This window comes from Clarias gariepinus, chromosome 10, assembly GCF_024256425.1.
Source record: "Clarias gariepinus isolate MV-2021 ecotype Netherlands chromosome 10, CGAR_prim_01v2, whole genome shotgun sequence".
NCBI lineage: Eukaryota > Metazoa > Chordata > Actinopteri > Siluriformes > Clariidae > Clarias > Clarias gariepinus.
The window spans coordinates 13,329,279-13,467,406 of NC_071109.1; the positions used below are offsets into that span (position 1 = coordinate 13,329,279).

The 138,128-nt window shown below is 37.3% G+C and overlaps 3 protein-coding genes across 5 annotated transcripts; all 3 read right to left on the minus strand.

Annotated features, from left to right (window-relative positions):
- Positions 1–34,113: 34,113 nt before the first annotated feature.
- rraga (Ras-related GTP binding A) lies at positions 34,114–43,492 on the minus strand. 2 transcript variants are annotated; one of them, XM_053506499.1, is made up of 12 exons: positions 43,321–43,492; positions 41,266–41,379; positions 40,952–41,051; positions 40,290–40,356; positions 38,488–38,710; positions 38,086–38,181; positions 37,430–37,552; positions 36,232–36,323; positions 35,998–36,113; positions 35,675–35,799; positions 35,503–35,528; positions 34,114–34,721 (listed from the first exon to the last, which is right to left on the minus strand). In XM_053506499.1, exons 2-10 carry the CDS (start codon positions 41,290–41,292, stop codon positions 35,696–35,698), a joined length of 948 nt encoding a protein of 315 aa, XP_053362474.1. In that variant the 5' UTR covers positions 41,293–41,379; positions 43,321–43,492; the 3' UTR covers positions 34,114–34,721; positions 35,503–35,528; positions 35,675–35,695. The 2 variants fall into 2 exon arrangements, with proteins under 2 accessions (XP_053362474.1, XP_053362473.1); XM_053506498.1 differs by lacking the exon at positions 35,503–35,528 and having other exon boundaries at positions 43,321–43,491.
- A 3,859-nt stretch (positions 43,493–47,351) lies between these two features.
- On the minus strand, positions 47,352–86,078 carry LOC128531661 (fibronectin type-III domain-containing protein 3A-like). 2 transcript variants are annotated; one of them, XM_053505718.1, is made up of 26 exons: positions 85,828–86,078; positions 76,672–76,801; positions 68,083–68,158; positions 67,917–67,993; positions 67,580–67,784; positions 66,490–66,723; positions 65,973–66,031; positions 65,712–65,866; positions 65,152–65,211; positions 64,448–64,586; positions 64,282–64,335; positions 64,050–64,171; positions 63,691–63,874; positions 62,198–62,284; positions 60,095–60,233; positions 59,764–59,826; positions 59,022–59,137; positions 58,842–58,947; positions 57,765–57,940; positions 55,699–55,812; positions 55,457–55,606; positions 53,895–54,181; positions 53,608–53,811; positions 52,922–53,088; positions 52,432–52,553; positions 47,352–50,869 (listed from the first exon to the last, which is right to left on the minus strand). In XM_053505718.1, exons 2-26 carry the CDS (start codon positions 76,768–76,770, stop codon positions 50,567–50,569), a joined length of 3,498 nt encoding a protein of 1,165 aa, XP_053361693.1. In that variant the 5' UTR covers positions 76,771–76,801; positions 85,828–86,078; the 3' UTR covers positions 47,352–50,566. The 2 variants fall into 2 exon arrangements, with proteins under 2 accessions (XP_053361693.1, XP_053361692.1); XM_053505717.1 differs by having other exon boundaries at positions 64,050–64,174.
- Positions 86,079–87,670: 1,592 nt separating this feature from the next.
- cysltr1 (cysteinyl leukotriene receptor 1) lies at positions 87,671–92,718 on the minus strand. Its single transcript, XM_053506122.1, has 2 exons — positions 92,611–92,718; positions 87,671–91,386 (listed from the first exon to the last, which is right to left on the minus strand). Exon 2 carries the CDS (start codon positions 91,374–91,376, stop codon positions 90,342–90,344), a length of 1,035 nt encoding a protein of 344 aa, XP_053362097.1. The 5' UTR covers positions 91,377–91,386; positions 92,611–92,718; the 3' UTR covers positions 87,671–90,341.
- Positions 92,719–138,128: the final 45,410 nt, after the last annotated feature.

Below are 138,128 nucleotides of genomic sequence, written 5' to 3' on the forward strand. Positions count from 1 at the left end.
GTCCATCCGTCTACCTGCCTATCTATACTAGAGGATCTCATTGCAGACAGAAATCAATTCCAGAGTAAAAGAGTTTCCTAGCACCCCATATATGATGTACTGTACAATTCATAACTACACAATAGCATCATTTCCCTATTTTCTTCTGTAAAACTGCTTTGAGACAATGGCCATTGTTAAAAGCACTATATAAATAAAACTGAATTGAATTGAATTAATAATCAACAACTTTCATATTATGTAATATTAATCGCCATCACTGGCATGTCTTCGAAACAACAACACAATCAGGAACTCCTTGTACAGTATATAACAGAACTTCAGGGTCCCAAATACACAGAATGCCCCAAAAGTCTGGTTCCACAGGTCAATGAGCAAATGTTCTAATAATTGGCAGACTTTTTCATGCATACACACATGAGGTCAAGTTCTATTCCATATTCTGTCATTTATTTCAAAGGTTCATTCCACGTTGGGTCTGAAATAATAATATTAATAAAATATATATATATGTATATAATAATTTCACAAAAGGAAATGGATCCAGACTTTTGGACCACCTAGTATAATTAAATGAAAACTAAATTTCTGTAATAATCCCATATTTGTTTAGTTTTTGACTTATATAAAATTCCATGCAAGTTTAAGTTGAGATTACAAGTAATTCCGGGACACTTATTTATGCATCTGTTGTAAATAAATTAATAAATAAATAAATGAATAAATAAGCTTGAGCATGCAAACTTACATATTAAACATTACAGATTTGTAAACATCTGAAATTTCTTTTTTAGAGCTTCAGATCTTAAAAAAGTGGTTAAAGTTTTTAACCATGGAGTAAGTATCAACTCATCTTGTTTACATCCTTATTAGTAGTAGTAAATCTTTTAAACCTATTAAAGTTAAAACTACTTTTTTATACTGAATATACAAACACCACCACAGACACACACAAACACGCCTCCTTGCAAACATTACAAATAATGTTTTTTTTTTAAAAATCCTATAGCCTTCTTATTTGCATATATGCTTTTAATTTGGGAGTTAAATGCAAAATGTGATACATTTGAAATAATTTTCAGAGTCATGACAATGCACTCTCACTCTCTCTCTCTCTCTTTTTATTGCATTTGACAAATAAATTCAAATGTCTACTTGGGCTGAGCCTAATCCTGACAGTGACACTGCAGACAACTTTGGATGTAACAACTCAATGACAATTTGGGAAAAGAAAACAACACCCGATGACAGCACATGACTTGTAAATAGCTTTAAAATGAGCATGGGCTGTTTCCAACAAAGGCAGCTTGTCTTTTGGGCTGGAGTGAGGGTATAAAATTCATTCAAGTGCCTCAAAATAGCTTGACGACTTGCTAAATATAGTGAGATGAAGCCTTAGGCAAGACAGGCTTTAGGGTTTATCTTTAATTCTGCACGTGGACAGCTGGGTGAAAGGAGCCCAGGTTACCTCTATGTCCGGAGCAGCTTTGACCTCAAAGGCATCAACATGACACAACAATGTGCATTGTTGGAAACATTATTAGTCTTATTCTATTAATAGAAAGCACACACCATAGCTGTGCACACCATTTTCTAAGACATACAGCAGTTTACACCTGCAAAAATAAATCTCACAAGGTATTAGATGTAATTTTGCATCATGCAAAGTGATCCAATGTAAAGCTCTGTAATCAGAGGTCTATTATTATTTGACTTGTTTTACTTAAACATGGTTAAGTGATTAAATGTCTGAGAATATTTAAGCCTTTAAACTTTGAGTCCTGACTGCAGAAGTGCGTTAGTGCCAGAGAATAATCTGATTTTTTTTATCAGTCTTCAATTAAAGGATTTGTATAAATAAGTATATGCACTTTTTATCTTGTCGTAGAATATATAGTTCTTTTGCTCAATTTCTTCCCGTTTAAAGACATTAATTAGTTTCATACTTATTAGGTGCTAATGAAGAGAAACAATGCAGAGAAAATACAATGTACTCATGAAAATCATAGTCTGAGGAGGTTACACAGGACAATGTTCAGCAATAGAGTAATTCTCAATAGAGTAATACAGCTTACAAAAATATACTGTACATATAATGAAGTTGGGGGAGGGGATGTGATGTCCTGATGTGAGAACAGAGGGGTCATGTTAGGCTAATCCAAAGCTGTTGCTTCAGCATTCAGCATGATTTTCATTAATTATTATAAAAACTAATCGAAAGTTAACCTTCATGCCCATAAATGCAACACTCTATTCGAATAGCAATAGCAAATAGCATGATTCACTTTTGTAAATACAAATTCATTAATAGACTTCAGGTGAGTTAAAAAAAAATCGAAAATCTATCTTAATATGAAATAGCTGAATATTAAATAGAATATTAAGTAAAGCCTTAAATAGCTCTATACACTTCCTGGCCAAAAATAAGTCTCCACCTGGATTGAACCAAGCAAGAGCCTTTCAGTGGATAGTTACTGCAGTGATTAATTTGTTTCAGCTTGCAACAAGGTATTTAACCCTGACTGATGCAATAAGTAGCTTCTCATTTCTTATTACACCCATTGTATAGTACATGTCAGAAGACATATCCTGTAGTCATGGCAAAGATGTTACTCTGTTTTATAAGGGTCAAATTATTGGTCTGCCTTGAGTAAAGGAAACAACTATGAAAATTGCTGATACAGTTTGGCAAAAAAATGTCAAATACATCTGGACAGTGGTGAGCCGTCATTTTCAAAGAAGGAGTATAGTCAAAACTTTTCAGAAATCAGAAATCACTTAAACATTTGGTGAAATCAAGTTGTTAAAAGAAAGAGCACTTTCACACACACAGCGCAAAGAGAACGGAATCAATGACTTGGGACTAAAACGCTGTGTAGAATTAAGAGAATCACTTAGCAGTTAGGCTAATCTGAAAAAAGGCTTCCATTTGCTAGGGACCATAAAAAATAAATTGTGGAGCATTGGAAAAAGGTCATGTGGTCTGATAAGTCCAGATTAACCTGGAATGCACCAGGTAAATCTGGACTTTAATAATTTCAGCTGATGAGCTGAATTGCTATGTTTTTCCATCAATTAATTTTTTTCTTCCTGGATGGGATGGGTTTATTCCAAGATGACAATGTCAAGATTCATTGGCCTCAAATTGTGAAAGAAATCATTTTCACACATGGATTGGCCACCATAATATTGTCCAGACCTTAACCCCACTCAGAATCTTTGGGATGTGCTGGAGAAGACATTATGCAGTGGTTCAACTCTCCCATCATCAATGAAATATCTTGGAGAGAAATTAATGCAACTTTGAACAGAAAACAATGCTGACACTGCATAAGCTTATCAACATAATGTCATGGCAAATGTATGCTAATCAATCAAAATAAGAGCACACAACCTTTTTATTGGCTGGGTAATGCATAATATTGTAATTAAATATTAATAATTAAAGATATACCAAAGGATATTTGAAACATATTTTGTATGTTTTTGTATGCTTTCAGCTTCAAATACCTCGGTGTTCACATCACGCAGGATCTGACATGGTCCTGTCACATCAACACTATGGTGAAAAAGGCCAGACAGCGTCTATACCACCTTAGACGCTTGAGAGACTTTAGACTGCCCTCCAAGGTGCTCAGGAATTTCTACTCCTGTACCATAGAGAGCATCCTGACGGGAAACATTACGACCTGGTTTGGAAACAGCACCATGCAGGACATGAGAGCTCTACAGAGGGTGGTGCGATCAGCTGTGCGCATCAACCGCACCGAGCTCCCTGACCTGCACTTGATCTACAGTACAGCAATCGGTGCTGGACCAAGGCCAGGAAGATCGTGAAGGACCTCAGCCTTCCCAACAATGGACTGTTCTCTCTGTTGAGGTCAGGAAAGCGATTCCGCTCCCTGAAGGCCAACACAGAGAGACTGAGGAGGAGCTTCTTCCCGCAGGCAATACGGTCTCTCAATCACAATCACACCACCACACAGTACTGACCCACACATATGGTTTTTACACACACACTGGACATTCTGGACATTTGTTTACACTATTGGCCACTGCACAACTACACTTCGTGGTCATCAAATCAAATCAAATCACAATCAAATCAAATCTTTTTCCACAATGTCTGTGGAAAAAGATTCAGTTAATGTCAGCGATGCTGAGGAATGCAAAGCTGCTGTTATTAAAGATGATTTTTACACCTGTGTGGTGTTGTGAAGTGCAGAGTCTGCAGTTACGAATTTTCTTACAGCTCCGAAGAAAATTTGGACACTTTGTAAGACACAGGGCAATATTTGTTGATTATTTGCTGATCTTGGTAAACCTGCTTAGAGCTATTGAAGACAGCAGTTCAGCTCATCAACATGAGTCACAAGGGTATAAAAGGAGTTCTGTTGTACTACGATGCTCTTTGGCATTGTTCTTATTTTGGGTTCACCAGTTTTTGTGTTAATTTTACCTACCTTTACCTCTTATAGTTATCCTTATTAACCATATATTGTTATAATTTGCTTAAGTTGTACTCAAATGCAATATAAAAACAATAAAAGGACTTCCTCCCATTGCCAGGCTAGTACTGTACCCCAAATACTGTGCAGCATCAGTGAGTTCTTTGAGACAACGGGATCCATGGGCTACATTTCCAAGGACTGATTCTAAGGTAAGTGCTGGTTAATTCTTGCACTGATCTTGACAGATTTTGACACCAGTAATGGTTTGCCCTTTGCCAGTAGATGTTCCCTGTTTGTTCTTGTGATTAGGGGATGTTTATCACAGGCGCACAACAATAGTCACTCTTTTTCTTTACACAGCCTTATTACCTATTCTATGTTTGTACTCTAATCGCTGTCAATATTTCCCCAAACCCTTGTCGTTAATTATAAAAGAGATTTGCAGATCTGCAGTCTCATGACAGAATGTTTCCTGAAGACATCCTGACACACCCACCTCAATTCATTCCTTAAGTCATTAATTACCCAGGTGTGACCTTCCAGGACTAGTGTTGTGCTCCATGGTTTTAGTCATTTCCTTCCTCTAGATCAGCAGTCTACAAACTTGCTTCCACCTCAGATTTATAACTGACAATAGATATTCTGCTGGGCAGCAGAGAACAATATTACAACTGAGAGCCAAGAGGCTGAGATCAGTAAAATCAGTTCCACACAAAATATAAACATTATGCACAAACCCAGAGTCCAAATGTTGGCCAAATTGCAGCTTGGGTCGTGTCCAGTAAAATAAAACAAGGTCTGTAAAGACATGGTTTGCCAAAGTTGGATTAGATTGAATAGTAATGGTGATTGCATGCTAGGCCTCCTCACCCAACATCAGTGGCTGACCACATGGTTAATTTCAAAATCTAGTAAATAACCTTTCAAAAACTGTGAGGGGATGTGTTAATTCCTATAATGTATAAGATAACAATGTATATGTAACAATATAAAATCAATAATAAAATTATAAGATCAATAATAGATACTGGCACTGCAACACTAGCAAATGACTGAATTTATTAAAATAAGTAGCCACTAGTAATCATCCCAGGAGTTGCTGCTCAGAAGAACCTTGTAATTTGAACAGGCAGAGCTGCAGATACATGAATATACACTTCATGCTACTACACATAAAATGTTTAAGGTTTAAACCTGTAACTTGTTAATTTATGGTATGAATAGACAAATGGAGGTACATTCAAATTCATGAAACAAATGAATAGTTGAACAAAACGAGAACTCCAGATTTCAAGTATTATAAACTGATAGAGAATAATGATATGCATGTTTCCTTAGATCCACAAGGGTGCTAAAGAGCACACATGCCAATGCAGCTACTTCAGAAAATATTAAACATATTCTGTTATTAATCACTTTTTGTTGACTAATTCCACATTTGTTCTGTCATAATTTCAGTATTAGTATACAACCTTTGAAAACAATATAAAGTAAGTGAACTCTTTGGATAAGAAGAATTCTTTCGCATTTCTTCCAGAAGGTTGATGTTTCACCACTATCCATGCACGTTTAAGGCTCTGAACAAATATTAAAGCAATTTTAGTAATTTTTAATGCTTAAAATAACAATAATGCAATTTCAGCAATTTCTGCAATCTTCTCTGTTCTTTGCTTCCCACAGACCAACAGTTGCTCATATAAGAAGCTACTAAATGCATCAGTTAAGGTTAAAGGAATTGTGGTTAGATGAAACACATTAATTATCTAATCAAAGGCTCTGAATTATTTGTTTATTTAATCCAAACTTATTTAGGCCAAGCAGTAGTTAAATAGCTTTATCAGTTAATGTAGCTGGAAGAAAAATCCATGTGCTCATATAGTATGCAAACATTAATCATGTTCAATATTTGAAAAGAAATATTATAAAGTTAAGTTATTAGAAAAATATTTTATGTGACTAAAAAGGTTAATTGACTTAATTTGCACCGCACCCAGCTGTCTGTAGATCTTCCAAGAAAGATTTCACATTGTTACAAAATACAACTTGTATGCCAGATGTTGTAGGGTCAGCAATTTAAGTGAATCATTCCAAGAAAACTACAATAGCTCATCGTGTAGAAAAGTACCTGCATGACCCATTCAGAGCCATTTTGCTCACCGATATTAGAATTAATTTAGAAAAAGCTAGAGGAATCTAGAAGCTAAAAAGTTCTGTCTGGGTGGGTGGTTCTTAACTCTGGTCCTAGAGGGCCCCTTGCTCTGCACATTGTATTGGTCAGCGCACAACATGAGCTTTCTCTCCGATGTCCGTGAATGCAGAAGTTCTCGAATGAGGAAGTTCTTAAACACAGAATAGGACAGCAAAGAATAAACAGAATCGTTTTACCGGTCGGTAACCGGGAGTCCAGCAGCGAGAGCAAATGAATCCAGAAACGTGAGTACAAATTTGAAATCAAGAGAGCATGCAAGGTCGTACCCATTAGTCAGTCCGATAGTAGCAGAGGTACCAAGGGGCAAAGATAAGAGAGAAATCCGAGAGCCAGACAGGGTCGAGAACGAGATTAGAATACACAGGAAAACACTGGGCAAAGGAAAACGGGGGGCACACGACTGAAATACTGTGGCACTGAATGGTTCTCTGTGCATGCTTAAAAAGCAGGTTAGCTTGCAGGGAGAAAAACTTGGAGTGGAGTGGAGTTTAGGGTCTGGAAGTGCTGGGTTGATCTGGCTAGCTCGTGACAGTACCTCCCCTCCTACAGACGCCGCCTGATATTTTGGCCGGGGCATTAGGATGTTGTTGGTGGAAGTCATCGATTGGGATGGAGCCTCTGGGCCGTAGTCCCCCCAATCTACTAGGTACTGGAGGCCTCTGCCTTGTTGTTGAGCCTTCAAAAGTCAACAGTAAAAGCCTCACCTTCATCGATAACTTAATAGGAGCTGGGCGGGCAGGTGGATTCAGTGGGCAAGAGACCAGAGGTTTGATCTGGTAGATGTGAAAGGAGGAGTTTATCCAACGCATAGTGAAGGGAAGACGAAGTCAGACAGTGCAGGGGTTGATGACTTTAACCACTGTAAATGAGCCAAGGAACCTGGGGGACAGTTTTCAAGAGATAGTCTTGAGGGGGATATTACAAGCGGACAACATGACCTTTTGGCCCACTTGATATGGCAGTGCCCTGGAAGGGCGCAGATGGTCTGGCGGAGTTTTGACCTTGTGTTTAGGCAAGTTCTCTGGCATCGACGAAAGAAGGCTTGAGCAGAAGGGACCAAAACCACCTCCTCCTGAAAAGGGAACAGGGCAGTCTGGTACCCGAGACAGGTGAGAGGCCGGTAGCTGACGTGGGCAAGGAGTTGTAAGTGTATTGGTCCACAAGAGCATCCAGCTCCAGGAACCGGGCTCCTTTAAAGTCATAGACTAGATGGCTGTTTCCTGATCATGGTTTGCCCGCTTTGTCTGGCCATTAGTCTGTGGATGATACCCTGAAGATAGACTGGGCGTAGCACCGATTAATTTACAGAAGGCAGACCAGAAAGTGTGACCCTTGGAGTCGGGGAGCACGGTGACAATATCAAGAGCTATGTGGAACCAGAGTCTGTGCTGGATAAGAAGAGCCTTGCTGGTTTGTTGCTGGTTTTATTTCTTGCACAGACATCGGAGGCACTCACAAACTGGCGGGTGTCATCCCTCATGGTGAGCCACCAGAAGCATTTCTGGGCAAGGGTGCCGCCCTCGGGTGGCAGGCCAGCCTCGAGCCATGCCTCCATTCCAGGATACAAGGTCGTTCTGCCTCCGGGACAAAGAGCTTGCCTTCGGGACAAAGAGCTTGCCTCCGGGACAAAGAGGTTTGGTGTTCTTTAAGCCCGGGCAATAGGACAGGGACAAATTAAAACAAGAAAGGAATTTCAGTCCCCTCTAGCCAGTGCCTCCACTCCACTCCTCCTGTAACACCAGTTTTACTGCCAGTATCTTCCGATCACCTATGCCGTAGTTCCTTTCAGTAGATGAGAGTCGGTGAGAGAAAAAACAGCATGGGTGCAGCTTGTTGTCCTTGGGTGATCTTTGTGATAGTACCGCTCCTACTCCAGAATCTGAGGTGTCCACCTCGACACTGAACTGAAGGCAAGGATCAGGCTGTTGGAGCTGAAGTAAATTGTCTCTTTAGTTCCCAAAATGCCTTGGCTGCTTCTTCCATCCAGGCAAATTGGCTTTTTTCTGAGGTCATGAAGGTGAGTGGCATGGCTACCAAGCTATAGTCACGGATAAATCTCCTGTAAAAATTGGTGAAACCCAAGAAACGCTCAGGAAATGCTCGAAGCTTGGCGGGGTCCATCTGAATCTTCAAAGGAGCAACAATGAAACCCTAACTGTGTTGCGATGAAATTCGCATTTCTCAGCTTTGACAAAGAGCTGTTCCACGTTCTGTTAGGAACAGGAGAAGATGAGAATGTCATCCAGATAAATAAAGGCAAATACATTGATGAAGTCCCTAAGGACGTCGTTGACCAAAGCTTGAAAGACTGCCGGGGTGTTAGCCAACCGGCAAGGCATGAGCAGATACTCATAATGACTGGATGGGGTGTTGAAGGCTGTTTTCCACTTGTCCCCTACCCTCATCCTAACTAGGTGGTAAGCACCGCGGAGGTCCAACTTGGCAATTTGGGCCCCCTGCAGGAGGTCAAAGGCTGTGGACATCAGGGGTAGGGGAAAGGGCTTCTTGATGGATGTCGTTAAGCCCTCTGTAATTAATACAAGGATGCAGGGACCTGTCCTTCTTGGCCACAAAGAAGAAGCCAGCCCCAGCCGGAGATGTCTGATAATTCCAGACACTTGTCCATTGCTCCCCTTTCATGTTGGGAGAGTGCGTACAGACGTCCCCTGGGTGGAGCAGTGCCAGGAAGGGGGGCAATCGCACAGTCAGAGGGATGGTGGTGGGATGGGGGGTGTGGGTGGATAGCCCGAGACTTGCTGAACACTGCCCTGAGGGGACCGCAGAACCGCGGAAAGGTCAGGGAATTCCTCAGAGGAGGTTGCTACTGGATGGGGGCAGAGTGCAGACTTGAAGCACAAGGCCAGGCAGAGGGGGCTTCATCCAAGGATGGCGTTGTTCCAACAATCTATCTGTGGATTATGGTGGATGAGCCAGCGGCGTCCAAGAACCAGCTGGGATTAAGCTTTTTGCATGACGAGGAACGACATCTCTTCTGAATGATTTCCCGATGTCCTCAGCGTGACTGGAACGGACTGCTGGGTAATTGGAGGAAGGAGCATTCCATCCAGGGCTCAGACAGATAGCGGTGGCTCCAGGGGAAGAGTTATTAAACAGTTATTAAACAGTTTGAACCCTACAGTTACTTCCAAATTCCTGGAAATCTTCATAAAAACAGACAAGAATATAAAAAAAAGTTTTTATTAACCTAGTTAGTTTTGTAAAATTTGATTTTTGAACACTTAGAGCATTGTTTCTTGGAAATGTAAATTTTTACATTTACTTTGAAAAATGTATTTATTATATTTATTTTATATACCAATATTTTTCATTGTTTTAAAGAGTGATTATAAAAGATTTGATTATAATTTTTTATAAATTTATAAATTTTATCTTATTTCTCTTTTTTCCAAAAGCATTTTGTTCATATACAGGTATCACTCCAAGAAAACAAACAACCAAACAACTAAACAAACAAACAGTCTCTGATTCAGGTGAGATTCATATATTTTACATGTACACAAAAAAATCTGATGAATTTCTAATTAATATTTATGGTTCAGGTTTACATTGAGCAAGTAGCTTATTAGTAGCTTGTTTTAAAGTAGATAATTAAATCCAGAACATAACAGCGCTTTTACTCAGAATTTTGTTTTCACGAGCAGGTAAAATGTCAGACAGATATTAGTACTGCAAAAGTTTCATTCAATTCTGTCCTATGCTGTGACATATTCTGGCTGGACAGATGTACAGACAGAAAATCTTTTATTTATATAGGCTAGATATTAAAATTTAGTTGTGATATATTATTTTTCTTTATATATATATATATATATATATATATATATATATATATATATATATATATATATATATATATTATTTTTCTTTATTATTATTATTATTATTATTATTATTATTATAGGTATTATGACAGGAGCCATTTTAGTGCTTAATTTAGTGCTTAAACATGCCCTAACCTGAGACTCCTGTGAATATGTTTGCTCTAATGACCCGTGTTTATTTCACAGCGGTGCTTTACATTCCTGCCTTTTATGAGCACTATGGTTTCAGATCATATGAGACAAACTGGTTTTAAACTTCCTGCAGGAAGAATAAACATACAGAGGTCTGCCTATTCATTTTTGAAAGAGGTACGTCCTGCTGTGTCACACTTTTGTTTCTGTTTCTTGAGGATTTTTGTAGGTGCAATAGAGTGGCAGCTGCTAGCTTTTGAAACAGGGGAAGCTCATATTAGGACTTCATCATAAAATTCATTATGTTATTTGTACGTAAATTCTGGCTAGTTTCCCCTTCCATGAGCTACTTTAATTATATGAACGAACTAACTTTACAATGCTGAAACACTGAGCAAAGTCAAGAAGGCTGTAATATGTTTTTTAAAATTATTTAAAGAATGATTTGTACAAACAAAAATGGTTTATATCACCAGCAAACAATACAGAGTGCAGCAGTTTATCGTAGCACTTCACCTGCAAATCAGTGGCAGTGGCGGACTGGCCATCTGGAGTACCGGGAGTTTTCCCGGTGGGCCGCTGGCCAGTGTGGGCCGGCCCAGTCAGTACGCAAATATATAAAAAATGGCGGAAACCATAATATTGCATCTTTTTCCAACTCATATGAATATGTTTTCTTTTCAGTCCACCCGAAAGTTTGTACTATAACCTGACAATGGGAATGAACTTGAATTTCTGTAGCGCTGATGTATACTTAAGACATGCTGTCAATCAAAAAAGGGGTTCTGCCCTTTAAACAGCTCCTCCAATCATCATGCAGCAGCCCAGCGTCCTGGCCCGCAGGCTTTTATCCAATGACCATCGAGTTTCAAAGCACTGAAAAAAAAAACCTTCAAAGCAGCCGCATTGAAGTCAATGGACGCTGGGCTTTAACGGGGAAATGCACTGTGACGCTACGGGAATGTATGAAAAGAAAATCAAGTCAGCCGACCTGCTATATCTAACTGATTCTGAACGAACTCGTCTTTGAGATGAACGTTTTCTAACACATTTTTAGTCAATAAAATGTTAATACAATAGTACATAATTTGACCATTAATTTTGTGACATTATAGGGGAAGCTGAGCTTCCCTTGCAGTCTTAAAGAAATCGCCACTGGTGCAATACCATTGTATGCAACTATCATCGTATACACAGTGAACTATCATGTTGATTGGCTCTGTTGAGTCATACTTATAGCCATGCCCACTTCAAGGAAAAAAGAAAAAAAAAAACTCTTACATAACCTGTAGATGCTGTGATATAATCTGGTACATAACTGCTTATAACTTTAATTCTACTCAACATTTTGATTTTATTCACAAATATCTTAAGTTTATTAAATTCTGTGCAGCTAGTTTTGTGTGATGCTGTGATTAAATCTGTCTGGACAGACATGCAGACATAAAAAATTTTATGAGACTGGTTTTGGGTGCTCCAATGTATGAAACTTAAAGATATCATTGAAAGAACGTGTTCTGACCAATGTTCTGACCAATGTACAGACCAAACCTTCAATTTATATAGCTTGTCATATTTATAGCCTTATTTAAAAAAATATATTAAAAAAATAGCTATTTGATGTTATTTGATTTGAAGTCACATGGTGTACAAATAAAAGCAAAATATTAATATTCACATTATCATCTGACTTAATTTTAGTGAAGATATATTGCTGAGCCAAGACCTGGCCAAATAAAGCAACCCTAGATCATTACACCAGGCATGTACATTGAGCACTATGCATCTTCAAGCATCACTTCATGCACCCTTTTTTCATTTACATTACATTTAGGCATTTGGCAGACGCTCTTATCCAGAGCGACTTATAAAAAGTGCTTTAAAGTTTACATCATTGGATACATACTTACACTGGGTTAACTAGGTTAATAACTAAGTTCCATTAGTCCAACACAACTGGGAAAAGTTTTTTTTGTTTTTTTTTTTACCCTGATGCACGCTTTGCTCTGGAAATCTGGACTTCAAACCACATTTTTTCCAATGTCCAGTCTTTTTTATCTCTAGCAAATTTAAGCCTCTTATCTGATTAGCCTCACAGGCAAGTGGATTCTCATGGCAACACAGCTGTTTAGTCCCGATCCTGAGAGTTTTCAACATACTGTGTGTGTACAGAAATGCTCTTACTTTCACTTTTAAAAACAGCCGTTTTTTTCATGCAACTTCATCAAGTTGTTTAACGGATCTTCATTCAGGATTTTTTTTTTTTCGGCCATTTTTTCAAAAAAGTTGATGGTTCAGCACTATTCTTCTGTATTAAATGGTTCTTAACCCAGTCTCAGTAATGTAAAATCTCCTTATCTGTTTTCTTTCCTTGATGCAGCCGAATAACTTGGGCATCATTTGGACTTTCCTTGATGCAGCCTCTTCAAAAATGGCAATCTTTTTTGTCCCCACAGTCTACATAATCCTAAATTAAATAAAATTAAATAAAATTAAATTGAATTAAATGATACCTGGAAAGTGTTTACTGCTTATTTGTATTTTTTTATTTGTATTGTTATTGGCAGGCAGTTGCTCTCTCCTGTTTTGAGTACTGACTTTCACCCATGCTGGTGACTGATGTTGGTGTCATTAAAACAGAATCATTAGAACACCTTTGAGGTGAAGTATTACAACGGCCCACCCATAATGTCAAGCACAGAGCATTTCAGCAGCACACATCCCTGCCATTTGTTTTAAACTACATGGACAAGGCTCATGAGGAAACGGGTAAAAAGGTCAATTTTCCTGTCCAGTAACAATATAAAAGCAAAAGAGAGCGAGTCAGGATAGGCAGGCACTTCCTTTCTGCTGCACTCTCTGAAGCACTCGACAGCTCTGTGAGAAAACTAGTGCTAGCGGAGATGGCTGACCTTAGGACAGAGAAGGACAGGAAATGAAAAGCAAAAACTACGTCAGAAAGCATTCTTTATTATGGACATTAGGTTCTGTTCATGTAAAGAAAATTTTGGCAAAATATCTTTTAAACATGAACAGCATCAGCATTTGATATTAGCATCATTTAGCATTTTAAGTTGCAAAATGGCCTGTTTTATATTGTCTTAAAACTGTACTGTCTCGAATGATTAAACTCCACATGTGAATGTTGATATTTTCTTTAAAGCTCCATTTTTGTTATGTTTGAGAAATATATTTATTTACATATATAATATATGTTTATTTATCTTTGAATCTTTTGCTTTGTCACTGCAGGACAAATACAAAATTATAAACTGTAAAAATCCTGTAATAAATATTACATTTATTTACCTGCACCTTTCTAAGGAAGAGGTTTTTTTTTTATCAACATCCATTGGCTAAATAAATTTAAACTGTTTAAACAGTGGTGCAGTAAGACAGCTGCCTCACAGTTCCAGGGTGAATCTCCTCTAATGCACTGGTGTCCCAACTGGCCTGAATTCTCCAACCTTACACTCATTGTGACAGGATGAAATTGTTAATGTGGATGTAAAAGCATTTTATATATTTTATTTATTTTTATGCCTTTTTTTTTTAAATAAAAATATGTACATTAGTGTTCAACCTAACTGAGTGAAATGTGTGGGCCCTCCCAAGAGCTATCATCATTGTAATCAATATCATAATACAGATATTTATGGTTATAGTGTAGACACAGCTATAACACTGATAACAGCTCCATATCCAATTCAATTCAATTTTATTTAAATAGCTTTTTCAACAACAGTCATTTTCAGCCTTTACAGGGTCCAAACCAGCAACTTCACAATGAAATGTTGTAAAAGGACAGAGGATTTTTATGGGCTTACAAGCTGGAGGTCAAGAGGCAGCTAATCATGAAGCATTTATTAGAAACAGATGCTAGTCCCATGATTGTAAGTTGTAGAAAAGATCAAAAGATATTCAGTGTCTTTGAGCTCGAGGGAGCATTTTTTGGTTTTACTCATGTGTGGCGTCCACATCCTGTTTTAATGGAAAGATCACATATTACTTGCAGTTTTTGCCAGTAATAATAATGGCTGGTCAGTGCTTGACCTGGAAACACATTCGTGAATGGCACTGCTTCAGGTCAAAATAATAATAATAAAAAAAACTATTTTTGTTACAATATTATTTCTTTGTTTGATTTGCCAAAACTGTTTCAATCTTTGGCCTCAAAGTCATAGTCATATAGTAAAGTGATAATACTATATACAGTGTCTATTATGCGTATTATAAAAAAAATCAATCATGCACACTGTATTTACCTCCAGTTTTGTGGGAAGGCTTTTCTGGCTATGAACATCGTCAGACACAGACGTGTCTTTCAAACAAGAGCATTAGTTAAGTGCTGCTCTGATGTCAATTAAGAAAGCCTGGTAAACAGTCAGCATTCCAATTTCTTCCAAAGGTGTTTAGTCAGGTTAAGGTGGGCTGATGCATGATGGTGAATATTAAGAATGTGAGGGTCAGATAAAAGTCAGACTGAGGCAAAGGAAGGAGTCACAGGGCATTAATGCTTTATTTGTAATGCCCATATGTATTCCAGTTCTTGAATAACACACCATGTGTTTCTCACACTTATTGGAAAACTGAAAGATAAAACACATTATGTTTAGATCATCGCTAAGAGATTGAGCAGCTGGCTTCACATATACAGTATTGATTGCGGTCAGAGAGCAGTATAGCATACGGCACAAAAAAAAAAATATAAAATTATATATTAATGTTAAATTCTTGTCTGATGGTGTTCACAGAAACTCAGGACACAAATGCAGCAAATAAGTAATTTTTTTCATATATTTTAATGAGTTTCTTTAGCAATGTGTGAACACTTTGTCCAAACAAGAACTTTTCAGATCTAGTGGGGACATTTAATAATTAAAAAAAAAAAGTAACATAAAAAAAATAAAACAAAGTTATATAAAGTTGATTCAAAAATGTATTATAATTAAAATATGATTATATAATTTTACACAACATTATGTGCTACACAGTATATACAGTGTTTTAATGACTTGGCAACTACTAGGTATCATGTGATGGGAGGGCGGAATACAATAAACAGACTGTGAGGAAGAAAGCAAAAAACAACTGTAACTAGGCCTTTTCTTTTAAATTAACAGCCTACAAGTCAGTCATTTTTCTAACTGTGATTGCATTTTACTTATTTAGTAATTGTAGCCATCTCATTCTAAGAAGCAGAAAGTTCAATAAAATAAAATTTTATTTGTGTTTTTAACAATTGACATAACCAAGCAGCTTTACAGCACAGTCGGGACATAAAGTCTGAAACTAGATTCATCAGTGTAACCCTAAAGAGCAAGCCAGAGGTAAAGTAACAAGAAAAAACACCCTAAGATAAGAAAGAAACATTGAGAGGAACCAGACTCAAAAGGGAACCCATCCTCATCTGGGTGATACCAGATAACACAACCAAAAACAATTCTCTTCTATAACTGTGCTGTAGGTTCCCCAACCAGACGTAAAGTAAATGTACATGCAATGGTTTTAATATACACTGTAATAGACAGGGTTAGTTTGTTCTTCAGTATCACAGAGTAAAATACAATTGAGTAAATTGTACCTTGATTCAGTTCTTTAAATCTAGAATCTGTCTGAATACAATTGAGTAAATTGTACCTTGATTCAGTTCTTTGAATCTAGAATCTGTCTGAACATGTTTTTGTTTGTCCAACATATTACATTACCTTCTATAATCTACCCAGCACCAGATGACAGGATTAAGCAATGGCTTTACCAATTTCACAGGGCAATTTTATAAACGTGTTTATGATCACGGTAGTGCAATAAATGTAAAGAAAACTAGCTGTGTGTTGATGATAATAAAAGTTCCAAGAGGATGTGATGGCAATACATTAGTCGGAATATCTCATCTCTCTCAGCAACAACTTAAACTGTGTGACCGACCCTCCATGAAGAATGCAATTTTTTCTTAGGATAACTGATTACAACTGTTTGGTCTGACTTTTCTGTCAGATGTTACATAGTGCTAGTGAAAGATAAACTGTGACAAAACATAGAAAGACAACTCTGTGTCAGAGGTTATATGAGGGTGTGTGGAATGTGCCCTACGTATCAGAGCAGTTCAAATGGAATTCATCATCACACTGTTGAGTGGATAAAATTATACATTTTGATAAAATAGCTAAATTTTCAATGAAAAATTAACTTTTTCCATAAATTATAAATGATTGTTTAAAAACATTCTGATTTCCTATACATTGTATTGTATACAAGTGCAATATACTGTAATTAAAGGATGTCACATTCCTGTAGAATGACAACAAAAACCTAGAAAGACAAGAAAACAACACTTGCAAACAATACTGATTCGTTGAAAATCCACAAAATGTGTGTGTTCACTTGTGGGTTTTCTTAACCAAGTACATTAGCTCTGGGCTTAGAAAACACTTTGCCAAGAGTCACAGGATGTTGATAAATCCTCCCATCCTTGCAGAAAGGCACATGAGCCTCTGCTATTAAATTGGAAAATAGTTGGCTTTTGTTCTTTTACTGAAAGCCTTAGTCACACAGCCCGTATTATGGACAGTAAATGGCCTTTCCAATTATTTGAGGGGCTTCCCGGTAGGCAAAGTCCCAAGTTTTTTTTTTTTTTTCCCTGTACCCCAAGGGCGAGTGTGGACTCTTGACCTGGCTATAAACATAATAATCACCAACTGTATTGGCATGAGCTTGAGATGTCTCTTTCATATAGTCTTTTTAAAATATTTGCATTGTCTTTATATGCCTATATTCAATCATGCTTACAGCAAGAGAAGCTACACAAAGATTAACTGAAAAATCACATGAGCCTCACATGAGCTGCTAGACTGCAAAGAGATATTCCAGTTTAAAGGGTGGAACATTTAGAGAAAAATGGTCTTGCACATTTCAATTTTTCCAATGCCAGAAAAACAACGGTCTACAATCATGTTCTCTAATTCATGGTTAATTAAAGATTAATTAAAATCAAGTTTACAATTAGCAGTAAATTTTGTTATTGTTTATGCCCTATGGACATTTGCTTGGTGCTTCTTATCTTCCTCTTCATAGTTGATTCTTTATACGAGCATCATTATTTAGCTTTAGAGATTGTTATAAAGACAATTATATGACAGTTAGTTCTGACCAAGTTAACTGATTGGACGAGAGGCATTCCATGAATGCTAATAACGAGCATAACAGCATGGGGATATTTAAATATACATATCACTCCACCTCACAGGTGTTCAAATACTTATTAATTAACTAATGGTCGCCAGTCTGGGTGAAAGTAGGTCAGTACAGTCTGCAGTACTGGAAAGAGGGGAGAGTAGGTGCCTTTCAAAACCCTCAACAAAAAAACAGACACAGTATCACTTCCAACAAGAGAACAGATCTGATAACATTGTCATCATAGACAACACTCTGTCTCCTTAGTTTTGCTCCAAAGTCTTTCCAAATTGGTTCTGAACCATCTGTGTTCTTTTATTTATGGCTACAATGCTAACTTGCTTCTAACACAAGGCTGAATCCCAAAGTGCTATAACCCTGATCTATAATCCCTGATTAAGGGCACTACTTGATGTGTAAAAAAAGTGGATTTTTTTCTATCTTGCACCCTACATAGAACACTACTGTAGATTTTCATTTTACAGTATTTGGGATTGCAAGCTATCTGATATTCTAAGGAAGAATAAGTGGAAACTAGTACAGGTTAGAATTTAAAACTACTTCCACCCCTTTTAATTAAGCTAAATGCAGATCGCTAACTGTTGCCGGGTCCCCCAGTTGAGGTTAGATTGTTAAATCAGGAAGGATATGTGTTAGCAGAGCAAAATAACTGGTTAAAATAAAATAAAAAACCCATCATAATCTGATGATAATAAGTGGTGTAAAAATCAATATCACACTCAAGGTTGTGTTTTTGTGCTAAATATCCACCTGGCTGTTATGCCTTCAGTACTCAGGCTCCACTCTCATGCCTCTGACAGCATCACAGTCATACTAATACTGTATTCCATTCCATGTGATATTGCTTAAATATAGCATTTTAAAAAGGGACATTGTAATTGAAAATATTTAATGCTAAAAGATATGCTAAGAAAAATACACATTAAGGGAAGCCTCTTCAATTCAATTGCAACATACAGTATGAAAGTATAAATTCTCTTATATTAAAATCTGTGTGACCAAGGAAAAAAGTTAAATCTATACATACAATTAAACTGTTAAGTTGGCATGTCTGTACATTGAAAATGTGGGTACGTAAGATGAGTAATATGATACATCAAGATGTTTTAGGGAATTTTTGTCTGTTTGTTTGGACACATATCACATAAACCTACTGAACAAATTCTAATGGGGTTTTCACAGGTGTATTCGGCCAAGCTTGAGGTAATATTCAAGCTTTGTTTCATTGTAATCAGCCCATGGGAAGAGAAGATATGCTAATTTGAAATTTAAATGAGAACGCCTTTATATAATAAAAAAAATGTACCTTGAAAAAAATTATTACTTAATTTCAAAATTCAACAGATAGTGCATGTGTTAATATGCGCTGATAAGTGTGCAATTAAAATCTACTTAATAAATGCGATCTCACACTATCATTCCACTCATTTCACGGTAACATGTAACATTTTTTTCTCTATTACAAAATTCAACAGATGACTTTTTTAAAAACACTCATGAGTGTGCAATTAAATTCGACTTAAAAGAAATTGAGGCTCATCTAGTCTAATAGTCTAGCACATCTAGTCTAGCAATAAATGACCAGAAAGTTAACTGATTAGTGAATAAAGTTGAATGCCGGACTGATTAAAAATCTTTTATTGCTTTTTCCTACAAGGATTTTTTAGAGCTTTTATCCAGTGGGAAATACATGCCCTTATACATACACTCACCTACAGGATTATTAGGAACACCTGTTGAATTTCTCATTAATGCAATTATCTAATCAACCAATCACATGGCAGTTGTTTCAATGCATTTAGGGGTGTGGTCCTGGTCAAGACAATCTCCTGAACTCCAAACTGAATGTCAGGATGGGAAAGAAAGGTGATTTAAGCAATTTTAAGCGTGGCATGGTTGTTTGTGCCAGACGGGCCGGTCTGAGTATTTCACAATCTGCTCAGTTACTGGGATTTTCAAATGTTTCCTGGTCTGATGAGTCTCGATTTCTGTTGAGACATTCAAATATTAGAGTAAACAGAATGAGAACATGGATCCATCATGCCTTGTTACCACTGTGCAAGCTGGTGGTGGTAGTGTAATGGTGTGAGGGATGTTTTCTTGGCACACTTGCACCATGTCACAAAGCTCGAATCATTTCAAATTGGTTTCTTGAACATGACAATGAGTTCACTGTACTAAAATGGCCCCCACAGTCACCAGATCTCAACCCAATGGAGCATCTTTGGGATGTGGTGGAACGGGAGCTTCGTGCCCTGGATGTTCATCCCACAAATCTCCATCAACTGCAAGATACTATTCTATCAATATGGGCCAACATTTCTAAAGAATGCTTTCTGCACCTTGTTAAATCAATGCCACATAGAATTAAGGCAGTTCTGAAGGCGAAAGGGGATCAAACACTGTATTAGTATGGTGTTCCTAATAATCCTTTAGGTGAGTGTACAGTACATTGTTAAGTCAGTACATAAGAATATGGAGAAGGTAAATGTTAATGGTCAGGTAGTTCTACCTTTTTGTAGTACACATGAAGATGAAACCTATAAAATGAAATGCCATGGAATCTTCAGGCTTTGTAGGCTACATTCAACAGTTCATCCATTAGTCTAATATATGCCATATTATGAGCTTAAGACCTCACTATTGTTTTTAAATGTTGTATCACAGTCATCAAACTGTTCACTGCTTTGAGAAACCAAACCCACAACTGCAGATAATCTGGTCAGGATGTATGCAACCATACATCCGTTTATTGTGGAAGTTGCCAGGGTGTTCCCCTCACTAGTGAGATTATGAGTGGGAAACGAGGTTTCTCTGGCCACATTAAGGCCACAAGCAAACCTTTATCAACTGACAGCTGATTCCAAGCAATTTGGGCAGGATCCGGAAATGAGGAAGAAATGCGTACAGGCCAAAGGATGACCATGACCAGGAAGGACATTAATTTCTCAACAGGGAGTTGACATAGGATCAGCAAACAGGTTTGGTTGTGTTCTTGGCTAAACCTTCTATAAAAATTCTGCATCTAATGGAACTTTCCTAAAAGTATGTGCAGTCTTGATCATGTGTTTGTTGCTTTGTTGTGCCAAATAGGCAGGTAAAGGCATTTAAGCTATTTCTATTAATGTTAAGAAGTTAAGTTAAGATTTAGGAGCCACTGACAACTCAAGGAAGGTGTCTTGCCTGCCATGTAGAAGGCCTGGGGGTTGATTCCCAGCCAGTATTTAAACCATAGACACTGTATGCAGGGCATCCAGGCCTGGATAGACCTAGAATCAAAAAATGGCGTCTGGTGTAAACATGTCCCAAGATGTATGTGCAGATCGGATGGTCCACTGTGGTGACCCATTAACAGGAACAGCTGAAAGAACAACAACATCAAGTATTAAGTAAAGTTTAGGGCTTTCCTCAACCTTGTGAATTTGTTGCAATCCCAGCATTGTGATTTCCTTGCATCACTACACATCTTTTTGCAAAAGGTCAGTGCTCATTTCCATTTCACCAAGATGAGTATATCTTTTTGGTTGCTCTTGGGCTCCAGCTGTATGTCGACTGATTGGTTACTTATTTTTAATGAAGGATTGCAAAAGCAATTCTTTTCTAAATGCTTTAATATCTTTTATACTCATCACCTGCCCTTTGTAAGGTCACTATTTCTGATGTAGGTCTTGTGACATTTGACTCTTTATTTGTGCTATAAAGAATACTTAAAAAATAAATAACCTGAGTCAAATTAGACATAGTAATGTGACAAATTCAAATAAATTAATGTTAAATGGTTTAAAAATTGTATTTTAAGAGGATATTTTCTTATTATGCACCATTTATCATTTGTCACAGGTGTCAGTCCTAACAGTCACATTTCCACTTCTTCCACTTACAGATGATGGAGGCCACTGTGCTCATTTGGGCCTTCTAATGTTTTCTGTAACCTTCCCCAGATTTGTGCTTCGAGACAATCCTGTCTCGGAGGTCTAGAGACAATTCCTTTGACTTCATGCTTAGTTTGTGCTCTGACATAAACTGTCAACTGTGGGACCTTATATAAAAAGGTGTGTGCCTTTCCAAATCATGTCAAACAACTGAATTTACCACAGGTGGACTCCAATTAAGCTGCAGAAACATCTCAAGAATGATCAGGGGAAACAGGATGCGCCTGAGCTCAATTTTGAGCTTTATGGCAAAGGCAGTGAATACTTAAGTACATGTGCTTTCTCAATTTATTTATTTTTAATAAATTTGCAAAAATCTCAAGTAAACTTTTTCCATGTTGTCATTATGGGGTGTTGTGTGTAGAATTTTGAGGAATTCTGATGTGTAAAAAGTTATACGCTGTGAATACTTTCCAGATGCACTGTAACCGAGTTAAAAAACAAAATGAAGTGCCTTGTCATGTCAACTGTTATTCACATAGTGTATTTCCAAACAACTATACCATACTATGACTATCATATAATATTATGGTAATCAACCCTGTAATCCAAACTCTATTAAATAAAGAGAACATTACCGAGTCAGGTAAGGATGGAGCCTGTGACCCTACATTACTACTAATCCTAAACATAGTCCTTGAAACTATGCGTAAATGATGATGTTTGTGATGCTATGAAAACCTATATCAATGCTTACCTTGAAACACACTCCTAAATGCAATTGTTGCTTTTTCTGTACTGCGGATTGATATAATTTCCTTAAAGGTTGAGACAAGATCATATTTTCACTAGAGGGATTTGTTAGACTGTAGGTTCTTTCTTTTTTTTCTCAGTTGGATATGCGTTTTTGCTTTAGAAACAGAAATTTATTTAATGACAAAAAAGGGAAGGGGAACAGAAAAACTCTTTCTTATCACCAACCCTTATTTCATACTTATACTCATGCTTCCAAAATTTTTAATGTCCAGTATGTTTAGTTAATTTCTTTGAAGTAATTTACTGTAAAACAGTAAACTTTGAAACAGGAACAATGGGTTGTTGGATGTAATAATCTGAGTTATTACAAGATATTGGATCCAGTCTAAAACTGTAATTGGAGAAGTGGTTTTGTTGTGTCCTCAGTACGGCTTCATGCCAGAGTGAAATTTTTCTCTTGATTTTTTTGTTTTAGTGCTTTAACAATGTGTAAATAGGATACTTTTTTGTCTGTTTCATTTGGGGTGCTGCCCTTATACAATTACAATTGTAGTGTCATACAATATCTTGTCTTTTCAGCATCTAGGATTTTATCCATACAAGTAAGGTACCACATTAATAGGATACTCTTGCTTGATTGGTGCACCCCTAACCTGTTATCTGTTAGTAGGTCCTTGGTATCATCAGTGGTTATGCCGATTAACATGTGAGTGGCAGTCCTTACTGCACCTGATGAAAGCAAGAAGCCTTGTTTGCCTGAGGATCTAATTACAATTTGAATTAATTAAGCATGTGTTAATTTTATCTACAATTTATATCTCTTAACAAATTTGATCAAATCATAAGAAAAAGCGCAATAAGCTACAGTAGTTTTAAAAATCATGTATTTTTAATTCTCGGATTTTGTGTACAAACAATCCATGAGTACCTGTAGCCTGCTGAGTAGGATGCAACCTCCCCCAGGAGAGGTGAAGATGCTAGTGACCGAAGCAAGATGGGTATCCTGCACTTGATGGCTTTGAGTGGGCTGTAGATAGGTGATGGGTAAATAATTTGTACTAGTGGGTGGCATTAGAGACTGACATATCTTGAGAGTACAGTTCTGAGTAGTGCACTACCTAACTGGCCAATATTTTCTCCCCTGTCAGAGACCTCAGAGGACCAAGCCTTTCACAACCTTGCCTTCTTAGTGCCATGGCACATAATATGTACATAGTCAGTCTTTGCATTCTGTTCATTTGGACATATTGAATGAACGAATTTCACTCATCTCTCCAGCAAAATCATCAACCTGTGTATTAAATCCTATACGGACACATTTTCTCAAGCAGATAATACCAGCAATAATGGAACCCCTGTTAAAAATAAATCGGCAGTGAGGTATTTTCCAAAATCTTTTAAATTAGCAGTTAATAAACCTCTAATTAAGAAACCTGACCTTGACCCCTGTCAGCTGTCCAATTACAGGCCAATATCGAACCCCCCCTTTTATCTCCATGATTCTGGAAAAGATAGTAGCACAGCAGCTATGTTCAAATCTACATAGAAATAGCATACACAAACTGTATCAGTCAGGATTTAGGCCTAACCGCAGCACAGAGACAGCACTTGTTGACCTTTTTTTGGCCCATGATCCTCTGGGGTTGCGTCATTATGTTTGTGTTAACCGACCTTAGTGCAGCTTTTGACAGCATTGATCATAGTATTCTCCTGCACAGATTTGAGAATTTAGTAGGAATTAAGGAAACAGCCCCGCCCTGGCTCAGATCCTATTTAAATGAAAGTTATCAGTTTGTAGATTTAAATGGTGACTATTCTGCATGTTCTCAAGTAAAGTTTGGTGTTCCACAGGGTTCAGTTTTAGGCCCACTGCTTTTTTCTCAAAAACAAAAGTGTTGCGTTTATATTTTTGTTCAGTATGCTGAAGTGTTTGTTTGTTTTGGCAGATACAGAAGACGTCATAGTAAGAAGCTGTTCTTTTGCAAGCGAAACATGATTTGTATATGAGGCTAGAGATGCATCATATTTTTCGGGATGCATAAAAATGTACAACACGTGTGTCAGCGATTAATTCTGTACTGAAATATACTTATATATTCATAGACTGTTAAAGTAACATTATAGTATACAGTGAGGTCAATAAATATTTGATTACCCTGGTATTTTAAGTTCTCTTACTTAGAAATCATGGAGGGGTCTATAATTTTGAGCATAGGTGCATTTCCACTGTGAGAGACAGAATCTAAAAAGGAAATCATATTGTATGATTTTTAACAATTTATTTACTTGAGTCAAAAACAACAATTTGTTAACAATTACAGTGTTCAAACGGTTCCTGTATTTCTTCACCAGGTTTGCACACACTGCAGGAGACATTTCCACTCCTCCATACAGATCTTCTCTAGATCTGTCAGGTTTCGGAAGAGTCGCTGAGCAACACAAAGTTTAAGCACCCTCCAAAGATTTTTTTGTAAAAGATTGTGAAAGAATGGTTTAGGTAGCATGAGATACCGTTTTTAGAGTCCAGATGTTAACTTTTCATTGCGAATCTTTGGGATATGCTGGAGAAGACTTTATGTAACAGTCCGACTCTGCCATCATCAATACAAGAACTTGAACAGAAGTTAATGTGACACAGGATGGAAATAAATGTTGTGACTTTGCATTAGCTTATAAAAAGAGCTTATAGAAAGATCACTTTCTGGTATGGACAAGAAAGGGGCAGCCCAAATTAGTTTTGTAGCGCTGCGGAGCAGATGAGGTGGTATTTCAGTTGATGATTTCCTTGTAAGATCAGTGAGGGGAGCTGCCACAGAGGAGAAGTTAGGTATGAATTATCTATAATACTTTGGTAGCCCAAAAATTGCATGCATTTGTTACTTTGAGGTGGGGTGTGGGTAGGTGTACACCACTTTCACCCTTTTTTTCCAAGGGTCTCAACAGGCCACGGTCACTCCTGTATCCCATAAAAAGAAAAAGAAGGTGAAGGCTGCCTGCACCTACCCTCAGCTACCCTTTCTTCAGGGACTTCTTAATACTATTCACAATAAAAAGACATTCGTGACTATTGTATAAGAATAAAAAGAGTGTAAACTATTTTTTGTTTTTAGCTTTGTAACAACATTTTATAAAAAGTTTATGTCTTTGATAATTTTTTAATGGATTAACATGATGGAGCTCAGCACATTTTTTTTGCTTGGCTGCTGCAGGCAGTTGTTCAGTGATCCCACTTGTTCTATGACCATGTACGTCTTTGCCATAGGGCCAGTAATTTACAATTGGAACTGAAAAGCAGCAGCAGCAGCACACCATTTTCCAGTTTAAACTCTATAACCTGCACCAGACAATTGTAAGCATGGTGCTGCTTGCCTTGGCATGTTCCATGTTTTCATACACCACAGAGAGAACACACTTGTTCAACATCTTTTAAACATTCGATTTATTATCTAGGTTTCCCAGGTGCCATCTTCTGGCACTTAGGCATCATTGGCAAAAATTCTGAACCTTTGTGTTTATGCCCACCCAGTTGAAGCAGTCTCCAGAGTGTCTCGTGCTTCGTGTGGTCACTCAGACAATGAGACAGAAAGATTAGAAGGAGAATTTATCTAAACCTTAGCTTCTGATTTCAAGCCAGACATGCCAGTTGTGCTCTAAAAGGAGAGGTATTTGTAAGTTTGGCAATAAATCCAAGGCAATCAGACTTTTTTTCCTACCGGCCCTCTGCCAGCACCCAGACCTCCCTCTTATCCCTGTGCATAAAGCTCATAGGGAGAGGGTAAGATAGCTGAGCATCTGGGAAAATGGCTGATGCGGGGGATAACAATACTGCACTTCCTGTAGGAGAGCTGGGATTGATACTGTGACAATAGCGACCCTTTCAGACCCTTTCTGGCTCCTCCCCAATGCTGCAACCACTGGCCCTGGTCCAGAAAGGAGCGCATGGGTTCAGTCTCAGTGGGCATTGGTTTGTCCCTAGGTATATCTAGTCACAAAGGTGTCGGGAGGGCCCCAGTGACGCTAGGTGATAAACTGAGGGAGGCCTCTGCTGATGGTGCTCCCTTTTTCTTGTCTGCCTTAATAAATTCTTCAAAGTTGGCAGGGGCCTGCATGCTGACAACCATACCCTCTTCTGGTGGGAAGGAGTGCAGGAAATGGTTCATGGCCACTCTTTCCACTCTTTTATTTCCTAGGAGCTGAGTCTACCCGGTTTTAGGAGGTTTACCAGCTGGAAAATTTGTTAGATGCCTGGCTGCTGGTGTGGCTGGGTTTATCCCTTCAATGTCTTGTAGTCCTCTGCTTCTGCTAGATCATGTGTGAAGTAGGCCCACTAAGCCTCACCTGCCAAAAGTAGGAGAAAAGCAAAGCTCCACCCCTGCCAAGTACATTCCTCTCAATCAGCTATCCTCTCAAAGGTCCGTAAGAAAGGCTTTGAATGTCATTATGGGGCATAAGTTCAGGTCATTTCAGCTGGGGGCTGGGAGGTAAGTGGGGGTCTATGCCCGCTTGAAGTCACATAACCTTGCTGACCTGTCAGCTGTAGGCAGTGGTAACTTTGAGGCTGGCGGTTTAGCAGTGTAACTGAATCTGGAGTTCTGGCTGCCTTTTATAGCCAGGCAATGATTACAGGATCATAGTCATAATAGACTGCAAGCCAAGGAGAGTTCCATAGCCCCGCCTCTTCTAGCATGTCGATGAGCTGGCCATGGTCCTGAATGCACGCTGTGTTTTATATAACAGATGTGTGAGTAGTGATGAGATATCTGTGCACACTGGCTGTAAACCTACTTTCACATTTACTACCAGTCAAAAGTTTGACACACCTTCCAATTAAATGGTATTTCCTGATTTTTTTTTCTTTTTATTGCATACAAAAATGATGCTGAAGGCATCCAAAACATGCAATAATCTACTTTGAACAGTTGAGATTGAGATGTCTGCCCCTTATGCTGTGTAAAGCCTTCATGATGGCACTCATCTGAGGTGCTGTGAATTGGTGATTGTGGAGTCTGTTAACTCTAAATGAACTTCTCTGCAGCAGAGGTAAATTTTGCTTTTTCTTTCCTGGAAACTTCATGAGAGTCAGTTTCATGGGTTTTTCAATTACATTTGACGATACCATACTATTTGACTAAGAACTATTCCAGAACAGCTGACCTTTGTCTCTTTAAATAACTCTATTGTTGTTTTTGTTGTTGCTGTGACTTAATTACTTAATAGCATATGCGTTTTCACAGTTTTTCACAAAAAATCCAGCATTGTTGTAGAATGTAGAAAATAAATTTTGAAAACTTGTGTTTAGACTTTTGAATGGTATATTAAAAATCTGAATAATAATAATAATAATAATAAAATCTACGGTTTGGGTACTGTTGTACATGCGATTTCGCCGCATACTGTTATTAACTAAGAAACGCACAGAAAACTTTTAAACACACTTTGAAAGGAAGTCTAACATATTGTTGAGAATGTTAATGAACGTTTAAATTGCATGACTTCTTTAGTATTAGATGTCCTGCCAATGGGCCACAGAGCATTTTTTATTATTTTATTTTTTATTCTTAGATTTTTTTGATCACAAGCTTATCAAAATAAAGGTTACAGTCTGACTGTTGCTCTCATTCTTTATGCACCATTCTGATGATTATTTGATTAAACTTTTTTTTAACACAGCAATACAATGAGATTTTTACTATATTCACTGCACAAGAATAAGTTCACAGAATTCCATCTTTAAAAGTTATCCAAGTTTCATCTAGAACAGATTAATAAAATATATACTCGCATGCTTCTGCAGTTTTACAAACTATCTAGTAAAAAAAATATATACATGAACCTAAATTAGTTGTTTCTTGTTAATTTCACTGACAAAATGTTCATATAAACAGGTCTGACTTGTAATGCAGTGCAAATCTATTGTAGTGCACAATTACAACTAGTACTCTTAACAATGAAGCAAGACACAGGAAAATGAATTTCAAACTTTCCCTTATTTTCCAACATTGGATTGATAGTAACGGCAACAGTATATCTTTGTATTTGTGCTTTAATTAAGCAACTTGTAACAAAACTTAACAAAAATATAAATTAATTAAAACAAAGATGTAGGCAATACTAAGTACTCAATAGCTTGTAGATCCACCTTTAGCAACAATAACTTGAAGTAATCATTTCCTTTATGACTTCCTTTATGATCAGTCTCTCACATCTTATGGAGGAATTTTGGCCCATTTCTCTTTACAACATTGCTTCTGCAAAAATTCCTTGAGGTTTTGGGGACAAAATAACTCTTATTTGGTCACATTTGTCTATAGCACATAGCTCCAGAAGCCTTCTACTTTGTTAAGCTGTAGCTTGGTAAACCTCAGACCTGATTCAGAGTTCTTTTTAGACAGACGTTTCTCCTGACAACTCATGTAAACATGGTGTAGGTCTTGGGTTTTTTGTACCTGCGTATTGCACAGTGTGATCTAGCAGTGAATGTGATGGGACGCTCACTCCTGGTAACCCTTTCCAGATTGATGTGCAGATTGTCCAGTGCTTGTGTCTTTAGCTAAATGCTCCAAACCAGCAAATTGTGAAAAACCTTTGCTCTGAGGGCTAAACACCTCCTTATGATCAATGAATTAAGAGCTGAACTAAAATGGGAATTCAAGTTTGAATACAAATTTTGAAAGAGTAGCATAACAGTGGGCCTGCAGTATTACTTAAAACTAATTACTGATGTCTTTGTATGCTTTCAATCATCCAGATAGTTTAAAATTTTATCTTGTACAGTAGTTAGTTAAAATGAAAGGATTTGTGTTAAAATATTTTCAGAATTCGAAAGCTTATTAGGTCATTTTGTGCACATTTTGAGAAACACTAGGCTTCCAACTTGGTTTTTCATTTAACAATACAGCCCCAAAAATCAGCTTAGAAACATCCAAGTGAGAAAATGTGACAATCTGAAAAATAACATTTAAAACAACAGAAATAATGACATGAGTAACAATGATTCTCTAATGATGACAAATGGAAGTGCAAGTTCTTCATTCACTTCCTTTTGACCCCACTGTGAATTTCCTTTTAGTTTTTTCCCTCTTGATGTTTTTTTTCCATGATGAATGTACATAATACTGTGAACACAGCCAAAGATTTATACCTGATTAGGAGCAAATGATTTGATCTTGCTAAAGCCAAACTTAAAATCAGGTCCCTGGAAAGCAATATCAGGAAACTACTCAGTCAATTAGACATACTGTTCATTAGTCCAGAGCAGTGGTTCTCAAACTTTCAAGCCGGCGACCCCTAATTGAAGATCGACAAGATCTCATGAAAAAGCCATCAAGCACGCCTGCTGATTTATATAAGAATTAATAAGGCTAATGACCTTACCATATGCAAAATATGTGATTTTGGCACTTAAATTGAATTCCAGAGATAAAAACATCAGGTAACACCACAGAACTGAGCTCTTGTTCTGAGCTTTAGTATGTAATGCAATTAAAGAAAGCTGCTTGGATTGTTTGATTTTTCCTAGAGGTTTCTGGCCAGGAAAAATAATCACACAGATGGTTGTTGATTCGTTTGCAACTGGCTGTTTAAAAGTTAATAATAATTATAATAATTACTCATTATAATAATAATAATAATAATAATAATATTAATAATAATAGTTACAATTGTAGGGAATTTGTTCAAACTGTTTACTTTAACCAGACCACCTGTACCTGTATGTTTTTATATAGTAGTGTTCAAAATAATAGCAGTCCAACATCAGTAAACAGATGAATAATTGTTTTTGGAAGATTTCATGGTAAATATTTTACTTGTAGGTGTAGTGGAGTAATAAAAAAACAAGAGACCCAACAGTCATGATGTGCATGCACCTGATTCTGTGTAATTGAATCATTAATTGAAAAGGGGCATGTTCGAAATAATAGCAGTGTGGAGTTTAATAAGAGAGATAAATTATTCTGTGAAAAACAGGTGTCAAACTAATTCAAGGATAAAAAAATTCAAGGATAAATGCAGAAAAGGTTGTCCTGTGCATTTCTCTCTGAAAATAATGATTCGTTCGAGACATTGTTCAGAAGAACAGAGTACTTTGATTCAAAAGTTGACTAGAGATGGGAAAACATACAAAGAAGTGCAGAAAATGATAGGCTGCTCTGCTAAAATGATATCAAATGCTTTAAAATAGAGACAAAGCGAGATCGGTCTTCAGATTTAGCGAAAAGGCCTCCGCAAAGTCCCATTGTTGTGGATAAAAGACATGAGCTGAAGAGGTTACAGTTCGCCAAGGAACACATTGACTGGCCTAAAGAGAATTGGCGCAATATTTTGTGGACTGATTAAAGCAAAATTTTTTCTCTTTGGGTCTAGAGGCTGCAGACAGTTTGTCAGGCGACCCCCAAACACTGAATTCAAGCCACAACTCAACTGTGAAGACAGTGAAGCATGGAGGGACAAGCATCATGATATGGGGATGCTTCTCATACTATGGCATTGGGCCTATTTAGGAATAATGGATCAATTTGAATACATCAGAATACTTAAAGAGGTCAGGTTGCCTTATGCCGAAGAGGAAGTGCCCTTGAAATAGGTGTTTCAACAAGACAATGACCCTGAACACACCAGTAAGCTAGCAGCATCTTGGTTCCAGACCAATAAAATTAACGTTATGGAGTGGGCAGTCCAATCCCCAGATCTTAACCCAATAAAAAAACTTGTGGCCTGACTTTAAAAAAGCTGTTTCTGAGACAAAACAAAAATGCTGTTTCTTAGGCTAGAATACCTGTTCGATGGTGCCAGAAGTTGGTTGACTCCATGCAGCACAGATATGAAGCAGTTCTCAGACACCATGGTTATACTAAATATTAGTTTAGAGAGGCACAAGAAAGATTAAACTTCAAGCATTTTTGTTTTAAACTGTAAATTCAACACTTTGTAAAGATGTAAAGATGAATAACACTGCTATTTTTTTGGAACAGACTAATATTTGTTTTTCTTCACTTTCTGTAAACTAATAATAGATTTAGCACACTTTTCTGTGATTCAAAATATGATATTGATATGGAGCTTTACTCACTTTTTTTAACACACTGCTATTATTTTGAACACAACTGTATACAAAGTGTTTTATCCTGCAGACTCTCGCTCACAGTACTTTTTTTTTTTGCACCATCTGTGTAAACTCTACAGAATGTTGTGTGTAAAACCCAGATCGACACCTTCTACAGCCAGAACAAAATCACAGCAATCACACTTTCACCTCACTGTGATGTTTGATATGAGCATTTTCCAACAATTTTGACTTATACTGTATGTGAAATGCTTTATACATTGTGCTGCTGCCATATGACTGAATGATTACATAACTGCATAAATGATCAATAGCTGTTCCAGTTGGGTAGAGGAATGTATAACATAAAGCATTTTATTTTTTATTTGGTCACTAAGACATGTCTGACTCTTTGTAACCACATTGAATATAGCACGTCAAGCTTCTCTGTCCTCCATTGTTTGCTCAAAGTGATGCTATCTAACCATCTCATCCCCTGCCATGCCTTTTCCATTTTGCCTTCAATCTTACAAACCACCATGGTGATTATAGCCATTCTCATTTAGGTGGAAGTTCAATATAACAGATGTCGTCAATATAAAAGAAGTTAATATGGAGTCCAGTTCATTATTAGAGACTCAGGTAGACTGTAGGAAATTCCAGCCCTGAACTACTGAGGGTCACAAGTCCTGAGAGAACAGCTGTCTGCATCAGCTGACTGCATCAGCCGAAACCACAATCATCTTTATGGTAAAGTGGAACTGTCCCCAGTCACCGAATGCATCCGAGACTGGGCATCCATTTGAATGGTCATTGGCTTCTAAGTTTGTCTAAGCACCTTGAAAAGTGTGGCAGAGTGCCTTGGAGAATTTGATTATGCACAAGTCATAAAATAGAAAAATCAGTATAAATTGATTCTAGTCCCTAAGGCTTTTGCACAACACTGTATGAGATTTTAGCAACTGACTTAAAAACAAGTGACTTATTTTCATATGTGTAGTGCGAACACATTAAAGAGGTCATGTGACTGTCACGCAAAAGGAGCATGTGGTCACTATGATCAAAAAGCTTCTTTTTGCTTTCTAGTTGCTTCTTTAATTGCTGTGACTGCATTCACTTTTGGTACTGTGTACAGGAACAGCAGATGGTAACTTACAAGTAAATGGTTGAAACTACAGTAGGGCAAACAACATTTGTTCTGTGAGAATTTGGCCCTAGGACATTCTAATTTATAAGCTATTACTTAAGATGTGGTCACACTGGATTTCTTTTCCCTGGCAGAGCAAAATCTGATTATTATTATTATTAAAGTCTTCTTATTGAACCTTTTGATTTTTTTTTACTTTAAAAAGTGTAAATAAAGTTATCACGTTTTACCATGGACTTGTGAATACTCACTTTTTTTGAATGATGGTTTCTCACAAACATATTTGGTTGTACTTCCTACATTATATGCATCGTATGGGGAAAGAAACCTTTCAGTTACTGTCCACTTTATTAGGAACACCTGTACATTCATGCAGCTATTTAATCAGCACTATGATTTGACAGCAGCACATGGCATAAACTCATGCAGCTACAGGTCAAGAGCTCAAGTTAGGTTTCACATTTTTTATCTCTTTGACTTTAAATGTGACATGGATGAAGGACTGGTTTGATTTTTTCCAAAAATCCCTTGGGATTTTCAGATAAAGAAAAATGTAGTTTACACAAAAAGGTATAGGATAAAAATTGAGTTCAGTTGGTTGAAACACCTTGAGATCAGAGGGAAATGGCCAGATTGGTGAGAGCATCCAGGAAGGATATAATAACTCAATCGCTTTTTACTGTAGTCAACAGAAAAGCATTGCATACACAAAACATTGACCCTTGCTATGGATGGGCGACGTCATTCAATTAACCTAATTATTTCTTTTGTAGGCCTCGAAGAATACAATTAAATCAAAAAGCTTTGTTGGAAATAAAATTTCTGGGTTCACTGTAGATCACACAAGCCTGTCCAGTAGACTACAGTGATAGTAGGCCAATTGTCCAGTCAAGCTGGTCTGATACCACACTGCACATGTGGTATCCGATATCTGCTCTTGGTGGAAATGCAGTAATGTGAAAGACAAGTGGGTCCTCCAAGACCAGAGGAGACCACTGCTTTTATTGTATGTCAGCAGTTTCTCATACTCTCAAATCAGCACAAAAAACCATGCCACAGTTAAAGTCACAGCAAATTTCCCTCCATGCTGATACTTGATGTGTGATATTGCTTGTAAAGTCCTAGGTTTAAACCCCAGTCTTACCAAGTTGCTGCTGCCCTTGAGCAAAGCCCTTAACCCTCAACAGCTCAGGGTGTCTGCCAAATGCTGTAAATGTAATTTATCTGACACTCTGAACCGTTTCCATGTCATTTTAGATTATTATAAAAGAATTTAAATGATATTTTTGCCTGCATTACTGATCATATGTTTGTATTGGTGTGCCTAGTAAGCATTAGTGTTATATAAAGCAGGGTGCCCTGAATAGGCAAAAAAAGCAGGTGATGTGCAACTTGAACATGTGCCCACTTTCAAAAAATTTTTTAATAATTGATAGAGGAAAAAACAAAGAAAACACTGATGTCTTAAAAAAAAGTAATACTTTCTTTGTTTTTATTTGCTTGCTTTTATTTGCGATGCCATCACCAAGATAATAAATAGGGAAATAACACACATCCTATGTATAGAAAAGGGGAGATGTGATCTTTTAATCAATTTTAGGTAGTGAGGGACCATTGAACAAGAATCTGGCCCTGTTCTCTTCAGACAACACTTTCTGAACAAACCATATTGTTGCAAGCTGCAGCACTTGTATAGTGCAAAGCAAACACTAGTGAACTCAAAGAGAAGGGGGAAAAAGAGGGATATAATTAATCGATCCACTGTTTGTGTGAGGCTAAATAACTTAGATCACTGTATGGCACTGATCAAGTTTAAAGAGACATTTAAATGTGCATCATATTTAAAATTTTAATGATTTATGGCTTAATAATCCACTCATTTTCCAGGATTTTCATGATTACACCGAGTTCCTCATCAATCCCAACCCGCCTTAGTTCAGGTCTTCCGAGAAAAACGTGTGAGAAAGTTTCTCATCTAAAAATGGCAAGAGTCTCTAGAAAAACACCCTGGATGCAGTGAAGTCAGCAGATATGAGGAATTCCCCAGGGCGCCATTTCCCCAGCACGCAGGCCCTCTAGCGGATCACAAGAAAAAAACAAAACAAAAAAAAACAAAAAACAAGTGATCAGAGATACATACTGATAAGCCCCTGCTGCAACATGTGTCTGCGATATTTCTTTTATTTCCTTTCTGAAATGTTAGACTATTGGCTGTGACTAACAGATCAATCAAATGTTTTCTCTGGCATAGTACTCTTAAAGGCAGAAAAGCCAGCTACTGGTGAATACGTCATCAAACATAAGGCCTCTGTTCCATCTTATATTTAGAAATATCAATGAAGATTTTGTTTTAGGTCTGAAACAATAAAGCACCACTTCTTGATCTAAATATGGCAAACAAAAGGAATGAAGAAAAGTCTGGTTATACAGTATGATGGGACAGATTTAGCACAAATTACAGACTTGGTTTACTTAAAACAATTACAGTCAATCTCAGTAAATTAGAAAACAATTAAAAAGGATCTCCTTTTGTGAAACTCCTATACTAGATTGGATACACTTAAATTATTTTAATGTTTTTTGTTTTAATTTCACGGTCACGGCTTACAGCTCCTAAAAAATAAAAAACCCTGTATCTCAAAATATTAAAATATTTCTTAAGATTAACTGAAGTGAACCGTTTAGGCAAAGATAACCTTTTCTAAGGTATCATAACACTGAAAATAATATAGTGGCAGGTCAATGTACCCCCTAAACAAATTTGTTAGACAGTGAAATCATTTGCAGTGGTATGTTTGCATGTGTTGCATCATTTTCTCTTCAGTGATTTCTCCAAAGTGTGAGAATTTTACTTGCCTTTTGTCTGAGCACTGCTGCAAAAGCTGAAAAACCAAAGTATTCCAGTTTCTCTCATATCACTGTATGTGCTGATCCACAGAAAAGTACAGTTTCTGGAGCACAAACTAAAAGATTCCTTAATCCCAAGCCCACAGGAAAAGAAAATCTGGCTGTTTGCTGATTACCTTACCTGAGTAAAGGGCTTAGATGTCTAACGCATGCGCATGTGCAAGCTGTGCTTGGGGCCGTCCACCCTCTCCAGCTTCTCAAAATGCTTCCTGGCATTACGAATATTGATGAGGGTAGCGGCAGAGGCTAGATGCAAAAGAAAATTGGAAATTAAAGGGGGGAATGGAATAAAAAAAAAAAGAAAGTACAGAAAGATTCAACTCAAAATATAAAATGCCAAATTGCAGCAACCACAACCAGCATGATCGTGATGGAAAAAAATATTTAAGCATCCAAGAGTATTAAGTGAGAAACCAATGATAAGCACAGCAGAGTTTTACTTACGTATGGAAGGGTCGGACATGATCACCATAACGTACGTGTTGGAGGTGAACACGTCAATGAAAGCAGCAAAATTGGAGTTGCGCACTTCCATGCTCTGGAATGAGGCAGCCAATTTACTGTTGGATTACAGACAAAAAAAAAAACAAGAACAAAAAAAAAAATCAGTTTTGCATCAAAAGCAACACTGTTTATTAGCTGCAGGGAAAATAAAATAAAAAAAATAAAATGGGTCACCTGCAGCTCAGTTTAAACTGTTTAATAATATTGCTGATCTTTTCAAAGCGGTGAGCATCTCGTTGCTCTTTGCACTGATAGTGAGAGATCACCTGAGAAGAAGGACAAAAGAAATTGAATTCAAAAGAATGCAGTTCCATGATAGGCTCTTGCTTGTGCTATTGGCACGTCACTTGTCACTGGATTTGTGGAACTTAATACAGTGAAACCTTGAATTGCAAGTAACACGGTTTGCGAGTGTTCCGCCAGAGGAGCAAAGATTTTTAAATAAATTTTGACTCGGAAACGAGTATCATGCATCAGACATGCGTTTATTGTTTTGACGGCAAGCATCACGTGATCACAACTGAGCAAATGTTTTTTCTCTCTTGTGCTGAAGAATTGTGGGTAATCGTCTTCCCTGCTGGGTCTTAGTGCGCGTCTCTTACTGGTATAATCAACATCTGTGCACGCGTGTACTGTTTACTACAACACTGTGACCACGTGTGTGTAAAACATATTTTTTCTTGTGTCCCTGTCCGTCATTGGACACCATGCCCCACACACACACACCTCCTACTTTCGCCTTCACAGATACACACACACACACACACTCTCACTCTTTCTCTCTGCTCTACACAGACACACTGCACTGTTGCAATTCTTTTTAATGCTAAAGTGCAGGTTAATTTTTTTTTTTTTTACATTTTTACTTTACAGCAGTGATTCTGTTAGTGTGTCACTTAATCGAGTGCCATTAGAGAGATTTCTTGTTTATTTTTCTAATAAAACAGTGTTTCCGTTGTGTGCGCGCATGTGTGTGAAAAAAGGGGAGGAAGGGTAACTGTGTAAGACAAGAAGGGGGAGACGGGAGGGGCTCCTAACTTTAGCTTTAAAAAAAAAAAAAATATGTATTTGTTTTTTGGGGAATAAATAATTTTAGTTTCCATTACTTTTTATGGGAAAATTTTGATTTGGTTTACGAGTGTTTTAAAATCCAGGGTTCCACTGTACATCAAAAATCAGCTTTGTTGTTTAAATGCAGTGTTATCAATATCAAATAAACTGCTGCTACAGCATATCACTTTTTTTTATACCAAATTAAGCCATTTGCCAATCAGACTTATTGGCAACTGTCTACGGTTTCATCTAAATCAAGCTGTAAAAGTAGGCTTTAAAAATCCATAATGAGAAGTAGTGAATTTAATTGTATGCTTACCAGAAAAGTGGCTCTTTCAAAAAGCAGGACTTCATCTGCCTCAATAATCTGGGCAAAATTGCGCAAGTTGGATTCGAGCTGCTGGACATTTGGGATTAGCTGATAGACAATGCTGGACCATGCCTGGACACAAACACACGCACACATCAGTCACAATGGCACAAAAACATTAGACATTGCAGACTAATTATACATATTCACAGATGATTGGACAGGCAATCAGCAGACCTGCAAACAAGTAGCATGTCATCTGGAAAAATAACAATCGATACAGTCGTTACAGGGGCAGGTTATGTAATGGAGCAAGAGATTAGAATTCTTAGAAGTTATTGCTTTACTAATTTGATGATTCTGCTTCTTCATACTCTAAGTCTTTGACACGATGAAATGCTGATCTGAATTCTCTAAAGGACTTATTACTAAAAACAAAAAACATTTAGCTAAGGTAGGGGGTTTTCATATTTTGCAAAGACTAATAATGATTTGCTTTTTGATCAAAGCACATTCATTGTACCGTTAGAGTTATTAAAGCAGAGCTTTTATTTATATACAAATTAAATCATGTTTAATATTACACTAATTAAACCTTAATCACATTTATTAAATACAATACACAATTCATGTGGTGCACCCTGACATAAAAAAAACAGCATTACCTTATAAAGTGTCTCATCCCAAATGGAGGTTCTGAAGCAGGTACATAACAGCGGGCGGGAAAGCCTCTTCAGGTCTTCCTCACGTTCTTTAAAGATCTGTATTAATACATATTGAGGAATGCTATTAAATGTGCTCAGAAATCTGCATTGATGGCTAACAGGCGGACACAATAAACTACTTTATTAAGAAAGAGTGACAAAACCTGATAAACATGAGAAATAGCTATAACCAGCACAATATGAAAGCAGCTTAAATATTGTTTTAAAAGTTTACTTCTTTTAAGAAGCATGTGTAGACTTTACCTTTTAATATATTTTTTTATGTTTCCACTTATCAGTATTCTATAAAATTTACTGAGTATTACCACTATTTTTTGTTACTTATAGACATTATTTTCTAACCAAGTCTCTTTGATCTTCCTGAACCAGGTCCATTTTGTGCACTAAGCAGAAGACTTTAGCGTCAGGAGAATTCTGAAGGATGGCTTCCAAACAGGACTGGTAGTAATGCATGTCCTTCTCCAACTCACGGCTCTCCACATCGAACACATAAATCAGCACCTCTACGTTACGGAAGATGTTATCTCTCTGGCTGGTGAAGTAGTTCTCCATGAAGGTATCCTGACTAAAGAAAAAATAATCAGTAAGTAAATTCATGGAAACTATTCAGCTGCATACTGAGATACAGCATCTAATATTAATAACTTTTTTTTCTTTTAAAAAGTGCTCCTTAAGGCACTCTAAGGGATTCAGATAATTTGATATTATAATACTTCATTTGATTTTGTATTTACATTTATATGAGATGTATATTGAAATGTTCAGCCGGGTTTCCCAAGTGCAGTGGTATGAAAAATGGTTTGTGGAGTGGACACACACTGAAGTGGGGACGACTTTTGGACCACTTTGAAAAAAAGTGATTTTGCGATTCTTGCTCAAGTTTTGATATACACACAAAACTTTGACATCCCATCGTTGTGAAAAATGAAAATAAAAATGCATAAATATCAAATTAAAAATAAAAAAAAAATGCATGAATAAATGGGTAAGTATATATTGTGTTATAGTTCTTTGATCTGTTTTTCATAATTAATAATGCGTACATATTTGTACATATGGGTCTAACATCAATGCAATGTTAAGATTCTGCTCTTTCTTGTGATACTTGTTTTATACTAATTTCCATGTAATTTACATGTAAATGATGGTTTTAACATCAAGTCAGAACTATGGAGATTGTAACTGAATTTTTAATTGAAATAATCTTGCCAGCGCTTCATCACATCGTCTATCTAAGATCTGCACTGAGCTCCTTGGACTTTCATGTTTGGGCTTGACAAATTAAACGAAATTTCATAACTACTGTGTATATATATATATATATATATATATACTAACACACTTATTTATATAAATTTATACTAAATATATATAAAACATGTATATTAAACCATTTGCTCTGAAATCACACTTTTCTATATAAATATACATATTTATTTATAAATAAACATATATAAAAACATATATTAAACCATTTGCTCTGAAATCATAGGTATTTTTCCTTTCTATTAAAGATTAAATTTTTCTGGCCCTTAAAACGTTGAAAGAAATCAACGTTTGGAAATTGTACTTTTTGTGGGCGGGCAAGTTGTTCGCAACGTAGAACGTGGGCGGACATTATGCAAATATGTTACTTAGTAACGCGGATCCGTAACAAAAAAAAGATTCTAATTGCTAACGACTCGCTTAGGCAAATGTGAACCGACTCTTTTTTTTTTTAATAGACAAAAAATTCATTTTTCATGCACTGTCGGCGTCACAACTTTGCAGATCGTTTATGTTTACATACAGCTACATGACACTGCATGAAAGATCATATTTGAAAACGTATAATAGGGGCACTTTGAAGAAAAAAAATTTCTGGCCCTGAAAAATCCAATACTGACATGACATTTAAGTTCATAATTAGTATATATAGACTGCTGACTGCAACTGTAACTCATCAGACAAAACATTATGCAGTCATGACAATGAGCAGTCCATATAAATCTCCAGTGCACTAAATATATATATATATATATATATATATATATATATATATTTATATATATATATATCCTGAGTAAAATTGCAAACCTTAACTTATCGTGAATAGTTTTCACATTATCTTGAAACAAGCAACATAGACGAGACTGTGCACTTACCCTCCACAGTCCCATAGGTTCAGGACCAGATTGCCCAGAAAGCGCACATGGGAGTGCTCCACATCAACTGCAGGCAAAGCAAACAAAGTTCCATGGTTAGTTTATAACTGATTAAACCCTGCAACAGTCCATTTATTTAAGTTGTACTTGCTTCAAAAGAGAACACTTTATGGAGGATGACAAAACAACAATTCAGTTCATGAGAACCAGTAATATGAGGGAGATTGAGAAAACCTGCCAGATATTTCAGGATGGGGATTTTGGCAAACGGCTTAAAATGAAAGGTTTTAACCAGTATATTTTCTTTAACACTTAAGTACTCATAAGTACATGACCACATCTCTATTGTGTTCAGGGCATAGAGACAAATTACACCGACGTGATGCTATGCATTACATTTTATATAGTAATAAGTAGTGAGGCAGGTTTTTTGGTTCTCCATCCGTCAATACAAGCTTTAATGCAATATCTTCCAGACAAGAGGTTGAATGTTAAGATTTTTGTAGCATTATTATTTCTTAAATAGCTCCCATCCTGTTAAAAGTGAAAACCTTTCGAGAAAACAAACGAGTACAAAGATTAAACTTCTTGGCAGATGATGCAAAAAAAGAAACGAAATAAATTAATTTAACCAGTTGGTTCCTTGTGTTAATCCATCTTACTTGTGGCTCCCAGTCTGCGAGTGTCTCTGGCAATGTAGTTTGCAAAGATGATTGATCTCATGCTGGTCTTTCCTGAGCCGCTCTTTCCCATCAATAACACCTGGAAAACACCCAGGACTCAGCAAATGCAGCACTCAGAGGCTTTTACAATGCCATGAAATATGCATAAATTCCTGGTTTATCAAACCATATATAACACAAACTTTTGCACCAAACTGTACACTATAAGTTTTAACATAACTTGTCATAGGTATTTTTTCACAAATCTCACTGGTCTGTTTTAGTTTCTCTGTAATCAACTTCTACAAAGTCACCTTTTTCTTCATGGCTGTACTTGACATCTCCCCTGTCAGTGGCAGAGCCTAATGTAAACAATCCCAACGGTGAACACGCCACCACAACGAGATGATCTCCTGCAGTCTTCAACACTACAACATAAGAAAAAAATATTTTCTTTAGTATATTTTGCAGTATTTACAAATACTGCAATCTGCAGTACAGGACAGAACCAGGGTTGGCTTAAAAAGGACAACCTAAAGTTTTGCACGAAATAACCAGATTACTAGAGTCTAAAACTCCACTATACATACACACATTTTCTTATATTTGCTGTATCATGTTCTTGCTCAAAATATTTCCTTTTGTTTTCTGACTTTTTAGACACCCTGTAAAACAAACAAATTTGGTAAGTTTTCTTATTTTGCAGTCACTTCAGCATCCAGATGCATAGTGTAGAACCATGGTTCTTAAAGCACCACAGATTGTTCACTGAAATTCCACATTTTATTACTGAAGGTAAAATCCACAATTAATAAAAAGTCATTATGCCAATAATTAATGTCCAACTGGAATCAACTGAAATGACTGCAGATAAATGGATAAATTAATGGATTGGGCAGTATCGATATGCTCATGTCCTTTCACTCCGTCTTTTATTAATATTTTAACTTGCTGGTGGACCTTGCATACAGTTCCCACCTGTTTATACAACCGTCATGTACATGTACATATAAACGGTATATTCTTGTGATTTTACACCACTTCTTTTACATAAATAATGCACGATTAATCATGTTTTTTTTTTTAACATTACCCCTTACTCTTTGTAATGTTTGCTTGTTGCTTATTTGTTGTATAATCTGTGAACTGGCTGCAGTAACAATACAATTTCCCTTCGGGATAAATAAAGCAATTTATCTATCCATTTGTCTATTTAGAATGCGCAGTATCCATGATGGGTGCATCTTTTCATGCACTTTTCATCTTACCCTGATGCATCCATCGCTCTAGAATAGGGTCAATTTGGACTCATCACACCACATGACCCTTTCCCTCCCATTGCTCCAAAGTCCAATCTTGATGGATTGCTTCCTATCAAACTGAAGCCTTTTAGTCTCACTAATTAGTCTCATAAGTGGTTTTCTTATGACCACACAGCTGTTCAGTTCCAATCCTGTGACTTCTAGTCACACAGTGCATGAGGAAGTGCTCTTACTTTCACTTTTTAACAATAGCTCCCTGATCAGATATAACTGTGATAACATTTTTGTGACGTCAGTGGTTTACAATTATACGAGCCAATAATTTGACCCACAAAACTCAGGATATAACTCCTGACATGGTTGTTAAAAAAAAAATTAAAAAAAAAATTCAGGTCTACTTAGTAACAGAATACCCATAATGCACTTCTAGGTTTGGAGTATTTCGGACTGACTTGAGGAACAGCAGTCATGTGATTACATGATCACAAGTTGTGTGTCTTGTGATAAAGTTGCTACACCTTTATTTAGCAAGAAAGAGCCTTTGCCAAACTTTGCAGCGAGACACCGCAACGATGATGCAAACATAAATAAAGTAATTATATGCTACAATCTGACGATAGAGTCGGAAACTGTTTCCAAAAATAACAGGGAAGCCATAATGGTAGCCAGTAAACTTAGACTAGGATACAGTTAGCTTAGCCAGATGGTTAGTTAATTGCAGAGTACAAAATAAATTCCACTGACACCAGTCGAAATGACATTGTTAGTCAGGAGCAGTTAGGAGTGAATGTTAACTTCCCCCTTGAGCCAACAGCTAGCTATCACAGCCTAGTTACAGCGACAACAGGAGTTAGCTAACTCAGCTACCATACAATATACAAAGTCCTCGTTTTGTTCCAGGAATAATAATAATAATAATAATAATAATAATCACGCTTTACTATTTTCTAAACTGCGCTGTAAACGAACTGTATTAGGCGGCCTAAAGAAAAGCCTGTAGCCCAATGGCTTGGTTAACGCTAATAGCTAGTTCAGTTAGCTAGCATAAAAAACCTCTCTTGAGCAATTTAGACATTTAGCTGGACACGGAAGAAAATATGCGAGTACCTCGCTCTCAATTGCTGGTTTCTTCTTCTTCTTTTTTATAAAATACCATCCATAAACAGTTAACTTATTAAAACCCTAAAGCCATTAAGATATCCATCCTATAATTTATTGAGACTGTGAAAACTCTACTCCAAAAATTGCCTTTAAAAAAAACCAAGAGCATGTGACCAATTGTAAACACTGGGTGCGTTCAAGCAGCTGAAGGGTGCGCACATAAAACGCAGAATGGAGACCGCAACGCTTTTGCGCAGAGCAACCACACTAATACCTCTCCTCACAGGGGGAAAGAAAATGTCTAGATACCAGATATAATGAAGACTTGTCAGGTGTCACGTTTTGTACACAGGTAAAATCATACACTCACATTTTTGCAGCATAGAGCCAATCATATGGTGACAGTGCAATGTAATGCAAGGCAATAAAAAATCTGAATGAAAAAAAAAAAAGTATTTGTGATTTATTTTTTTGGCATAGGTATTTTGGTGTTTGAAAGGCTGAGTATTTCTGAAAATGTTTATTTGGAATTTTTAAACAAAACAGTTCCTAAACGACATAGAATGTGCTGTCAGGAAGGATATAGTCCATTCATTCATTCATCATCTGTACCGTTGATTCCGTTAAGTCGTGGGGGCCTGGAGCGTATCCCTAGGACTTAGGGCACAATGTGGGGTACACCCTGGACAAGGTGCCAATCCATCGCAATAAACACACACACGCACTATGGGCAATTTAGGAACACCAGTTAACCTAATCTGCATTTCTTTGACTGTGGGAGGAAACCCACCAAGCACAGGGAGAACATGCAAACTCCACACAAACACACAGACCTGAGGCGGGAATCGAACGTTTGACCCTGGAGGTTCAAGGCAACACTGTGGTAACCACTACGCCACCTCATATAATCATTTTTTACAACCATGGTGAGCATGAAAGAATCTCTGCACAATAGTCATACAACTTAAGGTCGATAGTCTACAAGAGCAGAAGACTACATTGGTTTCCACTCCTGTCAGCTAAGAACCAGAATCTGATGCGATCATGGACAAGGGTGGCAAAGTTAAGGGATACCGTTTTAATTGTGTTGTTTTTTTTTTTTTGTGAGCCTATTTTTAGCAAACCTTGAACTCATAACCTCAGATTCTTGCTTTTGGCTGACAGGAGGGGAACATGAGATGGTTAGCTATTGTCCCACCCACCTCAAGGTCAGATGTTTCCTGGGATGCTTACACAGCTCTTACACAGCTCTTACACAAACCGTCTTTGAAAATCCCAGCGGTTTTGAAATATTGATTCTGCCACCAGGCTCCAGCAGACATACATACATACATATACATACAGTGCTGTGAAAAAGTATTTGCGGATTTTAAATTTGTTGCATTTTTTTGTGTAATATTTTGCATATTTTTCACACTTAATATTTTTAATCATTTTTAATACTACATAAGGATAACCTAAGTAAATACAAAGTGCAATTTTTAAATGATAATATTTCATTTATTAGGGGAACAAGCTGTCCAAACCTATCTGGCCTCTGTCCCCTAAACCTAATAACTGGTTGTCCCACCCCTGGCAGCAACAATTGCAGTGAAGTGTTTGCGATAACTGGCAATGAGTCTTTCACTTCAATGTGGAGGAATTTTGACCCACTCTTCTTTGCAGAATTGTTTTACTTCAGCCACATTGGAGGGTTTTTGAGCAAGAATGGCCTGTTTAAGATCATGCCACAGCATCTTAATTGGATTTAACCCTGGACGTTGCCTAGGCTATTCTAAAACCTTTTTTTTTTTTTTTTGAGCCATTTAGAGGTGGACTTGCTGGTGTGTTTCGGATCATTGTCCTGATAGATAACCCAAGTAAGCTTGAGCTTGTGGTCAGGAACTGATGGTCGGATATTCTCCTTCAGGATTTTCTGGTAGAGTACAATATTCATGGTTTCATCAAATATGGCAAGTCGTCCAAGTCATGAACCATCACACTACCACCACCATGTCTGACTGTTACGGTATAATGGTCTTTTTATGACATGCTGTGTTCGTTTTTTGCCAGATGTAATGGGACGCATACACCTTTCAAAAAGTTAAACTTTTGCCTCATCAGTTCACAGAACATTTGCCTAAAGGTTTGGGGATAATCAAGATATTATCGTCAAATGTTTGATGATCCTTTGTGATCTTTTTAAGATTTGTGTTCTTTTTTGATGACTTTTTCACATAGGGCCAGGTAGGTTAGGACAGCTTACTGCATTTTGTATTAACTCAGGTTATCTTTGTGTAATAATAAAATTAGTTTGATTATCTGAATCAAGTGTGACAAATAACACTTTTTCAGAGCAGTGTAAGCAGGTGACTAATTTTTCTTCTGAAACTGAATGGTGAGAGTATGTAAGCAAAAGTATTTGGACACTTGGTCATCACATCTGTTAGATTTATTGAGAGCATGCGATTTTAGATTTTGTCCATAATTGCTGTTATCAGAACATCCGTTCTCCTGAGACCTTTTTACTTTTCACTAGATGTTTATGTAATGTTTATGGAACAGGGCTAGAATATGATGGAAAATTGTACTATAGAATGAAGCACCAAAAAGAAACCCAGAAGTCACAATTAATACACAGAATGACTATAATTTATTTAACATATTAAATATATTATCTATGATTGTTACAAGTCAGTTATGACATACGGTACATGGCAGTCTTTAATGTGAGTAAAAAAAAAATACAGATAAATATTTTTGGAATGTATATATTTTTTTGTATTTCAAAATAAAAAATGTTCAGTATCAAAAATGTGGTCTATAAACACTGGCATGACAAAAGGTGAGTCGGAGCTGGTGGACTGACATAAAGATTGATTCCATGTACATGCTGGCACACGATATAGGCTACTGACTGCTAATATGGTTGTGTTGCCAGTCTATTCCCCTAGCTTACACATGACATTCTAAAACACTGAGATACTACATAGGGCATAAAACATTTTATAGCCTATTTCTTGTTTGTTAGTATTTTTAGCAGCAAGCCACAGACAGAGACCATGAAATTTTAGGCTGTCTCATATGGCTTCTTATGCTTTATGACAGTTTTTTTTCTTCTTCTCTTGTCTTTCCTGAAATCATGGATTCATAATGAAAGCAAAACAGTGTGTGCACAGTAACCTCGGTGCCTTTTAACAGTCTTTGTACCGGCTTTGGTTACATCTTCAGGAAACTGAAACGCTATGAGATTGCAAATGCAGTAGCTTACACACAAATTTAAAGCTGCAAAGACCTTTGCATTTAATTTTGAATATAATGTATGGGTAAAAAAAATAAATAAATAAAATAAACGTAAAGACTGATTTCTTTGTTATTGTGGCATAAAAACAAGTAACTTTTAATTGAAAAAGTACAATTTAATAAGTCATTCCTAAGATATGAATTCAGCCACTCATTTCACAAGCACAGTGAATTAGGAGTCTCACAGTTTTCTTGGAGTTTGGATGATGTGATCATCATATTCATATGATCATAAAATCAAACATTTAAAAATTTTTAAACATGCATTGTTGGCATTAAACCATATTTAAATATACTGCAGCAATAATGTCTTTGGTCCATTTTTACTTTTATTAGACACATCATTAAATGCTTGTCTTATTTGTGTTTTACCACTCAACACTTGTGTACAGTATATCAATTACTTTAAGCTTTTGGCTTATATTAAAGAAAGACCTGGAGGAATTTTCTGGTAGCAGCAAGTAGGCAGGTTTTTACCAACAAAGAGAACACTTTACATTAAGGTGCATTAAAATGATCCAGTCAGTGGTGTGTCGTGGGAGTCAAATCTCATCACTCCACACTTCAGGCACTAAAGGAGTCTGACTGCATAATGACTACCAGGAGAAATAATCAATCCAGAGAACAGGAGTGGGAACACATTAGAGTGTAAAAAAAATAATAAAAAATGGGAATGTGAGCATGTCAAAGAGGCTGGCTATACTATGGGTCGTTAAGCATGTGTAGTGGACTTTTTTTTGTTACAGAACACCACATCAAATTCAAATAATTTTATTCTTTCAGCAACACAAATAGTGCATTAAAAGTGTGATAAAATCACAGACATCTCCCACACATTACAACTTCAGGACTGTGATTTAGTGCCTAGTGGCTTCATTTACTTGTGCACAATTACTGTAACAGTCAGAAAATGTTATTGAAAATGAAACTTAAAATAACATGAGGCCAGATAAACACAAGCAGATAATTTACAGAATCAGAATGGAGAGCGCTGGACATTAACTCTGGACACGTCTGTAAACAGGACATGATTTAGGCCTGATGGAGTTTTAGCCCTCTTCTAGCTAAATGTATAAGCCATGTATTTGTTTTTCTGTTTGACGGAGCACAAGTAAATAATAGTGAGCTGATTCATTCACTTAGAGGAATTTTACTTGTCGAGAAGGTGATGAGGTCATATCTGTGCATGAACTCATTATTCACGACTAGTGTATGTGTGATGGGTTTTTTTTTCATAGCATTTGTATTTTAAATGCTGTTGTTTTGGGTAAGAGTGAGTGATCCAGGTCTGCTGCAAACGTGAACTGTGTCTATTTTTATACTGGGGTGTATTAACAAGCCAGTTAATGCTTAGCTTTTTTTGACAGACTGGAGAACAGAATCCACAGATTAAATACCAAACTACACAGATCAGGTAAAAAATAAAAAAAGAAATGACTATTATTTACACTATATTTCAGCTTTCAAACAGTCTGTATTCACAGTGACCTTGGATAATAACTGAGATTATTGTATACAGTCAGGTAATACTGTAGCACAGCTCATGATTTAAATGATTTACAAGTAGCTGGCAAAGGAATTTTATTTGAGGGAATTCTAAAAAATTGTATCTGTTGAATTTAATGTACCTTTATGTAAAGTGTTACATTATAAAAAAGATACCTGCTACCAGCACCTTTTTAAATGCAAATCCCATACATAATCATCTGTTATTACTCTCTGCAGCAATATTTCTCAGTGACGGCGTTCATTTCCAGGAATCACTTATTAAATACTCACAGTAGCACAAAAGGCTCCTTTAACATGTACATCTTGGCATAATTCGTAAATGCATTGAGAAAGTGTGTTGTTGCACATCCTAAAAGGCATTCTGAGTAATTTAGACTGTTTTTCAACAGGTCAGAAACCTTGAGATTTCTGACCTCAGGACTTATTTTGAAATTCGATCCAATGCAAAGTATACAGGTAAAACGGAAAGCTTTAAGGCTGGGACCGACAAGATGGAGAAAAACGTCTAAAGGTAAATGATAACATGAAAGGAAAAAAGCAAAGGGAAAAACTGCATCTGCTGTGCAATAGAATGGCTTTTGCGACACGAAAGAGGTATAAAGAACAAACAGCGTACAGCTCTATTCAAGTTTGAAAACAAGGAAGTTCAGAACAGCAGCTTTTCTTCATCGTAAATAAAAAAACACTAGCAGCTCTATAAATACGTATGTTGATCACTACTTTTGGTAGTGAAACACAGCTTTGCATTTGCATGTGAAGCTCAATAGTAGGCCTTGCACAAAAGCATCAGAGACTAGGAGCACTCTGCAATTTATTATTAAGATAAGAGTCCTTAAAGTAAGCAAGGCAAAGAAAGGCAAAGACTCTAGACTGAAACTGATGTACTTACAACATGTTGCCCTTTCACATAGAGGCACTTCACTCTGGGTCTACTTCATCAAGCTCTATCAACTATATCTAAGCGGGAAATTATTCTGCGAAAAGGGGGAGATATGAAATCACATAAAACTTTATTATTATTACTATTATTATTCTAATTTTGATAACAGTGTGGTGTCATATAATGACCCGAAGAGCAAAAACTAGCAATAATGACTTAAAAAATAATTAAGTTCATCTGGAAACTGGGAAGGTTGATTTTGCAATCTAGACATAAGTATAAAATATTTTTAAGGTTAAAGATTTAAATTCCCGTTTGTGTCATGTGTAGTCCTTTGAAGAGAAAGCGGAGGAAGAAAGAAGGAATGGGTACTCCTTTGGCTGAATTGCTAAGCACCAACCAAGAAAATACCAACTACGCAGCAGCTTCACTCACACTGGAGATGTGGTGTGTGCTAGTATGTCTCCGTCATCTCTAATTTTTTAGATAAGATAACTATGAAAATTTATTACAAATTAACTGAAAAGATATAGTGTTAAACAAAACTTGTAAAATAAAACTCACCAAAAGCAGAAAGGGACTACACTGCTCAGTTTGAGCTAAATAGAGACATTTATAACAAATGCATATCCATAAAGGCTATCTAAGCAATACTGCCATATCTGTATGTACATGAACATAGCTAGAATGTATGTATAGTCTATCATATAAGAACACACTGGTGGCAGCAGAGCATAAACCTCTAGCTGTCCCAATGTCTCAGATAACTGAATCAATTATTATGTATAATGTGGTTATGATGTTATGGATTCTTTAACATAAAAAAAATGTCTTATCTTGCAAATGAGAGTACAATAAACTCTGGTCATTTATGCGTATGCTCTTTTGTATATGTCTATGAAAGCTTTGGCACTGTGTCCCTTTTAAATGGATTTTTTTTTTTTAAATACTGCCTACAAGACCTATGCACTAAAAACCCTTATGCTACTCCAAGGCAGTAAAAAGCACTCAGCCCACGAGACTTCATTTTTAAAAAGCAACAGAGACTCACTGCAATCCTCAAGGGTGTTTCAGGAGAATCTCATGACCTCGCAACGGAGAACAGAGTCCTTTAATGTTCTGATAAGGCTGCTGTGTACCGAATACCAACCGAGCTCACAAAAGAACAAAAGAGTGACTAGCCTTATCTATAGAAGCTTCTATGATGAAAAAAAAAAAATTCAAATTTTTATGAAATAATCATAAAATCTGGCCAAAATGTTAGGTAACCTTCTGATAAGACACAGACGGCACACTGAAGTCCCATTCATCACAGTTTACACAAGTACCTACTGATGCCATACATAGATTTCTTTCTTCCATGCACTAATATTCAATAAAAAAGTAATAATAATAATAATAATAATAATAATTATCATCATAACAACTGGGCTTTTACCAAATGTTCCAAATGTTCTGTGCTAGCCTGGGCGGCTATGTGCTACGAGGCCTGCTCTGCTCTAACACGCCGCTTTTTCTTTTCTTCTTTCTCTATTTTATTCTTTGCTTCCCTTCCTCCCATCTAATCCCTCTCCTCTTCCCTCATTGAACCTCGATAATGAAGTACTGGATGAGAACGGCAAACAGAATGGCCAATATGACGAAGCCGAGGAGCAGAACTGTTGCAAAGCGCTCATCAGCAAGAGACCAACTCTTCCTGGGCTGGGGATTGTGGGGGCTTGAGATTCTGGGTGGCTCAGTCGCAGGAACGGGCGTGCTGAGGCTGCACTGACCCCATAGCTCTCCACCATCTGTGCTCCGACGACCGGCACACACGCGCAGACGACACACACTACTCACTGTGGAGTTATTCCATGTGTATGAGGTTCCCAAGCCCTTATACAGCTGGAAAAGACACAGGAATATTACTTATTATATTTCTATAACCAAAAAAATAAATAAATAAACAGACATTAGGAAGAGAGAGCATGTCAGCCCTCCCTGACAACAAATGGCTGTTGCATCATCACCTTGCCTTTCTTCCTTTAATACTAGGGGTGTAATAGTACACAAAGGTCACAGTACAGTAAAGTAGAAAAGAAGACTTGTTATGAATTTAACTTTAAAACAAATAAAACATATTTAAACTTGTATTTAAAAGTGATCATATTGTGTCTATGTAGTATTAACAGATGTAAATACAATGAGTAAAAAAAAACCCAGATGTGATAGTATTAAGCAGTAACAGATGTGCAGACCTTGTGTCTTCTAATTGTGTCATGACAACACAATTAGAAAAAGAATGAACAAGTATTTGCTTAAGATATTACAAGTATTTAAACATGAGTTGCCAGAAGAAAGCATCTTCTATCTAAAAAGGACACAGAAGCACAAATGAGGTTCATGTGAACAAACCACAAGACTTCTGGAACAATGTCCGATGAACAAACGAGACCAAAGTGGAGTTGTTTGGCCTTAATGCTTAGCACCATGTTTGGCAAAAACCAAACAGCATTTTATTAAAAACACCTCATACACACTGTCAAGCACAATGGTGGAGGGGTGATGATTTGGGCTTATTTTGCAGCCACAGCAGCAGGGTACCATGCAGTCATCGAGTCCACCATGAACGCCTCCATATACCACAATATTCTAGGGGGAATTGTGAGCCCATCTGCCCACAGCTGAAGTTTGTACAAAAAAAAAACTCAATGAACTGAAGCAATGTTGTAAAGAAGAATGGGCCAAAATTCCTCTACAATGATGTGAAAGACTGATGAAGTCAGACAGGAAATGATTAAGTTATATGATTAAGTCAGTTTGGGGAAACATGTCCTCCATTCTTGTATTTACATAGAAACAGTAAAAAAAAAAATTCCATGATAATTACACACTACATATAGATGCAGTGGATACAGATTAGGTTAAAAAAAGGATCACTATAAAATGTTAATAATGTGTACATGTTACAACACAAAACATAATTTCGTGTATTGTGTACTCTCCCTTGTGCCACTTAGTAGCTCTGGCCCTTCTGAGTCATAACTTAAATGACTACACAAGACCTCTGGGGTGTGCTGTAGTCTCTGGTACTAGGACACTGGCATGGGTTCTCTATCAGATTGGGATGTGGGGATTTGCTAGGCCAGGTCGACAGGCTTGGGCTCTTTGCCTGCCCGGCCCTGTGTGTGGTAGGCTGTGGCACTGGGTGTTCTGGTGCCTTTTTGTCCTGGCCATCACTGACTTTTTACAGTGATTTATGCTGCACTAGTGCTTCTGTGGGATTGGACTGAATAGGCTGGTCTTTGCTTTCCACAGACATAAATGAGCCTTGGGTGCCCATGATCCAGTTTACAGGTATATCATTGTTACTGTGTTAATGTTATATGGTTTTAATGTTACGGCTGCTCTGTGTACAGATTGTGCTCTTGTTGCACTAGATGTCTGTTAGGTGTCTCTTTACATACCTGCTCCACTTCACGGCCCCTCAACAGCTGCAGTGCATAAATAATTGGGTCTCCTCTCATTGCCTGAAGCGCCTCCCATGTGACTGTATACCTGTTCCACTCGACCAGTTCAACCTTTGGGGCTATAAAATGTACATAACAATAAATACAATAAACAAGCAGAAAATAATCTAAATTAGACATTTGTGGTAACATAAACTATGTGTTTTTAACATAAACTATGTGTTTTTAACATAAACTATGTGTTTTTTTTTTAACTATGCGAGTTACAGGAAATTTCCACACTGGAAAAATGGAATTGTTCTAACAGGTCCATTACAAAAATGTGGTACCAACACTTACTAACTGCAGTAAAATTATCAAACTCTTATCATCAGTAAAACATCTGAGTGATGTAAACGTTTTAAAGAAGGCAGTATGTCTATCCCAGCTGAATTGGTTTGGAGCCCACTGCAGTATAACAAGTTAAATAAAGATCACCAAGGCTTACGTTTGAGCTGAGGTGGTGGAGAGCGTGTAGTGCTGAAAAAGTAAGGAGGGGAGAGGGGACCCATGCCGGCTGCACTGTGAGCCTGAATGCTGAACTGGTACTCGGTAGCCTCACACAGTCGCTGAACTTTAAACGTATGGCAGGGGCCGCTGTAGATGCAAACCATCCTAGGACACAGAAATAGACATATTCTCACCATCAAAATTTGTGTTTTGTCTTATTACACATGCTATTTGCCTTTGCAGGAGAACTTGGCATTATTTGGTTTCACAAATACACACCAGCTCAAAGAAGAATAGAAAAACTCAACAAATCTGGTTAGAAGTAATGCCAATTTTCCATCAAGTTATTCCAGGAATGTTCATGTTAGTTATTGTGTATATATCCTCAGTCTTCTCTCTGGACCCTGACAGAGTCATACATAACTACACTGAAAAAACTTTCGTTTAATCCACTATTGTTGCACGTTTTATTGCTACCTCTGCTACCACTCCTAGCAGGTTTATAAAAGTTTATGTACTCATGGCCTTTCAATTCGTCATAGGGAGCAGCCCGTAAAATGAGCTAAGGGTTTTCTCTATATCACAGCTTCTACTATATGCATAAAATTCAACTTACTATAAAATAATCCCTTGCAAATTAGCAGATATTCTACTTAGATTACATGCTCGTAACTATGCCAGTACCTGTCCATCGCAGCTTGCATGTGCAAGCAGTAGTGTGTGCCATGACTGTTCTGAAGCCTGTCTCCCCATTTCAGCTTCAGACTCTGAGGGCCAGCCACCACACACTCCAGCACCGGGGGTTCAGGAGGCAAAGGCCGTGTCCTGAGCTTAAGAACTGCGCTAAAGGGACCAGCACCCATGCTATTCACTGCTTGCACTCGTATCCTGGAACACAGCAAAAGCATTTGTAACTTATCGAGGAAAATATTATTATCAGTTTATATGTCATATTTTTGTAAAGGTCATACCTATATGTAGTGTCTGAATGAAGATTTTCCAGTACGTGGAAGTTTGTCCTCCCTATAGACAGTGGTTGCTCCTCTCCAAAGTCAATGTTGTATTCAGTAATCTCTGCTCCATGACAATTCGGTTCTGTCCATCTTAGAGCCAGACTTGTAGGGGTACTGTGAGCTGTACTAGCACCCACAGAGTCTGGCCTCATTTCCTCCACATGCTCGACAGCTGCTGGGACTGAGGCTGGGGTCTGTACTGTGGCAACATCGCTGAAGAGGCCTGCTCCTACAGCATTGACCGCCTGTGTGTTTCATAAGTGAAACATGACCGCACATGAGCTTATCACTCACATTCTAAGATCACATTTTAACCTGTTTTTTTCTCTTCGTTTTTCCTTCTCCCATAAATATAAAATATATGTATATATTCTAATAAAGTGTTTTTGTTTAGTAATCTATTTTCTACATTCTAAAAAAATACTGGTACTGGTCATAAAATAACACACATGGAATTATGTAATTAATTAACAACAATAAGAACAACAAAAGTCAATTGTTATTTTAAGACATGCAGGTCAGCTGTTCTGGAACAGTTCTTGCAAGCACAGTATTGTCGAGTGCATTCGCAAAACCCATTAAGCACCTGGATCTCTCAAGCAGACCATTCCCTCTGACTCTCACATCGTCTATACCGCTTTATCCTGTATTCCAGATCGCGGGCTCTGGAGTCTATCCCAGAAGATTTAGGGCACAAGGCAGGGTACACCATGGACAGAGTGCCAATCCATCTTAGGGCACACACACATGCACTCATTCACACACTATGGAGAATTTGGGAACAGCAATCAGCCGAATCTGCAGGTCTTTGGACTGGGGGAGGAAACCGGAGTACTGGGAGGAAACCCACCAAACATGGGGAAAACATGCAAACACCATGCACACAGAGATGGGAATCAAACCTGGCCGGGAATCAAGGCGACAGAGCTAACCACTACATCACCGTGTCACCTAAAGACCATTCCAGGAATGCCAAAACTAAGACAGAAAATTAATTACCAGCCTCAAAAATCACCAGAATTTGAAGGCCTAAGCGACACCTTGAACTCTGTATGTTTCGATGGCATTAGGGAAAACCCTTGCCAAGGAGGGGTGTGTACTTGGTCTACAGCACTGTTAAGTAACCACTGCATACTGGGGACACCCTAAAGTATATGACCTGCTAATTTGGAGATGCTCGGACATTGGCTTAAAGCATTTCCGTTTCGATAACTTTCTGCGTAATACATTCCACTCCATGAACGGTGCCAATGTAATAAAAGAATCCATTATGCATTTTTTCTCACACTGCAGTTACAAATGAACTGATAATTCTTTAACACTGTAACACTTTTACACCGGCCCAGCAGTGACTGGGGAGACAGTAGCCTTGAACAAAAAGCTCTGATAAGATAAAAGTAATGGTCATTTTTTTTCCCCTATTATGTACTATGATGAAATAAATCATTTTATACAAAAGACCATACAATTATAATTTTTTTTCATATGGAAAAACTATTCCAATGTCCTGTAGTTCCTACCTGCACTCTGCAGTAGTATTGTGTGGCAGGCTGTAAGTCGCTCACTTCATACTGAGATAAAGAACCAGAGTACAGCAACTCCAGAGCACTTTCCTCCGGACCCCACTCCATCTTAAACTCATACACGTCTGACCCATTACAGGCTGGGCTCTGAAGTAAGAATAATAAAATTATTTGATGATTAAATTTATTTTCAGTCCTCTACAAGTCAAAAGAAAAACTGAAGCAATATGGCTGCTCACCTTCCAGGTGGCCAGTACACTGCTGCAAGTGCTTAGTGTAAGATTTGGGACACTGCACTGCTCTGGGGCTCCTGGTGTTGTGGAAGCCTGGCACACGTCTGACAGAGGGCCCCACTGTGAAATAAAATCATAGCAATAACTGTAACAAAAAATATACCACTGTATATACAGTATGTGGGAGAGTAAATGCTGTGATAAATGGTGTTGTGAAAATGGATTAATTAGTATTTTCCTTGTTGTTGCTCTATCATGCACACACAATAGCAAATTAAGAACAGACTTAAGCAAACAGAATAATGTGAGTTATGTGACCAGCCTCCTTCAAAGCTACAGTTATTCATGGTTTAAACTATATGGCCAAAAGTATGTGGACATTCGTATGTAGATTTGTATGTAAACTGTTGCCACAATTAAATTATCTTTGTATGCTGTAAGATGTAGATCACCCTTCACTAATTTGCAATGCCTCTGTACACAAAGCGAGCTCCATGAAGACATTGGGTGTGTCTCCATTCAGGGGCCGCATCTTTCAAAAGACGCAGTCTACGCAGTCTTTGACGGTTTGTGGACTTTGCTGACCGCGTAGACTGCGACGTTCAACCAAAATGACGCGGTTTGGTCTACGGAAGATTTCCTACTTGCGTCAACAGCTGTTTTTGTCCTTACCATTCCGTCAAAGTAATGAATTATTTTTAAAATTACAATGATTGTGGTTAAAAAGAAAATCAAACAAAAGAAGAAAAAAAAAAAGATTCTAGCATAGATCGGATGCACGTTGTACAAAAACCTATCTATCAGGAAGCAGGTTTTTTTTTATATTAAAAAAATAATTATTATTTTTATTTATACATTTTTCTATTAAATATTTACAGTAAAATATGTAACCAGAGAGGGGAATAACATACATTGCAATAAAGTTTAATATCAGATTTTTGTATCTAAGATTTCTGCTTATAAATGGCAATCTTTTTTGGAAAGCGCACAAATTCCATGAACCCAAAAACATCCTAAAATAACATGAACACCATTTCAACAAAGGCAGCAGTGAAAAACAAGTGAAAGTGTGTCATGGAGGCTGTCTGTTTTGCATCTTCGGGTAGTTCTTTGTACTTTATTTTTAGATTTTGTTTCATTTAACTCAAAAAGATCAGTTGTTTGAGAAAGCATCTTTGAATAGCTCAAGCTTGTGATTTGCCCTAAGGCTCCACAGCTCAATACATCGTCTCATTGTGTCTTTGGTACATAAATGTGACTGTTACTTAACTGGACTTAATAAGCACATAAGGGAAATCGCAACCCAAGTTTGTGCATTCTGAATCCCATTTCCAAACTGACACTAAACAACACTATCTACATTTAAGTAGCCTGCTATGACAGTAATTAAACCAATCAATGTTAATTTCTAATGTAATTGTTATTAGATTTTTATTATTCTTAAAATACAGTTTATTACCAATATTGAAATTGATAGTGAAAGCAATGTACAAATTTTCAATGATGATATTAGTAAATAGGAAATAATGTCAGTGGAATCATTTTATTTAGTTATTTAAGATACACCATATGGCCAAAAGTATGTGGACATTCGTATGTGGATTTTCCCCAAACTGTTTCCACGTTGTTTTAAAATATCTTTGTATGCTGTAAGATTTGGATAAAATTAGTGAATTTAGCAAATTAGTGAAGGGTTACCCTTAAGATCTCTGTAAACAAAGCGAGCTCCATGAAGACATCCATGAATTGGGTGTGTCTCAATTTAGGGGCCGCATTTTTCGAAATACGCAGTCTACGTAGTCTTTGAAGTGTTGTGGCATTCGCTGACCGCCTAGATTGCAACGCTCAACCAACATGATTCATTATTAACAATATTGAAATTGATAGTGAAGGCAATGTATAAACTTCCGACAATTATATTAGTGAACAGTAAATAAAGTCAGTGGAATCATTTTGCATAGACAAATTTAAAATTAGATTTAACCATAATCGGTATGCTGAATGAATTCCTACTGGTCAAACAAATCTAGCTGGGATTTTTCTCATCACATGGCGCATTAGTATGAACGTACCCCTGCTGGGTTGCGGGCTTTCACCCAGAACAGGTAAGTTGTGCCAGGAAGAAGCTGTGGCACAGTGCAGTTGGGATCTGAGCCCTCGAACACCTGCTGTTGAGAGTCTCCCACTGACTGAGCCATTTCCACACAGTACTGAGACACTGCTGCCCCTCCGTCACACACCGGGGGATCTGGAACAGACACAGAGCAATCTGTACTTTAGTGCAATGAAATGACAGGAATACGTTTGAAACCAAAACAAATTTAAAAATGTAAAATAAGCAAATAAATTTGATAATTTATATAGACAACAATAATGGAAGGATAAAAATGTACAGGATTTAAAATGATAAAAACAAAAAGATGCAAAGGCACAGTATATAACAGTATATTTGATATAAAAGCATGGGTAAGTAGTATAAGCATACAAATAGACTGATAAAAATAGATCCTGTCCCTATATAAAATAAAAGAAAAAAAAAAAGAGTATCAAACATATTTGACTCCAAACTTAATATTAGGCAATAGAATAAAAATGGTGTACCATTTTCTCATGTGTTGTTCTATTGGTTTATAAACTGTGTTATAACTCACTCATTCTCACTGTCTATATTGCTTTAGCCTGTGCACAGGGTCGCGAGAAGCCTCAAGCCTATCCCAGGACACACCCTGTCCTATATCCATCACAGGGCACACAAACACACATACACAAACTACAATTTGGGAACTCTACTTACTGTAGCCTAATCTGCATGTTTTTGAACTGTTGGAAGAAACCGGAATTCCTGGAGGAAACCCACGGTGGGGCACGGGGAGGACATGCAAACTCAATGCAAACATTGAGGTGGGAATCGAGCCTGGACCCTAGAGGTGCAATGCGACACTGCTAACCACAAAGCCACCGTGTCTGTCCTATAACGTTCTTGTGTTATTACACGTTCTATCACAAGTTCTTTACTTCTGTTATAGGATAATTCATTATTGTTCTATGATAGACGACATAGGCTTTAGGTTAAACATAGAAGGTGGACACTAAAACTAAAGAGCTCGTTTCTGAATTTATATTTATGAAGTTTGTGAAAGACGCTTCACCCCAAGATAGTGAAATCTGTGTGGATGTGGCTCCCTCTGCAGGGTGCAAGGCTTGGCACGGTCCTGGAGGCAGTGGGGCCGTCTGGACACAGAGACTCTCCGACATCTGAAGTGAAAAAAGTTATGATTATTATCAGGACACAAATGCTAAATCATTTTAAAATGGTCAAATGCCCTTACCTGACTTTGACCTCCCAGACTCTCACAATACACCCGCAGTTTGTACAATCTCCCCTCCTGCAAGCCCTCACACACATGTTGTTGGAGAGGCCCACGGTACACAACATCCCACTGATCTGCACACACATGCGTGAATTAGAAACAACAACCATTTTAATAGTATTTTATGTTGCTACTGGAAATACACTATCCGGCCAAAAAAAATAATAAGGCTGCCTTTTTTTGTACGGTCATCATAAAGGGATCATAAATATTGGACTTTAGAGTGATGGAAAAAGGTCATCGGGTCTAATGAGTCTAGAATGACCCTGTTTTAGTGTGATAGGTGCGTCAGGGTAAGAAGGGAAGGGCATAAAGCGATGCACCTATCATTGATAGTGCCCACTGTACAAGCCCCTGGAGGCAGTGTTATGATCTGGGGTTGCTTCAGTTGGTCAGGTCTACAGTAGGCTCAGCAACGTTATGTGGAAATAAAATGCAGTCAGTTGATGTAACGAATGACCAGGGTATCACATTAATAGAGTTTTTCGTCCCTGATGGAACAGCCATATTCCAAGACTCAAACTGTAAAAGACTGTTTCTGGTCCCACATGAACACTGTGTGCTGTAACCTAGGCTAAAGGTGAATGAATGAAATCTCAGAGTGTGGAACTTTTTTTGGCAGGCAATGGACATCCTGAGTCTACTATGATGAAGTGATGACTTGATGTAGATGAGATTTATGGCCAAAAGCTTCTCTCACCACTCTGACTGAGTTCCAGTATGTACAGAGTGACTGGAGAGCCTCCATCATCCTCTGGTGCTTCTGGAGTGCAGGTAACAAAGGATAACAAAAAAACAAACAAAAAGCTGTCAATGTTAAGAAAACTTGTGCTCCGTAATTATGTAAAGAATAATATATGACAATTATTTCTAACACTATAGTAACAGCACTTACATTTAATGAATAAGCTAGAGTGTCCAGTGAAGGAAAACATCCTGACTTACAAATGCAGTGACACCCAAAATTTCTATAAATTGTAAATAAAGTTCTACTATTGTTAACCTTTTGTACTGCTAAAACAGGGGCTTACCCCAGACAACATGCAGGCTGTGTGGCTGTACAGAACTGTGCAGTGCTGGTTTTCCTGGGCTGCCTGGTCGATCTGGCAGCGTTCTGTAGTCCACCACCGCACTTGACACATTGTGACCTTCTTGCCCAGCCACGGACACCTGTGTAAACACAAACAAATAAAAAAGAACTGTTCTAGCAAACAGAGATATTACATTTTACTGCTTTATCTTGTATTCTGGGGGGCCTGGAGCCTATCCCAGAATACTTAGGGCGAACAGGGTTCCGATCCATTGCAGGGCATACACATACACACTAGCACACACACACTTAAATATCTCTTTTTAGCATATATTTATTCAATTTTCATAGAGGTCCAACCAATTTCTAATTATATTCATATACAATTAAGTCCCCTACATATTAACACATTCTGTTAAAAGAGCTTGTTCATAAGTCAAATTTGTTCGTAAGTCCAACAAACATTGTCTAGGTATTAGGACACTTATACAATTGGCTATACACAGTATATTACAGTACACTGTTTTTTAGAATCATGGCGATGGTTTAACAATTTATGTTAAAAGAATGATCAATGTCTTCCATCTGTTTATCTTGCTTCATTCTGTTAATTATTGTCATGTTTGTGTCACCCTTATTGCTTGCCACTTCTTAGCAGCTTCATTGCCTCTACTTTTATGCTTTAGATCCTGGGCTTGTACTGCACTTGCAGAGGAATGCACGCTGCATGCATGTGACAATGTATGCCGGACGTGAGATCTAACTTCCACTATTAAACATGCGTGAAAGCATGTTCCTATCTTCAAAGATTTGTACCTCGAATGTTTGTATGTAGGGGACTTACAGTAATTATATATGAACTGATTAGTCTTAAGTCCTTCTTACATGCAAGAAGAAGTAAAGTGTGTAAGGACAGTTCATTCAGGAAGGTTTGTAAAGGCTTTTCTTTAAACACAATGGCTAAGTGCCACTGCTTTTATTAACTTGCTAATATTGAACAGGACCTTTGCAGAAAGTTGGCATACAAAATATGAAAAATATTGTGTTTTGGTGTAATATATGAATAAGCAAAAAACAAATATATAAAAAACATTTTAGCCATTTTTTTCAGATTTTCAGAATTCAGCCACAAAATACCAGACATTGTTTCCCAGACAGCCTAATGGTTAAAGGAGACCTATTATGCAAACTTCACTTTTTAGTGAAGTTTAGACATTCAGATGCACCTCAGAAATTTGAGGGAAAGAACAAAAAACATTCCCTGCTTCTTATGCTTTTGTATAGATTTTTGCATAGATTGGGACATAGACCCTCCAATTAGATTTTCACATTTATGTAAACTCATATAAAAAGATACGCCCTGGCTGTTTACTCATCTCTCCTTTTTTCTGGTTAAGCGTGGCTGGGCGTGGCATGGCTCGGGAGTAGCTTATTTACATATAATCCGCAAAAATGTGTTTAGAAATGGTGTGAAACAGGGTGTTTTGAAATGTGATAGAAAACAAAATTTAGCTAGTACTATTTTAGTTACAGCATTAACAGACACACTATGTCAACTTGTGAAAGAAATAAAATATGGGACGTATCGAACAAAGCTGTATGTGCTTTGTATTATTTATGCAGGATTTAGTTTAAATCATGTCCTGGTGAATTCGCTCCATTGATATGGTTCGTTTGTATGAGCACAGACGAAAATAAAAAGCCTCAGTCCGTGTCTAAGAGAACCCAGATGCAGTCTGACTGCAGTGAGAACACAACTCAGCCCTGATTCAATCCAAATGCAGGAAATGCAGCAAACACACTGGATATCTTGGATTCTGGGGCGGCATTTTAAAATGTGAACAACTAAACATAAAATAATTAACAAAAGGGTATAGGTAGAAGAAAACTTTGTGTAGGTATATTCCATTGATCACATTCCTTAGTCAGCATTTTCTAACCCATTTAATCTGTGCGGTTTTCGAATATTTCAATTTAAATAGAAAAGAAAATACAATATTGTTCACTCTAATATGAAGTTATCATACAAACTATTGACTGAAGATATAACCTGCGACAAAATATACAATAGTTTAACATTAAATTACCTTCTGCCATCACTCACCCTGAATCGATAAGAGGTGTAACGCCTGAGCTCTTTCACTACACATGATTTCTCCTCTCCTTTATGCTTCAGCTGAAAGCCACACCCCTGTACAGGAAAAAAAAAAAAAACATCTGGTTAACATAATTTCTTGTATATTCAAAAAATCCTGATTATGTTGCTAGTCACTTCCTGACCTCTACCCAGGAATACTGAAAATAAAAATAATAACAAGTTGTTTGTGCTGTTTTTTACCCTTTAGCGTGGCACTGTGGTAGAGCAGGATTTGTAAATATGTGCGATAAATGTGTGAGCGCATGTGTAAGAGGAAAATATGAGGAACACACACACATACAGCCACAAACATCTGTGTCTCATTAGGCACACTGCGCAATGTTCACCACATACACTGCACATGTGTGCTGCTTTTAGGCATTGGGGTGGGAATAGCTAAAGCAAGGGGCAAGTATGGCATCGTAAATACCAGCTGGTCATCTCTCAGTAGAGTCAAATAGCTGTTTTATTCCACCCACAATTATTAACACAGATTATATATGATTCTGGTGGGCGGAGTAGGCTGTCGAACAAACATCAGTGAATGGGTAAGGGAAGCAACCATGGCACCAAAGCAATGGCTCAATATGATAATACTACCATCATGCTTTACTGTGGGGAAGGTGTTCTCAGGGTGATAAGAAATATTGACTTTCTGCCAAACATAAACTATTAAATACAGAAGAGATAGGGCAGGCATTATAGCATCCTGTCTGGTACTGCAGAAACAAATTATTAGCTAAGTTTATTTAGAATTCTAAAAAAAATTACAAAATCGTGATACTTATAGACTCACAATGCAGATCGAATCGGTATCGGCTGGTCCTTATGTGATTCCCATTTCTAAAATAAAAATTCATCTTTCCTACACATCTGTCGTGTGAAATGTTAGAGATCTGCTTGAACTGCTTCTGTGAACTTGTCCGTAACCTGGGCTTTAGATCGCTCAAGTTTCTCCAGAGTTACCCTGTTTCTGTCACTAAATAGTTGATTTTGTCACATGGCCAAGTGTAAATCATTTAAATAATAGCTACAATTTTGCAATCATGTGAAATATCTTTTATAGCCAATCACTTAATAATAATAATTCAGGGTTTCGTAGGTTTCTTTCTGCTGTTTGTTTGAGCATTAACTATGGGCCCTTCCAGGAACAGGTGTGTTTATACTGCGAACACAGAATATTTGCTGAACCATTCAGCTAATTATGTGACTTCTGATGGATAATAATTCTAAGCAATGGGTATGAATACTTATGAAAGTATACTTATGAATGTAATTGTAAATAATAATAAAAAAATCTATATTGTGAGATACTTGTGTAGGTTAGTGACACATCTTTGCTTCATCAGTGAAGTCTATTTTCAGTTCCAAGCACACACAGGGATTGTGTTTATTAAGTACTAAACACCTTGTGTATTGTGTGCCATCTGTTCCAGCAGAAACGCTTGCCGCACACTCACCGATCCATTCTCTTCCATCTCCAGAATGTAAGAAAGCGTGTCTCGGCTGGCTGTCCCACAGGGGGCGCTCCACTCCAGACTCAACCATGTTGCGCCGGCCTCTAACAGACGTGGTGGCGGTGGAGAAGCAGGAGGAGACATGACACAGCTGGCTGTGCAACAACTCAGAACAGCACTGAAGGCACTAGAAAGAGCAGAAACATGAACATTCTTCTCGGTAAGCAATTAACTAGACAGCCGAATCCTCGCTCTAGTCCAGGACTTTAAATTTAAACATTTAAAAATCTAGTTTGTGGCTAAATTTATTATGAAAGCTGATTTTTTTTCCCCAACATACCACATAAGACACAAAGACCTACCTCGTTCCTACGTCATTTTTAGCAGCAAGTCTGAAGGCATATTTAGTTGAAGGCATGAGGTGCGCAACTTTGTACTGCTTGACAAGGCCACTGTAAATCTCCTTAAATGCACTTTGTTTTCCCTGCTAATCATACAAAATACACATTAATGTATACAGAGCACACAGGCATGAAAAAAACAGGATTTATTGCAAAAAAATATATATATCCTTTTTTAGTGTCAGATCCTCACCTCGTGGTATTCCAAGCAAAAGCCAGTGATTTTTGAGCCATTGTCATGGGGTGACTGAGACAGACAGGAGAGAAGAAACCCGGAATGAGTCAGGAATTGTTGCTACTGTTAAAGAAACAAAACTAAAATGTGTCTCTGTGTGTAAAAGGGAAAATATAAGGCATACTCTCCACTGAAGGCTTATGGAGCTCTGGGTGCGCTGGATAACTCGGGGGGCTACAGGAGTGTCTGGAACGCTGCACAGTGTAGTGAAAGTCACACTCTCTGACGGGGCTCCCTTCATTGAGCTACACGCCACACACACCCTTACACACACAAAGAGAGCATCAGCACAGCATACTATATGAGTGCCTTTAGACACACACATCTGTCTAAAACTCTTGCTTTTTTATTAGGATAAACTTTACATGTTCTTAGCAGGTTAGTATTTAAACTCCCAAACCCCCAATTAACTCAGAATGACAACTTTCTCACTCAATCACTCATCATCTATACCGCTTTATCATGTATACAGGGTCGTGGGGGGCCTGGAGCCTATCCCAGGAAACTTAGGGTATGAGGCAGGGTACACCCTGGACAGTGTGGCAATCCATTGCAGGGCACACACACACTCACATGCTGGGTAATTTGGAAACGCATGTCTTTGAACTGTGGGAGGAAACCAGAGTACCCGGAGGAAACCCACCAAGCACGAGGAGAACATGCAAACTCCATGCACACAGAGGCAAGAATCGAACCTGCAAGGCAACTTAGCTAACCACTAAGCCACCATGCCACAATTTCTAATAAATAAATAAATAAAAAATACATATATTTATATATATATATATATATATATATAAAATAACAATAGAGAGGCTAAGGTCTCACCTGGCATAATAGAATGTAGCAGGGGTTAGCTCTCCCAATGTACATGTAGTGTCTTTCCCTCTGAAACATAATTCAGCATTACGAAAGGTTACAAAAATGAATTAATTCATCAAGCCTAACAAATAATAATATTTTAAGGATAATTAAAAATAAAAATAAGGCATAATGCAATGCATTTTTTGAACATGAGTAAAACAAACAGACAGACATGTTATATCAATGACTAATCAGTTTTATACTTGTTCGTATTCTTTAGAAACCTTTTAACTTAGAACCTTGACTTAAAAAGCGATTTTTGAAATCCTTTTTTAATTCGTACATGATGGCATTTAAAGAAGTAATATGTTGCAGTTCCTTTATAAACCTGCACTTTAAACTAATTCTTGTTTAGAATTGTTATAAAATTTGAAAGAATTTTAAATTGAGATATTTATAAAATTGTGATAATTACAGAATCACAACAGAAACTGAATCTGATATCGTGATAATCTCTTATCAGCTGATCCCTCAATTTCTAGTGTTTATTGTGTGTTAGTATTATGAATGCAGGACATACTCACTGGTACACAAGTTTAAAATCTCCCTCTGTGCCACTCTGAGACAAGGCCAGCTCGTAGCTGAGCGGCAGTGAGTGTAAGTGTGTATCTGCTTCTGACAGTATAGGGAGCGGAGGACGCCAGGAGAGAACTGCAGAGTGTGCTGTTACACTGTCCACCTGAGCGAGAGAAGGGGTGATGATGATAATGTAATTACTGTACTGTATAATTATTGTACTTGAAATCTGGCTAGTAGACTGCCATACATAGGTGTACAACACTCACTGCAGGTTTGCATACTGTAGATAGCAGCTCCTGCACTCGCCTCATTTCCTCCTCTGGATCTGCAGATGTTAACAATTCAATTATGCAAAATTTCATACACCATTATCTGGTTTTAGATTTACATTATCAAAAAAAAAAAAAAAAGTTGCCTTTAAAACAAAATGCTATATAGTGGACTATGCAACCAAAACCTTTAACTAATGAAAATAAAAAGTGTATGCGTGTGCAATAGTGTGTGACTGAAAAGCCTTTCGTGTCAGCGAACTGTATTTCTACAAAGGGGCACGGGGAAGGGAAGTCGCTGCTTTCTATTTTAAAGCTATACTGAAACAGGATATTTTGAAAGTTGAAACAGATTTTTCAGGAATTTCATAATGCATGATCTGAGCGTATTTAAGCTGGAGCATTCACACACATTTTGAAGACTTCTGTTTATCTGTTTAACAAGGAGTGTATTAGATGAACTTTAAACATGAAAAGGAGTGTAGGGGACCGTGTAAGTGTGACCATATTTCACCTTTAACCTCATAGTCACTTGGAGGGGAGCCTCTGTTGCGGACTGAGTGTTTATGACGTGGTGGTGTGGGAGAGGCAGCGATGCCTGCCCGGACTTTGCCGTGTCCGGTGTGGGTGAGTGGCATGCCGTTAGCAGCGCTCAGATGTCCGCCTTTCAGACGGCGCTGCAGCTGCTCTTGCATTTTCACTGCACGTTCTTCACGGATGGGCACTGACACAGTGTGGCACATCATGTCTGGGTGCATACAGACACAAACATAAATTATTTCAACGACAATAAAAAGTGAGCAGGTCAGAGGAATCATCCATCAATCATCCAACCATCCATTCAATCTGACATCGCTGAGCAATGGTTGACCTATGACTTCACACCACAGATACTGCTGTAGAGGAAGTTCTGTTGCTGAGGACCCCAACCTCTGGTGACCTACAGACATAACACACACTCACACACCCAATGATGAACCGCAGACAATTCGGAAATGCCAATCATCCTACAATGCATGTCTTTGGACTTTGAGGGACACCAGGAAACTCAGAGGAAACCCAAAAAAGCACATGGAGAACAAGAAAACTATGTATGCTATATGACTCCAAATTTAACCCTGTTATCCGATATCACCCAAATGAATCTGGTTTCTCTTGAGGTTTTTCATATTGCCATCTCAGGGAGTTTTTCCTTGCTCATCCAGAACAATCTGATAATTATGCTTCAAACATATTTCCTCCCAAATTTCAAACTGTTTCAAACATTTTTTCCTATTTTTTCATAATCTTTTCGATTCTGTAAATGTGCTTTGCGACAATGGCGATCGTTAAAAGCATTATATAAATAAAAATTAACTGAAAACACCACACACACCTAAACTAGAGACAAGAGTCAGACATGGAGGTGTGAAGTAAAATTAGAAACCACTAAACCACTGTGCCACAAATCAGAATTATGAGCGCAATAATCTTATAACGATAAGAAATCCTTTTCACTGTTGCATCCTGGTTAGTTGCACTTTGGAACTGGGGCCTTTCCCAAGCACACTTTGCACAAGACAACAATATGCATTGTGTGTATGGGGGTGTGTGCTCCTGCTCACCCTGTTCAGTGTAGACAGGAAGCGCAGGCAGCTGGTGGATGTAATGAGGAGAGAGCTCAGTGGGGTAAAAGTGTGGGTGGTGCAGCATGGCTGGTTGTGGCGGGGGGTACACTGGGAGATGTGGAGGTACATGGGGTAAAGAGGGATGAAACTCCATCGTATGAGGCAGAACCAGCACCTTCCACATGCCGTTCTCCTCCACCACCTGTAGGGGACACACAAGACCACAAAACACAGCTTGTATTGATTGGTCGCCAGGCTTGAAATGTCTCGTCAATGCTATTCCGAAATGATGGTGCATTAATTGAATGATCAGATGTGACCCATGGACACGTACCTGAGATATGTAACCTGGAGGCACAAAAATGGGAGGCATGATGCCATTCGGGGACACCATGGGCACCTGCGCTGGACCTGAACGAAGACAAAACATAACAAAATGTCAATTCACACAGGTGTGTATGCTAAGGTGTTTGTGTGTGTGTGTGTGTGCACGTGTTTACCTGTAATGCACTGAATCTGGCCATCGTCTGTGCGTACAGTAAATGTCTCTCCTGGGTTGACCTGCACCAGGACCATCTGGGAAAAACAAACAAAGAAGAAAGGATAATTATGATGTGAGCCATGTGATGTGAAATAACAGTTCATGCTTTACATACATATTCAAAACTTTGCCACTTGTGTTTATCTGTACTGCCAAACAAAACAATTTTTACTACTGTGTGAGAAATAAATAAAAGGGTTCTGGAAAGAGCTGTGTCAGCTCTGTAATGTTTAGTCTGATTACTTCTTACGTAAGTGTCTTCTTATGTAATGTATTTTTTTCCCTTTCAGGAAATGGTTCTAGGTTTATTATAGTTGTCTGAAATGCCACCTATGATACCTGTACAAAGTAGTACTGGGCAATGCCTTATGAAATAATAATAAAACTGCGAAAATATGCACTTCTTCAGATAGTCTTCCTTTTTTCTATAGCATTGAACTATTCTAAAATTTCATCCACAAATTTGTATTTAAAGTGCTTCTCACACACAGTTTATACCTGAATATACTGTACAAGTATCATGACATCGGCTTTTGTGTGTTTAGTTGTTTATACCGCGGAATAATGTCTCATAGGTTAAAAAAGAAACATTGCATTAGTATCCATATTCATAAAGAAAAAGTTTTTAAAGTTTATTTAGCGTTAGAATGTACCTATACTCATCATGAACATGAATGTTTTGTGATATTTTTACGTGCCCTTATTTGTACAGTTGTTAATTTTACTAGTTACATTTATTTTCCTTTGTATTTTATTTCTTTATTAATATTTATTCCTTATATATAGTTTTTTATTTTCTTTTTAAGGTCACCGGCGGTCGTATAAGCATTTCACTGCATATCGTACTGTGTATGACTGTGTATGTGACAAATTGAATTTTAATTTGAATGTTAAAACTGGGCTTTATTTACATATTATTAATTTTTTCATATTAAATGATGTACTGTAGATTAAATTATAGAAAGAAAAACATTACAGTAAAAGGTGCCTAAAGATACAATTTAAAAATTAGTTGTTTCTGAAAATATTTTAATGCAATCTTTAACTTTTTGGAAGCAAAATATAAAGAAAATTTGAGTTATATCTCAGGACTTTTGCACAGTACTGTATATCAGTACTGTACATAGTTGGCCTGGTCATTTTTGGAGGAAATTGAATGATTTGAGACATTTAAGCATGGTGGTGATGACACTATGGTTTGGGGCTGGCTTGCTGCCAGGTGAACTATTGCATTGCACAAAGTGGATGAGGTAATGAAAAAGGAAGACAACCACAGAATTATTTAACATCACCACAAATCATCACCTGGATGGTTGAAAAAATTGTGACCAAAGCTGGCTATGGAATGAACAAAGGCTAAGATTTTGAAGTGCCAACCCTGAAAAAAATCTGTGGACATTGCTTAAATGTAAGGTCCGAGCCAAGAAACAAACAAATATATTTGAACGCTACTGATTCTGCCAAGAAGAGAGGTCAAATATCCAGCCAGAGTTCAACCAGAAGCTTGTTGATGGTTACCAAAAGTTTCTGCGAAAAACATAAAACATGCTAAGGCACATTCAACCAAACATTAATTGTGTTTTATGTATAATTTTGACCCTTTGTTGATTTTTAGACCCTTTTTGTTACTAATTTATTAATTCTATTCAAGTGTAAGGTGTATAATCATTTGGCCCTATAAAAAAAGATACTGCATTATTGTTTATGAAACAATATTTATAATAATAATAATAATAATAATAATAATAATAATAATAATAATAACAATAATAATATTATCCTAATTCTCGTTTATATCCAAATTCCAGCATGTGAGCGTTAAACCTCACGTCCACACACTCTAAGAGTGTCTTTGTTTCCTTCAACCTTCAGATTATGTGCACAAAGCCCCAACCCCATTTGGCAAAGTACGCCTCTATGGGAAATGTACACCAGCCTGGATGTTACATCTGTCTCTGCACACATGTACCCTGCCTGCTCTGACACAGCGAGAATCAAAGCCATGTGAGAGGAAAGAAATATAAGATAGTTATACAGAAGGAAAAAAATCTTTTTACAAAATCCTGTGCACAAGTTTTTACCTGCAATTTGCTGATGGAGTGCATGAGTCAGTGCAGAGCAGAGGAATAAGGTGAAAAATAGAGAGATAAAGTGAATGGAATGAAGAGAGAGAGAGAGAGAGAGAGAGAGAGAGAGAAAGAGAGAATGGGGGAGGAAGCGGACAGGGGCAGTATGTGAGGAATGCAGGATACAGACGGTGGAAGAGGGGTAGAAATATGCACGGAATGCCCCGACCAGCCCCCAAAGCCATTGCCATTCCTGGGAGCCAAAACCCAGAGGTGAGGAAAAAGAAGGGTCTTGGGGGGAGGGGGGGGGGCATCAATTAATGTTGAAATACAGCCCCAAAATACTGTGATTTAATTAGACTTGAAACCACAAGGAATCACTCTTTACTGAAAGAGATGTTCATTAGGCTTTTTAGAAAGGAGTCTCCAGTATCAGCACTTTTAAGGTTATAGGTAAAGCCTATCCTCTAAATTTCGAGCCATGGGAAAGTTTTCTGGATGAAGGATTTAAAGATTCTAGGGCTATTTAACTTTTAAGGGAAAAAACATCTGAGGGAATGACTAATATTTTATAGTTTATAGGCTGTTTATAGTTGTTATTAAAACCTCCTCAGGGATAAGGAGGTTTCAATAACAACTTTAGGATAATAAAGTATCTATTTATCTATATTTTAGTAACTTAAGGTCAGTCCTCACATTACTCTGTGTCTACACTGATTAATATAACCGGTCTTTGTGTTACTGTCTTTATTGCTACTGGATATCTAGAATTTCCTTCAGGATCAATTATTTATTTATTTATTTATTTATATCTATCTATCTATCTATCTTTTTGTCTGTCTGTCTGTGTGATAGCTCACATGTTTAGTGGAGGCTGATGAAACCATTATTGAAATGATCAATACCAGTGTGCAATGTGATTAATAAATAATCAGATCATTGATTAAGTGCATATCGGAAAATGTTTTATTCCTTAGATATTGGCTCAGAGGCAGCACAGGGGCTTAGTGCACTTCAAAAGATGGGGGTTGGAATCTTCCCTCCGGGCTGTGTGCATAGTCTGAGTTTGCATCTTCTTGATGGGTTGCTTGGTTAGTGGTTTCCCTCGCACAATCCAAAGAAATGCACAGCAGGCTGATTGGTATGTCCAATTTTCCCATATAATTGGGGGTGTGAGTGTGTATGTCAGCGCTAAGCTCTATGGAATAGTCACAGGATAAGAATGTAAGGATAAGTATGGAAAATGTACAGATAGATGAATGTGAAATTGTCTTGTCTGTCACTGTGTATATTTATCCTCTAGTCTGCCACTGTTTCATGTAAAGTTAAATATATTTTGTTATGCATTGCATCTGTGAGATGACAGAAATGACAAAGCCTACTTGACTTTATTGCAATCATTTTCTGATCTCACATCAGTGCAGGCTTAATGAATGAAGGAACAGTTTCCCTGCTATCACATTGTGCCATACTAGATCAGCTGTTTCTCGATTTGCAGAACTGTGTGTCCAGTGTATAATAACTCACATTCAAAACAAGGCATCGCTAATAAATGACTCCAAGAGGATTACGCTATTCGAGAGTTAAAGTAATAGGAGAGTTAGCGCAACAGTTAGGAAGAGTTCGCCAAACTGGAGTGACAGCCAGGTTTCTTCCAATCTCGTACCAAAACCCACAAACGACGTCAAGCAGCTGCTTCATCTGTGCAAAAACAAAACAATCCCACAATGTGTTTGGGCTGAAGAAGCCGGTTTAAAGGCGCGGAGTAAATATTTGGTCATTTTCCTACTTCAGCAATAGGACATAAAATAGGACGAGACAGTTGGTCCTTAGCAGAGCCCATATGCACGCAGACCAAAACGGCAGACAAAAAGGGAACTAATTTAATCTTTAGGAAGTGTTATAAAGCAGGTACATAAAACACACACGCACACCATCTGACCCAGCTCGTTAGTTCTTTGTGTGATTTCAATGACGATCAGAGCCAGTCAGTGTCAAAAAGAAAGAAGAAAAAAAAAAGGCTTCTGGTAAAATGTGTGCGTGTGGGAGTGTTGGGAAGTTCAGTCACCGCCTGGGTTGAGTCACATACCCTAGTCACTGAGGCTTAATTAGAATGAATAATCACATATCCTCTATGCCTTATAGCACGGTCTAATAAACTGGTAATAGCCTATTTTTAACTTCGTTTCCTCAGGTGGATTTTTGTTGTGCGTGGGAAGTTTTTGTTACAAGGTCTGAAAGCTTAAAGCTGAAAAGGTGACCTGGGATCTCCTTCTCCCCCTGTCAGGACTGATGGACACCACAGTTAGACGCAGTGACCTGGACTGTTCAAAGCTAATCTGACGGTCGCTCTCAAGGAGATAAAGTTGCTCAAAAGCCACGTCTCAACCCGAGCTCTCGTTCCTGCTCTTTGTGTGGCCTTTGAGCTCCCAGCAGGCTTTGATCTGGGGGCCAAACGATGGGAAAGCAGGCATGGAATGCGGCTTTTTTTTTCAAGGGGGGAGCCATGAATGAATAAAAGATTTACCCACACTTCTTCTTCTTCTTGTGGCCATAAAAGAGTGTGCTTTGGAATGGATAAACTGGGGTATAACCAATTGCATGTATTTAATATCTGTAAAACATTTCTTAATGTTGAATCATATGCAAATAAATTATGCAACAACAAAAAAAAGAAAAAGAAATTGTTTATATCTAATTTTTATTTTGCCTAAATACTGTACTATATCTGGTATCTTCTTAGTATGTATTTATTTTGCATAGATTTGATTTTATAACTGAAAAAGTGATTTATCTTCTGGCTATTGAAAATCGTCAGGAAAAGTGACTAGAGTAAAAAAAACACTTTTTTTTTACTGTAAAACAGGTAATATACTATTGTACAGAACTTCTGTGGAACAATAAACACTACAGTAAAACATACCAGCTATTGCTTCACACACTCGTGAGAGTAACTGTGAAAAAAAAAACACATGCTGAGAAGAGCACACACCAGTCCCACCCACACAACCACACACACACACACACACACACATACACAGACAAACACACACACACACACACACAGACAAACACACACACACACATACAGGCTGACACCCTCCCATCAGCCGAGGCTATCAGAACCGAGTTCCGGATGTGTACACTTCCAGCCCCTTACATCCCCCCCTCCCCCCTCTTTTCGCCTCCTCTTCCTGGAAATTTTGCTGGCAGAGTGTGGCTGTGAGGAATGCAGACACTTCGCTCCTCTCCTTTTCTCCTCTCTCAGCTCAGCTCGGATAAACCCTGAGCTTTCACTCACATGACACAAAGTTTTGTTCACAAAAACACACACAAAAAAAACCCACAGGATTATTACCTTAATACCTGTTTCTAAAAAACTCAGGACTGTCTGACTAATGTGTTTGGGCTATAGAAGATTTAAGATTGATATGCCTGAGACAAAAGTATGCGAAACAAATTTGCTGTCTATAATGGAAATAGCAGTTATATACTATATATACCTTTGACATATCCGTGCACATACACACACGAGACACAAGGGAGCATAAGGATCTTGTTAAAAACTAACATGATGAAATAATAGGATTTTCATCCTGACAATGTTTTCAGCAGACAATAGCACACCATGTTACACTGTAATGCAGACAATAATAGCACACTGTAATAAAATCCATAATAATGAAATGAGATCATAGTTTAAAATGCTCATTGGAAGCTGATGCAGTGCCAAACAGACTACTAAACTAAAGACGAATGACAACAGAATTATTTTTTATCAAATTCTTAGAGTTGCTATGACACCCGTCAAAAACCACCGATAAGGAGCAGCATATAATTACATATAAACACTTACTGAACAACCCTAAATCTAGTAACAGCAATGGCACACATAAAGGAAACAGAGAAAATTGTACTTTTTTTCAGTAATAACAGGTAGAAACGGAGTAATGTTGTTGATGATAATGTTGTTGATGATGATGATGATGATGATGTCGATTAACAACAACAATCAAAAGTTTTCCTTTTTTTTGTCTGAAATGTTTTCGGGGGCATCCATTATTAACATAGTTCACTTATGTTTAACATTTACTATTCTTATTTTACCAAACAACAAAAGCAATCATGCAAACTTGTGATAACGTGTAATAGCGTACACTTCCATGCAAAGTTTGTTATGTTTAGCGTGTCTGGTAATATAATTAAATAACTTGACTGCAAAATTTGATACATCTATTTTTAGATGTTAGATGATGTTTTCCAAAAATATTACAAGCGCTTCTTTGAATCACAAGAGTGTAAAAAAAAAAAAAAAAAAATCTAAATTATTTAGCTATATCTGTGTGAATTTTGTATGGTTTTGCAAAACGCTTTAACTCCACGTCCCACAGTTTCGTCACATAGGATAAATTGTCTTGCACTTAGGTTTGTGGTCCTACAAATATACAAGTTAGTATCAATAACATGTTGATTTTTTCTCAAAAAATTATAGCAAACTTCGGTGCTGTGGTTTGTACTCAGGCACTGGCAGTGAATTAAAAGAAGGAAAGAAAAGCTTTTTATATAAAACATTTGTTGAAGATTATAAGGAATACTAAAAATAATAGAATATTTTTATTTTAAAGCATCATCAGCCTCTTTTGCCTACCAGTTCCTGTTTAACTTCAGGTTTTAAAGGCAGCACATTACCATTGTATAGGAATGTGCCTTATAAAGTTATTTATGCATCAACCAACTGCATAAATCTCTGTGATCCCATACAATTTTAATAGGGCTCAGAAATCCTGATTGCAAAACACACATAACTAGGCACACTAAACGTAACAGGTTTCCTCACACAATTCGTTTATCTCACATCTCCACACAGCAATGACGTGTCTCCTGAGTGTTGTAGCATTAGCCGTCTCATTAATTTTCTCTCATAAATAAACTTTCGTAAATGTCTCCCAAATGCAGCAAAACTCGTGCTTGTGAGAGTTCAAAACCTCTAAAATAAGAATATATAGTGTTTTTTCTGCGGACAAAAACATCCCCAAATTAATGCATGTTAAAAAATTGTGCGTGGAAACCTGTTTTTTGCGGTCAAACTGATTAATTAATACTAAACATCACTGGATATTCATATGAAATGTGTTGTTTAAAAAGCCGATATTGGTGTGTTTGGTCAACGTGTTCACAAACGTTTATATGTAAAGTGTATAATTTAACAGAGAATACATTATCACACGAGCAGTTACAGAATGGGGCCAATGTTTTTTTTTTTTTTCGATCATCTCGGATAGTTAAGGCATAGAGAGGCCAATATTCTGCACAAATATAGCACTTTCTACCTTATCATACAACTCTGCTTTGCCACCTTTTTTTATTATTATTTTTATTTTTTTTAATTAAATGTCACTTTGGTTGAGAAACACTATTAGAGTAGCCTTTGTGGTCTAGAGCAATGGCCAGAGCAATAGGATATGCCTCTGGGAATCTATACCCCCAATAGAAAACAAGTGGGCCTTATTCATTCATCCAACCGTCCATTCATCCATCCATGGTCTATATTGCTTATTCTGTGTAGGGTTGAGGCAGTCCCGAAGTCCATCCCAGAAAACTCAGAGCATAAGACAGGGTACACACTGAATGGGGTGATAATTACCTAAAAAAAATCCCACCAATCATGAGGAGAAATGCAGACTTCACCAACACAGAGTGGAGGTCAGACAAGATTTGAGCCTCTGCCGCCCATGTGGACTTCTCCCAGATACATAACCAGCTAGTGATAATGATGGTTTGAGCACCTAAGACATTTCCTAATATATGACCTCCCATCTTTTTTTTACTTTGCCTATTAACATCAGTGAATGAATAGACTCTCTTACTAATTCATGACTTGTTAAAACAAAACCTAATTTCGGTTTAATTTTTATTTGTCACGTAACGTGTATTTCCGAGTACATACAAGTATATATAGCACTACAATATGTGCAGTCACAAAACTTGGACAAAAGTGCAAATGCAGCAAGATCAGATTTGCTCAGCGTCAAGTTTTGACTTAGTCCTGCATAGTTTATGGGTTAGACCTTGTCTGGTGTTATCTGTTTGCCTCTCATCTGACCCTGTGTCCCTTTATCACTCTGAGCGTGCTTTCTAGACTGTCTGCCTTGGTCTTGTAATAAACCCTGTGCTTAGAGCTTAATCCTGTGAAGTCTCAATAGAATGAGAAAAGAGTTTAAGAATATGACTCAGCGGTAAAAATAAAAATCTATAATCTGCATTAAAGTGGAGAAAAAATGTATGAAGCATATGCATGCTGTATGTATAAGTGGATTATCTTAAGCTTCTTATTTAACCTAATGTTCGTTGAACCCATCCACTGTCCTAAAATGTGAAATTAGTTTCCCTGAGGATCCAATCTAAACTGATCATCAGTTACATATAAAGAATGAGGCCTGCTGCCTCAACATCTCTCTCTCCTCATTCACACTGTCACTCACCTGCTGCATGCCGTCTCGGCTGAGCATGTGCGGGTGGAGGGGCATTTCAGCCAACACGGGCGTGGCCTCCAAAAGTGGGAGGTGCTGATCTGTCATCATAGCTGAAGAGAGTGTTCATGGACATCAATTCCTATGAGATAAAGAAAAGAAAAATGATAAATATCTGAAACATTCAGAACTTGTTTACATGTACATGGGTATTTAAACTGAAGCTTTAAAGCTGTCTTCCACAAAAACCTCTGTTTTAGATCAGTGAAAAATGGACCTTTCAAAAAACCTCTTCCGATGCGAAGATATTTAAAAACTCTGTTTTCCATGTTGCTGTGTGTACAGAAAAAATTACATTTTCAGATTGTTAAAAAACGATTACTATCTCTTGTCCTCTTTTACAGTTAGGGTTGTATAGCCAATTATTACCCTTATCTAAAGCAACTTAAATTTTGTCTGATCAAGGGCAGTAACTCTGTCAGGTTGGGATTTGAACCTGTAACCTCCTGATCAGCAGTCCAACACCTTAACCACTGAGCTACCAATGCCCAAGGATTGGAAAAAAATACCCATGTAAATGTGAACTAGGCTTCAGTATACCAGCACAACACTGCGGTCATGTTTTAAAAGCAAGAGCTTTAAGTGAGATAGACCGGATCAGAATATTGAAGTATCATATAACTGGTGTATCACATAACATTGTCTTTGCCTACCAGTGGCCTCTCAATAAATTAATCTAACATTGTAGTATTGAGTATCTTACTGTCAATATCATTTCATAATAGGAGAATAAATATTTCCATACAGTTGTAATATTACAGAAGAAGTCCCAAATAATTAACACTTTTTTTTTTGGCTACATGCAAACGGCAGATAAAAGTGGCCTGTTTTTTCATGACTCAGACCTTTTTCTTAATAACAGTGTGAACAGCACAAGACACATCAGGAGCTCCGATCTTTTCCATTCTGATTTCAGCCACTTTCGTATGTGGTCCTGAATAACATACAGGTCTGATTTTATTTCAATGCGATCTCAGACTGAACAATGACATCAACTTAGGAGGATTTTAGTAATGAAATAGTGAGGTAACAGGCCTGCTCTATGTTTAATGAAATCTTTAAGTTAAAAAAAGAAAAAATAATATATACAGGGCCAATGAAAATATCAAAGTTTAAACCCATAATGTAACAAAATTGCAAGCTTGAACATAACATGTGCTATATTGTATTCTTACATTCTTGCACGTGTCGATTTATATTAACTTAGTTAATACTTATAATTTGCACAAGGCCAATACTGCACTGATGCATATAGACTACTTATTTGCATGTCTGGTAGATGCTAAACTGCATTTCGTTGCTGAGTACCTGTACTAACTTTTCTATGCATTGACTTAAAGGGAAGAAAGCCCAGAATTCAACCAAAGCATCATCTTAAAAGTTTATCCAGCACACTATACAATTTTAATTAAATGAGAGTAAGCATTACATAATAGGCAAAAAAGAATCTAAAATACGATGAAGTATTCTGCACTGGATCACCAGCCACTCAATACATGAAACATTGTACATGGAGACAAATTAAAATGGGTTTTAATGAAGTTTTGTTTCTCGCAATAATATATGAGGTTCTCATAAGAGTCCATTTTTTAAACGAGCAATTCTCTAGCAAATCAATATTCCACATTGTGATCTGGGTCTGAAACAGACTGAGCATTTATTCAAAGATTGAGAAATCTGCGAAAGTGACACGGAACTTTTTCCCTCATATCGGAACATATTTGACCTCTACACAGTCTTCCGGAAAAGTTGAAACCCTCTTCACAAAATCTCTGGTTTGTGGGAAAAAAAGAGAAAAGAAATAAATGCAGTGATGTGGTCCGATTCTCGTTTTCTCTTTGTCGCTCCAAACTCCATGCACCGTTTCCCATCTGGAGCCAATAACTGCTCACTCTTCAGCACAAATCCAGCCCAGGCTGTAAACAGGAAACACGGGGAACACGTGTGATGTGACAGAAAACCCTGCACGGTGCCAGAGCACGAAATGACCTGCATTTGCAGAGAGTTGAGAGCTCAGACCACACACGCTTCCCTCATAAGTATTACACTCGAACAGATCTACCTGTATGATGTTGCGTGAGAGGGAAAGAGAGAAGGTGCCAGGAGAGTCAGAGAAAATGGCTGAGTACCGAGGTTTAAATCCAAATCAGCAGTAATGTTAAACATCAGTGACTATTTGATACAATATTATCACGATAACTACAGTAGGTGCCGATTCAATTAATATTGGGATTTTTTGTAAATTGATTATTTGATGAATTTATCAATTTAGTATATTTTGTTATAATTTTTCATACCTTAAAAACTTTTAGTTTTATACCTTAGCTTTATTCAACAGCTTTACAACTGAATTGAACTTGCGTAATTTAATGAAGCCTGGTCTCTATTAATTTTTCACTTAAAAAAAACAACCGCAGCATTTAAACAATACAAACTAACTTTAAATGCAAGAGTTCAACATTTAACTTAAATAAATAAAAATAAAAAGCTACATTTATACTGGGCAGCACATATCTCTGTCATCCACTATAATTACGATTTTTAAACAAACTTAAAGTAGCGAACAATTTACTCCTACCACGCGGGATGCCAATGCCCAGACCTCAGCCCCTGGATGCAGTGCTGGTCCCAAGTCCAGATATAATGGGAGGGTTGCATCAGGAAAGGCACCGGCATAAAATCTGTACCAGGTTGTGTGCGCGGATCGGATGGTCCGCTTGTAGCGACCCCTCGACGGGAGCAGACCAAAGACCAACAACAACATGGGATACCAATATATGAATAGTTTAGAGCGCCTATTTAGTTTAGATCATACAGAAACTGCGACATATTATCACCTCAAATGCCTCCAAAGCCAAACGTCTGTTGGTCGGTTGCGATCACAGCACGGACAGCTTTTTGTGAGTGTCCACAGCTTTTAACGAGGCATATGCACCTTCTAACAGCGAGGTTTGTCGAGACTAATACACGCTTGCTGTGTTTTGAGATGTGTGTAATAAGTAGGTTTCGAAACTACAGTAATTTGCTCACAGAGTTTGGAGAAAAAGAAAAAAAGCTGATCAGAGGCCTTTTAACACTTTTGATTATGTAAATTCATGAAAGCTTGCGTACTTGGTACAAAATTGTCAGAGGCTGATCAAACTGAAAAATGGCAATTCTGGTAGCGATTTTAAAAAATCGAGTATGGAGTCAATGTTGCAGTACATGAATCGACACATAAAAGAAACACGATTCACTGAATTGATTCTTCCCCAATCTCATCATTTTCAGACATTTAGCATTAAGAATGTGGTATTACACAGTAATTTTTATAAATGTACCTAAATATAAACTAAAAAGATGACAGTGAAGAATGAGTGTAATGGGTTAAACATTGCAGCATTTATTATGAGATAAACAGAACAGCCGGATCCTGCAGCTCGACATGAACCAGATTATTTTCCCACACATCTTGAAGTACTTTTATTTTGCTTATACTACAGCAATCTCACAACTAATTATTCTTCTATTCTAAATGAACAACATTTTATCTCTTTATATTTTGTTTAATGTTGTGTAGCATCCACAAAACCACATTAGTTCCTGTGATCACTTTCATTATAGCACATAAACAGTAAACAGTCTTTCCCTATCAAAACTCTACTATTTCACTCTGAAGTAAAAATAAATAAGTAAAATAAATAAATAAATAAATAAATAAATAAATAAATAAATAAATAAATAAATAAAAATAATAATAATAATAAATGTCGCTTGTAATATCTTTCCTATTCATGTAAACTTACAGCTTTACCTCTGAATGTTACAAAGTGCTGACACAGGAGACACCTTGATGAAGATGCAAGAGGTATTAAAAGGGGATAAAGAATATTTTATGTATGTTTTTTTGGGTCAAATGGTTTTAAAAAGCATAAATGCCAAAATATTATCTCAACATTGTGTGAATTTTCTAAAAGATTTAACTCCATCTCCCTCAGTTTTATTGCCATGGATAAATTAGCCTGCAGCTCTGTTTGTGGTCAATTAAGTATGCAGATTAGTATCAATAATTCGTTTATTGAGATTTAAATTAAAAATACATAGTAAGCTTGTTGTTATTTCAAGCGATTACTGACAACCACTTAGACCAAGGGAACAAAAATTAAACTTTTTTTTTTTTAATTACAGTGAGATCATGAAAGACATTATCAACAACAAAAAACTTTAACAGCTCCCACCACAAAGCTTAAACTATAGTATGCAACATCGTTTTGTTAATTATATAACATGGTGTTACAACAATTTTCAAATAACATAACATCCTATATGATAGAATGGTCCTCAGGGGATCCATCCTTTCATTAATTATAGCTGGAGTCACTGCAAGGGCAGTAAAAGAGGGTAAACATCCTTTTATTGACTTGAACATTCTCTAAAAACCCATGATGTGATGGCTTTGTACTAATCAACAACCTTTGACCAATCAGAATTAAGAATTCACCAGTGCTGTGATGCAACAAATGTGAAATTTAACTACAGGCTAATTAACAATTGGCCATAAAAAAGTTGCCAATAAGTACTGTAGAAATACAATAAACAACTTTCAGTTTACAGTATATATAGTAAATATATAATAATACATAATCCAGTACATTTTCTCATAATAAGCATCAGTCAAATAGGCAGATGTGCAGGACCATATACTATATTATACAACATTACAACACTTTTCAAGAAATATGCTTGCATTTGATTCTTGTAAATTACTGACAATTTTGGCAGCCCTGTGAGTGGTACATTATAGTAAATTGGACTGTTTTGTCTTTTTTTCTTTACAGCTTTCCTCACACCAAGTAGAGCTTTAAGACTAACAGATGGTAAAGTTGTTTTTATATTCACTTACTTGCCAAAGTCAAATTTTGAAAGTCTATACGAATTTCAAGTTATTAAGCAACATTACATCAATCGTTATATTAGCGTATGGCTGAATATATATATATATATATATATATATATATATATAATCATGTATATTTCTCTGTAATGACATTTTATTTTTACTGTATTATCAATGATTAATTACTATTTTATATAGTTGTAATTGTTGTAAGGATGGCATGCTCAGATGGTACGCTGGTATTTGACCAGGGATGTAACTTTAGTAAAGGTTTTTTTTTTTAGATCACGTGAATAATAAAGTCTCAGTTATTCCTGTGTCTCTTTATCTTTTAATTTCTCTCACACTAATAGAAGACCGCAAGTGGTGAGAGCTTAGTGTGGGATTGTGGGTGAAGAGCCCTGGCAGTGCCAGGCACCCCATGGCCAAGGGCACCAGTGCCACACAATAACTCTTTGACATCGGCGGGCGCCTGCTCCTTCCATTTGCTTCTGTTCAACAGCTGCTCTTGAATAAAGCACCTAAAGCCCTGTTTAGTCCTGCACAGACATGTGCCAATGCTAATCCGCTAGCTAATATCATATACAGTATACATATACATGCTAATTGTTAAAAATATTTTTAAGAGTAAGATGTTTGTATGTAAAAAGATGTACATTAATACATCTAACTCCAGGCAAGCGATTTGTTTACTTACCTTTGCTCAATAGCATTTAGCTTATAACTTTTATCTCTGGGTGATACAGTATGATTCTATAATATCAATATTATGATAAATAATACTAATATCAATATTACAGTGCTTTTATAACTTATTTACAGACTCTTGATAACAAGTGGTTGTATCATTAATGATTGTTACGACAATTCTTTAAAGATTTTTTGCACACTCTGAATTTTCCCATGTGCTCATATTAGGGGCTGCAGATTAATTTATTGTGTGTAAAATTGTGTGACCTCCCATTTGCACCCATAAAGCAAACAATTGTATATAATATCTTTGTATTCCGTAGCATTACAGTTTTCTTTCACTGAACCTAAGAAGACCGATCCTGTTCCAGCATGACAATGCACAAAGCCAGTTCCATTAACACATGGTTGGAGTAAAAGACCTCAAGAGGCCTGAGCTGAGTCCTGACCTCGACTCCACGGAACATCAAGTTTCTGACCCTATATCAGAAACCAGCCTCACTAATGCCCTAGCGGCTGAATGAAAAAATCCCAAAATTCAGTGGAAAGACTTTCCACTGAAGGGAATCCCTTATCTGGAATGCAATGTTCAAGAGAAGGCGGCATGGTTGCTTAGTTGTTAGAACTGTGGCCTCGGGTCTTTGTGCACGGAGTTTGCATATTCTCCCTGTGCTTGGTGGGATTCCTCTTATAGTCCAAAGACATGTAGATTAGGCTAATTGGTGTTCCCAAATTACCTGTAGTGTGTGTCTGTATGTATGTGTGTGCTCTGAAATGGACTGACAGTATACATTTACTAGTGACTAGTAGTCTAGGCAAATGTACTGTAATTTTTAAAGTCTGTAAATTCTACTTGCTGGGAAAAAAAATCCTTTCCTGTTGCTGCTGTTGATATGGAAGACTACATCCTCAAAGGTCATTGGTCACTGAGCTATAGGAAGAGCTCTGTTGATGAGAATAAGCTTCCATGCTGTGCATTCTCACTTTCGGAGCTGTTACATTTTGGCCGCTAGGTCATCCACAGGAGTGTAATATGCACAAACAAATCATTATGTGCATTTAAGGCAATGATTCATATCTTTTTGTGATTAACGGTGTAGCCTGAAGCTCCAAAGGTCATTTGTAGCCGTTTATGTCTATTAAAAGTAAGGTTTAGCCATTTCTTTTTAAAAAAAAATTATTTATCACTATTTAACTGCGTTAATAAAACATCCTGAAATCGTGACGCTGGTATTTTTTATTTTGTATCACTTGTTAAAACATTATTAGCCGTAAAACTGCTACTTCATTCCAGTTTGTGTGAACTATGTTACAGTTTGCCTGTGTCACTGGGAGGGAATGAGGAGAGCAAACAATTAGATCAGAGTGTGAAAATGCCCTCAGGGCATCCAGCATGAGGCCAGGCATTGAAAGGTGTGACACCAGACGCGGGGCACTAAGGAAACCAAACCCTTACAGGACAAAAGATGCTGAAACAGGGAGCCTCGATTTCCTGTGACCACTCCTTTCACCTTCCTTCTCTACACTCTTCTGGAATACATCACTAGACGTCCAAAAATAAGCCCACTTTTTAACAAGGATACATTAAAATATAGTTTTCCTATTCAAGGTCTGTGGCTAACAGACTAGCTCATGGATATGGTGTATAACTCTAGACTGATACAGTGTGACACATTCTGCCTGTGTTTCCTTTTCCCTGATAAACCCACACAAGCAAATGTTTCCTCATATCAGACTAACAAGAGCCAAGGTAAAGTCAGTCCTGCAAAAAAAGAATAGCAGCGTACGCAGCAAAAATCCGCTGCTTTGAACAAACAAGCACACACATCCATCTGGAGCTAAATGAAGACTGTTTGAGCTAATACACCCCTGTAGGTATCAATTCAACTTGCAAGTGTTCATTCAGCACTGGAAGTCAAAACCTTGCCTCAGAACAGGGAAAATACCTGAACAGACTTTACTTCTGTCTGAGGAACAATTTAATAACACTCACACAGTTGTAATCCACTGCTAGTCCTTAGTTTGTCTGTGTAACATGCTACCTTTATTACTATTCATTCGTGTGATGGATTAATTTTTACACATCACGCTAATTATTGTATAATGTTATGTGTAACAGAGGAGGTTGATTCCCACGGCCTTGAATCATTCAGTGAGAACCGAATGATCTAAAACTTTCAATTCACCAATAAGACCGAAGTGTAGTTAGGCCATTATGCCACAAAGGTTCTGTAATATAGAAAGATGTGTAATGCATCTGTAAACTCTGAGCTTTTCTGAGACTTGGAGACAGAAGTGTGATAACTTACGTAATGATATTGAAAACCGTATCCATATATCAACGTTATATGATATTTTGAGTAATGTGAGGCAGAACTGGAAAATACCTGCCATATCATTAGTATTTTTAATAACAATTATGAATGATCATTAAAAGCAGCAGAATGTGTTAATAAATTAAAAATAAATATATTAATTCAAATCATCCTTGTTTTTGGTAAATCATCATCTTCTATACCGCTTATCCTGTACAGGGTCACGGGGGCCTGCAGCCTGTCCCAAAAGACTTAGGGGCATGAGGTGGGGTAAATATTGAACAGTGCCAATTCATCTGGACGCATACACAAACACACACTACGGGCAATTTGGGAATGCCAATTAGCCTAATCTGCATGTCTTTGAACTGTGGGAGGAAACCAGAGTACTCTGAAGAAACCCATAAAGCACAGGAAGGACATGAAAACTCCATGCACACAGACCTGAGGCGGGGATTGAACCCACGACCCTGGAGGTGCAAGGACAGCACTAACCACTACACCGAATGTGAAACAGGTCTGACAAATAGAATAGAATACAATTCAATAAAAATAGAGACTAATGCTCTGGTTGGAATTACTAGTTCCTTAAGCAAGGCCCTAAGCTTTAGATTAACCTTAATCCTTAGATAAAAGCAATAGCTAAATTAAAATAAACAAACAAACAAATAAAAGGACACTAAACAACCCTTAGCTGTTGGGAACAGTAGACCAGTAGTGACCAGTTAAACACGCAGCTAGTGCACAAGTGTTTACTTGACCATTCAATAGAGCAAATGATTGTAGCTTTATCCAGTAAATACAATAAATAAATAAACCGCTGCCACGTATTGAATCAGACTACAGCACCCTTAGCAACATTACCGTTAATCCCTATAACTACACAACTACCTAAAGGCTTTTACTGTGGGGAAAAACGCCTTAAAGGATATTTCGTAATAAGTTAACTAGTTAGCGGTTGTGAGTAAAAAAAAAATTCTGTTAAAGAAACTAATTAATAAATAAATAAAAACCGGTTTGCTTTTTCCAAGTATTTGGATCCAGGCGGAAGTTGGGAAAATGATGAGGGTCAGTTAATGACGAACAGGGCGTAGTCTGAATCGGTGACCATAAGGAGGGAGTAGTCTGCAAATGGAAATCGGACAGGACCCCAAACGCGTACCTTCGAAGCGGCGGCGTTTCGCTACATGGCTGATGTGAAGAGAGGAAATTAGAGTCGTTGCCTACCGCAATAGTGCCGGAACGGAGGAGACATGGACGACGCAGCTCGCATGGGATTACACGAGGTGGTGGTGAAACGCAAAAAAAAAAACAAAAAAAAAAACAAACAACGATTTTAATCCGTCCCCGAGATCCGCTTTATTCTGCACGTCTGCGTGTACACGTTCATCCCCACCACAACCTCCACTCGGCTGAAAGAAGGGACATCTGAGGTGAATTCCTGATCTCGCGGTTCTACATCGCCATCAGGCTCGGATCGTGCGCATGCGCAATGCGAGCGAAATTCCGTAAGGCTGACTAGGGTCTTCCCATAGTGGGAGGAAGGAAGCAAGGAGGAAAGTTCGAAGCGAAAACGCGGGGATCTGAATGTACAACATTCCTTGGCTTATTGTAGCCCAAATCATTCAGGGATTAACACTGTAAATATATAAATATATATAAATTACCAAAATACTCACTCACCTGCCTTCACATGCATATGTGAACTTAAGTAACATCCACTTCTTAATCCATAGAATTAAATATGATTTTGGCTTATTCTTTGCAGCCACAACAGCTTCAACTCTTCTGGGAAGGATTTCTACAAGGTTTAGCAGTGTATCTGTAAGAATGTTTGACCATTCTTCCAGAAGCACATTTATGAGCTCAGACACTGAGAAGGCCTGGCTCGCAGTCTCCGCTTTAATTCATCCCTCATTCTTGAGGTCAGGACTCTGTGCAGGCCAGTCAGGTTCTTCCACACCTAAATCATTCATCCATGTCTTTATGGACCATGCTTAGTGCACATGTTGGAACTTGAAGGAGCCATCCTTGAACTGTTCTCATAAAGTTGGGGGCATGAAATTGTCCAAAATGTTTGGGTATGTTAAAGCATTAAGAGTTCCTTTCACTGGAAACATCATCATAATCCCTCCTCCACCAGAATACACTTGGCACAAAGCAGTTCAACAAGTACTGTTCTCCTGACAACCACCAAACCCAGACTCGTCCATCGAATTGCCTCATGGAGGAGCGTGATTCGTCACTTTAGAGAACACATCTCCACTTCTCTAGAGTCCAGTGGCGGCGTGCTTTACACCACTGCATCCGATGCTTTGCATTTAACTGACTGATGTAAGACTTGGATGCAGCTGCTCGGCCATAAAAACCCATTCCATGAAGCTCTCTATGCATTGTTCTTGAGCAAATCCAAAGGCCACATGATGTTTGGAGGTCTGTAGCTATTGACTGCAAAAAGGTTATGACCTCTCTGCACTATGCGTCTGGACATCAGCTGACTCTGTGATTGTACGTGGCCTACCACTTTGTCACTGAGTTGCTGTCATTCCCAATCGCTTCCACTTTGTTATAATACCACTAACAGTTTACTGTGGAATATTTAGTAGCGAGGAAATTTAACGACTAGACTTATTGCACAAGTGGCATCCTATTACAGTACCACGCTGAAGTTTACCAAGTGCCTAAGAGCAACCCATTCTTTTACAAATGTTTGTAAAAGCGGTCTGCAAGTCCAGGTGCTTGATGTTTGGCACACCTGAATTCAATAAATTAGATGGGTGAGGTTTGGCTATATATATATATATATATATATATATATATACACACACACACAGTCTATCCCAGAAAACTTGAGAAACAAGGCAGGGTGCCAATCCACCACAGGATGCACACGTGTCACACACACACAACAGGCAATTTGGGAAAAGCGGTTAACCTAATGTCTTGAACTCTTGACCCCAGAGATGCAAAGCCGAAGTGCTAACCACTACTGAACCATGTTGCCTATATATATATATATATATAAAACTTATCCAAAAGGTATGACCTTAAAAGGGATTTACCTGTGGTTTCAAATTTTATTGTAATAAACACAAATAGCCTACAATGTACAATATGCAAAAGACATCTTTCATATGCTTTCTCTTACAGCACTGTTACAATACACAGCAAACATAAATGATCATCATGAGAGCCACAGTCATAACATACTGCACAGTTACTTCTTCTAGAATGGTATTAGTCGCTCATACAGCTTAAAGTATCTACAATAGTACCATACTCTGTGTTGTGTGTTGATTTAGGCTGAGTGTTAGATATGGAAGTGTGGGTTCCAAGATAAGAAGTGATTTTGAGGCTGGAGGAAAACATTAGAAAATGAATCATTTAATTGTAAAAATTAAAATAAAGCACTAAAAAAAATGGCACCTATTTGGGATTTCATTTGTCTTCCTTTTTAAATTACAAATTTGTAATTTTTAAACAAAAGTCCATTACCTATTTTAAATGTTTGAACTTCTAAACATAATAAATTATGTACTTTATTAAACAGTCTTAAATACACTGCCTGGCCAAACAAAAAAAAATCATCACTTCATAAAGGTCAAATTATCAGCAGACATCAAGTGCAGAGAACAATTTAGGATATGTAAAATAACTGGAACTGGGTCAAGAGCAACACCTTAATAAAACCTGTAAGGATAGTGCTGAACCGTTAACCTCATGGAAGGAGTGTGGTCAGAAAAATATCATGAATGGACATCACTTAAAGACTTAGTTTTGATTTCTACTGTCTTTTTTTACTATGCATCTTAACTATGTTAATTAGTAAGAATATGAGCATTTCATGAGACAAACAGTGTGATGAACAGAATTGGGATTAAACAGCTATGTGTCTATAAGAAAACAGGAAAAATCAGGGGAAAAAACACAATTGCCCAGGGATCAGGAAGATTGGACTTTGGAGCAATGGTGGTCTTATGAGTTAAGATTGATCCTATACCAGAGCAATATCAGAGTAAGAAGATAAGTGCATGAATCATATCACATGTAAATTCAGCACAAGACTGTACACAAGAACCAAAGCTAAAGGTGGTCAAAGAAGTCTTGGGGTGTGCTCAACTTTATTATAATTTTTTTGTGGCTGGGCAGTGTATAATATTTTAAACTGACAAAAAAACTAATAATCATTATAATTTTACAATATTTTGTTTTATTATATTTAAAGCAACAAGTGAACCCAAATTCAGCCACACCTTCATGCTACTACATTTAGTTGATTAAAGCTGCAACGTTATAATAAACAAGTGATTCCCATTCCTGGAGCATTGCCTGCCCTGCACATTTTAGTGTTTTCCCAGCTTCTATCACACCTAGTTTAACTATTCAGCTAATCAACGCCATTCCTGAAAGTAAATGGGAATAATAGAGCAGGAAAAATCATTAAAAATGTTTAGGAGAGGGGTCCTTCATTACCTGTGTAATAGACAATTTACGTTATTCTTATTAAATCCTATGACATATTATACTGTTCAACTTTAGTGCATATATTTAAGAAAGCATTTACTAATAGAGCACTTTGTTGTTCTTGTATTTATTTAGTACGCTAGTTCAGTATGTTCCGTTTTACCGAATGTATAGTTTCATGCAATTATCTTATCGGCCACTAGATGTCAGCAGCCACCAGCTCTAGTACCTCTAGAACTAAAGGATGACAGTAACTGCTGTCGACTGTAGTAATTACACCCTTGTGGACAGAGCTACAAGGTCTTAACAAAATGTCCAGCCCAAAATCTCACAAATTTGTTTTTTAAAGCCCAAAATATCATTGGAAAATGAAGACTTTTTTCTTTCATTTGCCTGGTTATTGCATGGGAAATAAGTGCAAATGTTGGCTTCACAGCTCCAACGCCCCAAGGTAAATTGTGAGTTTGGGTTAATCTTTGTACAGAGCACAATATTCTTTTCCCAAATAGCATGGTATGTATGTAGGTAAGTGGCACCTCTAATTTGACACTAGGTGTGAATAAGTCCGCTGGTCAGGTACTGTACAGTATATAGAATTTGTCTTTTGTATATAAATATGCCTTGTTGCATTTGCACACTGCATACACAATGCCTTAACATTTCCAATTATTGACATACTGTACAAAAGGCACTTTACAAAATACAAGCAACTTGGGCCTGATTGTCAATTATACAAACATATAATAATAAAAGAAAAAAAGCAGTCTGCCAGTGGTAATTTCTCATTGCCTTACGTATATAAAGCAGCATCATTAATACAGTGTACACATTTTTGTAAGCAGGCTGCTGAGCATTAGTCCATTTACGGTAAGTTTATAATCTCTGTTTGCCTTTATCTTTTTAGGCTTTCTAGAATATTTTTTAATAAGTAATATTCTGAAAAAGGAAGTGCAATAAACCAGGTAAGCTACATTTTCACTTCATGGACCATTCTAATACTGAGCTTACTTCATGTCCTTTAGGTTGAACCTTAGCATCCATAAAGAGGAACAGTGGTTTCTCTTTAATTCCATAAGTCACCACTTTGCCCACCTGAATTCATATGAAAATGTAAGATTTGGCCTTAGATTAATGAGTGGGTTAATGTGATTTCTTATGAATACATTTTATATTATATCAAACAAATCCAACCACATTATCATGCTCATTACTTGCTTCTATATCCTTGTTCACTGTTTGCTTCTTCATTTACCCAGAATACACTGCCATCTTCAGCTCTACCCAAGTTTGCTTAAGCTACTGCATTTTTCCAGCTCGCTTTGCTGCAGAGGACGGGAAGACGATGGCAAATTGCGGTTTCGCTTCATGTTAAGTGAATTTACTGATGTCTTGCGGAAAGTCGAGAGCCTGTGACGGAAGTTCTCACCAGAAAAAAAATAAAGCATGGGGTCAAAACAGGAGTTGGCAGCAGCCAGACACAGTGTGATGACCACAGACTTCTGCATGAAGTTGATCTCATCGCAGGAAGCGCCTTGCTTCTTAAAGTGGAGGTGCACAGTGCGCTGCACATGGTAGGGCATGAAGCTGACAAAGAATGCCAGCATGACAACTACGATCATGCGGATGGCCTTAGTGCGTGTATTTTGCTGCTTCTTCATTGCATTAGAGTTTTTCAACAGTGCACGCACAATGCCAACATAGCAAACCAGGATTACTAGAAATGGCACAAGGAAACCCACCACCAGTGAGAAGTAATTAAGAGCCTCCAGCTTCTTAAGGCTTTTTGACTCCGCTGGTGGCTCAAAGCATTTGGTTTTGTTGGTCTTTGTGTCAAAGTACTGGCCAGAGACCAGGAACGGGGAGCTGGTGGCACAAATGAAGACCCAAATGCAGATGCAGACAACTCGTGCCCGCCTCTCAGTGGCCATGCGCAAATTCTGCACAGGGAAGACAATGGCTAGGAAGCGTGTAAAGCTCATGGCCATCATAAAGAAGATGCTACAGTAGAGGTTGACATAGAGTGCATACGAGCTGATGCGGCAGAGGAAATCACCCAGTATCCAGTTGCCGTTTTGCACATAGTAGAGGACGCGGAAAGGCAGTGTGCACACACACAGAATGTCCGCCACCGCCAGGTTCAGCATGTAGACATGGAAGGCCGAAGATTGACGATAGGTCCGAATGAGCACCACCAATGCAAAGCCATTCCCCACCAAGCCGAAAATGGTGATGATGGAGTAGGCAGTGGAGTAGACCTTGTTTCGGAAGTCATCAATTGAGGGACAGGACAACTCAGTGGTGTTGTTTGCCATTTTCTTGGATCTTTAAAGTAAATCAAAAATGAAAAGCATAAACGGTCATGAAACACAAAAATTACACAGATTACAAACATTAAGACACCACAGGAGAGACGCTTACGTTATGATGTGGGGTTATGGGGAGGTTTAACTGTTATGCATATTAGGCTCATTTCAAGCTATAAAAAGTATACTAATCAGATAAAGCAATTAATTAAAACATATAAACAGCATAAAATGAAATGCACAGTTTTAGGGTCCCAGGTTAAATCCTGAGCTTGATTTACTGCCTGTGGGGGAGACAGATACTGCATGTGTTTCTGTGCATCATCACCGTTTCCATGTGTTCTTCTGGTTTTTCAACTTGTCTGGTTGTCAGAGTGGCTATGACTGAGTGTGTATACATGGTGGTCTGTGACATAGAGCAATTTTAACAACAAGCCTTGTTACAAATCATTTTTAGAGGAATGTATAAAAAATGATTTTTATGTTTAAAAAAATGTGCGTGTGTGCAGATCAAATTAACAGGATAAAGCTGTTAGTGGAGAATAAACAAATGAAGGAAGGAATAAAAGAATAAAGAAATAATGCCTGGGTAAACATTTTGAACATGCGTGTAAGTGAACTGGCTACACCTCAATTGTTACTGGATGTGAATCAATGTGTACATGGTGTCAGTAATGGTCCCGTACTAAGAACTTTTTATTACTGCATGCATGTTAGTTTTGGCTTCGCTTCAATTTGAAAAAGAGCCACCCTTAATTATAAAGTGTACACACATGAAATGTTTAGCTTTTGTCTACAATTTGCATGCGCATCTTTTCCTAAAAGTAAAACACAATCAAACCAAAGCATTAACATTTGCATGCACGAAAGATAAGTTTTTAACAAGAAGTTTAAATATTTAATCTGATCTTAGTCAGTATGTGTTTGTAAACAGCCTGGAGATCCAATCATTAAGCACTGAAACGCACTATTCGTTGTTATTTATTTATTTATTTATTTTTACTTACGATCGCAGCACTCTTTCCTATTCATCATCATTGGAAATCATCTTTCGAAAACTTAGTTGCAATTAGTTTTGTTTCAGTTTAAAGCAGTTATTTTAAAGATAAGTGTAGGTGTAGGTGTAAGCCAGACCCAGTCATGCACCTGCATAACGTTTAGAAATACAGAATGAGGAAAAAGTCTAGTTCTTACATACCGGTTATATTTGAAAAGGAAAAGGAAAGACTGTTAAATGGTTTACCCAAGATTTAGAATGGTCGAATCGTTTATCCAGTTAGTCCTCGGTGTGGCTGGGAGAGCTGATCAGAAAGACTTTCCTCTGCAGTAGAAAATACACTCGGCTTGAGTCTGATCATGTCTGATTAAAGGCGCTGTTACACAGACACTCAGCCTGTAGGGAACGCGCGCGCGCAGATAGTAGGGTCTGTGTGCGCGCGCATTCCTGGCAACGTGAATCACGTGCTCCACGCAATCAACCGTGGTGTCTAAGATTGAACTCCCCTCACTAAAGCACACTGCACGCGCAGAAACAGTTACAGTTTAAAGCACACGCGCCTTCTCACAATTTATATTTAGCATAAAATCCAAGCTCATTATGCCAGGCACTGCAGAAGAAGGACACTGACTGTACTTATGGAAAGGGTTTGAAACCAGATATACAATTGAAACCAGATATTTACATACACTTCAGAAAAAAAACACAAAAGCTTCTTTCCTGTCAAACATTTTTTTTCTTTTTTAGATCAATAAATATTAACATATTTTTTTTGCATTTGTTAAATGTCAGGAATCGAGCATGGGAGAATTTTTGTCGTTTCATCAGTCAAAAATTTAAATACACTTCCTTAGTATTTGGTAGAATTTCCTCGAACTGTTGCACTTAGGCCAAACGTTCCGGCATCCTTCCACAAGCTTTCTACAATAGTTTGCTGGAATTTTGGCTCCCTTCTCTTGACAGAACTGGTGTTACTAGGTCAGGTTTGTAGGCCTTCTTGCTTGCACTTGCCTTTTCGCCCACAAATTTTCTATGGGGTTGAGATCAGGGCTACTCCAATACCTGAACTTTGTTGTCCTTAAGCCACTTTCTAACTAATTTGGAGGTATGTTTGGGGTTATTGTCCATTAGGAAGACCCATTTGCGCCCAAGCTTTAACTTCCTGGCTGATGTCTTCAGATGTTGCCTCAATATATCCACATAATTTGCTCTTTTTATGATGCCATCTAATTTTAAAATGCAACAGTTTCTTTTTATATTACCACCATACTTCACAGTTGGGATGGTGTTCTGGCTTTAAAGCTTCGCCCTTTTACCGCCAAATATATCTTTTATCATTAGGGATGAACAGTTAAATTTTTGTTTCACCAGACCACAGGACATGTCTCCAGAAATTAAGATTTTTGTCCGCATGTGCAGTTGCAAACTGTAATCTGGCTTTTTATGGTGGTTTTAAAGTAATAACTTTCTCCTCCTAAGTAACCTTTCAGTGGTACTGGACTTGTTTTACACTGTCTTACCAGTTTCAGCCAGCATATTCACAAGTTTTTTGCTGTTGTCCTGGGGTTGATTCGCACATTTAGCAACAAAAAAATTTCCTCTCTGGGACTCAGAATCAGTCTTCTTCCTGGGCGGTATGATGGTTTTACATTTCCATACTTGGAAGGCTCCCTGCAATCCTGTACAGGATACATACACACATTTACATACATATAAACATCTCTGACATCACAAAACACACATTTCTTATTTCTTAGGTTAATTGTGTGCATTAGGACACTCCAGGTCCTTGCCACCCTATACAGTGTAGGAGGTATAGAATATGAAAATTAAGATGTTTTGTTATAAATATATGCTTGCTGAACATAAGTATGTCCTCATAGGCCCTAAATACATGCTTGCCCAATAAGAACCCTTGGCGACACTGGTATCACAAACCCTTTAAATGTTTTGTAAAGCTCCCTCTTTAGCTTTATAATTGACTTTAACTAATAGTAGTTAAAGTCAAATAGCCTATATATGTAATATATATACTGAAATTAAGTTACATCCTGTTTAACAATTCTAATGATCTCAAATAAATATTTTATATTTAACCTGTTCTGCATTTCTTGAACAAACAGATATAAAACAAATTAAGAAAATGTCGCTGTGACATGTCACATTGGGTTTTTAACCCTAAAATTGTCAGGGAAAATGACATGTGATATTTTTCAAAATGCGTTTCTTGTGGTCTGTTTAGTCTGTGTTACATCCCCCATTAAGGAGAAATGGGTCTGGGTTCTGGTTAGCATTGTGGCCTCGCACCTCCAGAGTCAAGGATTTGATTCTCGTCTCAGGGTCTGTGTGCATGGAGTTTGCATGTTGCCCCCGTGCTCGGTGGGATTCCTTTGAGTACTTCCTAACTAGCTATCATATTGAACTATAGAGTTTAGAAACTCTAAAGCATTTTGATTTGTGTTTCATGCCAATAACAAACTCATTTTTATAACATCCCTTTAATTCTAATGTTTTGGTGCATCCTTTAGCCTTGCTGTATTCTGTCTGCTTGCAGTATGCATACAGTATGTTTAATTGCGTACACCACTTGTATTATAAAGGGTAGCAATGATAGCAACTAGCTAGTTAAACTACAGAAATAATGAATGTTATTAACAATGCTACCCTGTGTTAAAAATCTTTTCTCTGTTAATCTTTACTAGACTTGCACATTGATGCTATCAACGGTAAAAACACTTCAACTGCAATTAAAATACTTCAAAACATTATTAAACATTAATCATCAACTCAGTCAGATAGATCTTCTTTTATTCGTGGAGGACTTGTACTGTTGTACTTAAAGTTAATTATATGGTATGTACTTAGTACTTAAAAAAAGTAAAAAAGATTTAAGTGACACTTCTACGTTAGGCAAGTACAATTATTTGAGTATTGTCTTCCTGTATTCCTACATCTTCCTGGTAGAGTCTCCAAACACACAGTAACCCTGGCCAGACTAAAGCAGTCAGTAAAAGTGAGTAAAGGATGTTCAACATCTTAGATGTTTTGCATAATCAAATATTGATTAATAGCTTTTTTTTTCTTTACCTCATGATGTGGGGTTTACAGGAATAGGTGTAGACTACACTAGTCAGCCTCAACCTCACAATGCAAAACATTAAGCCCAATATTATGGGTTCCACTTGTACCACCAGGTAGCTCTGGCCGCTTGCAGGCATGACTCGACAAGACCTCAAAGGGAGTGCTGTCTGGCACCAGGACGTTAGGATGCTGTGGGATGCAGGATGGGTTCTCTGTCCATTAGACATTGTGTTGTCCAGTGCATTCCATGGCTGCCCTTTGCCTGCTGGGCCCAGTAAATGGCAGGCTGTTGTGTGTGTTCTAGTGTCTTTCTATCATGGCCAGCATTGTCTTTATCAGCGATTTGTGCAGCACGGGCTTTTCTGTTTTATCGGACTGGATGGGATGGACTGCGGTGCCAGCAGTTTACTGGGGTAAAGTTGGTGATCACTGTTATTCACTTGACCCTTCAGTGGTCTTAATGTTCTGGTTGATTGGTGTATAGTAACAATGAGAGACAAAAGTGCAATGGTTGATTTAAAAAAATGATAAATTCTCACATGTAATTCTCACGTTATAGAAAACTTGTAATTTTCTGTATTTTAAAACACGTAGGGTTTGTTAAAATGGTTTAGCACTAGTGTGGCTAAGGAATAACTTGGAAAACTTGGAAAATCTGCATTTTAAAAAATCTTGTCTAAGATGCTTGCTTACTGTATGTTAGAATGGCTTCTTGCCAGTTATTTAATAGACACTCCCCAATGCCTCTTTACTTTACCCTACCTCAGTCTACCCAGTGCAGTCAGGTATCACTCTTATAAGCCAAAATCACTGTGTGCTTCGTAATGACAAGAATCATACTAAAACCACTGGTTAGTTAATTCTTTTCTGCTGAGGATAAAGCTGCGTGTAGAATTAGCGACCTTACTCCTGGACAGGTATGTAAAGACAATCAGTATAACACTTTTTCAATTGTCTGACTGGCTGCATTTGCAAAATACAAAATAAGTGAATTTGTGGTCTTTAAGCATATTAAGAACCCTTTTGAACATGTTTATAAATGGTAACAGGCAAATTATCTTAAAGCTAAGAGCACATAAGAACCTATTATAAAGGGCGAAAAAAAGATGCATCTGCAATCATGAACATTTTCATTATATATCCTTATGAATTGCATTTGAGTGTTTATAACTTGGAGGGTTGGAACTTGTCCTTTAAAGCTTTTAATAACCAGGGTGCATGAAAGTAATATTTATGCTGTATATGATAAATGATATGTTGTTGCTAATGTTAATGCAAGTTATTATGCAAACTGTGGATGAACTACTGTTGGTGCTGGACAAGAACTACTGTGTGCATGGGAGGAAGTGGAGGCAGGTTCAAGAAGTAAAAAAAAAAATTGTTCAAAACTCATTCGACACATTCATTTACTTAAGTAATGGCAACATTAACCATTTAAAATAGCAAATACTTTACATACTATAATAATCCCTTTATACATTTAAATATTCTCAGTTATGGGTTCTAATATAGAAAACATCAAGTGGGTTTAATATTTGTGCGAGGAACTATAAATGAGTCTGTCACGAGGCGGCATGTCCCAAGTTAACCAGGAGATAAGGAAGTTTGTACTTAACACCTGTGTTAGCATAAACAAATAAGACAGCAAAGAACAAACTTGGAAGATCAGGCCTACTTCATATTAGGAGAATTATTAAGATGAACATACATATTTGCACATTTTCATTTAAACTTTAAAACATTTATCATGTGATGACAAAATAACTAAAAAAACACAGTTATCCAATCTAAATCCAAGTCTGTTTAGCTCTTGGATCACTGATAATTACAGTTAAGGTCAACATTTATTTTTTTTTTGTTTATTTCAGGACGTTCAAAGAGTGATGTTGCTACTGCGGAATTACTAATAGCATCAAGGTGTCAAGGGCTATTAGGAAGTCTTTTCTAATAAAACCGAAATAATATGATAGATGAAGTGCTGTAATATACTGTATGCAAGCAGGACTGGAATGGTTAAAAAAGAGTCCTGGAATATGACTGTACCTTCAGGGGAAAAAAAACTTCATAGATGTGACAACCTGGTCATTCATGTTGTAAGCTGACTTAATTTTTTTGGCCACATAACATTGCTGAGTCTAGACCTGAGCCACTGAAGCAACCCCAGATCATAACACTGCACCCGGATGCTTGTACAGTACAGCGGGTACATGGATGATGGAAGCCTTTTTTTCTGATTAACCTCACTGATGAGTGATTATCTCACGACCACACAGCCGTTTACTCCTAGTTCAGATTCTGTCCCAGTTCTCCGCACAATATGTGCGCATGGAAATGCTCCTACTTTTACTACTTTTTACTTTAATCAACTTTTTACTGTTGATTTTTTGACAGTTCAACACGATCCTTTGATAATGTGCTGAAGGGTTCTTTAATCCAGTTCCAGTAATTTTAAATCTTTCACATAAAATGGGTGTAATTAAGACCTTCCACCCTACAACTTCTCTAATTACTGAAGCTACTTTGCAATCAAAGATAATTGAGGCTACTATAATAATGAAGCAGCAAGGAACTGCTGCAATACTAATTAAACATATCAGTGACAAAAATAGATTGCTGAAAAGAAAAAAAGAAATGTTTCATAGTTTACTGGATCAACCTCAAAAGTGTTGCACTGAAACCACGAAAGTGTGCCAAACTATATCTGCATGTTGGTGATAACACTTAAGTAAAGAAGATTTACTTCTTTGACAACTGCCAAGCTGAATGTAATAAAACCAGCAGAGTATGCCAGGCAGCTAACGAAAATAACAATGCATGCCAGATCAAACATGTTGGAGTTGTGGCTGTTGAGGCATCATCCCTAATCTTAAATATGCACAAAGGGGGGGAGACATTAGTGGTAAACTGATCTGCTTTTGAGCAAACCTTCCACCATTACAACTCTGTAATGAATATACATTTCCTGCTGTTGCTGGTTTGTGACGATGATTATCTTGCCAACTTTTGAGCAGCAAAATTTAGAATGCTGGTGAGAAATTACTATTTAATTAACATATTTAAATAAAACTTTGACAAAAGAAAAACGTTTAAAATCATAAAAACCATACTTTTCTGGAGTAGCTAATTTCTATATTTACAAATCCATTTAAACTAAAATATATGTATTGCATTTTTATTTATTTTTATTTTTTACAATTCTGATCACTTGGATCCATGTGTTTAGATCAGGGACATGTTTTTCTAACCATCAAGAAGTATATATTTTTTTACAGTGGTAACTCGGCATACAAATACATTTTCTTGCAGAAAATAATGTAAATGCAGATAGTCTGTTTCAGTCACCCAAAAATTATACCAATATTACCAACTTCCAATATTTTATTCATATTTTTATGAACAAAAACAATCAAAATTTTTTAGAAAAGACATGTAAATAAAGTAAAAAATAAAGTGAATAGACATTAAACCTCACGAAATTGAAAGTGACTTCCTTGCTACCATCCTTGCTAACATTCTTGGGACCCATGGTACTGTGTCTTTACAAAATTTTGCACAAAATGCAAAAAAAAATAAAGATTTTTGACAAAATTACTGAATTTATCTTTAATTAAAAGACACCAGTGCTACTAAGTTGTTTTTGAAAGTTACAATTACTTTAATGAAATTATGTTAGACCACTGTGACTACATGACGTGACAATGTTAAATTTTGACAACCAAAAGTTCCAGCTGGAACACTATGATATGAGGAATGTCACATACCGGAACACAGGGTTGTGTCCACAGGCCATCACTTTACTGCACACCCATCCACACCTTTAACACTATAGTTTAGTTTCCTGAAGACAACACTTATTGTATATCAGGAAAGACGAGTCACACTACAGAGAGGAGGTTCAACATCTGGTCGAGTGGTTTTCCGATAATGACTTGGTTCTAAATCATCTAAATCTAAATCTAAATGACTTGGAATCAAACCCGGCCTTCCACATGGCAGGCAACCACCTATCACCCAGCCACCTGTGCCATATGAAATCTTCAAATACATGCCCATATATTTTTGGCTATGTACCAAAAAATACATACATGGCTGCCAAGGTAATTATAGTATGGAAGTATTTCGTGAGATTGTAGGGGGATAGTTGTATTTAAAGTGGAACTTAATGGATTAACATGCCACTAGAGTTTGGTGGGATTGTTAAACCAGTCTGCAGAAACAAAACACGACTTTGTGGACAAATTATTTGCCCTATTTTTTGGCATATTCTTATCATTTTAAGGTCTATAAGAGCTAAAAAAGATTTTTATTTTCTTTTTCTTACCACTGAGCAGAAATAAACTGATGGATTGAGTCATCTTTAAAAGGAAAAACCCATTATTTATCTCTGGGCACTTGAAGATCAGATTGTTTAAAAGGTTAAACCTGTTCTGAATTGTTTCATGTTTATTCTATTGCCAATATTCAGTAAGGACCTTATTATTCATTTTAACTTCATCTAAGCGAATTATCTCTCTTGGGTCATGCATTTAATATTTAAATCAGGGGTCTGGACTATATAGCATTTTGGAGATGTTTAATAGTGTTGAATGGAAACACATCTAAAAACAGGATATTTGGGGGCAGCAGGTGCAAGTATTTCATTGGCATTTGAAGAATAGAGGAGGTTCATTAAAAGAATAGTTGTAAAATATCCTTTTTTTGTTTCAGATTAAGGAGGTATTATATTTTGAATCTGCTTTTGTGTTATGTGTACAAATCAAGTGAAAATTACTGATACACCCGGAAAGAGTGTTGGTCGGTTAAGATTGTAATCAAACCTGCAGATTCTGTACAGCATCAGTTGGTTTCCTTTTCTTAATCACTCTATTAAGAAGTTATATACACATTAATAAAGAATTCTATAGGTATGGATTTTTTTATTTTAGTTGTGCATTTACCATTTATGTTGATTTCTTGGTGTGCTAATGATTTCTGTACAAAAATATGTGTTATTTTTGGCTATAATTTATTAGTTTTGGCATTAAATAACCCAAAGTTTTATGTCCTCAGCAACATAACCTCCCCGAAAACAATGACCACTGGTATGAAATCAAAGGTTATTGTGGCAATCGCTTGGGGATGCCAGCTTAAATGCATGGATGGATGTTTGTATAAACCAAAGAGTGGTCAACAATATTAAAATACCAGTTTAAATGAATTGACACTGTGCAGGCTAGAATAAATACACGGATAGAGTGGCTACAAGCATCTCTCCAGGTTATCACCTTAAATCTTGAATGAACTTCCACACTCCCACAGACTTCTAGGACAAAACTTATCAAATAAACAACTTGATAGACACTGTGTTACCTGACAAATCATTAGAATTCAAAGCCAAAATACAGTAACAATCAAAGGTTTAGCCAGGGTAATAGATTTGGAGTTAAAACGTTTTCAAGTTAAAATATTACAAATTTTTAAGTTAGTTTAAAGTTATATATAATATTGTGAACTGCACTAAACTGTACATACAGTATGTGTTTCAATTTGTCTTACAATCAATGAGAGCCAATCAAAATAATGGGATTATAATGACAGGGAGGTTAAGAATATATTTACACATCACATTACCTTACCTTAAATCACATGTTTTTTTAAATTCCACTTCTCATTTAATGGCTTATTTCTTACTTCAGCATATTAATTTTTTTTTTACTAAGATGTCCTGGGAAGCTTATTCTCATTTTTAAGACTGCAGGCTGATGGCTTATTAATTTTCAGACACACAGATAGCTACGAGGGGGCATCGAAAAGTTTTGAGATTTGCGTGCCACAGGTCTTATCACCTTAAATTTGCGCAATGCTTCGAATGTTGAAAAAGATAATGAGCATTCATTTAGTCATTCTGCAGAACTGCCTTGCCATGGGAATGATGGAATCTTCCACTGTGAAAACTGTTGCTTCATCTCAGAGTCCTGATTTCTCTTTGCCCCCCAGTGATATTCTTTTGTTCTTCAAGTGTGTGTGCCACTTAAAACACCTCAAACAACTCATTGCAGCATCGCTGTATACTTGCTGAATCATGTCAAACGCTCTGTGTAAGATTTGCCCAGTTTCACAGAGAATTTCATGCTCGCTTTTTGTTCTAACTTGCTCCCCATGATGAAATAACAAACCTGGTAATGCACATGGTCAGAGGAGCACCATTTGCACAGCTCCCGATGTAAAAAGGATGATGTCTTTTGGCACACTGACTTAAGAAGGTCAGTGATCCCTGTGACTGTGCATGCAGCTTTGCACTGCAATCTGTTGGTGTATTACAACTTTTTGATACCACCTTGTATAAAGTTAAGTATGTTGTGCAACATGGTAAAGTCATTTCAGACGATGAACTGGGAGATGATTAACGTTATTAAATTCATTCGATAGCAAACAGTTATTGGTTAGATGTCCAAGGAAGAGACCTTGTTGATTTGTTATAGGTTCTGAAGTGAAGTTTTCTTAGAGATTTTTTTTATTGAACTTATAATTAAGTAAGATTACATGTATTATATTTCTATAAATTTCAAGCACAGTTCTGTCAAATTAGTAGAAAAAAATAGTTTTTAAAAAGACAATAATTCAAATATCTGCCTTCCCTGTGCAAGATCAACAAACAATTAGATGGCTATCTGTTTTGTTGTGCAGACACCAAGGAGTCATTCAAGGACTGTCTGGCAGCTTGCTGCCTCCTGGTCAACACATCTTTTCTGCTTCTCAGCAACTGAGAGGCTCTTCAGTTCTGTAGGGCTGCTTTTCAGCTCCAAGTGAGCTGTACTTGATTCAAATAACTTTTAAAAAAGTCTTTAAAAAAACATTATAAGTCACTCTGGATAAAAGTGTCTGCCAAGTGCCTAAATGTAAATGTAAAAATAAGCTCAATTAAATTTTAACGATTGGACATTTATGCAAAGTTAATTCCTGCTGTTTGTCTGTGTTTACTGTTTTTAAGCTCTTTCTAAAAATGCATTAACACTTTAATTTCTGTAACAAAGGGATTAGATGTCATCAGATTTTATTCTTCTCCTCAATTCCTCATGGGAAATGAATGAAGAGTAAAATTACAAAAAATGTCACACTAACAAACATTAAAAAGTCCCATATTAAACATACAGTACAGAAATACTTCCAGTCTCTAACTGGTTAGTTACAAAGCAGTGTAGATCTGAGGATCTGTTTTCAAGCCCCACCAGCGGTGGGTTGCCAAACCCCTACTATCCATCCACAGCATGCACCAATCCCAAGCCCAGATAAAATGGAAAGGTTGCGTCAAGAAGTGCATCTGGCCTTGATGGTGCGTTGTGGCGACCCCTCGATGAGATCAGCTGAAAGACTATCTGGTTGCTTTTATATGCACATTTGTATTACTTGGTGCATTTTTTCTGGATTTTATGATATAATCTGCCGATTTAGTTCTCCTGCCTGAAGGCAGCCATGGTTTATTTTTTTTACTGACACTCACACAAAAAAAATGGAGAAATGCATGCAATCCGTCTTTTAGCTACAACTACTCAGCTTAACAAGAACTCAATAAATTCACAACATACTGTTACAAGCTCAGCAATGAAGATAGAACAGCACACTGTCATGCATTATCTTGCAACCAAATTAAAGATCAAATATATGTTTTCCTTGCTCCAAAAGAAATGTCACTATTGAATGTATTTTTCTCTTATAGTATCGTTTCTTCCAATTTATGCTATGACAGAGATAGAATCAAAGCAATATTATAACTATTATAATAATTATAATATAAAACTATGAAAGTTTCTCAGGAACCAAATCTGTCCTTAATTGTTAACTTATTCTTAACTAAATTTCTCACATAAGGAATTTAAAGGTTTGAGCAACTTTGTATGAACTGCTTTTAACTGCTGTGTAATTACTGCAGCTTATATAGTCGTTTACAAAGAAAAAAAAATCATAACAGCAAAATTGGGAAATATTTTTAGGCAATGCTGTGAAAATATACCAAACTGCTATATTACTACTGTGATTATAACTGAGTTTATGTACTATTGACAGTATGCCAGAGTCATGGTTTAGTACTAGCCTACTGAAGACAGGGCTCGGAAATAATGCTTAAATGAAATGAAAAAAATAAATAAATAAAGCTTGCACTATGAGATAGAAGAAGCACACACTAATAAGTGGGCTTAAGTGGCTCCGTGAGGGCTGCATAACAAAATACTAGTTCAGAACAATTAGACAATAGAATATTCCAAAAGAGTAAATTATAGACAGCAATATGAAAAAAATTGTCACATAAAACATGCTTTTATCTTACAACTATGACCATATTAAGAAAATCTCACAAAAAATACTGCAAATGTAATAAAAATAGTCATATTCAAAAGTTAGTATCCCCTCTTTTAATAATATACAATAAAAATCACCTGATCAGAGTGAGTCTTAGTTTTAGAGAGGACGAATAACAACATATAACTTAATTTTCAATTTTCAATAATGTTCACAGTGCAAATATTTATTTAATTAGACAAAAAGAAAAAAAAGTTGCAGCCAGGTGCTGCTAATCATCAGCCCTTAAATAATTGATTATCAGCAGGTGTGCAGACCTCTATAAAAGCAGAAAATTTAGCAGTTTGCTGGTCTGGAGCATTCAGGTGTGTTTTAGTTTTAACACAATGCCAAAGTTTAACATCATATAGTCAGAAAGATTATTCAGAAGTCGAAAGCAATCAAGACAGTTGCCAATCTTCACAGGAGTGAAGAACACAGAACCTGGGCACCTTGCAGTCATTGAGTTGACCATGAACTCCTCTGTGTAGCAGGATGTTCGAGAGGCAAACGTGAGACCATCTGTCCAACAGCTAAAACTTAATGATCTGAAACACACCAGAATATCTACATCAGAATGACTGAAAAATCAAAGAATGTTACTGCTACACAACAACCTTACTCTGATGTGCTGTTAATTGGAGATTTTTGAGGCTGGTAACTCTAAATGAGTTTTGTTCTGGCATTCCTGGGATGGTCTTCATAAAAGACAGTTTCATTATGGTGCTTGATTGGTTTTGTAAATGCACTTGACAATACTGTTCTTGCAAGAACTATTCCAAAAAGGCTGACCTCTGTGTCTTAAAATAACAATTAACTGTTGTCGTAACATAATTAGCTAATTCCATATGTGTTATTTCATAGTATTAAAATCCCCAGTATAGTTGTAGAATGTGGAAAATAAATCACTAAACAAAAACAAAGAAACGTCCCAAGAAGTGATCCCAATATTTTGAGCAGTAGTGTACAAGCTGTTTAATTATAGGGTACTACTGTAAGTACAGTATTGCCTACATGTTGTTGTTCGTCTGTATTTGCCTAATACTAAACCCCTTATAATAAGATGATTTTTAATACATTTTTACACAAAAACATAAAATTAAAAGAGGTACCTCAAACTTTTGAACATGACTGTATATGACATGTTTCATTATGAGATAAATTTTATTTGTAAACGTTTACTAATTTCATGTGCAAAAATGTGGCAGAGTGGGAAAATACAAGCACGAAACGTGTTGCAAAGTTTATAGGTATAAGCATCTGTTTTTTGTCTAAAGCCAGCAAGCAGAAGTCATCTATTCTGGGTTTGTTTGAAATAATATCAACACATCTTTGACTAAGATACACTAAACACTTAATATTTCAAACATTTAGCTTGTTCAGTGTTTGGAGTGCAGGATGTTAAGTCATTCCACCCTTTTCGTTAGTAATAACTTTATTTGTGATAAGTGTATAGAAGTTAGCACTCTGATGGAATAGACTTCAGCATTAGAGGTGCACATCCAGATATTAAAAGTGGAATAACCGCTCACATTTTGAGATCATTTGTGTCGACTGTACAAAAAATAATCGATACTGTACACATTTTTCTTGAACCATTCAGTGATTTTCCAGGGTAATTTTTACAAGAGTAGCAGCTTATACTGTTTAAGAATGCTTTGCACTCTTTCCAGCACTGCAGATTTGTTATTTTGCTCTAACACTGATGAGGAATTAGTAAATCGTGAGTTGTGCTGTACTGGAATAATAGAAGCAGATATTACATTTCAGCTTAAAAAAAAAGAATTGAGTGAAATAGAAGGGCTAGTTGCATTGCATTCCCTGCAATTTTAGCAACTTTGGTGGAATAAGGAAACAGGTTTCTTAGCCTGGAAATGGATCCAGCAGTTGTTCCATGGAAGTAAGTGGCATTGAAGCAAGTTACTGAACTTAGGAACATTCACAAGTCTCAGGAGGCATCAGCATGTGTTTACACCAGGGCTAAGTGCTTTGATTCTATATTAATTGTGAAATGATCAGAGTGCATTATGCAGTGTGGACTTCTGGTGAACTTTCTGGAAATTGGTAGGTTCTAATCAAATTAGAGCTTGGCCTTGAGTGTGGGTGTGTATTATTATGTCATTTCTGAGTCAGTTAAGTTCCATTAAGTTACTTGCTTGTTGATAAAATTTTGTATAGTTCATAGTTGCAGTAAAAGAATGATTGCCAGAATGCTAGAGCCAAGTTTAGTTGGCACTATTTATGGGATATTTTTGTAAAGTATATTTAACCATTCCCCAGCTGATCATTGGTTTGAGTGAACCAATTGATTATCAAAAAAATTGCTTTTTTCATGAAGTATGATGCTTCTTGCACTCGTTTTTTTCCTGAAGATAAATAAGTCATTCACTATTACCACATACATATATTACACATACATACAAACATACATACATACATATATCAACTAGAACTACTTGAATAAGCCTATAATACTGAATATGTTAACATTACAAACACAACGCAGTGCCAACTAGTAGGCCAACTAGTATACAACAATAGTCCTTCTGTGAAGTTTTTCACATCATGTTCATTTTTATTTTAAAATTATTTTTGCTGGTTGTGTACTTGTTCATTTTTTCCTAAAACCGCCTGCTTTTAAAATATCTAGAGATGGCCTTTTCCCAGAAAAATTGTATAACAGGCCACCATTGTCTGGCATTTTACACAACCGTTATTGACATTATAGGCATACAGGTTCCTCTGACTTAATGCATGTTTCCACTACAAAGCAGCGTTTTAGGAATTATTAATGATTAAAATGAATTGCCATTTTTTATAATCAATCGCTTGAAATGCACAGGAAATAGCCTACTCATAATAGGTGATCAACACCACTAATATTTCCCACTTTTTTAGGAGTGTAGTAGTCATACTCTACATTCTTCATTATTGTAAATAAAACTGACCATCAAGAGAAAAAGAAAACATTTCTCTTGTTAATGACACCGCTTGAAAATGTGAACAACTTGATGGAAAATGATTTTAAAAAAATCAGTGAACAGCAGTTCTGCGGTCTAAAACAACCTTTGTTTGCAGAAAAGCATCTAAAACATCTGCACTTTTATAGCTAAATGCTCCCAGATTCGTTAAAGGCTTGGGAAATCGAACTTGATCTAATTATTGTATGTCTTGTTTTAGGCATGCTTGGCTAATGGGTTCTAATGGGGAAGTCATTATAGAGTCACTCCCATTCACTTCCATATAACTTTCAGCACAAACCGAAGCTAAGACAAACTTGTAAGCATTATTTGATAAAAACTGGATAAATTAGATTTCAAGATAGCTAACCATGCAGCATTAATTGCAATAACTACATTGTTTATGTATGTTTAAATTATAGCCTCCCAGCTGGTTGTCTTTAGGGTTGGAGACCTATTGGGGATGTCTGCATCTTTTGTGTAAGGAGTTAAGAAATTAGGCCTAAAGTTGCATTGATGACCTTAAAAAATCTTAAGGAGTCTTTATTTTTGAAGACTTTCTACAGATGACCTGGGGGCTAGTCTGCACTGGGTAAAAATTTATATTAATATACACATTGTCATTAAACATGTTGATCGAGAAGGTATCAATGCCTTTAATAAGTATGGAACGACAAATAAAACAATAATTTGGCTGTCACTTTTTTCCCAAACAACAATAAATTTGTTAAATAGAAGCCAGTGTAAGACACACATGACTGGTACTGACTGATGGCAGGTAAAGAAAAAATAGAAACAATCAACAAAACTTATTTTCGCTGTTGTGATGTGACTTTTAAGATCTTTTGAAGTCTTATCAGATCATTTCTGTTCTAAAGCAACAAGTTGCTACATCACTAGGAGAAAAAAAAACATAAATAAAAAAGTGAAAGAAACAAGATTTTAGTGTGTACAAGTAACAATCAGTAAAACATATTTTGATAAAATGTCTAAAGTGAGTACTTCAAAACTAACTACAAAAATTTTTTAGCAACAGAATAGGGCTGCTGGTGTGCATGATGTAAATCCCCACTGCAGCAGATTCTGCTACTAGGCACGTTTTTTTTGATAAGATCAATGAGGACACCTTCTAGAACATCAAAGACCACTGAGAATAAGCAAGCAAACGGAAAGTCAGAAAGAAATCAAAAGACTATGATGTGGCCAGAGATATAACTTAGTCACAGTATGTGTGCTCTAAGAGCAGAGCCACAGACATGGTGGAGAAACCAGGTCACCATTTTCGTTATACCTGTTTTCGGTTATATGAGGCTTTATGTATGCTTTGGAGTAAGAATAATTAACTTGGCAAAAAAGTTGATAAACCTCTAAATAAATGCTGCGTAAGGTAAAGATCAGCTATTTATCTAGGTCTTGACACACTTTTTATTTTGCTTTTTTTATTTTACTTATTGCAGTATTTCCCTGCAATATCAATTCCCTCTTAACACAGTTTTCTAGGGTTGCGGAATTGAGAAGTTATAAAACAGTACAAAAATAATCTGAATCAATTATCTTAAATGAAATGCTGTTGCCTTTTTGGCTGCTCTTGTTAAGGGTTGCCACAGTAGACCATCCAATCCACAGTGGCAGGCCAGTTTTCAGAGGGGATCAAGAAAACTTACGTAGACATCTGGGTTTTGCATAAAAAACCGAAAGGACCAAGTGAGCCAAAGTTACCAGAAGAACTCACTCTCTAGCACGCTTAGTAAAACCTAACGTTACTTTACTTATATATGGTACTGTATGTATTTTACTTATATACTATATATACTGTGCAAAAGTCTTGGGGACACCAAACAAATAATATAAGCAAAAATGCCTTTGAAAACATTTATACATAAAGGAAACTTCTATAAAAAAACATTACTGAAAAATTAATATGAAAAAAAACCCATTGAAAATTATATGTACTGTTTGATACAGTACAAATGTCAATTTTTTTTTTTTAAGTAAAACAGCTGGGACGTTTTTACTGAGTGTGCTAGAGAATATATCAGAGTTCTTCTGGTAACTTTGTCACACTTGCTTCTTTCTATTTTCATGCAAAATTCACGAGCATTCATTAGGTTTCTGGTTGCTTTCTTTACAGCCATGCAAAAATTCTTCTGTAATGTTTTTTATTTATTTATTAATTTTTAAGTTATGTTTGGAAATATTGAATCGTTTTGTATATAATAATGCAGACATGATAAGCGTAAAATTATATTACTACTAAAGAATATGTTGCCAAAGACTTTTGCACAGTTTGTACCTAAAATTAAATTGTATATACAGTAGCCTATCACTGTCAAATATCAACTCTTACTCTTTTTTTTTTTTTTACTCATACTACTTTTACAGGGAAATAATGGATCATTTAATGGATACCACTTAACAGACCAAAACTTGTTTTTAAAAAACAGGAGGGTAGCCCAGCAGTCACAATATGGATAGCGTTACTTCACAAAGCAGACATTTTACATTTTAACAGTACTGTTTTTTTAAGAGTATTGTGAGAACTAGCACTGAAGCACAGTAAGACAGACAAAAATGTGTATGATTTTACATCCTGTCAGAGGTCTGTACTGTTGACATTTGTATAATTACTGCTGATGATAAAAGCTGATAGTGGGTTTTGCACAACTGAGCTACTTTACACTTGCTTCATGTCACAATCTCACAAAATACTACTATTTGTAGAAGCCAATTTAGCAGATCATGTTTCAGAAGACTAAATTCTGATATTTTACTGGGCATTTAATTTATCTGGTCACACTGTACTGTAAATATCCACTAACCCAAGTTACAGTCAGTCTGAGAACAAACGTACTGTACGTTCTGTACTTCTCATAAAGATGAACAGTAAACAAATGTAGATAAAATGGGGAAAGGTACCAGTAAATACAATCATTACAAACTAATTATTAAAAATACGATGTGAGAATCGATGTGAGATCACCGGTGAGCTTCCATTTGAATTATTGCATAGCATTTAAAAGGTACAAAACAAAATAAACATGCACATACGCATACACACAGCAGCAGTCATTAAGAGATGAAGGAGAGATAACATCTTATTTTCTGATACAAATGTTCCCTGTGTTCATTTTCTACTCCCTCACTCTTCTTCTGAAGACTCTTGCTAAGTCTCTCCCCCATCTACCACTTCTTAGTTACCCCATTAATACTCATTTAAAAAAGCCTTCTAAAACCTAAGCCCTGTTGAACACAGCCTTCTAAAGCATTTTTCACCATTCTTCTCATTCAGATGACATTCACTCACTCTTACTCAGAGTCTGTACTGCTGTGTCCTGTGCACAGGATCCTATCCCATGAGACTTAAAGCACAAGGCAGGGTACACCCTGAACGTGGTGCCAATCCATCGCAGGGATTTTGCGAACACCAATTTGGGAACATCAATCAGCTTAATCTGCACGTCTCTCTGTGGGAGAGAACTGGAGTAACTGGTGGAAACCCACCAAACACAGGGAGAACATGCCGCCACATAAAATAAAATAACAAATTTGTGTAGGTATGGGTCAATTTCCAGTTTCAAGTCATACCACAGTTTAAAATTTTTACAGTATCAAAAACACTAACATTTTCCGCCATACCAGGAAGAAAACCAGAATACCCAGAGGAAAACCACCAAGCACAACCAACAAAACGTGCAAACTTTATGCACACAGGCCCGAGGTGGAAATTGAACCCGGACTCTGTAGGTTCAAGGCGGTAGTGCTGCCCCCTATGTACATAAAATACAATTAAAAAATGAGACTAGGCATGAGTCAGCTTCTGGTTTTAAGGTAAGTGTTATTTATCACTCAGCAAAGACAGAAAGTGCAGAAACTCCCTCGGGTCTTTTTTAAATTCTAATGAATTTTTAAGGTAGCAAAAAAAAAAAAAAAAACAGAGAAGCATCCATCACTCTTTACCAAACTTTGTTTTAAAAATAATGTTTACAACCAGCTAGATGGGTTAGTGTGCCTAGCATTGTACTAACAAATACTATAGACTTGCGACTGAGGTGCAATTATGTCTATACTTTTGTTTGCGTCTTCCATTATTGTGTGCATCTGCTCATTTTTTAAAAGGGCCTGCTGGCTCTCTGGTGTTTTTGTAACTGCATGACCCTAGAATAATTCCAAAATCAGCAAGCGCAAATGAGATTTAGCCTGCACATGTGTCCCTAATTTGCACTCACTGTTTTTGGCATTATTCTAGTCACATACCACTACTTGTGTGCTGTACAGTACGGACAGAGAGCATGAGTGAGTGAGTGTGCGTCAACACACATACCCAATCTCTATCTCTCTTTATGTGTCTGTGTAATATTGATAATAATCAATATTATAGCATTATATAATATCATGCTTAGTAGTAGAAACAGTAGTATAGGTGTTTTTACACAAAGTCAATTAGGTAATGTAATTGTGGAGCTCACTAGGTAGGCAGCGTCTCTCTTCTGCAGGTAAACAGAGGGGTGGGGCAGCGAGAATGGACATTGGCTGGTGGTTAATCTGCACTAATGGATCTTGAGTTTCTCCCAGCGTTATAAAATATGGCAGGGAGTGTAGCTCGCTGTCTCTTGGGTTGTCTGTTTGTTGATCTGTCTGTCTGGACCTGTAAAAACTACAGAGCAGAGTCATGCAACATATGCTAAAAGTAGCAAGGAGTGGCCACTCTGTCCGCTGCCATTGTTCACCAGCCTGTGCCTGCATGCCAACAAGGCACTGCTCACAGACCTGAAAGTGCATCCTTTCCTCCTTTTTTTCCCTTCTTCTCTCCTTTTAACCATTTCCTTTCCCATTAGCCTTAACAAAATTGCCCCTTTTCCGTAAAACCTTGCCTCGTGTCTGTGTTTGTGGTGCTGCCTGTTCATCAAACCCCTTACAGTAATACATGTAATACATGCTCGATAAAACATACAATATTGTATACATCCTGCTAGTGAAAAGTTTGGATATACCTTCTAATTCCATGGTTTTTCTTATTTGTATTTCTTTCTATGTGTTAAAGCAATGCTGGAGGCATCCAAAATATACAATTATCTTCTTTGTACAGTTGATATTGAGATGTGTCCGCTACTTATGCTCTTTAAAGTCTTCATAATGTCTCTGTAAGGTGCTGTTAATTGGTGATTTTTTTTTAACTGGTAACTGTAAGTGAACGTCTCTCTGGCAGAGGTAAGTTTTGGTCTTATTTTCCTGGGATGGTCTTTATGAGAGCCAGATTCATCATGAGTTTTGCAAATCCATTTATTGATCTAAATAGATCGATAGAATCTCTGTAGTCCAACTAGAGACCATGGTGATTACCACTGCATTTGTTCCCATTTTGCAACCATGGTAGAACCTCCGGTCAACATTCAGGATTTTGCAAATCCTCTGACAATACTGTTCTTTAAAGAACTGTTCCAGACAAAGTGACCTTCATGTCTTAAAATAACACTGTTGTTGTTGTACTAATACCATCTGTGTTATTTCACAGTCTTGAAATCTCCAGTATTGGTCTAAAATGTAGAAAATAAATCCAAACTTGTGTCCATACTTTTCCCTTGTACTTTTATGTTTTACCTAGACATTTGGAAAAAAGACAGAGCTGTAATCGTAATACCTTGAAAGCGTCATATTTTTGCTTAGGGTTATCATATCAGAATCTTATACCAGACCATGCCTATTTGAGAGCTTAAAAGCCTTCTGGCTTTTATTGTAAATTATGTTCATTAACATAAAAATACCTATGAACAGACTAAATTTAAATGTTGACAATTGTGTTTGTTGTATCTATATAACCATATCCTAGGTTGTTCAGTGTGCACTAATAAGAAAAATATTCTAAAGACTATAGCGTTGTTGAGGCTTACTGTAAAATTACTATAGTAAACTATAGAAAAATAGTTAAGTATACTATATTAAATACATGTATATTCAGTATATATTAATTGTAGTCCGTTACTATAGTAAATACTACAGTTTACCACAGTTTATAGTTGATTACTATATACATTATATACAGTCTTAATAAATATAGCATATGGCAGACAATAGATGGAAAATAGTCTTTGCAATAGTAATTTAGTAATTCAGCAGTTGTTATACAATAAGTTTGGACAAATTATTATGGAAAAAGTATTGCATTTAGGCTACTTTTACATGAATTGTAACTAGGGCGTGACTATAAATTTTTTTTGCTCATGAGACACTGTGGCTAGTAGTTTTCTAAAGTTATTATGCAGCATTTTTACTATTTTGTTGTTGGCATGCTAAAGTAAATTTAGATTTAGATTGATTCAGAGTAATTCTGTTTGATGTGGCTAATTTGCTAAGCTGTATATCAATTGACATATTACTACAGTGAATTAAACTAAAACATTTGTATTATTATTGCATTGTAAAAAAAAAGTAAATACTACAGTATGTTACAGAGTCGGTTACTATAGTAATTAATTCAATATCAAACATCAAAAATATCAAAGGTTATAGCACAACTGCTATGTTTAAATCTAAAGGGTGTGTAAAAAGTAACTAGGCATTAAAAATTGGTTTATTACACAGGAAAATGAAAAACAAATTATTAAAGTTTAACGTAGGCACAGGTGGAGTCAACCAGTTTCTTTAAATGGCCGGATTTCAGTCATTAGTAGTAAGTGGTTTGGGATATTGCTGAGAACCTCCTGAATTTGTGCCTTCAAGTCCTTCTGGATATGAGGCTTTGTCCTGTACACGTCATCCTTTGTATACCCCCACAGGTAAAAAAAAAAATCACATGAAGTGCGATTGGGACTTCTTGGGGCCATTCATAAGGTCTGCGTCATCCCAACCAATGACCTGGAAAATGCTGGTCAAACCACACAGGTACAGTAAGAGCAAAATGGAGTTATATAGCCATTAAATATTGCCTAGTTCACCCACCCTGTACATAGGAATAACATTCATGAAATGTACCAGTCAGGATTCAGGCTTTATCATAGCACAGAGACAGCACTGGTTATAGTGGTAAATTACTACTGGACTCTGATTAGGGTTGCTTTGCTTCTCTTTGCTTACGCTAGTTGACCTTAGTGCAGCTTTTGACACCACTGATTATAGCACTCTGTTTGATAAATTAGAAAATGTTTTAGGGTGACAATTGTATGTGTACTAAAGCGAAGTTTGGTGTTTCACTGAGTTCATTATTAGGCCCACTGCTATTTTCTCTTTACATGCTTTCTCTGGGCAAGATAACACATAAGCCACCGTTTTGCTAATGTCACACATATGTCTCAGCAAAGTCAAATGAGAAAAACCAGCTTAATAAAGTTGAGGAATGTGTGAAGGACATTAGACACTGGATACTAATTAACTTTCTACTGCTTACTCCTAACACAACAGCAGTATTTGAACTAGGGGTTTCTAAGATTGGTCTATGCCTCTTAATTTCAGTAATTGTTACATTAATGCTACAGTAACCATTTTAGGCAATTGGATTCTAGATGTGCATGTTTATGTCTGAAGTACACATCTTGAAGGAGACAGGTGAATTTCCCTTGGAGCTATCTGATCAAGTTGTAGTGCCAGATATCAACGAGTGATCTGCACGTAGACATCCTTAATGCATTGTGCCAGTGGAATAGGGTGTGACCTGAGCAAAGGATAAATGTTCCTTCAGTAATTAGTATATTACACTGCATGCACACCTCTTTACTGGCATTTTTTTTTGTTATGAGTTATGAATGCGTCATTTGTGGTTTACAGACAACCTGCATGCATTATGATTTACGGTTATCCAGCTGCCTTTCTCTCATCCCAGATTTTTGCTATTGCAATGTCTCATGAATGAGTGGCTGAATGTGTGGGATTTTAATGCAATTATTATTGTAGCTAGCATGACCTGATTAGATTTTAGAAATTATCAAAAAGGGAAGTACCAAAGACTGGCTTGGTAAGTCTTTCCAGACTGATACATGTCAATCACTTTGTTTCTCATCTGTTTTTAGATTTCTTTATATTGTGTTGCTTTTGTAGATTACTGTATTTAATGTGCTTCACTTTGTCAGGCAAAATCTGTTTAATTAATTTCTTTATGTAATGAGTCTGGTAGTAATCAGGCCTGGAAGTGGCAAGTAAATTTTAACTCTGCTTTTCAAAAATCACAGTTTAATCAAGGTTTAGGGGTAATTACATTTTTGGCAGCACAGTGGCTTAGAGGTTAAGCCTCACCTTGTACAGTACCTCCAGGACCCAAGTTCGATTCTCGCCTTGGGGTCTGTGTGCATGGAGCTTGCAGGTTATCTTTGTTTAAATACTTTTTTGATGATCAATCAATTGAGTGTGACAAATACACAAAACAGACTGTTTTTCCAGCTAGCATGCAGGCTGTCATATGTTTGGCTATTCTTCCACACCATTACTTTGAATTATTTATTTCTGTAGGTGAACCATATTCCCTAAATTGCCTCAAGGTATAAGTGTGCTTTATAATAAACAGTACACACTTTCTTTAATTTAATTTTCTTCCAAGGAAGAGATTTTTTCTTTGTTACTAAGAAGACGATGTTCTGAGTGGTGGAGCAGAACAGTTACTGAGAACAGAGAGGAGTGTTTATTTTGTTTAAAAGATTAAAGATGTTTTATGTCTGCGACAACAGTAGAATAATTCTTGTTCTTTTTCCTTACCATGCAAGCATATAAAATGGTTTAAAGCTGCTTTTAATCTGTCCATAGATATTAAAAGACATGTTCAGCCCTAATTTACTAAAGGTTTGTTTGGTTAAAAACACATTTAACACACTTAATACCTCCCACAAGCTAAGTTAATAACATGGACTATAGATGACTCCCAAAACAGCACCATGTGTTACACATTTGTCTGTACATGTACCTTAAAAAGGGAAATACGGGGCCGATGAAAACAGATCTACTTAGCACTGCTTGTTGCAGTTCTCATCTTTAACCAGTACTGTAGGTGCATGAAAAACTCTATGAAAGCCCTATGCAAACTTGGCATGTTGGCTTGTTTGGCAGTGGCAAGGTTCAAACTGAATTAAAGGCATGGTGCAAAACTTTCCACACTGTGAATCTGCTCACTGCATACTTCTGCACAAGCTCCCTTACTTCTGCTCACTACTGGTGCATGTTTTTGTGTTGTTGTTTTTGTGTGGCGGATTACAGCAAATGAAACCCCTCACCCATAAGGAAGCTGCATTTATTTGTGTTCACTTAAGCGTAATATAAATTTTAATGCCTTATAGAATGTTTGTAAGCAAGGCCCAGTAATTCTTGTAAGACTTGTTTTACCTTACCCTTTTCTGCTTTGAGTAATCTCTGTTCAGATTCATGCCATGAGAACCCAGAATTATCTTGTTCTCTCTAAAGCTGCGTGACTGCTTGAATTGAATTAATTTAATTTATGCTAGATCAACTCATATCAGAATCATGTACTGCTTCATATCACTCTCTGCAAAGTCCCAGTCAGCCAACCCATCATTCCAGCTGTGCCCTCCCTCTATCACTAAGGACACTTTGCTGGCTTTACCGACTGGCTTTTAGAACAGTATGCTTCTTTAACCATATAGCTTCAAGCACAGTCTGCCCATCCTGTCACCTAGCATCCAGAGCATCAAGCCTATGGTGCACATTGGCTTTGCTGATATCACATGGGCTCCACACGTGATGGGTTTTTGCTGGGTTTCTAGTGGGTCCCGCCTGCCCCGCACACCAGCTTAGCTGATGTCCTGCTTGTTTCACACCACAGCTTCACTAATATCATCTTTGCTTCGTACCCTAGCTTTGCCAACACTGTGCTTGCTACATCCGTCAGCCTTGATGATGTCATTCTAGTGTCACTGCCCGTATCAGCCCAGTGGCCGTTCAAAGACCATGTCAAATGCCTATTTCTTCCCAGTCCAGACATTATGCTAAGCCCTGTAACATATCCCAAGTCAAGCCCCCAACCAGCACACATGCCCCATATGCAGAGGTGGGTAGTAACAAATTACATTTACTCTGTTACATTTACTTGAGTAACTTAAAAAAAAAAAATTCTATGAGTGGTTTTACTGCACTATATATTTTATTTTTACTTGAGTAGATTTGCGAAGAAGAAATACTACACTTACTCCGCTACATTCAGCTACACTTGAATCGTTATTTTTCTAACCATTTATTCTACACATAAGATATTCTTACTTTTTGCCAGAGAAATGCAGCCGGTGGATCCACCACGTGACTGTGTTTCACCATCCAGACATAGCAGCAATAATCACATGACTGTTTGACCAATCAGCCACAACAACAATTATCTGTAGTCACATGACCAAACACAAACTGGCAGTGTAGTGGGAAAAAATCTTCAGCCGTAGTTGACAGAGAATTAAAAAAAAAAAAAAAAAAAGAATGGAAGAGGCATGTGTCTCTAATGCCACAACATAAGAGGATGAACACCCCTGGTGTCATGTACTGTAAAAAGCATGTTGCGTTTACACACAATGCAAAAGAACAGCTTCATAATGCGGTGTCTTATCATTTCAGCATATAAAAACTCAGTGTGTAACCTGAGGAAACATGTATTTGTTTCAAAAGATTTATGTTGTGAAAAAGTGAGATTAGGAAAACTGTGTTTCTTGCTTTGTAATTTGCTATTTTGTAAAGACATTTATTGTCTCCTTTTATTTTATTTAATTATTTGTAAATTCCATGGTTTATACATTATTTTATTATTTTGTTTGGCTGCTTACATAATTTCTAAACAAAAAAAACAAAAACAAAAAAAAATGTCATTATGATGAAACAGTTACTCAGTACTTGATTAGTCTTTTTACCAAATACTTTTTTACTCTTACTTGAGTAATATTTTGGATAACTACCTTTTACTTCTACTTAAGTAATATTATTTTGAAGTACAGCTACTCTTACTTGAGGCGAAATTTTTGACTTCTCTGCCCATTTACCATTAGTGTGCCACTAGGGTTTACCCCTAGTGGCACACTACTATGGCCATGCCCTTTGAACTTTTTATGTGTTTTTGTGGATTGGGGCTTTTGGTTTTAGGATCCTTTTCTTTGTGTCTGTTTAACACTTGAATTGGGGGTACAAGCCACTCAATTCAAATAGTTGAAGAGTGTTTCTAGGAGCATGAGAAATCCTTTTCACACATGAATTGACCACTACAGTGTCCTGATTCAAGCTCCACAGAAAGTCTTTGATTGTACTGGAGAAAACCTTTTGGAGAGGTTTGACTCTCCTGTCACAAATACAAATCAGTGCAACTCAGGAGAAATACTGTAAATGCTATGACAGTGCAAGAGTTTGTAGGTATATATTATTGATTTTTTTTTTCTAAAAGCAAGATTATTTCAATAGTAACAACTCATTTACAGGAAATAGTAATCCATGACTCATTTATATTTTAGGCACAACAATAACGTGTTGTAATAAAGTGCACTCACAAGCCATTCCAGTAGGTCACTGGGATGGACCCCTCTTGTGCCTTCATAACTGCTTTAATTCTTTGTAGCTTACTGTAGATTCAGCATGGTGCTGAAAATATTCCTTAGTGATTTTGGTCCATATTTACATGATAGCACCATGCAGTTGCTGCAGACGTGTTGACTGCCCATTTATGATGTGGATCTCTTACACATCCCAAAGTTTTCATGTTCAAGAAACCAGTTCAAGTTAATTTTAGCGTTGTGGCATGGCACAATGTTCTGATGACAGTATTGGGACAGACATGTCTAGTGGGGGGTGGGGTCTAGTATTTAAACAATGTTCAATTGGCACTAAGGGCCCAAAGTGTGCCAAGAAAATTCACCCACACTATTACATCACAGCCTGAACTACTGATACAAGGCAGAATAGGTCCATGGCTTTTTATTTTGCTTATGCCAAAATCTGATTTGACCATCTGAATTTTGCAGCAGAAACTGAGAATCATCAGACCTGGCAATATATGTATGTCTGGGTTCTTCTCGGGCTTCCTCCGCGTTAAAAATCATCCCCCTTTTCCCTTCCTACTTTAACCCTCCTCCTTGTCCATTTTTTCTAAATAAAGTTACCCTTTTTCCACAAGACCTCACCTCCTGTCTGTGGTGCTGCCCATGCAAAAAGCAAACCTGTTACATCAAATGAAAAAACAAAACAAAACCAAAGCTCATGCTCGTAGGCGCGGTGGTGTGGTGGTTAGCACTGTCACCTCCAGGGTCCGGTTTCGATTCCTGGCCAGGGTCATTTCCCGTCTCTGTGTGCATGGAGTTTGCATGTTCTCCCTGTGCTTGGTGGCTTTCCTCCGGGTACTCCAGTTTCCTCACACAGTCCAAAGATATGCAGGATACGCTAATTGGTGTTTCTGGTGAGAGGTAAATGAGTGTAAATGAGTGTGTGAGTGTGTGTATATGTTTGTGTGCCCTGCGATGGATTGGCACCCTGTCCAGTGTCTTGTACCCTAAGCCTCCTGGAATAGGCTCCAGGCCCCTTCGACCCTGAATACAGGGTCTATAAAGCAGTATAGAAGATAAGTGAGTGAGCTCATGCTCGTTAACTGATGCTGCAGCGCAAAACGTGATTTTTAAATGCATTTGATTAATTTTTTACGCTAGTAACGTAATGTTATCGACATTGGCAACTGTAATCAAATTACATGCATTTAAAATGTAATGCGCTACCTTACTGCGTTGTCAGGAAAAAGTCATTAGTAACGCGTTGCACCCAACTCTGGTTGTGATAATGAGAAGTCGAACCAATGTAACCAATGAAGAGGCTGGTGAGTGTACTTTAAGTTAAACTTTCTTTAATAAATACAGTGTAATTGCTAGGGTGTAAGAGGAGAAATGCAAAACAAAATGATGTGCTAGTCCAGAAGTGTTGGACAACTAATCAGCAGATTGTTAGTTCAAATCCCAGCTCTGTCAAACTACTACTGTAGAGCCTTTAAGAACTTTAAACCTGAACCACTCATTTACTTGGAGTAAACTAGATACATTTAATTTGCTCTAGGTAAGGGCACCCCCTAAATACTGTTAAATGTAAATAATCTATTTTAATCTGATTTTCAATGGGCTGCATCACATCACCCTATACCTGAATATTTTCCTGCATGTACCATCAATTTTTATTCCCTAAATATCCACTGCAATCCTCGACTGTAGCATACGCATACATTACCATATAATGTACATACATGCAAATGTTGTCATTTGAAACCATCAGTTGTCATAAAGAAAAGTGCTCTTAATTGCTTATACCAACATTAGTCGAAAAAGACGACATTAGTCAGCAGAAACAATTACTGTACTTGTCTGTGGTTACCCATGAACTTAAGGGCAACCGGAATAACAAAACTGACTTCTCAGATGAAGTCAAGTTACTCTAAATGTACTGTAGCAACCATTAAACAACAAACATTAAAATCATAGAGATCACAAAATATACTAGAATTTATTTAAAAAATATTCTTTCTTTGTGTGGTGCAAAAGTCATGCAAAACAATATTAATGAATATTCTCTAGGACACATGAATCAGGTACGTTTCCTGTGTTGACAGCTGAAACCAATCTTTGAGATTGATATCTAATTACAATGCTTCCTGATTGAAACTTGCTTGCACATTTCCTGATTAAGACAGCATGTTATTCAACCTTTTTTACTGTGTTGGTGGAGATAAATTTAGAGATCCAGTTCAACCAGAATGTTCTGGATGAGTGCAAGACCCATCATGAATATTGTGGATAGCTCAATTTCTTTAATCCATTTGTGCATTTTTTTTTTTTTTTTGGAAAAAATACATTAAAGTAATATTTTGAATTAATGAAACACATTTCAGACTTGATTTCTATGGTGTCAGAGAAGTGCCATGGAGGTGCTGGACTACACATAGCAATGGCCACTGGTCATGCACATACTTTACAGTACAATGTAGTTTGTGCTGTTCTGATTGGTTATGGTATTTACATTATGCATTTAGAGGTTATGCTTGCCTTGTATGTGTTATGTTGCACCTTACTTAATTGTTGTGTCAGAACTTTCTCTTTTACTAATATGTTTACATTTTATACATTGTAGAATCCAACACCACTCATGCACTCATTGTCTATACCGCTTTGTATTTTTTGCCTGTGTAAGGTAAATACACAGGCAATTTGGGGGCGCTAATTAGCCTAATCTGCAGGTCTCCATGCACACAGAGACGGGAATCGAGCCTGGCTGGGAATTGAACCCGGATCCTGTAGGTGCAAGGCGACAGTGCTGACCAGTCTCAGAAAATTTTATGTCTAGCCGGATTATGTCACAGCATCAAACAAAACTGGCTGGACAAAATTTAATCTAACTTTTTGCAGTACTTAGATATTTGTCTGAAGTTTAACCTGATTTTGAATTGTTCATGTTCATGTAATTGAAGAATCTATTTTGCTTTGGGGAATTTTGCCACTGTTATACTTCCATAGGGCATGCCACAAACCTGAGTGAAAAAGTTCTGCTTTGTTAAGGTCAGACTCTACTTGACTATTCTTATTCATTTCTTTACACAAATTACTCTCTTAATGATTGTTGAAGAAACAGTGTATACTTTATTTTTCCTGCTTTTTTATGTTGGCTTACTTTATGTGAAAATGATCTACAAAATGTTATTTTGTTGATGCTGTTGTTGTCATCATTGTCACTTGAGGTTATTTGTTTGTATACTCTAATCAGCCAAAAAAATAGTGACAGAATCATAGGCACCTAAGGCTAATAATGTCTAGCCTTCATTCATCTATCCATCTATCCATCTTGGAACTGGGGAGGCCAGTGGTGACCTTTAAGGCCAATGGAGGCCATTGTATTTACTCCCATTTTTACGACCATGTTAGAACTTTTGCCATGGGGGAATGTTAACATTCTCCCATACATCCACACACTACAGGCAGTTTGGGAACACCTATTAGCCTAATCTGCATGTCTTTGGATTTTGGGAGGAAACCGGAATACCCAGAGAAAAAACCATCAAGCAAGGCGACAGTGCAACTACTAAGCTACCGTGCTGCCAAAGGCTGGCCTGTCTGGTCTAATTGCAAAGAAAATTTATTGAGCATCCATGTGAGATCTGATTAATGGAGGCCCCATCCAGCAATTTACAGTACAGGACTTAGAGGATCTGCTGCAAATGTTCTGGTGCCAGAAGGTCTTGTGGAGCCACTTTCAGAGGTCTTGTGGAGCCACTCATGGGGTGTCAACCTACACAGTATTGGCTACAATAATATTTTACGGTTTTAGTACTATAACTGATGGGTATAGATGTTCCGAGAACCACAAAATTATTATTTAGCCCCTAATGAATAAAAACACAGAACAGAAGGAGCATGTTCACCATGTAGGTCTGCTTAGATGACCATCAGATTTCAAAACCATAGGCATTAGCTCGGAGTTGGCAACTACAGTATAGCAGCCTCCACTATTGTCAGAAGGCTTTCTACAAGATTTTGTGTTTTAAGGAATTTGTGCCCATTCAATTAAAATATAAATAAATAAATAAATAAATAAATAAATGAATAAATAAAAGAATCGCAGAAATCACATTTTGAGTCTGTGTGGTCATTCTTTTGTCTGAAATGTTGGATCTAGATTTTTTATTTCAAGCAGAGTATTAGCACATTATGTCAAACTAATACAGATTATACAACTAATTTACTACTGTATTAGTTTAGAGAGTTGTGTCTGAAGTCCTTGAAGTGAAATGCACAATTCAGATACATTATTTTCTGCTGGCTTACCTCATGATTAAAGGAATCCATAATTATATTCACCGACATGAAGTATATTGTATTATGTTCTCTAGACTTCTCTAGACAAAACCTTTGCCTGCATGGAACCGGTGAGACCTGCTTCAAAGTAAATGACAATATTGTACATATTGTAACAGCTGATTTAAGGAAGGAAGGAAGGTATGTGTTGAAACTTGTACAGTAAATGTTTTGACAATGTTCAACATAAGACACACGTATAACTCCTCCTATTTGTTTCTGTAAGACTTGACACGAAATATTAATATTTAGATAGAACTGGTTCCATGACTATGCAAATAAACAATGTAAATAAATGTCAGAATACATTATTTTTTAAAAGTTAAGGTAAAATGGTTATGGAAATGTTCTTTATTTCTAACCACATTTGAGAAGAATATTACAGTTGTTAATTGCAGCAGACTAGACTAAAATTATGTAAATCATGTAAAGACACCTTAAACATTAAGTGACTGTGACCATACCTAACTCTACTCGTCTCCTTTCTTCTCTCCTCTTCTTTTTTCTTAAAAAACGTGCACATGCACATGTCGCTTCTGAGCTGCCAGTGATCCAGACCCCCACTGCCATCTTGACCTGTCTGACTCATCCTGGTGCTCTGCTTCTGGATGGAGATCTTAGCCCTCTCATGAAGGCTCCATTTGGTCTGCCAGGGATGCGTGAGATGCCTGGGGACGATTTCACTTTACCGTGAAGACGGTCCTGTCCTCGGCTGATGCAGACAAAGGGCTTGTGATTGCAGTCTAGACTAGAATTTCCTACTGAAATTTTTGTAGCTGAGCCTCTAATAACAAACTGGACTTAAGTAACTTAAACACATTTCCAGTTATATTGAACTTCCAGCTGCCTAACACACAGTATGACTGCAAAACAATTCCTGCTATCAGATATCACACAAATGATGAGGAGTTCCCTGTTGAGTCTGGTTCCTCTCAACCAGACTGAACTTGCCATGTCAGGGAGTCTTTCCCTGCCAACGTTGCCCTCGGCTTGCTCATCAGGGACAATCTGACCATTTTGATTCAGACATATTTTCTCACACACACATTTCATATTCATTGCACTAATTTTCTTTTGATTCTGTAAAGCTGCTTTGTGACAATGAACCTGCTAAAAGCGTTATACAAATAACATAGAATAGAATTTAATTGAAAGTAATAAAAAAGGATACTGTACTTGATAAACTTTCAAATTTTTCTTGTATACCCATAATCACAAGTTACATTATTATCACCATAATACAATGGATTTCCCATAGTGTTAGGTAAATGTTTTGAGATCTAAACATAATAGAATGCTGTTTTTCTGAAATAACAACATAATTAAAAGCAAAACTGTATGTTCACGAAATACTGTAACAATGTAGTAAACCTTCCTGTTGTTCCTATGTTGTCAACATTAAATATTTGGGAAATGATATGTAAATGCTTTATAAGACATGCCCAGTTAAACATTGTATAAGACAGTGTATAAGACAAAGATGGGGTGTACTGTACAGTAATGGCCACTTTAAGCTTCAAAGTCATTATCTTGTAATGAGAAACATACACCATTATTAACTGCAGAAAAGAAGTGCACTCATTTTATACAAACTCAAAGTTTTTGAACGACATGTTTTTAAACTTTGGGGGGTGTTTTTTTTTTCGACCCCAAGGATTTTTCAATATGAGGTAAAATGGTCACAGTTTTAAAAGGTTTTAAAGTGGCATGATTGTTATTAATGGGCCCTTAACTGAGAGTCAACAACAAGCAGGCTTCTTTATCATCTAAACAAAATGCGATTACATTAAAACAACAGAGAATAATTCAATTAATTCTTATATCCATCTACTTTCTTAAATCATCCTTCAGCTGCAGCATTCAACAGGTAGGCCATATAATGTAACTAAAATGGGCCATTATAACCCTCATTCCCCATTCTTTGAGATAATGAAAAAATAAATGTAAAAAAATCATATAATCACCACCAAACATTAGATGGACAGTTTTTTGCATATTGCCTAAGCTGAAAGTCAGTCATAGTGACCAGCTGTTGCTGTAATATAGCACTCTGTCTGAAATAATGAAGAGCACTAATAAGAAATGTGCTCACAAGAAGATGCATCAAAACCAGGGAACAATTAGCTGTTATTATCTGCATTCACAACAACTCTCGAATCTCAGGAGTCACAAATAACATATTTTCTGGTTTGCCCTGCCCTTTTGCCCAGCCCTTTTTTCCAGTCAAAGCAAAGGAGTGGTATTTCTTTTAATGTAATTGTGTTTAGCAGTTTTAACAGTATGCAGAATTTCTAACGTTGCAATCTGTATATATTTATTAATATTATTTAAGAGCTTTCTGATTATCGCCTATTCATAGACAACATATGACACAAAGATCTCAAATATACACCAATAATAAATAAATCCCTAAATAATTAACAACCCGCTTTACAAAAAAAACCTTAAGTTGTTATTTCAGCACTGGGGATTTTTGCCGTGTGCTGTGCAAGTAAGATTTCCTGACCACCATTAAACATTCCTCTAGTGTTACATTAGAAATTTGTTATCCTTTACCTTTTAGTTTTATGGCCCAATAATCTTTAACTAAGCACTGAAGAAGTTTTTTTTTTCTCCTGTGAATTTGAATGAACGCCAAAAAAATATACGGAGGAACATTTCCTTGTATTATCTAAAAAGATTCTAGGGGGCGCTGATACTCTGAAAATGAACTACTCGAGATGTAAAAATGTGTGCCCACTCTGCCCTCTACTGGACAATTAGAAGATCAACACAGAAGACTTTTTCAACACAGAAGAACCTTCCCTTTGATAAACTTCCGACATTTCCACTTAAACCACACAATAAGCTGTGTATCCGATGTACAGTATAGGACAAAATTATGCTGTGACTTTTAAACCAAGTTGGCTGTAACTTAAAAGGGTGAAGAGAAAGGAAGTATAAGAATAAAGTGTCATGCTTTTCTGAAACCTCAGATGACCTAATAAAGTCCCAGCTCTCCAAAGGTCTTCCTTGGCCATTAAATATAGCTGTTTTTTCAGGAATTATGTGAAGGATGAACTCCAAGAGGAAAAAGAGAGCACTTTTTTTTTTAGATCAACTGAAAAATAACAGGATGAGAGAAACATGGATGTGAGAGGAGGAATTTACTGCTAACACATAACTAGCAAATGCAGTAGCCTATAAAAGCTTTTACCTCAGAAAGTCTAAAACTTACAAACAGCTACAATAGATTTTAAGCAGTAGCTCTCTATTTTTCATCCATGGTTTTTAAAAACATTGTTACAGTGATGAAAATAGCAATTAATACAAGCATTATCAGCAGAGCTATTAAAAGAATATTTGAGGATTTATATTTATTGCAGGGGCATTAGCATCTGGTCATATTAATAGTCTTGAAGCTAAACCTCAGTTAGCCACGAAGTTGTACCACATACTGAAAAAACAAACAAACAGAAAGAAGTTTGAGAAATAAAAAGATTTAAAGGACTACTAAATCACCAGTATTTAATTAAAAGTGGCATAGTGGTTAGCACTGTGGCCTTACACCCCCAGGGTCTTGGGTTTGATTTCCACCTCAGGTATGTGTGTGTGGAGTTTGTATGTTCTGCCCATGCTTGGTGGGTTTTCTACAGGAGCGTTGCTTGACCTCAAACAGTTTAAAGACATGCAGATTAGCTTTACAGGTAAGGATTCGTGTTTGGCCAGTGTGTGTTTGTGTGTGCCTTGCGATAGATTGGCACCCTGTCCAGGCTGTATTCCGCTTCGTGCTCTAAGTCTCTTCAGGCCTCGGCGAGCCTGTACACAGGATAAAGCGGAATGGAAAGTGTAATATACAGTATTTTGCTAGGAGGTTGCTTCGGAAGAGAGACAACAGACACAGACTCTGCGAGCTTACTTGTGTACTCGAACTCACGCTTCAAACAGGTCATGCACGTACATACAAGGGGCATGGTTTTCTTAGTAACTGTCACTCAGAACATCTATTACACCTCTTCATTTTAACATAAACATCTTAGAAACAACTTTTTTCCCCTACATAATCTATTTGCAAAGAAAACCAATAATACTATAACTTATAAATCCAATCTTTTCGGAGCAGTACGAATCCTCTGAGGGTATCTGCGAACAGTCCCCACAGCAGGTGTTGCACAACCTGGATTCTGTGCTGTCAAGTTCTCTGTATTTTCAGGGCTCTCAGGCTCCAGAATTTGCGTGGAACAGTCCCCAGCGGCAGAAAAGTTCACCGGATCACTGTTGTCATCGGTGACACTTTAGTTCGGGATCTCTGACACACCATGCGTGAGGGAACTACTGCAGCATTTCTTGACGACATATGGCCCACGTGCACCGTTCGCCTTCTGTGACCCTCCTGCACAACAGGACCTTTCCGCTCGATCACCGCTGCACTCAACCATTTCTCTTGTCCTCCTCTGAAATTCCGGACTTGTACTGGCTCTTCCTCCACAAAGGATCTCAGGACTCATTTTCCTTGATCATGTTGTCTCTTTTGTTCCTGCTGTTTTTCTTGAACTGACTTTGCTGGATCAGGCTTCAACAGTGAAAAACTGTTTAAGTATCTGAACATCTGAAGTATCTTGTTATTTAAGTATCTTTCTGCAGCACCCTTGGGGGCCGGATGGTAGGCAGGAACTCGTGAATGTTTTATTCCATTTCCTTTTAGAAAATCGGTGAACTCCGCGGACACTAGTTGCGGCCCGTTATCGGAGACCACCTCTTCTGGTATCCCATAAGCTGCAAAAAAAACTTTGGAGAGCATCAATTGTAAGTGAGGAGGTAATTGATGCCATTGGTACGATCTCTAACCATTTTTAATGACTGTCGATCACTACTAGGAAAAACTTCTTGTTTTCTTCTGCGAAATTAATGTGGATTATCTGCCATGGCCTTTCAGGCCATCTCCACGGATTAAGACACGGACTTTTGAACCGCCAGATAGCAGCTACAGCTGCGCACTCTCTCTTTAATGCAGCCATCTAATCCTGGCAACCACAGAATGCTACAAGCAAGGGCCTTCATACGGCACATTCCGGGGTGCTCATGGTGCAGCTCGTCCAGTAGTCTTGATCGATATTTGGTAGGAATTATAAAACGCATTCCCCACAAAACACAACCTTGATCCTCCAACAGTTTATGTCTACGTGTGAAGTATGGCTTCAGATTCTTCTTTGACACATAGTTTGGCCAGCCATTTACAGTATAATTCCACACTTCGCATAGTGTGGGATCTTTCCGTGTTGCTTGGGCTATTTCTCTGCTGACACTGGAAGATCATCCACCTGGGAAAAGTAGAACACACTTCCTTCTTCCCCAGTACAGTCTTTCACCACTGTTTGCAGCCCGGACATTGCGTCTGCATTCAGGTGGTCAGCTGATTTCCGATACTCAATGTCATAATTATAAGCCATCAGCACTAATGCCCATCGCCGCATTCGAAGAGCTGCCAAAGTTGGTATTGCTTCCTTTGGTGCGAGAATCACCAGAAGCGGCTTGTGGTTATTAGTGTAAATTTCCTTCCATAGGTATGTTTATGGAAGTTCCTTACCCCATAGATAATGGACAAGGCTTCTCGTTCTATTTGAGCATACTTTTTCTCGGTTTCAGTCAACGTGCGAGACCATTGTCTTCTTCATTGTCCATAATGTGCGAGATCACAGTGCCCACCCCATAAGGTGAGGCATCACACGCTAATTTCAGGGGTCGGTTGCCATCATAATGCACCAGCACCGTGCTACCGAGCAGCAGCTGTTTCGCCTCCTCAAAAGCCATATCACAAGCAGCAGTCCAGCTCCATCATTGCTTTTGTTTAAGCAGATTATGTAAAGGTTGAAGCCTACTGAAGAGATTTTGCAAAAAATGACCATAATAATTTAGAAAGCCCAAAAAAGATCGCAACTCAGTGACATTGTTTGGTTTCGGCGCATTTAAAATTGCTGCTACCATTTCGTCAGTAGGGTGAAGTCCCTCTTTGTCAATGCAGTGCCCCAAATACTCAACGCTGCCTTGCATAAACTGACACTTGGAAAGTTTTACTCTGAGGCCATACTGTACCTCTCCAGCCTTGTCAACACTTCGTCCAGTTTCCTGATATGCTCCTCTTTTGTGCTGGCAGTGACAAGGATGTCATCCAGGAAACAGGTAACATTATCTAGCCCTTGAAGGATTTGATTCATGATGGCCTGGAAAATAGAAGGAGCTTTGGCCACTCCATAACTCAGACAATAGTACTTGTACAAGCCCCGATGAGTATTAATGGTGAGGTACTTCTCTGAGTTCTGGTCCAGTTTTAATTGCTGATAAGCATGCGCCAAGTCTATTTTGTTAAACAATGTCCCGTCTGCTAGCTTAGCGAACAAATGCTATGTGTTGGATAACAGATACGTTTTCTTCTCCAGGTTCTGGTTAATAATGACTTTATAGTCACCACAGATGCGGATGGACTTGTCACTTTTAGGCACGACTACATTTGGTGCTGCCCAGTCACTTCTGTCAATTTTGGGTACTATGCCTTTTCCAGCCCATCCAGTTCCTTTTCCACTGCTTCTTTAACGCATAAGAAACAGGTCTAGCTTTCTGAAAGATCTGTGTTGCCTCAGGGCGGACTCGAGTAGTTGCTTTAAAATCTTTAATTGCGCTTGGTTTGTCAATAAAAGCCTCTGTGTGTCGTCTCGGCACAGCTTTTACTGCTGGGTCAGAGGCCACTTCCGCTTTTTCCACATTGAAAATGTTTGGCCAATCTAAGTGAATTTTTTCTAACCAGTTCCAGCAGGGCTGGTCTATCCCCTTTGACAATGACCAATGGCAGTGTCATATTTTGCCTCTCATACTACACTGGCACATCAGCGGATCCCAGCAATGGGATACTCTCACCTGAATAGGTAATTAGCTGCATGCTGGTTTTACTTAACGGAAGATGAGACAGAAACCCCTTGTATGCCCGTTCTGACATCAGTGACACAGCTGCTCCTGTGCAAAGCTGCATGTCCATGCACCTGCCATCCAATTTCACATTCACCACATTTCCTTTTCCCGTCTGAGGTTGTGCATAATGTATACACCAAATAACTCTGAGTCTTATCTTTTCCTTCAATACAGCTATCTGCTTCCACATACTGTGTCTGTCCGGCTGCTCTTTTATTTCTACAGGCTCTAGCAATGTGTCCGATTTTGTTACATTTCTTATGACATTATGATGTTATAATGACTTATTTTTGAACCTGCAGTCTCTAGCAGAATGTTTCCCAGCACATCTGTAACATTAATTACTTTCTTCATGTCTCTGTTTCTGGGATTTTCCTTTTTCAGCATCATATTTCCCCTTAAACTTCCCTTTCCCTCTCGTAAGAAAAAGTTTTGCTTCATTCACAGCATTCACTGACTGTAAATCCTTTGTTTTACCCACAATTTCCAGTGTTTCTCTCGATGCAAGCTCCATGGATGACGCAATTTCACAAGCCTGGTTAAACGTCAGATCCTTTTGACTCAGCAGTTTGTGTTGCATCGACTTTGCATTAAGTCTACTCACAAATCTGTCTCTGAGCGCATCACTCAAATACTGTCCAAATTCACAACTCACTGATAGCTGCCTCAAAGCCATGATGTAATCCGCTAGCAACGCTGCTTTCAGTTTGTTGTACGTCATTTTACTCAGCTTCGTAGGTGTGACTAGATTCTTTAACAGTCCATATGTCTCTGCCCTGATCACACTAACAACACCTTTTTCTCACTCGCAATGTCATTTGCAAACAGCCACTGCTCAGAACGCTTTATGTACGACTCAAAATCTCCATTTGCTTCCCTGTACTCATCACGGCCAAACTGCATCGCTGCCATCTTAGCTACGTTGTTAGCGGCTTTTCACTCATGCCTCGTTCCTTTTTACTTTTAGGACAAGTGCAACACAGTGTTTCTTTAACACTAACAGTCTCTAAATATACTCTTAATCCTCATCGCCACTGTAATATATTTTGATAAGAGGTTGCTTTGAAAGAGAGACAACAGACACATACTCTGCGAGCTTACTTGTTTACTCGAACTCACGCTTCAAACAGGTCACACACGTACATACAAGGGGCATGGTTTTCTTAGTAAATGTCACTCAGAACATCTATTACAGAAGGGAAATGTATAATAATAATAATAATAATAATAATAATAACAATAATAATAATATTACAAATAATTTACATTAAAATACATGGCCTCCAGGAAATAGCAGCTAAGAAGTTAGTGTACTTGTCCATTCTGTCCTTGCTGCTAGGTTACCATGCCAATTAGCATGGCCACCACAGAGCAGGAACTGTTCATGAGTTCCCGGGACAAATGCATTAAAGCGAGGGCTTGTGGGGGAGGGTCCTGGATAAATTCATGGTTTTCCCTTTATGCTCTTTTAGGACCTGACAATAGCAGGCCAAGTGGTGTGGTATTTTTACGTCTTAAGTAGTGAACACCCTAAAGACACATCTTGCCATTCACCATGACTACACTGTTCATAATACAACCCTGATATCTGTGCAGGCTACATTTTAGAGATTTTTTTTTAATTTTGTTTTAAGAATTATTTTGCAAAAATAGGTGAACACCATTCACAGGTTTTACAGACGAGATGGTAATCATATAATTTTTATATCAAGGTAAAATACTTGCTGTAAACTTGTGTATTATTATTATTATTATTATTATTATTGTGTTCTTCACTATGTTCTCATGAAGGGCTTGATAGGTTTGGTTAGATGACCAGGTGTTTTCCTGTGTTTATTAATGATTACTGTGTCATACACTATATTACCAAAAGTATTTGCTCGGCTGCCTTCACATGCATGTGAACTTAAGTTACCATTAATTCCGAATCCATAGGGTTTAATATGATGACGGCCCACCCTTTGCAGCTAAAACAGCTTCAATTATTCTGGGAAGGCTTTCCACAAGGTTTAGGAGTGTGTATATGGGGTTTTTGACCATTCTTCCTGATTTGTGAGAGCAGACACTGATGTTGGACGAGAAGGCCTGTCTCGCAGTCTCCGTTCTAATTAATGTGAAAGGTGTTCTGTTGAAGTAAAGTTCTTCCACACCAAACTCGCTCATCCATGTCTTTATGGACCTTCATGGTGCACAATTATGTTGGAACTGGAAGGGGCCATCCCCAAACTGTTCTCACAAAGTTTGGAGCATGAAATTGTTTAAAAGGTCTGGTATGCTGAAGCATTAAGAGTTCCTTTCACTGGAACTAAGGGGCCAAGCCCAACTCCTGAAAAACAACCCCACATCATAATCCCCCCCTTCACCAAACTTTACACTTGGCACAATAAAGTCAGACAAGTACCGTTCTCCTGGCAACTGCCAAACCCAGACTCGTCTATTGGATTCCCACTGGAACTTGCCAATAGAGAAGCAAGATTCGTCACTAAGAACACATCTCCATTGCTCTGGAGTCCAGTGGCAGCGTGTTTTATATCACTTCATCCGATGCTTTGCATTGCACTTGGTGATGTAAGGCTTGGATGCAAAAATTGGTGACCTCTGTGCATTATGCGTCTCAAGCCTACCACCTCATGGCTAAGTTGCTGTCGTTCTCAATCACTTCTACTTTATAATGACACTTTGACAGTTGACTGTAGAATATTAAGTAGCGAGAAAATTTCATGACTGGACTCATTGCACAGGTGGCATCCTGTCATGGTACCACGCAATTTACTGAGCTCCTGAGAGCAACACATTCTTTTACAAATGTTAGAAGCAGTCCATGAAAGTGATTGAAACACCTGAATTAAATGATTTGGATGGTTGAGTGAATATATTTGGATATAATGTAGGTTCACAGTATGACTTATTATAATTTAGGTTAAAAGTTGATAAAACGTATGTGATGAAATGTATGTGTATTACTCTGGTATAAATAGTGAAGCATTTATTTGTCATCCAGAAATCGTGTCAGTCATGTTTGTGATTGGCCAGAACTCTGGTTGGTTAGATATGTGTAATAAGTACATTTTACTATATATTGGGTGATGGGCACAAATCATAAAATACAGTATACAGTCTGTTGTTTATATTGTACAGAATTAAATTCCTACTGGTGTATTTATTGGCAGTAATTAACCCCAGAACATTTGTAACCCTGTGAGCCTTATAAACTGATCCAACTGAGTAGAAAGATCTTAGAACTAATGGAAATAAAGGGAAGGGGAAAAGCTGCACTCAGCATTCAGGGTAGGGTTGGGCCATGAGGTTTCCTCATGTTACTCATATCCTTCACACTAAATACAGCTGCCCTGTTATGACTAGACACAGGGCGGTGTCATGTGAGGGCATTTTAGGGGAGCTTATGGACACACATTGTCTCACACAGACACACACACACACACACACACACACACACGTATACGCACCTGCAAGTGGGTGGGATATATCAGGCACATATCTTTATATCAGAACGAATTGTCAGTCAAAAAATTTATATACACTTCAGGAAAAGAAAAATAGTATGATGTATATCATATTAATATAATATTAATAATATGATTGTACATATTCAATTCAATTCAATTTAATTTATAAAGTGATTTTAACAATGGTCATTGTTTAAAGCAGCTTCACAAAATGTAAAGAAATTATGGAAATTTGTAGAAGCAAGTAAAATATATTGATATATAACATATATATACTGTAGCCTACATACTGTACATACATACATCCTGAGGGGCCCTTGTAAAAATGCATACACATTTATCTATGCCCTTTAAAAATGTAAATCAAATTATGGCAGCAATGTACAGTATTATGTTTCCTTCAAATACGTTAGTAGTCGAACCATAAATGCTATCATGTGACCATGATTTTTTTGTGCATAAATTTGTAGTTAAAGTGTGCATAGACATTTTGGGTCCTTCTGCATATAGAGACACACAGTGCATCTCGAAACTTTGACTAGCATGAAAAAGATTCTTTTCTTTTAATTATTTTTTGTTGAAAAATTCTCAAATATTCTAGATGAACTACATGTAAATTAAAATATTTCATGCCTGTTTTGTTTTCATTTCTATGATAACAGCATCTCCTGATGGTTACATTAACTATGTGCTATATTAAACACACCAGACCAACAGTAGCAGATGACGAGGTAACCCAAATCATCACTGACTGTTGAGAATTCACACATTCACACTATTAATTCAATTCAATTCAATTCAATTCAATTTTATTTATATAGCGCTTTTAACAATGGTCATGTCTCAAAGCAGCTTCACAAAAATGAAAGATTTTTTTAAAAAAGAAAATATTTGGAAGTGTGTATGTGTGAGAAAAATGTTTCTAGATAATAATGAGATGAATAAATGATGAATTAAATGTCTCTGATGAGCAAGCCAAGGGTGATGGCGACGGTGGCAAGGAAAAACTCCCTGAGATGGCAATAGGAAGAAACCTTGAGAGGAACCAGACTCAATCAGGGAACCCATCCTCATTTGGGTAAAAAAATACAGAACAGATGAAGAAAATTAGCATAGTTGCCATTCAGGATGGATGTACTGGAGTATGAGGTAATGGGATGAGTAACATGTATGCCAGATTGAAGAGATGCGTCTTGAGTCGACTTTTGATTTGGGAAACCGTGTCTGCTCCCCGAACACTGTCTAGAAGGCTATTCAAAATCTTTGGAGCTAAATATGAAAATGCCCCACCCCCTTTTGTAGATTTAAAAATTCTGGGAACTACCAGAAGTCCAGAGTTTTGTGATCTTAAGGAGCGTGGTGGATTATAGCGTATCAGAAGACTGGTTAGGTATGTGGGAGCTAAACCATTTAAAGCCTTGTATGTAAGTAATACTATTTTGTAATTAATTCTAAACTGAACAGGTAGCCAGTGCAGGGATGATAGTATTAGGGTTATATGATCATATTTTCTGGATCTAGTGAGAACCCTGGCGGCTGCATTTTGGACTAAGCTTATTTATTGAGGATGCAGGACAACCACCTATAGCAATGCATTACAATAGTCCAGTCTGGAGGTCATGAATGCATGAACTAGCTTTTCTGCATCAGATACGGATAAGATGCTTCTAAGTTTGGCGATATTTTTAAGATGGAAAAAGGCTGTTTTTGTCATATTGGAAATATGATTTTCAAAGGACAAGTTACTGTCTAATATTATGCCCAGGTCTTTTACTGTTGAGCTAGTAGTAACAGTACATCCTTCTAAACGCAGGCTGAATTGTGAAAGCTGTTGTGTGCTGGTTTTTGGGCCGATGAGTAATATCTCCGTGTTATCTGAATTTAGTCAAAGAAAGTTATTGGTCATCCAATCTTTTATGTCCTGGACACACTCAGTTAGTCTAGACAACTTGGGTATTTCGTCTGGTTTTGTTGAGATAATTGGGTATCATCAGCATAACAATGGAAACTAATTCCATGTCTTCTAATAATGTTACCCAAAAATAGTTTTTAAATAGTAAAACTATTACTATATACCTTACTCACCATATAACATCCCACAAGAGCTTTTGTGGCAGCTTTTGGAGTTTTGAAGTTACTCTGATCCAGCTGTCTAGCCATTACAATTTGTCACTTCTTACAGTACCTACGTTTTCAAAATCTCATTATGATGGCACCTAGAAGTGGGTGGGAGACTGTATACCATGCACGAAGTAAAAAAAAAATTCTTGAAGTTGAGGTGATAGAAAAAAATTGGCAGGCATAAGGATTTTAGGAACTTTGAGACGGGCCAAATTGTGATGGCTAGAGGACTGGGTCTGCAGTGGTCAGAACATACAAAATAATCCAAGGCAGGAAAACTGGCAACAGGGTCATGCATGGCCAAGGCTTACTAATGCAAATGGAAAGCAAGGGCTTGAATGTGTAGTCCGATCCAATAGACACTAGTGTAGATCAAATTGATGAATGCTGTTTGTGATAGAAAGGTGTCAGAACAGACAGTGCATCACTGTTATTGTGGCAAAAGCGGGAACCTACTCAATATTAGGATGTGATCATAATGTTATGGGTGATATTATATATTTCTTTCTACATTGTAAAGGAATGCTGAAAGCGCCCAAAATATGCATTAATCTCCTTTGAACAGTTGATATTGAGATGGGTTTGCTACTTATGCTTTGTAAAGACTTTATAACGCCTCTAATCTGAGGTGCTGTTAATTGGTCATTTTTTAGGCTGATAACTCTAAATGAACTTCTCGTCTGCGGCAGAGGTAGGTTTATATATATATATATATATATATATATATATATATATATATATATATATATATTATTATTATTTATTTATTTTTTGCCATTTCACGGCATGGTGAATTTCAGACAAATTGCCATCCATTGGCAATTCAGAGATGAAGTCTGTATGACTTGCGCCACCCTCAACAACAGGGAACAGAGGAGATGGGCCTTGGTGCCCACAGATTATAAATACCCACTCTGGTCTAGTGATGCAGATCAGAACAGCAGAGGAAACAGCTCACTGGAAAAGTAAATCAGCTTCCTCCCATGCATGGTGACTTTAAATTAAGAAAATTAGCTCAGCAATGTACTGTATTTCATCTCTAACAAAAGATCATCTATTTGGAGTCATGGTTGTTAAATAAAATGCCACTCCATTGGTGTAATAAGGAATACATATGGAATCTGTTATATAGCAGAGGCTTGGGTTTACATTCTGCAAATTGGTTGAAAGCAAAATCTCTTGACAGATTATTCTGCTTAGTGTAATAAAGTAAAGAATCGCCATGCTCTTAAAATATCAGACAATACATATCCACCCCTTAGTGGCAATACAGTTTTCCATCTGATTAAGTGTTTTTGTAAACGTTAATATTCTGTTTTTTCTTAAAAAATATATTCTCGACAGTTTCACTGACATAAAGTTTTAACTAGCCAATAGCCAATAAATACCCCACACATACTGTGCATTTGACCCAAACCCACAGCTTGGCATTTCTCCCATCAGAGAAGGTTCTGAGGAGAACCCTAATAAGAGCTTAGAATTGTTTACCAGTCAAAGAACCCTTGAAGATCCCTGAACACTTTTCATTTATATTTTCAATCATATTTTAATTCAGTCCTCTATAGTTTATAATAGTATAAAGTCCCATCATTGCCCAGATCCTTAAAACAAAAATAAGCCACATAACATAAGAAGTTGGTTGCGGGTTGTGATAGTAGAATAAAGATAGAGGATAACCAAAGGATACATGAAAGTAATAATTATAGAGCAATGGTCAGATTTGGGCTGAAGGTAATGCAAGATAAGTAGCATTGGAGAACGACACCATGCTGTGAACATGCCATATCATAGGAAATTAAAACAGACGTATCCTGTGTAAGGTTTATATTTTATCATATTCAGTTTCACATAAGCACCCTGTCCAGGGTGTACCCCGCCTTGTGCCCTAAGCCTCCTGGGATAAGCTCAAGGTCCCCGCAAACTTGAATACAGGATAAAGCGTTATAGAAGATAAGTGAGAGTAAGTGAGTATTACATAAAATGACTACAATCAAAGCTTACATCCTGACAGACAGGAAACTACATGGCACTTCGGAAGATTACCTCAACCCATAGAACTACATTTGAAGATTTTTGTCTGTCTATCTTCTCCTTTTCTCTCTCCACATCAGTAATTACACATCTGCTGGGTTTTCTGTAAACAGAACCTGAAGACAGCTGGTGTCCTGCTTAATTTTCAGGCTAAAATGTTAGTGCAAATGGTTGTAGAATAGAGGTTAAAACCCTCATCTCAACTTCCCCTAATTACCAGCATCTCAGCTGTCACCCCAGTAAAGTCTTTTGATGTCACTAAAGCAATGTCGTGGGATTTCTGTCAAATGGGAAATTATCAGGCTTTGCTTCAAAAGGAAGATAGTGAAGGATTTACCAAAGGTCAATTGTAGAAGACTATTTAACAATTCGTTCTTTCTTCGCATCACATCTGAAGGGTCCAAGCCATACTAAACTTTTTTGGTGCATAGATACCACTATAATTCTGGGTCCTTGGCGCACACACACACACACACACGCACGCACGCACGCACGCACGCACGCACACACACATCCATCCTTCGATATCTATCTATCTAGTATTTACCTTCAATTTTATTTTATTTTATTTTATATAACAGTTGACATTATCACACCCACACACACACAAAAAAAAAAGCAGTCATATATTTTTAAGACATATGAAATATTCACTCTTATTATTACCGAGGTTCCTTAGATGAACATACTGTATGGTATTTTTTTATGAGTGCAACAACATTTTTAGGTAAAAAGTTGAATTATTCACAGCTGCAAAAAATGAGGCACTGTTAGAACAATCTGTAGATGAAAAAGCAGGGTCAAGAGAGCAGGAGCAAAGAATCAGATTAAATCAATGACTTGTAACAGCTGGAGAAGTGTGCCAGGATCTGGCACTGAAGTTGTCTGTGCAGCTATATTGAATAGTCATTTATTTAAAAAGTGTACAATTACATTAAAATACAAAGTAAAGTAAAAGAAATTGGCTCTTATATGCATAGGGCAGCCCAGACCACTCCATCTCAGAACACCAAGCTGGCAAATTTTGTCATCCCGATCATGTGAGAAGAATATTCACGATTTTTCTT

Coding starts and splice junctions, on each gene's coding strand:
- cysltr1 (XM_053506122.1), bottom strand. CDS start 91,376: ATGGCAAACAACACCACTGAGTTGTCCTGTCCCTCAATTGATGACTTC.
- LOC128531661 (XM_053505717.1), bottom strand. CDS start 76,770: ATGATGACAGATCAGCACCTCCCACTTTTGGAGGCCACGCCCGTGTTG. Junction 54,182..55,456: donor AATACTACTGCAGAGTGCAG/GTAGGAACTACA, acceptor TGAAACACACAG/GCGGTCAATGCTGTAGGAGC. Junction 52,554..52,921: donor TCCACCACCTCAGCTCAAAC/GTAAGCCTTGGT, acceptor TACATTTTATAG/CCCCAAAGGTTGAACTGGTC.
- rraga (XM_053506499.1), bottom strand. CDS start 41,292: ATGTCAAGTACAGCCATGAAGAAAAAG. Junction 40,357..40,951: donor TCGCAGACTGGGAGCCACAA/GTAAGATGGATT, acceptor CTTTGCCTGCAG/TTGATGTGGAGCACTCCCAT. Junction 37,553..38,085: donor GGGATGAGACACTTTATAAG/GTAATGCTGTTT, acceptor GTTTGTGTCCAG/GCATGGTCCAGCATTGTCTA.